The sequence below is a fragment of the Kogia breviceps genome, chromosome 12, assembly GCF_026419965.1.
Source record: "Kogia breviceps isolate mKogBre1 chromosome 12, mKogBre1 haplotype 1, whole genome shotgun sequence".
In the NCBI taxonomy this organism is placed as follows: Eukaryota; Metazoa; Chordata; class Mammalia; order Artiodactyla; family Physeteridae; genus Kogia; species Kogia breviceps.
Window position 1 is genome coordinate 52,626,030 of NC_081321.1, and position 144,179 is coordinate 52,770,208.

General features: G+C 38.7%; 1 protein-coding gene and 1 non-coding gene across 2 annotated transcripts; both read right to left on the reverse strand.

Annotated features, from left to right (window-relative positions):
* Nucleotides 1-4,198: 4,198 nt before the first annotated feature.
* On the reverse strand, nucleotides 4,199-98,571 carry WIF1 (WNT inhibitory factor 1). Its single transcript, XM_059080353.2, has 10 exons — nucleotides 98,011-98,571; nucleotides 97,373-97,512; nucleotides 49,447-49,555; nucleotides 27,989-28,129; nucleotides 27,004-27,099; nucleotides 19,498-19,593; nucleotides 15,268-15,363; nucleotides 9,241-9,336; nucleotides 8,621-8,716; nucleotides 4,199-5,066 (listed from the first exon to the last, which is right to left on the reverse strand). Exons 1-10 carry the CDS (start codon nucleotides 98,156-98,158, stop codon nucleotides 4,945-4,947), a joined length of 1,140 nt encoding a protein of 379 aa, XP_058936336.1. The 5' UTR covers nucleotides 98,159-98,571; the 3' UTR covers nucleotides 4,199-4,944.
* On the reverse strand, nucleotides 16,605-16,711 carry LOC131767565 (U6 spliceosomal RNA). The gene has a single exon (XR_009338769.1). It is a non-coding gene; the product is annotated as a U6 spliceosomal RNA (small nuclear RNA).
* Nucleotides 98,572-144,179: the final 45,608 nt, after the last annotated feature.

A 144,179-nucleotide genomic window follows, 5' to 3' on the forward strand; every position in this document is an offset into this window, starting at 1 on the left:
ACATCTGATCAGTCATCCAGTCCCCTGCTTAGATTTGAAATTTCTCTTGAGTCCAAACTCTCCTCTCTGACACTAAAGATATTTCAGATCCTGTTATCTCTCCCCTTTACCTGAAGTCTCCTGAGGCTGTGTGTATACTCCAGGTGTGCATAAAGCTATCTTTTGGGGTAAGTGAAGAAAGTATTAGAGCTGTTACATATATTTTTACCTCTTCCTTTAAAAATTTATTTTTTATTGAACTGTATTTGATTTACAATGTTGTGTTAGTAACTGCTGTACAGCAAAGTGATTCACTGATATATATATATATGTGTATATATATACACACATATTCCTTTTTTTTTTTTTTTTGGCCGTGCCATGCAGCATGCAGGATCTTAGTTCCCCAACCAGAGATCAAACCCGCACCCCCTGCATTGGCAGTGTGGAGTTGTAACCACTGGACCACCAGGGAAGTCCCTACATAGTCTTTTTTAAATGTTCTTTTCCATTATGATTTATCATAGGATATTGAATGTAATTCTCTGTGCTATACAGTAGGACCTTGTTGTTTATCCATTCTATATGTAATAGCTTACATCTGCTAACCCCAGCCTCCCAATCCATCCCTCCCCCAACCCCCTTTCCCTTGGCAACCACCAGTCTGTTCTCTATGTCTGTGATTCTGTTTCTGTTTCATACATAGTTAGGTTCATTTGTGTCATATTTTAGATTCCACATATAAGTGATATCATATTGTATTTGTCTTTCTCTTTCTGACTTACTTCATTTAGTATGACAATCTCTAGTTGCAGCCATGTTGCTGCAAATGGCATTATTTCATTCTTTTTTATGGCTGAGTACTATTCCATTGTATATACGTACCACATCTTCTTTATCCGTTCATCTGTCAATGGACATTTAGGTTGTTTCCATGTCTTGGGTATTGTGAATAGTGCTGCTATGAACATAGGGGTGCATGTATCTTTTTGAATTATAGTTTTGTCTGGATATATGCCCAGGAGTGGGATTGTTGGATCATATGGTAACTCTATTTTTAGGTTTCTCAGCAACCTCCATACTGTTTTCCACAGTGGCTGCACCAACTTATATTCCCACCAACAGTGTAGAATTTTCCTCTTCCTTTTAACATTTCTGGCTTTTATGATGTACATATTGGAACAGTTATATATGTAAATAAATAATAGTCATATATAGGACTATGTGTTCAAAAATTTCTACTGGAGTGTGCAATCAAAATCGTTTGGAGATGACCAACCTAGACTATTGCAGTTTGTCACCATGCCTTCGGTCTAACTTCGCCACTATTCTGTTATTCATTATGAGTTAATACAAGTAATGTGTTCAGAATAAACTAAGCACTACCTAAGTGTCAACTATTATTATTATTATTATCCTGTCCCCAAACTTAACATTCTGCCACCTTTTAGATCCTCATAATCATGCATCTGGACTTTTTATTTAAAAGTCTTTAATAAATAAGTCAGTTCTCGTATTAGGATTCTCAGGGTTAGCTCCCTGGCTCCTGGCCTGCTTTGCCAAGTCTTTGTGAGTGTAGGCTGACACTCTGGGCTCTGGCTAGTTAGAGGAGAAAGATCGCTGTGGTCTAGCACCATAACAAGATGCGGTCACTCTGCTACCAGCCTCTCCCTTGATTTCTTCCCATAACACGTGTCACTTCCCTAAATCACACAACTGATTATGCCACTGCCTGGTGTAAGAGAACTTGTGGACTTTAGACTATCTATAAAATAAGGTCCACATTCCCTTGGGAGAATGAGAATAAAATATGTTGGAAAGTTGCTACCTAGGATTTGTAGAGTTTTGTGTTCTGCTGTATTTGCTGAGAAAAGGAAGGGAGGAAGAACAGCATAGTGTTAAGGCTTCAGAGGCAGATGACATGGATTGAAACCTGTCCCTATCATGTGTGATTGTGGGTAAACTGCTTCCTATCTCCATGACTCAGTTTTCTTATATGTAAAAGGGCGTAATGATACTTGCCCCATAGGGTTGTAAGGTAACATATATTTTTCTAGGGAACCAATAAGTTCTTAATAAATGGTAGAACTTTTTTAAAAAATTGAAGTGTAATTGATTTACAGTGCGTCTTAGTGTCTGATGTATAGCAAAGTGATTCAGATATTTTATATATATATATATTCTTTTTCAGACTATTTTCCTTTATAGTTTATTACAGGATATTGAATATAGTTCCTATACTATATAGTAGGACCTTGTCGTTTATCTGTTTTATGTATAGTAGTGTTTATCTGCTAATCCCAAACTCCTAATTTATCCCTCCCCCACCCCCTTTCCCCTTTGGTAACCGTAAGTTTGTTTTTTATATCTGTGAATCTGTTTCTGTTTTGTAAATAAGTTCATTTGCATCATATTTTGATTCCACATATAAGTGATATCATATGATATTTGTCTTTCTCAGTCTGACTTCACTTAGTATGATAATCTCTAGGTCCATCCATGTTGCTGCAAATGGCACTATTTCATTCTTTTTTATGGCTGAGTAACATTCTATTGTGTATATATATCACATCTTTTTTCAAATTGGAGCATATTTGATTAACAATGCTGTGTTAGTTTCAGGTGTACAGCAAAGTGATTCAGTTATACATATACATGTATCTATTCTTTTTCAAATACTTTTCCCATTTAGGTTATTACAGAATATTGAGCAGCATTCCCTGTGCTATACAGTAGGTCCTTGTTGGTTATCTATTTTATTTTTAAATTAATTTGTATTGGAGTATAGTTGATTTATAATGTTGTACCAGTTTCTGCTGCACAGCAAAGCAAACCAGCTATGCACATACATACATCCACTCTTTTTCAGATTCTTTTCCCATATAGGTCAGTACAGAGTATTATGTAGAGTTCCCTGTGCTATACAGTAGATCCCTATTAGTTATCTATTTTATATATAGTAGTGTGTATATGTCAATCCCAATCTTCCAATTTATCCCCCCACCTTACCACCTTGGTAACCATGTTTATTTTCTATATCAGTGACTCTATTTCGTAAATAAGTTCGTTTGTACTTTTTTTTTTTTGCGGTATGCGGGCCTCTCACTCCTGCAGCCTCTCCCATTGCAGAGCACAGGCTCCGGACGCGCAGGCTCAGCGGCCATGGCTCACGGGCCCAGCCTCTCCGTGGCATGTGGGATCTTCCCAGACCGGGGCACGAACCCGTGTCCCCTGCATCGGCAGGCGGGCTCTCAACCACTGCGCCACCAGGGAAGCCCCGTACCATTTTTTAGATTCCACATATAAGCAATATCATATGCTATTTGTCTCTCTCTGTTGGTTGTCTATTTTAAATATAGCAGTGTGTACATGTCAATCCCAAACTCCCAGTCTATCCCTCCCCCACCCTCCCCCCACTAGTAACCATAAGTTTGTTCTCTAAGTCTGGGAGTCTGTCTCTGTTTTGTAAATAAGCTCAGTTGTATCATTTTTTTGATTCCACATATAAGCGATATCATATCTTTGACTTCACTCAGTATGACAACCTCTAGGTCCATCCATGTAGCTGCAAATGACGTTATTTCATTCTTTTTTATGGCTAATATTCCACTAGGGGTGGGTGTGTGTGGGTGTGTGTGTGTACACACACACATCTTCTTTATCCATTCATCTGTTGATGGACATTTAGGTTGTTTCCATGTCTTGGCTATTGTATTGATAGTGCTGTTAAGAACGTGCACGTATCTTTTTGAACTATGGTTTTCTCCAGATTTATGCCTAGGAATGGGATTGCTGGATCATATGGTAACTCCATTTTTAGTTTTTTAAGGAACCTCCATACAGTTTTCCATAGTGGCTGCACCAATTTATTGAATACATTCCCAACTGGTAGCACTTTTATTTGCAACATTTTCACACCTCTAGAAAGTCTTCACTAAGGGATATTTAACACATCCTAGTTAGAAAAGACTTTTTGAAAGAAACGACAACTAAGCTGGGGGCTGACATAAATAGGAGTGTTGCAGGCTCTGACAACAGAGCGTAGTGTGATGTGGCTGGAGTAGAGACACAACTGGGAGGGAGAGATGAGGCTGGAGAGCTAGGACAGAGTCAGGGAAAGAATATCTTCTGTTTTTTTGTGATACTGCAAAGTTTTAACTTCCACTCAATTGCAACCAACTTTATTTTCATAAAATAACACATGCAAAGACCACTCCATACAACACTCAGAAAACTAAAGCAGCACCTTTATTTTATACATACAAACAGTATAAAATGTTTATGTAAGAGCTGTGTTTGTTTACAATATATTATATTGCTTCAAGCCAATGCCAAAAGTTCATACATTATATTCCCTATTTTATTGTGTTTACAATATATTATATCGTTAAATGCCACTACCACAGTGTTGTTTCTCTTTTTTTTTTTTTTTTTCAATACTGAATTCTCTGGAATCATGGTAAGGTCAAAATATATTGTATTGTGAGTTTAGAAATAAGGGGAATTTAAAAAATGTGACAAATGTCTAAATACATGACAATATAATTTGAAATGCTATAATTTCAGCACTTTTAACTGCTTCATCCAGACCCTTGTGATTTATGCATTTTTGTTCCATTTATCTTCTCTAATGTTGCCCAGCCCCTCGACATCATGAATGCATTGTACTTTTGGAAATTATCTGCCAACTACACACTGAAAAGACAAAAATTTAACCTGAACAACTTACATAACATAAAATTGGTCCCAAAGCACTGAAACAAGAAAATCTATACCATCACGCTACAGATGTACTTAGAAAACTTAAAAGGAAGAGTAAATATCAGCTTGGTGATTTATAATGAAGCTAACAAAATTCAGGCCAGTATTCTTAACTGTAATGAACATTATTTGAACATTCAACACATGAAAGGTTAACAAAGGCTATGAACTTGGTGTAACTTAAAACGTTTCAGATGTCGGAGTTCACCAGATGTAATTGGATTCAGGTGGGTCCTGCCGTTCCTCGGCCTTTTTAAGTGAAGGCGTGTGCTGCCTGAGCCGGGCGCCTGCTGGCCTCAGGGCATGCGTGAGGCTGGCTCCGTACCCTGCAAAATTATTCACAGCTTAAAAGAAAAGAAACTACAAAAACAGGCTCTTCAGATTCATTATTAATCATTCAAATGAAATCCATTTTCCCTTTTCAACCCAGAGTGAAAGACCACAGAAATCACAAAAAGCTATCTGAATGAAGAGATGTTACAGGTTCAAGATCTGTTAAACGAAACCCATTTTACTAACTCCGTCAAATCTGGCTTCCACTGACTCTCTGATTCACTATGTATTTTCGCCATGCAGATACTATTGATGCAAACTTTGGATGAATGTGATTGAATGGAAGGATGTTCTCCACCCAAGGGTTGGTAAGGATCTAGCACTGAGGTCTCAATAGCAGGGATGCTTCTGCAGAGGACTTGGTCATTGATCCTTTCACTGCCTTGTAAAACCAGCCTCCATTACGTTGATCGAGTTCAATGTAATAACCCCCATTCTTCATATAGATCACATGATTAGGCGTGGCTATTGCGTTTACACAAAATAGGAATTTTGTAAGAATTAAGGACTCCAGTACACATGTTGGAGAAAGGTTATGATTTGAACTGACTCCTTATCAATGGGGATTTGTGAGTTTCAGTGAAGGTGGGCATCTATCGATAGCATTTCCAGCTCATTTTAAGTGGAGTGTAACACTGAGTTACACAACTTGAAGCCTCTTTTCTTATTACTTGTGAACTTCTGGAGATGCTTCTGGGCACTGACTCACTTCTACTGATTTTCAAAAACTGATCCAAAACAGCAATCACACTTTAAAAATCTGCCTCCATCTTCCTGTGCATTAGAGTCGAGTTTGGCATTTCATTTGTTCCTTGTGGTTTTTTTCTAAAATTTATTTTATTTATTTATTTATTTGGCTGTGTTGGGTCTTCGTTGCTGTGCGCGGGCTTTCTCTAGTTGCGGTGAGTGGGGGCTACTCTTCGTGGCACACAGGCCTCTCATTGCGGTGGCTTCTCTTGTTGCGAAGCACAGGCTTTAGGTGCATGGGCTTCAGTAGTTGTGGCACGTGGGCTCAGTAGTTGTGGCTTGCAGGCTCTAGAGCGCAGGCTCAGTAGTTGTGGTGCACGGGCTTAGTTGCTCCGCGGCACGTGGGATATTCCTGGACCAGGGCTCAAACCTGTGTTCCTTGTACTAGCAGGCAGATTCTTAACCACTGCGCCACCAGGGACGTCCCTTCCTTCCTTGTGGTTTTTAAATGCAAGCACGGGGGGACTTCCCTGGTGGTTCAGTGGCTAAGACTCCGCACTCCCAAGGCAGGGGCCCGGGTTCGATCCCTGGCCAGGGAACTAGATCCCACATGCTGCAACTAAGATCCCGCATGCCACAGCGAAGACCTGGCGCAGCCAAATAAATAAATAAATAAATGCAAGCATGCCATTAAGTAACTACTGAGAACAGAATATTTTGTTCCTGAATGTGTCTCTTTGAATTGTCAGTATGTAGGCTAGTAGCTCGTGGCACAGCCAAAACAATGAGCCAACAATTCGCTGGAGTAAATCCCTTCCCTGCTGCTTGCCCTGCAACCCATGAAGCCCCTCCTGGTGAGGGGAGCCTAAGCCGGGGAGTCTGTCTCCAGTATCCTCCTCCCAAGTAGGATGTCTGGGTGCCTGGGACCTCTCAGCGTGTCACCCTGCTGGGGGTCTGTTCTTAGCAGAACTCTGTGCCTCAGGGCTTCCTTGTCCCCTCTCTTTAATCAAAATAAACCTCATTCTTTCAGCCTGATTCTCTCAGCCAATGTACAAAATGGCTGGGTGGCCTCTCCTGGAAAACACGTTTGCATTTGAATTAAACACCAAGGCATCTTCTTGACATGCAGTGCCTGGATCTGAAGGAGGAACAGATGACAAAAGCTTTCAGCAGCAAAGTCTACAAGTGGGAGTGCTATTTGGTGGCTGGCAGACCTGTCAGAATTGCTCGTCTAAACTACATGCATGAGGGCCCCTAACTTGCCTTCTTCCTGGAAGAGCGACCAGGTGTAACAGCAGGAACAGTGCCTCTTGTACTCCCCTCCCATCATCGTTGGTGGTCACCAGGCCCCAAATGTGAGTTCCAGAAGACCTTTGTAATTGAGTCCTGGGACGTATGATCTCACTGCAGGTCATCCCTAGGCCCAAGGACTTCTGGAAACTTACTCTGATTTGGGGACAAACTGCACAGTTTATATCCTGAGTTAAAGGTGGCGTAAAGGGTTTGGTTTAACTCTTTTCCAAAATGGCTCCAGAAATGGTTAGTTTTCTATAGGTCTTTTACTCCCACGAAGGTCCCCCCCACCAAGTATGTCCTAACAGGGATACCATTCAATCATTCCCACCTCGGTAAAGGAATGCTTTTCCAGCGGAGCTCCACTTCTTGTTAAGCTATGCCCACCTCAAGCTAATTCAATCTACCGTCCAGCCAATTCAGTGGGTGAAAAAGACTCAAATCAATGGCTTAGCCTAGACCAGACACCAGTATATTTAAAATAAACATGTATACCTACACATAAATGGTATATGTACATATCAGACTAATATAATGTGAGTTATAAAATATGTACAAAAATTAGAAATTAGAGATTGAGATATATAACTATATATACATTACTTATAAAATTTATACATAAATGTAATAAAAGCATATAAAATATAAAAAATGTTTTCAAACTATATTTTCCCTCAGCACCCAGTTGATCATTCCACACTCACTGGGCTACATGCATCACCCTTTGGAGACCACTGATTTAGAAAAACATCTGATGTGAAAGTGATCTGTTCAATTTGTGTACATTATTTTGGAGACGCAATTTGGTAGACACAATCTGGATGTCTGTTAATCGAGGGAGTTGTATGACTGAATGAAGCCTTTCTTTCCTCAAAGGAAAATGGCCAGTGGGCCCATACTCAGGAGACTGAGTTCAAGCTGCAGGATGAACCTGCAGAAACTGCATTATTTATTTCCTTCACTTGCTGATTGACTGTCCCTCCCTCTTGAACCTGGGTGCTACCAGGAATGGCCATTTCTGTCTGTTCACTGGTATGTCTCCAGTGCCTGGATTCATGCCTAGCATATCAATCAAAACGGAATGATTGAATTTAGCAACTTTCATCTTGTGTATAAAATAGGTCAGTGGTTTATTAGCCTATAGCTAGCTAATTTTTGGTACTCAATAAATTTGAAAAAACACAACTCCATGATAACATCTCTCCTGTACTTCACAGACCTTTACTCTCCCACAAAAGAACCCATTTAAGGGCTTCCCTGGTGGCACCAAATCACCACGTAGTACTAATTTAACCTGGAAGATATTTGTGGTGCTATTTTACAGATGTGGTGCTATTTTACAGTGATCTTTCTTTCCTCTTTATACTCTAAAGCTTAGGCTCTAAAGTGTAGAGAGTACAGGGTGGGGCGGGGTATGGCATGCAGAGAAGCACGGGGGAGAATAGGCCGCGGAGGAGAAGTTGCTTTCTTGAAAAGGAAAGCAGGGCTGAGTTAGGCTTGCCCATCCACCTTTGGAGCCAGGAAACAGACATGCAAAAGGCTGGCTCCCCAGATGGCTCGCACTCACTTTTATTGCAGTGTCTTCCATGCCAGCCTTCCTGACATTGGCATTTGTTGGGTTCGTGGCAGGTTCCGTGTGTACCGCAGCCAGGCTCGCAGACAGCTAGAGTCAAAGGAGATAGAGAGAATGTTTCCTGAGCTTTCATTTGTCAACAGAATTACGCAGCTGCTTTTCCTGCAGTTCTTTAGAATGTGTTAGTTTTGGCTTCATCCCTTAATTATTTTTTTCTTTCTTTCTTTCTAAGTCAATCTCCAGCTAGAAGTCAGTTTTGGACTTTTTGAAACAGTCCTGAGAGTAATCTTAAACTAGACTCGATGCTTCTCATTCACAATAGACACTCAGGAGGACTTTGAAACTGCTGGGCAATGGAAGTTCATCTTCCTTAAGAAAACTCCTAAGAGTTAAAAAGTTTGGTTGTGTGTGCGAATGCGTCTAAGCTTTTTTTACATGCATGGATTTCATACAACGTCTCTGGTCTACTTCAAGGAAACATATGTCACTGAAGAAAGGTTAATTGTGATGCCCAAGCAACATGCAGTAGGTACAGAAGTTATGAAGAGAGAAGAGACTCCTACTAGTTTAATTATCCTGTAACACAAGATCGACTATGTGTACGGGGTACTTACGCTTTGAACAGAGGTCTCCTTGGTAACCTTTGGAGCACTTGCATTTACTTTTGCCAATGCATTTACCTCCATTTCGACAGGGCTGTGGGCATTTGCCTGAAACAGAGAAGAATGCAAATAAGCAAGGAACTCTGTGCTTCATTCAGAGGCAATTACATTTTTTCAAAGGAACTGCAAGGCTTTGAGAGGATCAAGGCTTTTATGTGGCAGTTATTTCCACTTATTTCTGATCTACCCTGGCTTTGTTACTGTTTGAGTCTCGTTTTTGGAACAAACAGGCTAGTATTTTTACGAGTGGCAGGGACATATACACACTACCAAATGTAAATTAGATAGCTAGTGGGAAGCTGCAGCATAGCACAGGGAGTTCACCTCTGTGCTTTGTGACCACCTAGAGGGGTGGGATAGGGAGGGTGGGAGGGAGGGTGACACAAGAGGGAAGAGTTATGGGAACATATGTATATGTATAACTGATTCACTTTGTTGTAAAGGAGAAACTAACACACTATTGTAAAACAGTTATACTCAAAGATGTTTAAAAAAAAATTAATGTAATTAAATAGGATTAATTTGTTACATTTTTGGGTATGTAATCTTTGTTTTGTTATTTCTTTATTTTACTGACATGTTTTGTACATACAAAGTTCAATAAATTAAAAATACACTGTTAAAATAAATAAATAAATAAACAGAATAATATTTTAACTGATTCATAAACGCTTGTAATTTAAGGTATACTAAAAATGAAGATATGAATGACGCCCTAACTGATCTTTTCTGAGTTCTGATTTTTGTATGTCACTTCTTCTGAAAGCAGGCCTATACCTGGACATGATGACTTCTGTCTTAGCCTCAGATTCTCCAGAAAGCAGGGCCTGCGTGCAGAGTTTATTTGGGAAGTGATCCTAGGGATCAGGAATGGGGGGGGGGTGGGGAGAGTAAAACGGCGAAGGAGGGAAAGCCAACGCAAAAGTATAACATGTTTGTGGGTTGGCCATCACTATGAGCAACTGGGCTCTACCCTGCAACGTCTTTCTGAGGAGCCAGGTAGACTGACTGCACCTTCAAGCTGACTGAAGGAAGGAAGAGGGGAGTATTTATTCATCTGTACTTGTCTCCCACTGATCAAAGGTCACCCCATGGAATAACTTTCTTGCGTTTCCATTCTGTGACTGTGTGAGTGCAGATTGTTTTTTGGTTTTTGTTTGTTTTTTTTTTTTTTTTTTTAGTACTCAGGAGTCTCTGGGTGGAAAGCAAGAGAAGTGTGACACAGCTAAGGTGCAATTAGGCTATGTCCGTGCAAAATAGGTCATAGCAGTGGCTGGAGTGAAAGGCTGGCTGAGAAGGATATGAGGTGGGGCACAAAAGGTGCCTGATTCCACACCTGTGCATTTTTCTGGAGTGTCTTAGATCCTAATGATACATCATTCTTTCTTTTAGCTCTGTGCCAAATGAGTATTGCTAGTCTTTTCACAGATATTTGAATCACAGGATTTTAGACCTGGAATAGGGCCTTAGATGTAAAAATTATATAATATTCTTCTTTTTACTTACTTTTGAAGCTATTTATTCTCCCTCTGCAATCTAGAATTTGCCATCCTAAGGCTGAAGTATTTTTCCAGGCAAGCATTATGCTTGACAAACATGAAGTGAATCCCATATGAAAGTAATTTTGCTAAAAACACTGTCTTCTCTTTTTATTTCTCCAAAAATGACTCTCTTCATATATAAATCGACCAAAGCAGCATTTAGTCATTGTGGAGATAATAGAGACATAATATTGAGATGTTAGAGTCTCTCAAGAACCTGGAATGCCATTAGACCTGTAGGTTCTTCTGATGCAGGGATGTTCTAGAAACATGTATTAAAACAATCAATATTAGAATGCCACCTTTTTATTGACTTTCTTCACATATAAATCAACCAAAGCAGCATTTAATCATTGTGGAGATAACAGAGACATAATATTGAGATGTTAGAGTCTCTCAAGAACCTGGAATGCCATTAGACCTGTAGGTTCTTCTGATGCAGGGACGTTCTAGGAAACATGTATTAAAACAATCTTAATATTAGAATGCCACCTTTTTATTGACCATTAAAAATCCAAAAGTGTACTTTTTGATAGGTTTGGATACAAATAATAGCATTTACTATTTGGTCAAGATCCCAACTCTAATTTAAGGAAAGGAATACCTAATTCTGAATTTCCATTTGCATCAGAGAAACATCTGTCCCCATCATATGCACAAAATTGGATCATATCACAGTACTCTGCAATGCACTCGCTTTTTTCAAGTAAGCAAGATGTGGGACAATAACTATACGGCAGAAAAGATAGAGGAGTTATTGTGAAATACTTGGAGAGCCCAAGTTTCCCCATATTCTATGAGATGTGAACTTGGTATCCAGGGATAATGCAGAGAATGATTGATGGAGAGAATCTTTTCAATGACTCCAAGGGTCTTTTTGTTTTCTTGGCAAGAGGGAAGTGAGGACCCTTAGGATCACCGAAGCCAGGAAGGAGGACGTTCTCTCCTGGTTATCTCACCACAGAAATATGATTGCCGGTGACGGTTAGAAGGCCATTCCTAGATCAAATCTCATGGAGCCAAAACATCATGAAGAGCTGATTGTTTTAAAAGTACAAATTCTATAAGTGTCTGTAACATTGACTTCCTTTTCCTGAAAATATTTTGCAACCAATCTATCCATTGGACAGTGGTGGTAAACTGAGGCAACTTGAGCAATTACACATTTTTACCCAAATGAGACTAAATATTGCCTGAAGACAAACAGATTTGACTAATTCTAAACAATTTGAATTTTAACTCTAACCAGTGAGAACAGTGAGGTAAGGTATTGACAAAATAAAGATATTAAACTTCCTCTTCCCATCAGATTGTGAGGTAACTTAAATTTGTGACTATCCTTCACATAGAAAAAAGATAAAAATAGTTTACAATAAGCACCAATAACTGTCATCTCTGGGTCTTAGAATTATGAGTGATTTTTAATTATTTTATCCAATATTCTAATTTTTTATGGAGAAAACTTTATACAGATAAGTTTTATAATAAGAAGAACCCATTAAGGTATTAAAAAACATTTATAGTACAGTATAAATAATTTGGTCTTTTTAACTGAAGGTTCATTAAAGATTCTTGTAAAGACTGTGAACCTTAAAGAACAAGATAAACAGAGGTACATACATCTAGATACTTCTAACCATGGTCTTGCTTGTTAAACTGCAAGTATATCTCACAGTCAAGTCAGAATGAAGTTTGAGAAGATATCAATTCCGATAGAGACCAGGAGAAATGAAAATATAAATAGCATCAGAATACATATTTCATTAAAAAACCAGACAATAACAAGTGTTGGTAAGGATATGGAGAAATTGGAACCCTTGTACATTGCTGGTGGGAATGTAAAATGGTACAGCCACTTTGGAAAACAGTTCAGCAGTTCCTCAAAAAATTAAAGAGTTAACATGTGGTCTAGCAGTTTTACTCCTAGGTATATACCCAAAAGAACTGAAAACATGTTCACACAAAAACTTGTACACAAATGTTCGTAGCAACACTATTGTTCGTTAAGAGTCCTAAAGTGGGAACAGCCCAAATGCCCATCAACTGATGAATGGATAAACAAAATGTGGTTGGTATATCTACACAATGCAATGTTATTTAGCAAGTAAAAGGAAGTAATGATATATGCTACAACATAGGTGAACCTCGAAAACATGCTAAGTGAAAGAAGTCAGACATAAAAGGCCATATATTGGATGATTCTATTTATATGAAATGTCTAGAATAGGCAAATCTAAAGAGACAGGAAGTGGATTAGTGGATTCCAGGGGCTTGGGGAGAGGCAATGAGGAGTGACTGCTGATCGGTACAGGGTTTCTCTGGGGGATGATGACATGTTCTGGAATTAGAGAGAAGAGATGCTGCACAACTTTGTGACTATATTCAATTATATACTTTAAAATGGTGAATTTTACAGTATGTGAGTTGTATCTCAATTTAAAAATAGGATACATAATTCAACTTTTTGTCTTTATTACACTAGAGGCACTTTTCAACTCAAGACCCATTTAAATTTTTTCCTAGTAATTTGGTTCCTGTAATAGAAACAAAAAATTTCCTAAAAGGATTAAAAACAAATTATTATTATTTTTTGTGGTACGCGGGCCTCTCACTGTTGTGGCCTCTCCCGTTGCGGAGCACAGGCTCCGGACGCGCAGGCTCAGCAGCCACGTCTCACGGGCCCAGCCGCTCCGCGGCATGTGGGATCCTCCCGGACCGGGGCACGAACCCGTGTCCCCTGCATCGGCAGGTGGACTCTCAACCACTGCGCCACCAGGGAAGCCCCCTAAAAGGATTTGAGTATAACTTGTGATGGGGATAATTAGGAGCTTTCAAAAGGCCCACATTTTTGGTGCAGTTAAAAAAAAAAAAGAATAGAAAACAGTTTCTGCCAATGGAAAGGTCATAAACCTAAGGGCATGAAACAGATATCTACATGAAGAGAAATGAACCCATGAACAAAGATTCATAAACATGAACCAACTAAATATGCGAAGTTTGAGAGTAAGTATGGGAAGAAAACTGAGGGGAATGAGCTCAGAGATATCTTTATCAGGGCGGGGTAATTAATAAGAGCAGAAACCACATCCTGACAATTAACTACATGTCCTATGGAAACTTCAGAGGTACTTCATCTGAACTCTATAAAAAACCGTCACTTCAGCTACTACTTATTAAACTACAAAAACCCACAAATAAATTAGAGGTTGAAAGTTAAAATAGGAAGTCAGTATTATTTAATTTTGAACCCAGTACAACTTCAAAAACTATATGACTGTACCAAACACAGTGGTGTTTTATGGATACAATACAGCTGGAGGTGAAAATGCCATATTCCAGAACTTCCAGAAAGGCAGGGACACAGCACCTTTAGCAGACGTGCTCACTCACATTCCTTTTGCTCCTTCCTGAGTGGGGCTTCGGTGTTATCTGTCTTCTGGGTCACAGAGCAATTGAGAGTGGGGCTGGCTCATTTCTGAGTTGAGCAGAGAGCTTCAGTGACGCGACTGGGAGGTGACAGGGCCAGGGCAAGCAGTTGGGTATCCTGATTCCCAAAACAATGATTACCTACCACATTCCACCCTTACATTTTAATTTTTTTTTTGTATCAAAGCATGACAAACATCTAGTGAAGGCATAATGTGCACTGATTTAAAGTTTATGGCGCAACTATTTTTTTTTACATAAATAAACACTCATGAGACACTTCCTCAATGAAGATATAGAGCATTTTGGGCACCCCATAAAGTTCCTTTGTGCCCCCAATCACTATTCTTGTTTCTATGATCATTCATTACTTTTGCCTGTTCTTGAACTTCATAAAAATGGAATCATGCAGCATGCACTTTCTTGTGTCTAGCTTTTACTTAGCATAACATCTGTGCAATTCATTCATGTTGTTGCATGTGCTATTAGGTTTTTGTTTGTTTGTTTTTATTGCTCTGCACCATTTTTTCCCCTCTTTTTTCTTGAGTCTGTCCTTTTCTCTGAAATGAGTTACTAGGCTCCATCTGGTTAGGAAATGTGGCAGTGAGTGCCAGAGAAAAAACTCTCTATGCCTGCAGGTAGGTGAACAAATTCCAGCTGTCCTAAAGCTCTGATCTACATTTCCAGGCTGAAACGATGGGCTCTGCACAATGAGAAGGGGACAAAAGTCACTAACAAGAAACAACGCAACGTGGTGAATAACCAAAACCCAGATAACTGAGTCAGACAGCATTAGCTCTGAGTCATCTGTGCTGAGCTATGTCACTCTTTGCCCACCTTTAGCCAAAACAGGTGGTGGCTCAGTCTAGTAAAAAGAAACCACTGGCCTGAGACCTTAGGCAAGCTATTCATTGTCTCTGGGCTTCAGATTCCTCATCAATAAAACGAAGGGGTTAGATGGAGCTTCTAAGTTTCCCCCCCACAAACAAAGACAATGCAGGTCAATACTCACTTATGTCACACTGTTCCCCCTCAAGTCCTGGAGGGCAAATGCACTTTCCAGGGTAGAAACAGGTCCCTCCGTTAAAGCAGGTGGCTGAGCAGTTTGCTGTTCGAATGAAAACAGGGTATTGCATTAGATAGTAGCTTAAATCTAACAACAACAACATTTCATTAAGGCTAAGTGATTCTTCTTAGGCATTTGCTACTTGCCCATTTACTTATTTAACAAAACAAGCCACTTTACACATACAGGAATTGTAAGCAATTGCTTGACCATTTGCAGATTCCAGCAACATAACAGGATACCACACACATTACACAGGACCCACCTCTAGGGGTTTACCTCTTAGTGAAAAAAGGCATCGTGTGTAAAAAAAAAAAATCATCTTTTAAATTTTCTTATAAATATCTATGCTCTTAAAGGAGAAGAACTCTATGAACCCAAGAAAATATTTTTGAAGATGAAGGAAGAGTAAAAGGAGAAAACTTTCTTTGGAATAGATAAAAGGGAGAGAAGTCATAAATATTGGGATCAGACAAAGGAGAAAGCAACTTCTTTTCTGAATAAGAGAAACAGAGATGCATCTTATATAACAGGAATTTAAAAAAAATAGACTTTTTTGACATTTGCAGGAAGGAGTAATTATATTCAGGAAAAGACAGACTGTTGCCCCTTGCGGGTCCCACAGGCAGGGAAGTGGCAGCATGAGCTGGAGGGCTGAAGAATGTGGGTATATTACTGTGGGAGTGCAATTAACTAGATTTTCCAGGTAATAATCACACTTTTCGTGATTCATACTAAACCCTCTCTCTTAGAGTCAGCTTCTGAAATGTCACTGCTCATTGGCACCTAAAATAGAAGGAGGACAGAAATGGGGACGGGGGAGAGCAAATATCTAAAAATAGACAAGTTGGCTCATTCTGTGAAGGAGATGAAAATAAGAACTTGATTCTCAGCTCTTCCAGTTTTATGGCCTATTTGTTCTTGTCCTATATAAAACAGGCCGAAGTTGGCTATAGATGAACAAAAGCTGGAATAAGCTTTCAGTAAGAAAATCAGAAAAGAAATCCAAAAGTTCTAAGTGTATGCTTTCTTTGTGGAAAAGAAGTCCAACTGGAATATTCTGTGAATATCATGCTTCTTAAATGATCAAGCTTTTTGTTAAAAATCGTAAGTACCTCTCAGCTTAAGGCCATGCTGTACTTGCTTTGGCAAAATCAAGCCTCCTGATGTAGAGGGGAACAGTAGCATTGGGGTATGGAATTTAGGATTTAGGAGAATCAGCTCTTGGACTTCCTCTTTGCTACTTGCTGCTAGTATTGTTAGGGCTGGACAGGTTTTTATTTTTAATTATGGAATGTTTCACGAATTTGCATTTCATCCTTATGCAGGGGCCATGCTAACCTTCTCTGTATCATTCCAATTTTAGTATATGTGCTGCTGAAGCGAGCACAAGACAGTTGCTTTTGTGAGCGTGTCCTGTCTCCCCACTTGTCCCTGTTTCTCCTGGGTATAATAAGAAGAGATGAGAAAACATCAGGACCTGTGTCCACTTGGCTGGAGCCCTCTGGGCACTATCCCTTACTAATGTGTAGAATGCAATGAACCTGGGGGTATAATCAAAAGTTACAGAATATGACAAAGCTGATTATTGAATTTGGCCACACCCTTAGTATTTGCATAATACTTTACCATCTGGACCAAGCTTCTCTACATTTCTGTTGTGCCATGATTCTTGACTCAGAAAATGAGCCAGAGACACTAAGTAACTTTCACTGGGGCTGAGGGTTTGCTAGGCCAGTGTTTAACTACTCAACTGTTAAAGTTTGCAACAGATGTCCCAAGAGCCAATAAAAGTTAATCCTTAGTGTTTCTTCAAATATGTAGGGCTAAGGTCTAGCTCCATGCCAGTAATTAAACCATTTTTCAGAAGATCTACACTCCCTCCTGGTTAATAAATGCATCTTTTTGTTGAGGGAGTAAAAAACATATTTTAATGTTCCCAGATCTCTGGGGAAACCAAATGGAATTTCAACAGACTTTCCAAAAGAATTTTTAAAAAGTTACTGGAGTCTGAAAAGTAAGAAAATCTTTCATCTGAAAGGTAAAATATTAACAAATGTAAAAGAAACTGGAGTACACACAGTTCTTTTCCTTCAACAGGGACCATGCAGCGTTTGTGACACCATAGCATAAGAAAAACATTACAATTGACAGTCCACTGTGCAAATACACCAATAACAGCCTCATTTTTGTAAGCAGGCCTCACAAATGGTCTTTCTAAACCTGATAATACATTCATTCTTCATCCAAATCTCTGAAGCATTTGCTCTATTTCCTAATAGTTTTGAGATAATACGAGTTTAATTCTGCTTCAAGAATTAACTTCTGCCCAGTTTTGAAGTAGCAGAGATGCTGAAGGCTACATTTAGACAAATGCAAAGAAGATTCACAAGAAAGAATTTTATTCACTGGCTATTATTATCATTGTCATTAGTGCTTAATCTTTATGAACATAAAATTTTAAAATTATTTTCACTCCAATGCTATAGTTTTAGAAGATCACTTACAACGAAAAGGTAGAGATGCTCTCACACATGATCTCATTTAGCATAGAGGTGGGGGAACCAGGGGTCAATGGCTTAATTTCCAGTTTAGAGTTGGGAAAAGCATCACCCACAGAGATGAGGTTCTCTACCCAGAAGCAGTCACTGGTAGAGGAACTAGGATGTGAAACAGGTAGTCTGAGTGGTAACATGGTACAGTGGAGGGTGTGAATTTGGGCCAAGCTACTCAAGCTCTATAAACCTCATTTTGCTTAGCTGAGATTGAGATGGATGATGCTTTTCATATCTCAAAAGATTGTTGAGAGTAAAGTTAGGTAATTGTATGAAGGTACTTTGTATATCATAAAATTACAGACAACCATAAATGACTATTCTGACTCATATTAAGGGCTCTTTCCTTTAGCTTTTCCTTCTTTTTAAAAAAGCTGCTCATTTCAATCTTAACTGGTGCTATCTGCATTATCACTAAAGAGACACTTCTCTAAAATAACACATCATTTTATTTTGAGACAAGTAGCTATTTAAAAGACACAGTGCCCTACTCATGCAATTAGCATTTTGGACACAAGGATAATTTCATTAAATACATACACTTTAAGGGTATAATTTAATTTTTTTTCCATAAAAGATGTGAACTGGGCAAAATAGATAGGTGTCCTGTAAAGAGTATGAATCATTCAGTACCATTTTAGAGCCACATTTTAATCCACTTTCTGAGAGTAAAATCTGGCTATGATGCAGCATCATAGGAAGGAGGATCCTGATCTCTCAGGGATGTGATCTGTGAGCAGAGAATTAAATTCGGGATCAGTGAACTTCTAGGTCAGGCAATTTGGAAGAGATTGTTTGTTTCATTTCAGTTTTTGAAGCTCACCCATAAAACTAATTTGGGACATACCAAAACCCCAATGGGGAAGGAGCAGTTAATTGTTCACAAAAATCCATGCTCCCCTCCAATAAAGTTGTCACTGGGAGATGGTTGTCCAACCAGGGATGACATTTCTCCTGATTGCATCCAGGTAGGATCATGGAACTAATTCCTACCCATGGAATAGGTGTTGAAGTTTTGTAGGTCACTTCTGAGATTTTTTTGTTTTGTTTGTTTTTTAAGCAGTACCTACTCCAGTCTTTCTTTCTCTGCTTATTGGCTGGATCTGGAGAGCTCCAAAGCTCTAGGCAGAACCACTGATGGAAGGCACCTGGGACCCTAAATCACTGCACGGAGAAGAACTGCCCTGCCCACTGACCAAGTATTCCTGCCCTGGAGCATTCTGTGAGCAAATGTAAACTTGTACTGTGTTAAGCTACACTAAAATTTGGGGTTAAAGCTATAGCAGCCAACTGAGCCCGCGCGGCACAGCTACTGAAGCCCCTGCGCCTAGAGCCCATGCTCCGCTACAAGAGACGACACCGCAATGAGAAGCCTGCACACAGCAACGAAGAGAGCCCCCGCTTGCCGCAACTAGAGAAAGCCTGTGCACAGCAACGAAGACCCAATGCAGCAATAAATAAATAAATTTATATTAAAAAAACAACAACAAAAAAGTTATAGCAGCCAGTGAAGTGATTCATCCTATTTACAGAGCTGTTATGAAGAATGATGATATAGGAAATATATGTCTTTTAATCAAACATTTACAAAGTAAAAAGAACCTTGTTCTTAGAAAGTTACCTTTATCACAATTGACTCCATAGAATCCAGGTGGACAGATGCAGAAACCGGGAGTAACACAAAGCCCGCCGTTCATGCATCGTGGTGTGCAAAGGGCTAATGGGGAAAGAGAATTCTGATTAAGACCAAATAGGGTTTTGTGATTAGGACCATTTTGGAAATGTCAATAATACAACAGGTCTGTATTTTCAAGCTTTGTGGTTGACACTAAAGTAGTCATTCTTTAGAGATACAAGTTTGCTATATTAAAAATTATTTTTATGCAGTAAATAAAGCTATTTTAAACCAATTTCATAGAAGAGAATTAAAATTTGTCCAGAATCATTATTTTAACTAAGATGTGGTCTTCTTAAGACTGTAAATATTTTTTCTTGCCTTATTTCCTCAATCTTCCAATTTCAAAATCAGTGCAGATGAAGGTCAGGACAAGATGGCAGAGTAGGACTTTGACCTCACCTCCTCTCACGAGCACACCAAAATCACAACTAAGTGCTAAACAGTCATCAATAAAAAGATTGGAACCTACCAAAAAAGATATTCCACATCCAGAGACATAAAGAAGAAACCACAACAAGACAGTAGGAAGAGCACACTCGTGATATAACCAAATCCCATACCCCTCAGGTGCGTGACTCATAAACTGGAGAATAGTTATATTGCAGAAGTTCTCCCACAGGAGTGAGAATTCTGAGTCCCACATCAGGCTCCCCAGCCTGGAGGTCTGACATCGGGAACAGGAACTCCCAGGGCAGTTGGTTTTGAAGGCCAGCGGGGCTTGAGTGCAGGAGCTCCACAGGACTGGGGGAAAAAGAGACTCCACTCTTGGAGGTTGCATACCAGGTCTTGTGTAACTGGGAACCAGGGCAAAAGTAATGATTTCACAGGAGCCTGGGCCAGGCTCATCTAGTTTTGAAGGGTCTCTAGGGCCGGGGGGCAGCTATGGCTCACTCTGGGGACAAGGACACTGGTGGCAGAGGTATCAGGGATTATTCATTGGTATGACCTCTCCTGGAGGCCAACACTTTGCCACCAAGACCTGGCCCCACCCAACAGCCTGTAGGCTCCAGTGCTGGGACACCTCAGGTCAAACAACAAACAGGGTAGGAACACAGCCCCACCTATCACCAGACAGGCTTCCTAAAGACTTCCTGAGCCCACAGCCACCTCTAGACGTAGCCCTTAACATGGCCCTCCCCAACAGAGGGCCAAGACCCAGCTGCACTCACCAGTGAGCAGGCACTGGCCCCTCCCACCAGGAAGTCTACACAGGCCTCTAGACCAGCCTCACCCACCAGGGGGCAGACACCAGAAGCAAGAATACTATGATCCAGCAGGCTGCAGAACTGAGTCCACAAACACAGGTCAGAATCTACCAGCTGGTCCCTGGCCCCTGGGCGATGAGAGGGGAGTGTACTTCTGGGACACACAGGACATCCCCTACAGAGGGCCACTTCTCCAAGGTCAAGAAACATAACCAACCTACCACATACATAAAAATTCAAATAGAAGTTTAGATAAAATGAGATGGCAGAATAATATATTCCAGACAAAAGAACAAGGTAAAACCCCAGAAGACCAACTAAGTGGAGATAGATAGGCAATCTACTCAAGAAAGAGTTCAGAGTAATGATCGTAAAGATGATCCAGGAACTCAGGAAAACAATGGATGCACAGAGAGAGAAGTTACAAGAGTTTTAAACGAAGAATTCAAAAATATAAAAAACAACCACACAGTTGAAGAATACAATAATTGAAATGAAAAAAATACACTAGAAGGAATCAACAGCAGAATGAATGAGGCAGAAGAACGTACAAGTAAGCTGGAAGACAGAGAGAGTGGTGGAAATCATTGCCGTGGAACAGAATAAAGAAAAACAAATGAAAAGAAATGAGGACAATTTAAGACAGCTCTGGGACAATATCATATGCACCAGTATTTGCATTTTATGAGTCGCAGAAGGAGAAAAGAGAGAGAAAAGGCCTGAGAAAATATTTGAAGAGACAATAGCTGAAAAATTCCCTAACATGGGAAAGGAAGTAGTCACCCAACTCCAGAAAGTGCAGAGAGATCCATACAGGATTAAACCAAGGAGGAACACACCAAGACATCTACTCATCAAATTGACAAAAATTAAAGATAAAGATAAAATATTAAAAGCAACAAGGGAAAAGCGACAAATAACGAAGAAGGGAATCCCCATCAAGTTATCAACTGATTTTTCAGCAGAAATTCTGCAGGCCAGAAGAAAGTAGCATGGTATATTTAAAGTGATGAAAGAGAAAAACCTACAACCAAGAATACTCTACCTAGCAAGGCTCTCATTCAGATTTGATGGAGAAATTAAAAGCTTTACAGACAAGCAAAACCTAAAAGAATTCAGCACCACCAAATTAGCTTTACAGCAAATGCTAAAGGAACTTCTCTAGGTGGAAAAGAAAAGGCCACAACTAGAAATAAGAAAATTATGAAATGGGAAAGGTCACCAGTAAAGGCAAACATACAGTAAAGGTAGGAAATCATCTGCACACAAATACAATATCAAAACCAGCAATCGTGAGAACAGGAGAGTACAAATGCAGGATATTGGAAATGAATTTGAAATTAAGAGATCAGTAACTTAAAATAATTGTGTATATGTATAGACTGATATATCAAAACCTCATGGTAACTGCAAACCAAAAATCTATAATATATATACACACAAAAAGAAAAAGGAATCCAAACACAACACTGAAGATAGTCATCAAATTACAACAGAAGAGAACAAAAGAGGAAAGGAAGAAAAAAGACCTACAAAAACAAATCGAAAACAGTTAACAAAATGCCAATAGGAACATACATATTGATAATTACCTTAAGTGTAAATAGATTAAATGCTCCAACCAAAAGACACAGACTGGCTAAATGGATACAAAAACAAGACCTGTATATATGCTGTCTATAAAAGACCCACTTCAGATCTAGAAACACATACAGACTGAAAGTGAGGAGATGGAAAAGGTATTGCATGCAAATGGAAATCAGAAGAAAGCTGGAGTAGCAATACTCATATTAGACAAAATAGACTTTAAAATAAAGACTGTTGCAAGAGATAAATGAAGGACACTACATAATGAGCAAGGGATCAATCCAAGAAGAAGATAATAACAATTGTAAATATATATGCACCCAACATAGGAGCACTTCAATAATAAGGCAAACGTTAACAGACATAAATGGAGAAATTGGTAGTAACACAGTAATAGTGGGGGATTTTAACACCCCACTTACATCAATGGACAGATCATCCAGACAGAAAATCAGTAAGGAAACACAGGTCTCAAATGACACATTAGACCAGATGGACTTAATTGATATTTATAAAGCATTCCATCTGAAAGCCTCAGAATACACATTCTTTTCAAGTACACATGAACATTCTCCAGGATAGATCACATATAGGGTCACAAATCAAGCCTCAGTAAATATAAGAAAATTGAAATCATATCAAGCATCTTTTCTGACCACAACACATTAGATTAGAAATCAACTAAAAGAAGAAAACTGCAAAAAATACATGCTATTAAATAACCAATAGATCACTGAAAAAATCAAAGAGGAAATCGAAAAATACCTAGAGACAAATGAAAATGTAAACATGATGATCCAAATGCTATGGGATGCAGCAAAAGCAGCTCTAAGAGTGAAGTTTAAAATGATACAAGCTTACCTCAGGAAACAAGAAAAATCTCAAATAAACAACCTAACATTACACCTAAAGCAACTAGAGAAAGAAGAACAAATAAAACCCAAAGTTAGTAGAAGGAAAGAAATCATAAAGATCAGAGCAGAAATAATGAAATAGAGACAAAGAAAACAATAAAAAAGATCAATAAAAGTAAAAGCTGGTTCTTTGAAAAGATGAATATAACTGATAAGCCTTTAGCCAGACTCATCAAGAAAAAAAGGGAGAGGGCCCAAATCAATAAAATTAGAAGTGAAAAAGGAGAAGTTACAACTGACACCACAAATACAAAGGACCATAACAGACTAAGCAACTATATGCCAATAAAATGGACAACCTAGAAGACATGGACAAATTCTTAGAAAGGTACAATCTCCCAAGATTGAACCAAGAAGAAATAGAAAATATGAACAGACCAATTACCAGTACTGAAATTGAATCTGTGATGCAAAAACTCCAAACAAACAAAAGTCCAGGACCAGACGGCTTCACAGGTGAATTCTAACAAACATTTAGAGAAGAGTTAACACCTATCCTTCTGAAGCTATTCCAAAAAATTACAGAGGAAGCATCACTCCCAAACTCATTCTATGAGCCCACCATCACCCTGATACCAAAACCAGACAAAGATACCACACACAAAAAAAAATTAGAGGTCAACATCACTGATGAACATACACACTAAAATCCTCAACAAAATACTAGCAAACTGAATCCAACGATACATTAAAAGGATCATACCCAGTGATCAAGTGGGATTTATCCCAGTCATGCAAGGAGTTTTCAATATCTGCAAATCAACCTGTGTGATACACCACATTAACAAATTGAAGAATAACAATCATATGATCATCTCAGTAGATGCAGAAAAAGCTTTTGAGAAAATTCAACATCCATTTATGATAAAAACTCTCCAGAAAGTGGGCATAGAAGGAACATACCTCAACATAATACAAGCCATATATGACAAATGCACAACTAACATCATACTCAAAAGTGCAAAGCTGAAAGCATTTCCTCTAAGATCAGGAACAAGACAAGGATGTCTATTCTTTTATTCAACATAGTTTTGGAAGTCCTAACCACAGCAATCAGAGAAGAAAAAGAAATAAAAGGGATCCAAATTGGAAAAGAAGTAGTAAAACTGTCAGTGTTTGCAGATGACATGATGCTATATATAGAAAATCCTCAAGACACTACCAGAAAACTACTCAGCTCATCAATGAATTCAGTAAATTTACAGGATACAAAATTAATACACAGAAATCCATTGCATTCCTATACACTAACAATGAAAGGGCAGAAAGAGAAAATAAGGAAACAATTCTACTTACTTACCATCGCATCAAAAGGAATGAAATACCTAGTAATAAACCTACCTAAGGAGGCAGAAGACCTGTACTCTGAAAACTATAAGATGCTGATGAAAGAAACTGAAAATGACCCAAACAGATGGAAAGATGTACTGTGTTCTTGGGTTGGAAGAATCAATATTGTTAAAATGACCATACTACCCAAGGCAATCTACAAATTCAATGTCATCCCTATAAAATCATGAACAGCATTTTTCACAGAACTAGAGCAAAAATTTTAAAATATGTATGGAAACACAAAAGACCCCGAATAGCCAAAGCAATCTTGAGAAAGAAAAATGGAGCTGGAGGAATCAGGTTCCCTGACTTCAGACTATACTACAAACCTACAGTAATCAAAACAGTATGGTACTGGCACAAAAACAGACATATAGATCAATGGAACAGGATGGAAAGCCCAGAAATAAATCCATGTACCTATGGTCAATTCATCTATGACAAAGGAGGAAATACTATAAAATGGAGAAAAGACTGTCTCTTCAATGAGTGGTGCTGGGAAAACTGGACAGCTACATGTAAAAGAATGAAATTAGAACATTCTCTAACACCATACACCAAAAAGAACTCAAAATGGATTAAAGACCTAAATGTAAGACCAGATATTATAATATTCATAGAGGAAGACATAGGCAGAACACTCTTTGAGATAAATTGCAGGAATATCTTTTTGGATCCATCCCCTAGAGTAATGGAAATTTAAAAATAAACAAATGGGACCTATTTAAACTTAAAAGCTTTTGCACAGCAAAGGAACCCATAAACAAGAAGAAAAGACATCCCTCAGAATGGGAGAAAATATTTGCAAACAAAGCAACTGACAAAGGATTAATCTCCAAAATATACAAGCAGCTCATGCAGCTCAATATCAAGAAAACAAACAACCCAATAAAAAAATGGGCAGAAGACCTAAATAGACATTTCCCCAAGGAAGAAATACAGATGGCCAAGAGGCACATGAAAAGCTGCTCAACATCACTAATTATTAGAGAAATGCAAATCAGAAGTACAATGAGGTACCACCTCACACTGGTCAGAATGGCCATCATCAAAAATTCTACAAATAATAAATGCCAGAGAGGGTGTGGAGAAAAAGGAACACTCCTACACTGTTGGTGGGAATGTAAATTGCACCCAGTGTTCATTGCAGCACTATTTACAATAGCCAAGACATGGAAGTAACTTAAATGTGCATCGACAGATGAATGGATAAAGAAGATGTGAGATATATATACATATACACACACACACACACACACACAAACACACACACACAATGGAATATTACTCAGCCATAAAAGGAATAAAATAATGCCATTTGCAGCAGCATGGATGGACCTAGGGATAATCATACTAAATGAAGTGAGCTAGACAGACAAAGACAAATATCATATGATACCACTTATATTTGGAATCTAAAAACAAAGATACAAATGAACTTATATACAAAACAGAAACAAACCCATAGGCATAGAAAGCAAACTTATGGTTACCAAAGGAGAAACGGAAGGTGGGGGAGGGATAAATTAGGAGGTTGGGATTAACAGATACACACACTACTGGATAACCAAGGACCTACTGTATAGCACAGAGAACTATACTCAATATTTTGTAATAACCTATATGGGAAAAGAATCTGAAACAAAATATATATATATATAACTGAATCACTCTTTTGTAGACCTGAAACTAACAGCACTGTAAACCAACTATATTTCAATTAAGAAAATAAAATAAAGAAAAAGTCAATGCAAACAAGAAAAAAATCTATTTTTTGAAGATGAAAAATATTTTGCTTACTCTGGTCAAATAAGCTCAGTAAATGTGAGCTTGTGGTTTAGACACCTTTGTGGTTAATAGACATTTTCGTGTTCATCTCTTTTTTCATATAGCTTTCTTAGTAGTAATTTCACTGAAATATATATATTTACTACACAAATGATTTTCTTTTTTTTTTTTTTTTGCCTAGAGTACCTTCATAACAGGTGTAGACTTGTGAAACAAGCTACTTTTAATTGGAGTAGATACTTTCAAATCACTCATAATACTAGCTTTTTAAAACCAATTTTAGTGGAGGGAATAAAACTCAAAACTTCATAAGATTATGCTAAAGCATAGTATATATAATAGTGAATTGCAGAGGCGGGTGGAGGAGAGTGAAAGTGGCCACAAAGAATGTAGACACTGTGCCAGTTTTCTGCTCCTGTCACCACATATTAGATTTAACAGAAAACCACTCCTAGAAGAATACTTTCCAATAGCTTTTCTGTGGCTTTTTAAGACTGCACAAATCCTTATAATGTGACCAGAAAAATAATTTCAGGTGATGTGTTAAAAATACATGTGGGGCTCCTGTGTAACACCCATTTCATTAGGAAGCAAGCAGGGAAGCTGGCTGTCTCTGTTCTTACCTTTCTCACAGTGAGGTCCGTAGAATCCATCAGGACACTGGCAGACCCGTCTTTCATTACAAAAGCCTCCATTTCGGCACCCTCCTGGGCACTCAGCTTCACCAAAGAGAAACAAGGTTTATATAGACAGCTTTCAAATCATGTTGAGTGAATTACAGGGAGCATGAAGAGGCTAACGGTCACTTTTTCCCCAGCACGCCAATTATCATAATTTATTGAATACCAGTGCTTTCACTTCATTCTCTCTACACTGCCTATACTTCACTAAGTCTTCATGAAAGTAAGATACTGCCTCTCAATCTTACTTCCAACAGTAGGGAGCTCGTGGAAGAAGGCAAAGCAAGCTTTATGTTCTGCCTTCCTCCCACCCATCAATCTACTGCACCTCCTTAAATTCACACTGAAACAGAATGATGGATATTGCCCTCAATATTCATTTACAGAGGGGGGAATGACCTTTTAGTAAATCTTTAGGGCACTGAAAGCCTCCAGGGCTTAAACTCTGTGTTGGAAGAGCTTGTATCAGGATGGGAAAGGAGACAGCATGGGAAAGCCTTCATGCTTAACTGGGTATCCAGGCTGTGATGGAGAGGAGCCTTTGCCTGGCAGAAATCACTGGCGTGATCTTTGGGGAAGTCAAACGCACCAAGCTTTTGGCAGGGGGTATGGGTCGTAGTAGTTGCTGGTGATGACTAGCACCCTTGCTATGAGGGTGGGGACTCCCAAAGATTGTGTTGGAGGAGGGAAAGAAGAGAGGTGCAAGACAGGGCATTTTGAAGGGTACTGGAGTTCCTAAAATTGTGAGTGCAGTCAAAGCAGAGAAAGTCTGTCTTAGTACTATTAGTGGACCCTGCGTTTACCCCTCCTCCCACTGGTGTGGTTTTAATTATACAAAGTAATTATCTATCTATCTAGCTACAATTTTTGGCCCCAATCACACTTGGAAGCCTTATGAGCCTTCTCTGGAATCACCATCACTGATTACCTTGTTGACATGTTTTAAAGAAGATGGCATTTTGAGGTGTCTGCAGGATGGTGTTGCCTTCAGAATTCATTACAATCACATTCACTTCAAATGCTGCCACTCCATCTTGTTTGCCGAGACATGGAAAACCAACTTGAACAACTAAAGAAAAAGAAGGTATGGAGAAACAGTTTATCTAGTTGATCCCAGTTTTACAGAAATCTTGGTAAGAGAGACAAAGAACAAAGCAAAAATATTCACATTTTGTTATCAGACATGCTTGTATCTCCACTAGAGTAGGGACTGTATTTTGACTACCTGGGTAGTCTCCACAGAACGTGTACATCATGCTGAGAGGAGAATTAATGACCCTCATTAATTTGTACCCTACTAATATGAAACTGGGGATATTTTGTTCATAGTCTGAACTTGTACCATCTTGAAAAAAAAGATGGTAAAACGTACTCTAAAAAGTAAAGGTGCAAATAGGTAGCATAGATTAATTAGGAGAAGAAACTTTGTGTACACCTTCACCAGCCTCCATATAATTCAAAAAGAGCTAAAAGTCAGCATTGCAGAATCTATTAAATAAAGCCCTATAAGCAACACCCCACTGGTTTATTTTTACTCTGTATTCTTGAAAGTGACAAAATATCTTCTTTGGAAATATTCTACAACTCAGACTAGACCCCAATCATTGGACTGAGTTAATAAATTTAATATTTTCTCAGGCTATTTGTTAATATTGAGAAGTGTCCATATCTTGGGGATCTAGAAGAGAGTTTGCTGTGATGAAGTAATCTCACAATAGACATATATAATGGTTTAGGTTCCTAAAGAGGAGCCACTTCTTTTTAGTGAAACTGATGATCACTTGCGGTATGTAGGTATAGACTAAGCAGAGAGTGGGAACTAATAGTGTTGCTGTACAGCGACAGCGAGCAGTTGTCCACAACTTCAGCTGTGAAATACCCACAAATCATTGGGTGGAAGTTGGCTCAAGTCATTGGCTGAGAGGCTGACTTCATAAATTTCTGAAATCCACTGAATTATCCTAGCATATCCACTGGAGAAGACTGATATAGCTGATCCACCAGACTCCAGTTCTTCCTTATTAATAGAACAAATATTGCTAAGAGGTATACATATGAAACTCTGTTTCATTTTGTTTCTGTATGGCAGGTTATGGTTACTGCCAAGCTTGGGAAAATCATACCATGCCAAGAAAAATCCTTTCCCTTCAGAGTTTTCATAAACCTTTCCCCTAGTTTTACAAGAAGAAATGAGCTAGAAATCAGTGTGCTTTTTTCCATAATGCACTGCACACCAGTTGGTCATACAATCTTCTTAACGTGCTTGGCAACCAGAAACCACTCTCAAGGCTTTGGCATTGTCAGTGTTCATTACTGTGCTCTTCTCCAAATAACATGGGTTTCCAGTTCTCCTGAATCTTGAGATCTGAGCATTGTAAATAATTAAATGATGAAAAAAACCAGATATTTTAACAGAAATAAAACGAGAGAAAAAAACCAAACTTGTGTCTGAAGTCCCAAAGTATAATTGTCCCCACTGAAAACCTTGGTTTAAAGAAATTGTATATATGAAAATGCAAATTTACAAAATACAAAAATCCATAGTGGGGATTTCCATTTCAAAAGGAAACAAAGACTGTACAAGGAAAACCGGATTGGATCTGTTATTACGGGATACTTGTGAAATATACATAGGATTCTTTCTTATGGCTGCATCCCGGATCTGGAAATTTTACTTGGGGACCAAGGGGATCTGAAAGGCTACATGGAAACAGAAGATTTGCAAAAAGCAAGACTCTGATTCTTGTCATAGAGCTCAAAGACTTCCTCACTTACCAGCCTTTTCTTTCCTTGTTTGTAAAAAATGTCTTCCCTTTTTTTTCTGCCCTCTCCTCTATCAGTCTCTCCTTTTCTATCTGCCTCTTCTTTTTTCTCCCAGTTTTCTTTTTTTCCCCCTGCTCTGCACCTGGATTGTATCTTCACCAAACAATCGGGCACTTTGAGAACTAACTGGAGGCAGTCTTGTAGGGAAGAGCTCTATGGAATTATCTGCTTTAATGGTGAACTTGGCATTTGTGAATGGGTATCCTGTTCATGATATTTATTGCTAGCAAAAACAAGTAAAAGAGCACAGGAGTAAAACGTGGATTTTTCCGAATACGCATTGTGATGACCAGCAGTTACCTTACCGACTGATATCCAGAGAAGAATAATTTGGAAGACTCTTGTGTCCGTGTGGATGACAGGCTCTTGGTGCTCCAGCCAGACGTCAGGCTGTGCCTCTGAGGTGGGAGAGCCAAGTTCAGGACACTGGTCCACAAGAGACCTCCAAGCTCCACGTAATATCAAATGGCGAAAATCTCCCAGAGATCTCCATCTCAACACCAAGACCCAGCTCCACTCAATGACCAGCAAGCTATAGTGCTGGACACCCTATGCCAAACAACTAGCAAGACAGGAAACACAACCCCATACATTAGCAGAGAGGCTGCATAAAATCATAATAAGGTGACAGACACCCCAAAACACACCACCAGACGTGGACCTGCCCACCAGAAAGACAAGATTCAGCCTCATCCACAAGAAAACAGGCACTAGTTCCCTCCAGCAGGAAGCCTACAAAACCCACTGAATCATCCTTAGCCACTGACAACAAACACCAAAAACAACGGGAACTACAAAACTGCAGCCTGAGAAAGGAGACCCCAAACACAGTAAGTTAAGCAAAATGAGAAGACAGAGAAACACACAGCAGATGAAGGAGCAAGGCAAAAACCCACCACACCTAACAAATGAAGAGGAAATGGACAGTCTACCTTAAAAAGAATAATGATAGTAAAGATGATCCAAAATCTTGGAAACAGAATGGAGAAAATACAAGAAATGTTTAACAAGTACCTAGAAGAACTAAAGAGCAAACAAACAGCGATGAACAGCACAATAAATGGAATTAAAAGTTCTCTAGAAAGGATCAATAGCAGAATAACTGAGGCAGAAAAACAAATAAGTGACCTGAAAGATAAAATAGTGGAGATAACTACTGCAGAGCAGAATAAAGAAAAAAGAATGAAAAGAATTGAAGACAGTCTCAGAGACCTCTGGGAGAACATTAAACGCACCAACAATCGAATTATAGGGGTCCCAGAAGAAGAATAGAAAAAGAAAGGGACTGAGAAAATATTTGAAGAGATTATACTTGAAAACTTCCCTAATATGGGAAAGAAAATAGTTAATCAAGTCCAGAAAGCACAGAGAGCCCCATACAGAATAAATCCAAGGAGAAACACACCAAGACATATACTAATCAAACTATCAAAAATTAAATACAAAGAAAAAATATTAAAAGCAGCAAGGGAAAAATAACAAATAACATACAAGGGAAGCCCCATAATGTTAACAGCTGAACTTTCAGCAGAAACTCCGCAAGCCAGAAGGCAGTGGCAGGACATATTTAAAATGATGAAGGAGAAAAACCTACAACCAAGATTACTCTACCCAGCAGGGATTTCATTCAGATTTAACGGAGAAATTAAAAGCTTTACAGACAAGCAAAAGCTAAGAGAATTCAGCACCACCAAACCAGCTTTACAACAAGTGCTAAAGGAACTTCTTTAGGCAGGAAACACAAGGAAAAGATCTATAATAACAAACCCAAAACAATAAAGAAAATGGTAATAGGAACATACATATCGATAATTACCTAAAATGTAAATGGTTAAATGCTCCAACCAAAAGACACAGACTGGCTGAATGGATACAAAAACAAGACCTGTATATATGCTGTCTACAAGAGACCCACTTCAGACCTAGAGACACATACAGACTGAAAGTGAGGGGATGGAAAAAGATATTCCATGCAAATGGAAATCAAAAGAAAGCTGGAGTAGCAATTCTCATATCAGACAAAATAGACTTTAAAATAAAAACTATTACAAGAGACAAAGAAGGGCACTACATAATGATCAAGGGATTGATCCAAGAAGAAGATATAACAATTGTAAATATTTATGCACCCAACATAGGAGCACCTCAATACATAAGGCAAATACTAACATCCATAAAAGGGGAAATCGACAGTAACACAATCATAGTAGGGGACTTTAACACCCCACTGTCACCAATGGACAGATCATCCAAAATGAAAATAAATAAGGAAACACAAGCTTTAAATGATACATTATACAAGATGGATTTACTTGATATTTATAGGACATTCCATCCAAAAATAACAGAATACACATTCTTCTCAAGTGCTCATGGAACATTCTCCAGGATAGATCATAACTTGGGTCACAAATCAAGCCTTGGTAAATTTAAGAAAATTGAAATCGTATCAAGTATCTTTTCCAACCACAACGCTATGAGACTAGATATCAATTACAGGAAGAGATCTGTAAAAAACACAAACACATGGAGGCTAAACAATACACTACTTAATAACGAAGTGATCACTGAAGAAATCAAAGAGGAAATCAAAAAATGCCTAGAAACAAATGACAATGAAAACACGATGACCCAAAACCTATGGGATGCAGCAAAAGCAGTTCTAAGAGGGAAGTTTATAGCAATACAATCCTACCTTAAGAAACAAGAAACATCTCAAATAAACATCCTAACCTTACATCTAAAGCAATTAGAGAAAGAAGAACAAAAAAACTCCCAAAGTTAGCAGAAGGAAAGAAATCATAAAGATCAGATCAGAAAGAAATGAAAAAGAAATGAAGGAAATGAGAGCAAAGATCAATAAAACTAAAAGTTGGTTCTTTGAGAAGATAAACAAAATTGATAAACCATTGTCCAGACTCATCAAGAAAAAAAGGGAGAAGACTCAAATCAATACAATTAGAAATGAAAAAGGAGAAGCAACAACTGACACTGCAGAAATACAAAGGATCATGAGAGATTACTACAAGCAACTGTATGCCAATAAAATGGACAACCTGGAAGAAATGGACAAATTCTTAGAAATGCACAACCTGCCAAGACTGAACCAGGAAAAAATAGAAAATATGAACAGACCAATCACAAGCACTGAAATTGAAACTGTGATTAAAAATCTTCCAACAAACAAAAGCCCAGGACCAGATGGCTTCACAGGCGAATTCTATCAAACATTTAGAGAAGAGCTAACACCTATCCTTCTCAAGCTCTTCCAAAAGATAGCAGAGGGAGGAACACTCCCAAACTCATTCTATGAAGCCACCATCACCCTGATATCAAAATCAGACAAAGACGTCACAAAGAAAGAAAACTACAGGCCAATATCACTGATGAACATAGATGCAAAAATCCTCAACAAAATACTAGCAAACAGAATCCAACAGCACATTAAAAGGATCATACACCATGATCAAGTGGGGTTTATTCCAGGAATGCAAGAATTCTTCAATATACGCAAATCAATCAACGTGATACACCATATCAACAAACTGAAGGAGAAAAACCATATGATCATCTCAATAGATGCAGAGAAAGCTTTTGACAAAATTTAATACCCATTTATGATAAAAACCCTGCAGAAAGTAGGCATAGAGGGAACTTTCCTCAACATAATAAAGGCCATATATCACAAACCCACAGCCAGCATTGTTCTCAATGGTGAAAAACGGAAACCATTTCCACTAAGATCAGGAACAAGACAAGGTTGCCCACTCTCACCACTCTTATTCAACCTAGTTTTGGAAGTTCAAGCCACAGCAATCAGAGAAAATACAGAAATAAAAGGAATCTAAATAGGAAAAGAAGAAGTAAAGCTGTCACTGTTTGCAGATGACATGATAGTATACATAGAGAATCCTAAAGATGCTACCAGAAAACTACTAGACATAATCAATTAATTTGGTAAAGTAGTAGGATACAAAATTAATGCACAGAAATCTCTGGTATTCTTGTACACTAATGATGAAAAATCTGAGAGGTAAATTAAGAAAACACTCTGTCTGTTGACAGATGAATGGATAAAGAAGATGTGGCACATATATACAATGGAATATTACTCAGCCATAAAAAGAAATGAAACTGAGTTATTTGTAATGAGGTGGATAGACCTGGAGTCTGTCATACAGAGTGAAGTAAGTCAGAAGGAGAAAAACAAATACTGTATGCTAACACATATATATGGACTCTAAGAAAAAAAATGTTATGAAGAGATTAGTGGTAGGATGGGAATAAAATACAGACCTACTAGAGCATGGACTTGAGGATATGGGGAGGGGGAAGGGTTAGCTGTGACGAATTGAGAGAGTGGCAGGGACATATATACACTACCAAATGTAAATTAGATAGCTAGTGGGAAGCTGCCGCATAACACAGGGAGATCACCTCTGTGTTTTGGAAGTGTTAGCCACAGCAATCAGAGAAGAAAAAGAAATAAAAGGAATCCAAATAGGAAAAGAAGAAGCAAAGCTGTCACTGTTTGCAGATGACATGATAGTATACATAGAGAATCCTAAAGATGCTACCAGAAAACTGCTAGAGCTAATCAATGAATTTGGTAAAGTAGCAGGATACAAAATTAATGTGCAGAAATCTCTTGCATTCCTATACACTAATGATGAAAAATCTGAAAGTGAAATTAAGAAAACTTCCCATTTACCATTGCAACCAAAAGAATAAAATATCTAGGAATAAACCTATCTAAGGAGACAAAAGACCTGTATGCAGAAAACTATAAGATACTGATGAAAGAAATTAAAGATGATACAAATAGATGGAGAGATATACCATGTTCTTGAATTGGAAGAATCAGCATTGTGAAAATGACTCTACTACCCAAAGCAATATATAGATTTAGTGCAATTCCTATCAAACTACCAATGGCATTTTTCACAGAACTAGAACAAAACATTGCACAATATGTATGGAAACACAAAAGAGCCCGAATAGCCAAAGAAATCTTGAGAATGAAAAACGGAGCTGGAGGAATCAGGCTCCCTGCCTTTGGACTATACTACAAAGCTACAGTAATCAAGACAGTATGGTACTGGTACAAAAACAGATATATAGGTCAATGGAACAGGATAGAAAACCCAGAGAAAAACCCACGCACATATGGTCACCTTATCTTTGATAAAGGAGGCAGCCTCTTCAATAAGACAGCCTGGAAAAAGGACAGCCTCTTCAATAAGTGGTGCTGGGAAAACTTGACAGCTACATGTAAAAGAATGAAATTATAATACTCCCTAACACCATAAACAAAAATAAACCCCAAAAGGATTAAAGACTTAATTGTAAGGCCAAACACTATAAAACTCTCAGAGGAAAACATAGGCAGAACACTGTGATATAAATCACAGCAAGATCCTTCTTGACCCACTTCCTAGAGAAATGGAAATAAAAACAAAAACAAATAAATGGGACCTAATGAAACTTAAAAGCTTTTGCACAGCAAAGGATACCATAAACAAGACCAAAAGACAACCCTCTGAATGGGAGAAAATAGTTGCACATGAAGCAACTGACAAAGGATTAATCTCTGAAATTTACAAGCATCTTATGCAGCTCAATATTGAAAAAACAAAAAACCCAATACAAAAATGGGCAGAAGACCTAAATAGACATTTCTCCAAAGAAGATATACAGGTGGCCAACAAACATATGAAAGGATGCTCCACATCATTAATCATTAGAGAAATGCAAATCAAAACTATAATGAGGTATCACCTCACACCAGTCAGAATGGCCATAATCAAACAAAAATCTACAAACAATAAATGCTGGAGAGGGTGTGGAGAAAAAGGAACCCTCTTGCACTGTTGGTGGGAATGTAAATTGATACAGCCACTATGGAGAACAGTAGGGATGTTCCTTAAAAAACTAAAAATAGAACTACCATATGACCCAGCAATCCCACTACTGGGCATATACCCTGAGAAAACCATAATTCACAAAGAGTCATATACCACAATGTTCATTGCAGCAGTATTTACACTAGCCAGGACATGGAAGCAACCTAAGTGTCTGTTGCCAGATGAATGGATAAAGAAGATGTGGCACATATATACAATGGAATATTACTCAGCCATAAAAAGAATCGAAATTGAGTTATTTTCAGTGAGGTGGATGGACCTAGAGACTGTCATACAGGGTGAAATAACTCAGAAAGAGAAAAACAAAGACCATATTCTAACACATATATAAGGAATCTAAAAAAAAAAAAAAGGTTCTGAAGCACCTAGGGGCAGGACAGGAATAAAGACACAGACATAGGGAATGGAGTTGAGGACACGGGGAGGGGGAAGGGTAAGTTGGGACGAAGTGAGAGAGTGGCATGGACATATATACACTACCAAATGTAAAACAGATAGCTAGTGGGAGGCAGCCACATAGGCACAGGGAGATCAGCTCGGTGCTTTGTGTCCACCTAGAGGGGTGGGATAGGGAGGGTGGGAGGGAGATGCAAGAGGGAGGAGAAATGGGGATAAATGTATATTTATAGCTGATTCACTTTGTTATACAGCAGAAACTAACACACCATTGTAAAGCAATTATACTCCAATAAAGATGTTTTTTAAAAAAATACCTCTTCCACACTGAGACCAGCATGGTGCTCATAAAGCCTCAGCCTGGGTCATGCAAACCACTGCCTCACAACAAGGGAAGAGATGAATAAGGTGGGCAAGAGCTCATCCTCAACACCAAATGATTATAAGCTGTTCCATGAATATAAATCATCCAACACATATAGTCATCCATTCATTCTCTCAGCAAATACTTACTGAGTACCTACTCTGGGCTTCACTTTCTAAGGACGGGGGTCACCAGGAAGAAGATGGTCCTGCCAGCATTAACAGCTATTTGACAATTTCTACACATTGGATTCCTGATGGTCTTGGTTGAGAAACACCCCTGCTCTGTTGGTTTCATGGGATGACAGAGAGAGTGTTCCAAGAGGTAAAGCCTTGGCTTGATGGAAACTGTTTTTCGTCATCCAACTCAGGAATTTTACTGAACCACCCTGCAGTTTGTATTTCCTGTTTTTGTTCTCTTCAGATGCCAGAAAGCAGGCACTTCATAACTGTTAAAGATCAAGAGTTTTCTTTTTCGTGCAACGGTTAGGCATGTAGGAGTCTGTAGGATAAAAGAACACCTTAGCAGCTTGAGGGTATTAAATAGACCAGCAGAGTAATGAATGCTACCTGGATGCTTAGGAGCAAGACACCCTGATTTGGTTACTTTTTAATAATTCAAGTTACCCTCACTGCTCACGCTGGGGGGAATGAGCTTAATGATGCTAATGAATAACTGCCCTGAAATGAACTAAAATTCCCATAAACTTCTTGCACCTGCATTTCTGCAAACAAATCCTACATCTGCCTCCAAAAATCTCTATGGCGGGAGGGGGGGGTTGTCCGTGTAAAATGTGTGTGTGTGCATGTGTGTGTGTGTGTGTGTGTGTGTGTGTGTGTGTATAAATGAGCACACATGTGCATGAGTCACCTCATCCCAGGCTTGTTCTTTTTAGTCTCACCTTGCCCAACGTATCATCCACTTTTTCTTCTACATTTTATTAGATTCTAAATTATTAGTAAATGATGTTTTCTCTAAACATGACCTATTAAAATATTCTCATATCATATATTCAAAACCTTACTGCTTCAATATCCTAAGAAGTACAATTTCAGTAAGCTTTTTTTTACTAGACACAAAAAATTGATAAAACTGGGAAGATTTTGGATATAAGCATTTGATTAGAAATCCAAAGATTCAAGATTTATTTTAAGTTGAGCCGGTATAACTGTGCAATTAATTAATACCTTTTAATGGGCTAAATGAGTTTGTACTTATTTAATAATCCGAAAAAGACAAAAGAAAAATTCAAAAATATCAAATGGAAATTGAGAGACATGTTATGCATTTATCTTACTCCTGACCACTTCTTAAGAAAAAGAACAAATATGATCAAGAAAAATTTTATAGAAAATTATCTTCGACTAAAAAGGAACACCAAGTGATGTGGCATGAGACTGAGTAATGCCCTATTCCAAGAATTTGGTGGTCATATTCTAAGAACTTTCTTGTCTCCATGATGTAGCAGTATGCAATAATACTGGCATTATCATCTGAGCAGAATTGGGGTGCCCATGTATCTGGAATGGGATATTCATATCCTTGAGGCTACAAATCTTAGGTGAGTGTATCTCCAGAACCCAAGGCCTTTTTCCTTCATAGGCGCTTCCTAGAACCTAAACCCATCTGGATTGGAAGTAAATCCTCTGGGAGGGCTGTGAGTCATATCGGCAGCACTGGGATGACCCAAGAGAAACTCAGATTCACATTCTTCCTGTCTATACCCACATGGGCACCTATGCCAGGAAATTAGAGAAACTCTGTGCTTATTTAGACCCCAACTCTTACAGTGCTGGGATGTGGCAATACAGATACATTGGAAGTAGTAGCTAACTACAACCTGAAAATGGACTCTGTAAAGGTGCCTGATTTCCTGATTATTTCATCAATTTTCATTAGCTCCTCAGCAAAGGAAACCATAAACAAAATGAAAAGACAACTTACAGACTGGGAGAAAATATCTGCAAATGATGCAACCAACAGGGGGTTAATTTTCAAAATATACTAACATACAGCTCAATATAAAAAAAAAAAAACAATAAAAAATGGGCAGAAGATCTAAATAGACATTTCTCCAAATAAGGCATACAGATGGCCAACAGACACATGAAAAGATGCTCAACATCACTAATCATTAGAGAAGTGCAAATCAAAATTAAAATGACATACCACCTCACACCAGTCAGAATGGCCATCATTAAAACATCTACAAATAACAAATGCTGGGGAGGGTGTGCAGAAAAGGGAAGCCTTCCTACACTGTTGGTTGGAATGTAAGTTGGTGCAGCCACTATGGAAAACAGTATGGAGGTTCCTCAGAAAACTAAAAATAGATCTACCATATGATTCAGCCATTCCACTCTTGGGCATATATCCAGAGAAAATTCTAATTTGAAAAGATACAAGCACCCCTTTGTTCATAGCAGCACTATTTACAATAGCCAAGTCATGGAAACAACCTAAATGTCCATCAACAGATGAATGGATAAAGAAGATATGGTATATATATATACAGTGGAATATTACTCAGCCATAAAAAAGAATAAAATAATGCCATTTGCAGCTACATGGATGGACCTAGAGATGATCATACTAAGTGAAGTAAGTCAGAAAGAGAAAGACAAATACCATATGATATCACTTATCTGTGGAACCTAAAACATGACACAAATGAACTTATATACGAAACAGACTCACATAGAGAACAGACTTGTGCTTGCCAAGGGGGAGGGGTGTGGAGGAGTGATGGATGGGGAGTTTGGGACTAGCAGATACAAACTATTATATATAGAATGTATAAACAACAGCTATTGCATAGCTCAGGGAACTATATTCAATATCCTATAATAAACCCTAATGGAAAAGAAAAAAATTAGCTCCTAATGAGATCTTCATTTGATGTCTGACAAATTATTCTAATGTTCCTCTAAAAGAACAAGACTAATCTTCTTTTTTAAGAGACAGGATTGTGTTATCAATTATTTTAATATATTATAAAACTATAAATATTATAATATTAGAACAAACAGTAGTCTGTAAAACCAACTCTTATATATAAAAAACTTATTGTAAAATAAAGAGCATATCTTGAGTCAGTCCAACCTCTTACACTGGAGAAGTCGACAATTCAGAAAAATAATTCAGGTTGAGCCCTACCTCATACTACTGCCAAAATAAATTTTTATAAAATATTAGAGGGCTTCCCTGGTGGCGCAGTGGTTGAGAATCCGCCTGCCGATGCAGGAGACACGGGTTTGTGCGCTGGTCCGGGAAGATCCCACATGCCGCGGAGCGGCTAAGCCCGTGAGCCATGGCCACTGGGCCTGCGCGTCCGGAGCCTGTGCTCCGCAACGGGAGAGGCCACAACAGTGAGAGGCCCGCATACCGCAAAAAAAAAAAAAAAAAAAAAAAAAAAATTAGAAGCATGTGTAAATTATCATCTAACGGTTCTCTGGAATAGGAATTAATTTCCAAGCATAAAAGTAATAGGAAAGGGACTTCCCTGGTGGTCTGGTGGCTAAAACTCCACGCTCCCAATGCAGGGGACCCGGGTTCGATCCCTGGTCAGGGAACTAGATTCCACATGCTGCAACTAAGAGTTTGCATGCTGCAACTAAAGATCCTGCATGCTGCAACTAAGACCTGGTACAGCCAAATAAATAAATGTTTTTTTAAAAAAGTTTAAAAAAAAAGTAATAGGAAAAACATCACAAAGGAAAAGATAGTTTTGACCATACAGGATTTTAAAGCCTCTGCATATCCCTCCTCAAAAAAATAAAATAAAACATAAATTGAAAAAATTGCAATCAATAGTCAGTACTTTCTAGTGAGCTTTGCAAATTAATAAGAAGAACCACAGTATTTCAATATAAAAATGAGCACGGCACACAGACATTTACACTGTCTATCAGATACAAGAAAATAACTTCCTACCTCATAGGAATTTAAAAAATCAAATTGAAAGAACACTGAGAAACCACTTCTCACTTTTTAAGTCAGCAAAACAGCTAACATGATTAATAACACATGTTGATGAAGTTAGTAAGCCAGGCAGTCTCCAACACTGCTAGCCAGGGTGCAAAAAGGCACAACCTTTGCGGAAAGTAATTTGGCATTTTGGCAATTTAAGAGCCTTTTAAAAAGTTCGTAGTTCATATCCTTTGACACAATAATTTTACATCTAAGAATCTATTCTTAACAAAATAATGAGATGAACTTTAAGATTTTGCTACACACATGGATCCAACAAGTATTTTCTGAGAGCCTGTTCTATGCTGGGCCCTGTGCTGTCAGTCATGGTGAATAAGACAAACAGGGCTACTGACCATCTGTTACTTTAAAAATGATGTTTACTGTGATATTTCTAGTATGCCAACCCTAGAAACAATCTAAGTAACACAATGAGGGAATGAGGGGGAGCGAGAAGATGGCGGAAGAGTAAGACGCGGGGATCACCTTCCTCCTCACAGATACATCAGAAATACATCTACACGTGGAACTTCTCCTATAGAACACCCACCGAACACTGGCAGAAGACCTCAGACCTCCCAAAAGGCAAGAAACTCCCCACGTACCTGGGTAGGGCAAAAGAAAAAAGAATAAACAGAGACAAAGAATAGGGACGGGACCTACACCAGTGGGAGGGAGCCGTGAAGGAGAAAAGGTTCCCACACACTAGAAGCCCCTTCGCGGACGGAGACTGTGGGTGGCGGAGGGGGAGCTTCGGTACCGCGGAGGAGAGCGCAGCAACAGGGTGTGGAGGGCAAAGCGGAGAGATTCCTGCAGACGATCGGTGCCGACCGGCACTCACCAGCCCGAGAGGCTTGTCTGCTCACCCGCCGGAGCGGGCGGGGGCCGGGAGCTGAGGCTCGGGCTTCAGTCGGATCCCAGGGAAAGGTCTGGAGTTGGCAGAATGAAAACAGCCTGAAGGTGTAGTGCGCCACGGCTGGCCGGGAGGGAGTCCGGTTGAAGTCTGGAGCTGCCGAAGAGGCAAGAGACCTTTTCTTCCCTCTTTGCCTCCTGCTGCGCGAGGAGAGGGGTTTAAGCACGCCACTTAAAGGAGCTCCAGAAACGGGCGCGGAGCTGCCGAAGAGACACGAGACTTCCTCTTGCCTCTTTGCTTCCTGGGGCGTGAGGAAAGGGGATTAAGGGCACCGCGTAAAGGAGCTCCAGAAACGGGCATGAGCTGCGGCTGTCGGCACGGACAACAGAGACGGGTGTGGGAGGCTAGGGTTGCTACTGCCGCCACCAAGAGGCCTGTGTGCGAGCACAGGTCACTCTCCACAACGCCCCTCCCGGGAGCCTGTGCAGCCCGCCACCGCCAGGGTCCCGGGAACAAGGGACTGCTTCCCCGGGAAAACGCTTCCCCAGGAAAACGCGCGGTGCGTCTCGGGCCGGTGCAGCGTCATGCCGGCCTCTGCCGCCGCGGACTCGCCCCACATCCGTGCGCTCCCCCCCCTCGCCTGAGTGAGCCAGAGACCACGAATCGGCTGCTCCATTAACCCCGCCCTGTCTGAGCGAATGGCAGACGCCCTCGGACGACCTACGCGCAGAGGCGGGGCCAAGTCCAAAGCTGAACCACAGGAGCTGTGTGAACAAAGAGAGGGGGAGGTCTCTCCCAGCAGCCTTAGAAGCAGCGGGTTAAAGCTCCACAGTCAACTTGAAGTGCCCTGCATCTGTGGAAAACCTGAATAGACAGCGAAATATCCCAAGTTGAGGAGGTGGACTTTGGGAGCAAGATATACTATTGTTTTCCCTCTTTTTCTTTTTGTGAGTGTGTATGTGAGTGCTGCTGTGTGACATTTTGTCTGTATAGCTTTATTTTCACCATTTGTCCTAGGGTTAGACTGACCCTTTTTTTTTTTTTTCTTTAATAGAAATTTTTCTTCTTAATAATTATTTTTTTATTTTAATAACTGTATTTTACCCTACTTTATTTTGTCTTCTCCCCTTTCTTTCTTCCTTTCTTCCCTCCTTTCTTTGCTATTTCCCTCCTTTCTTCCTCCCTCCCTTCCTTTCTTCCTTCCTTCCCTCCCTTCCTCCTTCCTTCCTTCCTTTCTTTCCTTTCTATTTTTTTCTCCCTTTTATTTTGAGCCGTGTGGATTAAAGGCTCATGGCACTCCAGCCGGGTGTCAAGGCTGTGTCTCTGAGGTGGGAGAACCAATCTCAGGACACTGGTCCACAAGAGACCTCCCAGCTCCACACAATATCAAACGGCGAAAATCTCCCAGAGATCTCCATCTCAACACCAAGACCCAGCTTCACTCAAGGACCAGCAACGAACAGTGCTGGACACCCTATACCCAACAAAGAGCAAGACAGGTCTACAGCCCGATCCATTAGCAGAGAGGCTGCCTACAATCATAATAAGGCTACCAACATCCCCATACACACCACCAGATGTGGACCTGCCCATCAGAAAGACAAGATCCAGCCTCATCCACTAGAACAGAGGCACTAGTCCCCCCAACCAGGAAACCTGCTCAACCCACTGAACCAGCCTCAGCCACTGGGGACAGCCACCAAAAACAGAGAGAACTACGAACCTGCAGCCTGCAAAAAGGAGACCCCAAACACAGTAAGATAAGCAAAATGAGAAGACAGAAAAACACACAGCAGATGAAGGAGCAAGATAAAAACACACCAGACATAACAAATGAAGAGGAAATAGGCAGTCTACCTGAAAAAGAATTCAGAATAATGATAGTAAAGATGATTCAAAATCTTGGAAATAGAATAGACAAATTGCAAGAAACAGTTAACAAGGACCTAGAAGAAATAAAGAGGAAGCAAGCAATGATGAGCAACACAATAAATGAAATGAAAAATACTCTAGATGGGATCAGTAGCAGAACAACTGAGGCAGAAGGACGGATAAGTGACCTGGAAGATAAAATAGTGGAAATAACTACTGCAGAGAAGAAGAAAGAAAAAAGAATGAAAAAAACTGAGGACAGTCTCAGAGATCTCTGGGACAACATTAAACGCACCAACATTCGAATCATAGGGGTCCCAGAAGAAGAAGAGAAAAAGAAAGGGACTGAGAAAATATTTGAAGAGATTATAGTTGAAAACTTCCCTAATATAGGAAAGGAAATAGTCAGTCAAGTCCAGAAAGCACAGAGTCCCATACAGGATAAACCCAAGGATAAACACTCCAAGACACATAATAATCAAACTGTCAAAAATTAAATACAAAGAAAACATATTAAAAGCAGCAAGGGAAAAACAACAAATAACACACAAGGGAATCCCCATAAGGTTAACATCTGATCTTTCAGCAGAAACTCTACAAGCCAGAAGGGAGTGGCAGGACATATTTAAAGTGATGAAGGAAAAAAACCTACAACCAAGATTACTCTACCCAGCAAGGATCTCATTCAGATTTGATGGAGAAATTAAAACCTTTACAGACAAGCAAAAGCTGAGAGAGTTCAGCACCACCAAACCAGCTTTACAACAAATGCTAAAGGAACTTCTCTAGGCAACAAACACAAGAGAAGGAAAAGACCTACAAGAACAACCCGAAAAAATTAAGTAAATGGTAATAGGAACACACATATCAATAATTACCTTAAATGTAAATGGATTAAATGCTCCCACCAAAAGACACAGACTGGCTGAATGGATACAAAAACAAGACCCATATATATGCTGTCTACAAGAGACCCACTTCAGACCTAGGGACACTTACAGGCTGAAAGTGAGGGGATGGAAAAAGATATTCCATGCAAATGGAAATCAGAAGAAAGCTGGAGTAGCAATTCTCATATCAGACAAAATAGACTTTAAAATAAAAACTATTACAAGAGACAAAGAAGGACACTACATAATGATCAAGGGATCGATCCATGAAGAAGATATAACAATTGTAAATATTTATGCACCCAACATAGGAGCACCTCAATACATAAGGCAAATACTAACATCCATAAAAGGGGAAATCGACAGTAACACAATCATAGTAGGGGACTTTAACACCCCACTGTCACCAATGGACAGATCATCCAAAATGAAAATAAATAAGGAAACACAAGCTTGAAATGATACATTATACAAGATGGATTTACTTGATATTTATAGGACATTCCATCCAAAAACAACAGAATACACATTTTTCTCAAGTGCCCATGGAACATTCTCCAGGATAGATCATATCTTGGGTCACAAATCTAGCCTTGGCAAATTTAAGAAAATTGAAATCGTATCAAGTATCTTTTCTGACCACAACGCTATGAGACTAGATATCAATTACAGTAAAAGATCTGTAAAAAATACAAACACATGGAGGCTAAAGAATACACTACTTAATAACGAAGTGATCACTGAAGAAATCAAAGAGGAAATCAAAAAGTACTTAGAAACAAATGACAATGGAGACACGACGACCCAAAACCTCTGGGATACAGCAAAAGCAGTTCTAACAGGGAAGTTTATAGCAATACAATCATACCTTAAGAAACAGGAAACATCTCGAATAAACAACCTAACTTTGCACCTAAAGCAATTAGAGAAAGAAGAACAAAAAAGCCCCAAATTTAGCAGAAGGAAAGAAATCATAAAGATCAGATTAGAAATAAATGAAAAAGAAATGAAGGAAACAATAGCAAAGATCAATAAAAGTAAAAGCTGGTTCTTTGAGAAGATAAATAAAATTGATAAACCATTAGCCAGACTCATCAAGACAAAAAGGGAGAAGACTCAAATCAATACAATTAGAAATGAAAAAGAAGAAGCAACAACTGACTCTGCAGAAATACAAAAGTTTATTAGAGATTACTACAAGCAACTCTATGCCAATAAAATGGACAACCTGGAAGAAATGGACAAATTCTTAGAAATGCACAACCTGCCAAGACTGAACCAGGAAAAAATAGAAAATATGAACAGACCAATCACAAGCACTGAAATTGAAACTGTGATTAAAAATCTTCCAACAAACAAAAGCCCAGGACCAGATGGCTTCACAGGCGAATTCTATCAAACATTTAGAGAAGAGCTAACACCTATCCTTCTCAAACTCTTCCAAAAGATAGCAGAGGGAGGAACACTCCCAAACTCATTCTGTGAGGCCACCATCACCCTGATACCAAAAGCAGACAAAGATGTCACAAAGAAAGAAAACTACAGGCCAATATCACTGATGAACATAGATGCAAAAATCCTCAACAAAATACTAGCAAACAGAATCCAACAGCACATTAAAAGGATCATACACCATGATCAAGTGGGGTTTATTCCAGGAATGCAAGGATTCTTCAATATATGCAAATCAATCAACGTGATACACCATATCAACAAACTGAAGGAGAAAAACCATATGATCATCTCAATACATGCAGAGAAAGCTTTTGACAAAATTCAACACCCATTAATGATACAAACCCTGCAGAAAGTAGGCATAGAGGGGACTTTCCTCAACATAATAAAGGCCATATATGACAAACCCACAGCCAGCATTGTTCTCAATGGTGAAAAACTGAAACCATTTCCACTAAGATCAGGAACAATACAAGGTTGCCCACTCTCACCACTTTTATTCAACCTAGTTTTGGAAGTTCTAGCCACAGCAATCAGAGAAAATACAGAAATAAAAGGAATCCAAATCGGAAAAGAAGAAGTAAAGCTGTCACTGTTTGCAGATGACATGATACTATACATAGAGAATACTAAGGATGCTACCAGAAAACTACTAGAACTAATCAATGAATTTGGTAAAGTAGTAGGATACAAAATTAATGCACAGAAATCTCTGGCATTCTTATACACTATTGATGAAAAACCTGAGAGTGAAATTAAGAAAACACTCCCATTTACCATTGCAACAAAAAGAATAAAATATCTAGGAATAAACCTACCTAAGGAGACAAAAGACTTGTATGCAGAAAACTATAAGACACTGATGAAAGAAATTAAAGATGATACAAATAGTTGGAGAAATATACCATGTTCTTGGATTGGAAGAATCAACCTTGTGAAAATGAGTCTACTACCCAAAGCAATCTACAGATTCAATGCAATCCCTATCAAATGACTACTGGCATTTTTTACAGAACTAGAAAAAAGAATTTCACAATTTGTATGGAAACACAAAAGACCCCGAATAGCCAAAGCAATCTTGAGAACAAAAAATGGACCTGGTGGAATCAGGCTCCCTGACTTCAGACTATACTACAAGGCCACAGTAATCAAGACAGTATGGTACTGGCACAAAAACAGAAATATAGATCAATGGAACAGGATAGAAAGCCCAGAGATAAACCCACACACATATGGTCACCTTATCTTTGATAAAGGACGGAAGGAAACACAGTGGATAAAAGACAGCCTCTTCAATAAGTGGTGCTGGGAAAACTGGACAGCTACCTGTAGAAGTATGAAATTAGAACACTCCCTAACACCATAAACATAAATAAACTCAAAATGGGTTAAAGGGCTTCCCTGGTGGCGCAGTGGTTGAGAATCCGCCTGCCGATGCAGGAGACACGGGTTTGTGCCCTGGTCCGGGAAGATCCCACATGCCGCGGAGCAACTAAGCCCGTGAGCCATGGCCACTGAGCCTGCGCGTCCGGAGCCTGTGCTCCGCAACGGGAGAGGCCACAACAGTGAGAGGCCCGCATACCGCAAAAAAAAAAAAAAAAAAAAAAAAAATGGGTTAAAGACCTAAATGTAAGGCCAGACGCTATCAAACTCTTAGAGGAAAACATAGGCAGAACACTCTATGACATCAATCACAGCAAGATCCTTTTTGACCCATCTCCTAGACAAATGGAAATAAAAACAAAAATTAAAAAATGGGACCTAATGAAACTTAAAAGCTTTTGCACAGCAAAGGATACCATAAACAAGACCAAAAGACAACCCTCAGAATGGGAGAAAATATTTGCAAATGAAACAACTGACAAAGGATTAATATCCAAAATTTATAAGCAACTCATGCAGCTCAATAACAAAAAAACAAACAACCCAATCCAAAAATGGGCAGAAGGCCTAAATAGACATTTCTCCAAAGAAGATATACAGATTGCCAACAAACACATGAAAGAATGCTCAACATCATTAATCATTAGAGAAATGCAAATCAAAACTACAATGAGATATCATCTCACACCGGTCAGATTGGCCATCATCAAAAACTCTAGAAACAATAAATGCTGGAGAGGGTGTGGAGAAAAGGGAACACTCTTGCACTGCTGGTGGGAATGTAACCTGATACAGCCACTATGGAGAACAGTAGGGATGTTCCTTAAAAAACTAAAAATAGAACTACCATATGACCCTGCAATCCCACTACTGGGCATATACCCTGAGAAAACCATAATTCAAAAAGTGTCATATACCAAAATGTTCATTGCAGCTCTATTTACGATAGCCAGGACATGGAAGCAACCTAAGTGTCCACCAACAGATGAATGGATAAAGAAAATGTGGCACATATATACAATGGAATATTACTCAGCCATAAAAAGAAATGAAACTGAGTTATTTGTAATGAGGTGGATAGACCTGGAGTCTGTCATACAGAGTGAAGTAAGTCAGAAGGAGAAAAACAAATACCGTATGCTAACACATATATATGGAATCTTAAAAAAAAAAATGTCATGAAGAGATTAGTGGTAGGATGGGAATAAAACACAGACCTACTAGAGCATGGACTTGAGGATATGGGGAGGGCGAAGGGTAAGCTGTGACGATGTGAGAGAGTGGCAGGGACCTATACACACTACCAAATGTAAATTAGATAGCTAGTGGGAAGCTGCAGCATAGCACAGGAAGTTCACCTCTGTGCTTTGTGACCACCTAGAGGGGTGGGATAGGGAGGGTGGGAGGGAGGGTGACACAGGAGGGAAGAGATATGGGAACATATGTATATGTATAACTGATTCACTTTGTTGTAAAGTAGAAACTAACACACTATTGTAAAACAGTTATACTCAAATAAAGATGTTATTAAAAAAAATAAGGGAATGAGTAAATAAATTACAGTATGTTCATAAAACAGAATATTATAAGGGCATTAAAAATAATTTTGGAAAAATCTGTAATGACATGGTAAAATGCTTATGTTAAAATGTTAAAAGCCAAAACATCATTATGCAAGACCAAATACATAATATTACTACAATTAGTAAAAATATATATATACTCAATGTAACATAAGTTACATAAGTGATCTCTGTTTTTTTCTGAAAGTCATAAAACCTGGGCTCTAGTCTCAGCTTCACTGCTTATTACTAACACATGACTATGGGAAAGTCAGTTAAACCTCACAAGCCTCAATTTTCTAATTTGTAAAATGGAGCTGTAATTCAGGCCTTGACGCCCTCCCAGAACACAAATTAGATAATGCATGAACTGGTGTTTTGTAAGTTGAAAAGTTCTAAACAAATAACTGCATACTGGATTTTCTTAGTAGAGAAGGATGATTAGATCTGAAAGACTGAACCCCTTTTTCCTACTTTTCTATGTCTCCTCTCTACTTCAAATTCCTATTCAATACAATGTTCACTTAGGGGAAGTTTTTCTTGACTTGTCCCATTCTCTCTCGATCACTTACTTTGCATCTTTGCCACAATTATATGTACTACATTAATTCATACTTGTTGGCCAAGTATATCTCACATAGTGACTTTTTAAAATCTGGAATCATTTATGAACTGAGTTTTTAGGAAATTCTAAAACTTCCTTTTCTTCACGCCTATCCTAATCTTTTGCCCAAAGGAAATAGGGACATAACAACTGATTTGCCCTAAAATCAATAGATCTCTTCAGGAAAACATTCTGTAATCTCTCTGATGGGTGACATCTGGATCTAAAATATTATTCCCATTGCTATTATATTTTAAGTGTAAACCTTTCTCTGAGGCAAAGACCACCCACCTGATGCCTTGTGAGGCACTGTTCCCAGCAGAGGGACATTGACGGTTGGGTCTGCCATGATGCCTTTATCCAGGGAGCGCAAGGACAGGAATTCATAGAAGTATTCTGCCTACAACAAAAGGCATTGACAATCAGCACCATGGAAACCACAGAGAGTGGGAAGGCACTTCTCAATTCATCATCCCTCTGATGGAAGACTGACATTTTTCACTACAGGAATTCTGGAGCACGCGGTACTTAAAATATTGTGTAGGCATAACTCTCTCTTCTGGGTTTTAGAACTCTAGAATTAGACTCTGCTTGGAGAGAAGTGAGTCTTTAAAAATATTAATAACACATATCCAAGATATTCACAAGGTAGCCTTTTAGCTTAAAAGGATTGAGAAAACTTCTCTTAAGGAAACAGGTGATGTCAAAACAATCTTCAACTAGCCCTTAGAAAATCCATCTCAGCTTCTTGGGTCATTCTTTAATTCTTTTAAAATCTGACATGAATCTTTGACCAGAATTTGGAAAGATGTAATAAATAAGTGATAATGAAAGCAGCAACCTATTGGCAAAAAAAGACATGAAAGTCCAAAATTTAATTATCTTGGTGTGAACGTTTACTTTTCAGTATCATTCCCTGTGGAAGGTTTATATTTAACATCTCAATTTAATTATGGAGAGAAAAGTCTAAAAATGTAAAAACCACCTCTTCGATATGACAACAAGCCATAAAGCTTTACATTGTAAACATTTTCATTTTCCCACTGAGTCTAGTTGAGAAAATGATTCTTGCTACTTGAATGGCCATGAAATACTCAAAGTAGTGATGTATAATCTCACTGTAGAGCTTTGATGCTTAACTGATTCTCAGCTGGATTATTAAAATGGTTTCTGATGGAAACAATGTGTTCTTGCTTAAGAATAAAGAACAATCAATCAATAGCACAGATTCTGAAATGAAAGATAGGCAGAGTGAGTGGTTCTGCAGTTATCTGTAGAGATATCCAGAATTTGGATGTGTTAATTAAGTTGATTACATAAACATGGGTTAGGAAGAGGTTTAAAAAAGAATACAGCCTTTCTTATATGCAGTATAAAATTTATTTTCCAATGTGGAAGATATAGGGCAGTGGTTGAGAGTCCGCCTGCCAATGCAGGGGACACGGGTTCGTTTCTCAGTCTGGGAAGATCCCACATGCCGCAGAGCGGCTGGGCCCGTGAGCCATGGCCTCTGAGCCTGCGTGTCCAGAGCCTGTGCTCTGCAACGGGAGAGGCCACAACAGTGAGAGGCCTGCATACAGCAAAACCAAACCAAAACAAAACAAAACAAAAAAAAACAATGTGGAAGATATAAGAGATACATGGTAGACATTGACACAAATTTCTACCTTAAGTCACAATATCAATGTATTAGGCATTAAGGACTTTACCATGAGGGTGATAAATGCAAAAGGGTAATCTCAGCAGCTATAGGGACACTGTCCATGCCTGAAGTGAGTTGAAAAGCACTTGCAGGTTTCACTAGGTCCAAAGGGGCACCTTCACTGACCAAATTCCCACTGTAACTGCTTCTTTGAATTGTGGCAGTGGTTCCAGAAGACCACTGTGAAAGGTTCCCTGGGTGGGTAAAAAGAGTTGTGTGAATTAATTTTACTAAATTCATTCACTAGGAGGGCCCTGAGGATAAAGGGTCATAAGACAATTAATTCCTACCCTGTTTAAGGGAAGGATTGCAAGAATTCTGATGAAAGGAGTGTCATCAGGAAAGGTCATTCAATTGGAATGAATTCCTTTGAAAAAGAAAACATTATTTATGTCCCTTCAGGAAAACCAACGACTATTAAAAGTGGATTACTTCTTAGATGGCGTTTCATGAATCTAGGTGTTTTAAATAACTTCTACTGGCTGTGCTTCCTTCTATACTTCACTAGATAATATTTGTCATTCCCCTTTTTGTTCTAAAGCATATCATGTTTGGTATTATAAAGGCATTTAGCACTGTATGCCCTTGTAATTAATAACTTTTGGTTATTTATATTACCAAGTACAGTAATAGCAGCTAGCAACAATAACACAACAACCACTTGTGAAATTCCACATGCCAAAATATTTGAAATATTTGTATTTATAGTACATTTAACAATGGAAAAGAGCTGAGTGGACAGAGTGCAAATATGTTGAAAATAAAACAATTCAGTAGCTATATTGCTTCAAATAACACATAATGTTATCATTTGCTGCTCCATAATTATACCTTTCACATTATAAATTAAATCTGTTTATATGGATGATGTATTTTAAAATTGAATTTATAAAAACTAATATAATTTCAGTAAGTTTTAAAAATCATTTTTTGCATTAATAAGAAAAAGGATGATAGACTAGACACCAAGATTAAAACAATGACTGTGTAGGATTTTTTTTTTAATTGGAGTGTAATTGCTTTACAATGTTGTGTTAGTTTCTGTTGTACAACAATGTGAATCAGCTATATCCCACCCCTCTAGGTCATAACAGAGCACTGAACTGAGCTCCCTGTACTATGTGGCTGCTTCCCACTAGCTGTCTATTTTACACGGTAGTGTATATATGTCAATGCTACTCTCTCACTTCGTCCCACCGTCCCCTTCCCACCCTGCGTCCACAAATCCGTTCTCTACATCTGCGTCTCTTTTCCTGCCCTGCATGACTGTGTAGGATTGATAGTAACTGATTTTTTTCCTTTTTCTCTCTTTTCCAAATTTTCCACATGTGGTTCCATGCCTTTTATAGTGAAATAAATACACTTATTTAACAACAGACATTAATCATATACCCTGCTTTCAGTTCTGTGTGGCTGATGATAATCATTGGCTCTATTTGTATAAATCTCTGATCATAGTTGAAATATTCTTCTTGGGCTTCTATTTAGTGGGGCCAAGCTCATGTAACAACGTATTTAATCTCTTGCAGTCTCCCTGAAAGTGTGCTTCCAGAAAACAACACGCGGGGTTTTTTTGTTTTTCTTTTTTCTTGGGTACGCGGGCCTCTCACTGTTGTGGCCTCTCCCGTTGCGGAGCACAGGCTCCGGACGCGCAGGCTCAGCGGCCATGGCTCACGGGCCCAGCCGCTCCATGGCGTGTGGGATCTTCCCGGACCGGGGCACGAACCCGTGTCCCCTGCATCGGCAGGCGGACTCTCAACCACTGTGCCACCAGGGAAGCCCAGCACTCGGTATTTAAGCAGATTCTGAATGTCTCTTTCAAAAGCTTTTGATGATGTTCACAGAAAGTGGGGCTGAAAGAATTTCACTCAGTCCAGAAATATAACTTCATAGAACCTTTGGGTCTCCTGTTGTTGCTTTTGAGTGTGATCACGTAAAGTAGGTTGGGAAGCACAAATGCGCTATATTCAGTTGCAGAGAGTTTATAATTAGCATTGGCATGGCCTCACCACTGGATGCAGCTAGGTTTAATGAACTTCTCTGGCAAGCCAATACTCTGATCTTATCAGTCACAAATTTTACACTACAGGTTTTAGGGTGTCCCTTTGATTTCTTTGAGAATCAGTAAACATCATGGCTTTCCTACTACAGTTCTAAGACTATCACAAGGAACTGGTCACAACAGTTTCTTCTTCGGATCTTATCAGCAAAAGGCAGCTGCCAGAGAAAACCTTTTTACTTATTGGGCTTTCTTTTTAGAGATGATATGCTATAATCTCTAAAGTATATAATTTTCTTGATACCTGGTATATATTTTTCAAAAAGACTTGGTCCATGTTCATGTCCACTGCCTTCTTAAAAACTCCAACTTGAAAACCACTTAGAAATTGACCAACCCTTTGTCTGATCTCAACAGACTTCTTTCAAAGTTTCACTTTGTCACTATAAAGCAATCTATCAAAATCACCAATACCATATAAATATTTTTACAAATAAATTATCATCACCATGAGGTAGAGATGAAATATATTCCTCATTTAGCTTAAGGGCTTAAATATTTCCCTCAAAATCATAGAAAATGGCTGATGAAAGAGGTGATAGATTTATTAATGTCATAACTCCTAGACAGGACTTTCTGTTTTTACTTTATTTATAATAAACATTCTTAGTCCCAAAACTCTCTCCTGGAAAAACTTATTTGGGGGCAAATAAAACCTAAATTCTATGCCAAAGAGAACAGAGAGCTAGCTTTAAAGTTTGGGAATAAGTTTCACAAATTGCACATTTATTATTGAGATAAAAGTAACTCAGAACATGAACTGCAATGGGGAGGTGGCATGTTGGAGAGCATAAAACCTCTATTAGGTAAAAGTACATTCTGTTACATTAAACGACACTAGTGGAAACTCAGGTGGTGGTAACTAGGATGCTTATTGGGAAACACATGAAAGGATTGCCTTGTATTCAAACAAAGAATGGGTCTATTCAGAAGAATAATTCACTTCTAAATTAACTTGCTGAGAAATCTTGCTGGCCTGGTTTGCCACGCAGTAAATTTTCTTTTTATAGAGAGGTATAAAAGACACCCAAATATTATCAAGAAAGGAGGGCTGGAAGCCATTTAACTTGCTTCCAAGCAACTTGGCTGAATATTAGAGTTGTTCCTTCCAGAAGAGATGAAGACATCATTTAAACAGCAAAATTGGATAACTCATAAGGCCTTTGCTCTGGCACTCATTTTGGGGTAAACATGGAGAAAGCAAGCAGAGAATTGCATTAACCATTGGAAGGAATGGAGAGAATCCAGTATTTCTTTTCCACCTTTGAAGTTCTGAGTTTATGGTGTACGCTTAATCTAATAAGCACAATAATTGCAGGAACCTCTGAGTTAAGAATCAAAGGTTCTTCATAAAACCATGGTTCTCAAACCTCTTTTAACTTCATGTATTAACTTCATGGCCTAAGTGTTCATGGGAAAACTTAAACAATAAAGGTATCGTATTTGTCCCTCCAAAATTTTCAGGTGATTTAAAAATACAGAACAGGACTTCCCTGGTGGTGCAGTGGGTAAGAATCCTCCTGCCAGTGCAGGGGACACGGGTTCAAGCCGTGGGCTGGGACATGCCACAGAGCAACTAAGCCCATGCGCCACAACCACTGAGCCTGTGCTCTAGAGCCCGTGTGCTGCAACTACTGAAGCCCGCGCACCTAGAGCCCGTGCTCCGCAACAAGAGAAGCCACCGCAATGAAGAGCAGCCCCCATGCACCACAGTTAGAGAAAGCCCGCGCGCAGAAATGAAGACCCTACGCAGCCAAAAATATAAATAAATAAATTTTTAAAATACAGAACATACTGCCATAAAGTTTGAAATTTTACAAATAATTTTTGCTGAGTGTTCATTATACTCTATTCACTGTTCATTTAATTGTCACAACAGCCTACTATTATAGCATACAAGTATGTTCAGATTAGCCAGGCCCTGAGCCTGAGAATTACTAAAGGGATATAAAATAGCTCCTACACGGTATGTGAAATACAAGAAGAAATCTACTAAAATAAGCAAGAAAAGAAAATAGTTCAATGCTGAAGTCCCAAACAAAACGAATAAGCATGCCCAATGCTTAAAATAATCTGACACCTGAATGTCTGGACCAAAAATGACAGATTTCACGTTCTTCCTCGGCATTCTTCTTGTTACCTCTCTGCAAAATTTCATCCTTCAAATTCACAACTCCTTATCCTTGGATTCTGTGACAGTCTGCTGATTCTTGTCCCACATCTTGACTTTCCTGCATGTCCTTATTAAGTCTCCTCTCAGTTCACAGTCTCAGAAAAATCATTCGGACTCAAGCCTTAGCTCTTCATTCCTTACATTCTGCCGTAAAACTCCTGCACTTTCACAGGCCGAAGTACTGAATATTTCCTTCTGAGCAATGATGCTCAGCGCAAAGCATTTACACCACGTCATGGCGTGCTGTGTCAGCATGGAGCCTCATTCACCATCCCCACCTGATTTCTTTGCATCTGTCAACAGTATTATCATTTTTCCATAATAAAGGCACCAAACCTTAGAGTTGTTTCTTGCCTCTCCCGATAGCCAGGCACCAAAATCTTATCCTTTCTCTTTTTGTAATCTTTTTTTAAAACATCTTTATTGGAGTATAATTGCTTTACAATGGTGTGTTAGTTTCTGCTTTATAACCAAGTGAATCAGTTATACATATACATGTGTTACCATATCTCTTCCCTCTTGCGTCTCCCTTCCTCCCACCCTCCCTATCCCACCCCTCTAGGTGGTCACAAAGCACCAAGCTGATCTCTCTGTGCTATGCAGCTGCTTCCCACTAGCTATCTATTTTACGTTTGGTAGTGTATATATGTCCATGCCACTCTCTCACTTTGTCACAGCTTACCCTTCCCCCTCCCCATATCCTCAAGTCCATGCTCTAGTAGGCCTGTGTCTTTATTCCCGTCTTACCTCTAGTTTTAGATTCCATATATGTGTTAGCATACGGTATTTGTTTTTCTCTTTCTGACTTACTTCACTCTGTATGACAGACTCTAGGTCCATCCACCTCACTACAAATAACTGTTTCGCTCCTTTTTATGGCTAATATTCCACTGTATATATGTGCCACATCGATTCTGTCTCTTCCTTTTATTCCAACTGCTCACCCTAACCCAACCTTTATTTCTTCAAGGTGGCATTACTGTAACATTTCTGAAATATCCTTCCTCTCTGCTTCTTTAAAATATCTGCCATAACATAAGCCAATATATCTAATGAAAACATCATTTTTTAATTGAAGTATAGTTGATTTACAATATTGTGTTAGTTTCAGGTGCACCACATAGTGATTCAGTATTTTTGCAGATTATATTCCATGATAGGTTATTACAAGATAATGGGTATAATTCCTGGTGCTACACAGTATATACCTGTTGCTTATCTATTTTATATATAGTAGTTTGTATTTCTTAATCCTCTCTTGCTAATTTGCCTCTCCCCCCTTCCCTCGCCCCTTTGGTAACCACAAGTTTGTATTCTATATCTGTGAGTCTGTTTCTGTTTTGTATATACATTTATTTGTATTATTTTTTTGATGTGGACCATTTTTAAAGTCTTTATTGAATTTGTTACAATATTGCTTCTGTTTTATGTTTTGGCTTCTTGGCGGAGAGGCATGTGGGATCCCAGCTCCCCAACCAGGGATTGAACCCCCGCCCCCCACATACACACACTGGAAGGTGAAATCACAACCACTGGACTGCCAGGGAAGTCCCTGTGTTAATTTTTAGATTCCACATATAAGTGATACAAAGTATTTTTCGTTGTCTGACTTATTTCAATTAGCATAATATTCTCTAGGTTCATCCACACTGGTGCAGATGGCAGTATTTCATTCTTTTTTACGGTGGAGTAATATTCCATTGTATGTATAAACCACATCTTCTTAATCCAATCATCTGTTGGGCACTTGGGTTGTTTCCATGTCTTGGCTATTGTAAACAGTGCTGCTATGAACATAGGGGCTCATGTATCTTTTTGAATTAGTATCACTTTTGCCACATCACAATCCTTTCCTGTCTCTCTTTATCTCCAGGATAAGGCCTTTACCCTGTTTGAATGTCCTCCACAATTTGGGTCCACCTTTCCTTTATTTCTTATGACTCCCCAACAGGGATACACTGATGGACCTCAACTGGTCTGCTCTGTACATACCGGAGCCACACCTGTATTCCAGTGTTTTGGCCTATACTGACCTGTGATAGGACTTAAACCAGCCTGGCCCTTAAACATGTACCGCCATGTATTATTATGAGACTTTTCACATGTGTATATCATGTATTGTCATATACATTTTGGATTCTTTGTGTTGAGGATGGGATTATTTTTTTTTTCCAGAACTCTACTGGAGATTCACTCAGCCTTGTGCATAGCACAAGGTATTTAATAAATATTTGCTGAATGAATGAATGACCTACCAAGAAACATCCAGATGCGTAAGCCTACTGCATTCCAGAACACACTGTTGTGGTGAAGTGGCATTAGCCTCTGATTCTACTGATAGGCAGCAGCTTCTCTGTTTTGGCAATTGCTAAATTACTTTTATGGGTCAAAAGATTCTCTTTTACTTTGCTGTGTGGCAGTCACTGCAGCATACATAGAGAATAGAAAACATTTTAGAAGAAAAGAGCAATCAAACAAACATTGACATTTGATATCCAGCCAATCTGGGCATAGTTTGTAACCGTTTTATGCTTGTTTGGGGACAAAACCTTGGCAATCAGGCTCCCAGAAGGAATATAAGCAAATTGTGTAAACAAGGTCCAGTTCTGAAACATGACTGTCCAGTGCTCTTCTGGTTCATATTTCCCACTTGCATCTCTCCTATAAGTTACATATATATACTTAAAATGACATGTAATATATATAATTTTAAAAGTTTATAAATTTTGTAAAATTGTATAAATTTACATAAATTTTGCATTCTGTAAGTTACAATATGCAATTGCCAATGTCACTGAAATATCAACAATGACTTTTTTCCTGGTTTCTTTTGAAACTGGCCCTAAGAGGAACTTGTTTCAACAACAACAAGAAAAAGCACCTTCTCATGCAGAGTAGTTACTTAATTATGTCGCTGGGTTGGATTAAATTGACATTGAAATTAACATTTTTAAGGAGAGAATTTCAATCAGCCTAGATCTTCTGTTCTAGTAATTGTTTTTATACACACTAGAGTAGACCACAGTCAGTGGGCTGGTTGAGGGAGTGAAGTTATTGGAATATAATGGTAATAGTAAAACTTAAAGTCCAAGTAAACACACCCGGGACCACAAGAGTTTCGTAAACTAAAACTGGCAGGAGATCACACAGTTTGGCTTCACATGAATCTGAAATATCTAAGACATTTTCCATTTTTTCCTCCTAGGGTTTGGAACCATCATCGCTCATGCAAACCAGAAACAGACCCGGTTATCTGACAAATCCCTGGCTAGTCACTCTCTTTTAAGATTCCTAAAGATAGGAAAGCAATTCAAGAGAGCTATATTGCTATTTTGTATTAGATAAAATGAAAAGTTAGGTTTTGTTTTCTTTTTAATTTTTTTGAGGGAGGGGTATAACAAGGCAGCAGAAAAGCAAAGCATTAGAGAATGGAAAAGGTTTTTTTAAAGTTCTTTTGAAGACTGAAAAAAAGGGTATCAGTATAAAGACCACGTAGGCTCTAAACAAAATACAAACCGGTTCAGCACACAATCACCAGTATGCCAAAATTTTCCTTGGAAAGAGCAATGTTGGTAGGGTAGGAGATAGATGGGCCCCTGGGCTGGATGGCTGGTGTTTGTCAGGTGGAGTAAAATTGAAGCTTTGTTCTCACCAGACACTCCAGAAGCTGAGCTCTGCTGAAGTAAAGAGATAAGATGACCACTGCTGAGGTCAAGGAAAACTTCCCTGTCTGCACACGCACAGGAAAGCTCCTTGGGGGTGAAAAAGGGAGGGTGCGCCACCCCATGATAAGTGTGGACATACACCCCACAGGCCTCTGTGGTGGGATCCGTCATAGCAAAAATTTGTGCACACATGTTGGGGAGGATCCTAGGACCAGCCAAGTGTGGAAAATAGAACAAGATAATTGTCCAAAGGTAAACAAAGACCCGGAAGGACTGTCCTATATAAGTGACTTAAATCACCTCTTTACTGCACTCCTCATTAGAGAGGACGCCTGTACCCTTTCTCTCTGGGTGTGTATTTCTGCCTTGCTTCTGTCTTAAATAAACAGACTCCTTACCTGTGTGCTCTCCTACATGTTATGCTGTGTCTCTGATTATAAACTTTGTACCTGTTTTTACCTCCTTGAAACATTCTTGCTTTCAAATGGGGATAAGAGCCAGGGAATCTTTGTCTTTAGCCTCTAGCTCCTGGTGGTCCAGCGGTTAGGATTCCTGTTTTTTTTTCATCCAGGCTAGCTGGGTTCAATTCCTGGGCATTGAACTAAGATCTCTCTTCAGGACCGCTCACTGCTGCCTCTCTGAGATCATCGACAGCAGTGGGGTTTCTGAAAGCTTCATTTCTTTTTATTCCTCAAGGCTTCTGGGACAAGTACCTCCTTCTCAGAATAAGCCTGCCCTAATTCAAGCATTTGCATAGTTATGGGTCAGTGCCAACCTAAAAACTGGGCGGCAGGAAGAAGGACTGTATTGGGCAATATTGCGTGGGGTAAGGTAAGGGACTGAGGAAAGAAAACATCATTACAAGTGGTGCAGCTGGCACCTTGAGGGCTAGGGACAGTCTGTCTATACAGGAGGTATGGGGAAAAAAAACAGTGTGGAGGAGCTCAGGAGCATAGCTACAATGTCTCCTGGACACTAAGAATAATTTTGGGAGACCATGGAAGGGCTAATAAAGCAGCAGTATGAATGCAAGTGTTCTAAGGCGATGGGAGAGTGAGAGTTCAGTTCTGACAAAGGAAAAGGAATACGTTTTCTATTTTTTCCTTCACATCTCAAGGAATATTTCTTTTCCTAAAGCTTCAGAAGCAGTCATCGGGTATTCACTCATGGAGGTGGTGGGTGGGAGAGAATGTGCTAAGAGCTATTTCTCTAATAATAATTTAGAAACCGCGCCAAGTACCCTTACACCTCGTTTATTCTTTATCAGTATCTCATCCCCTTATTCTCTTTCACATAATTCACTTGGTCGTATATTTCAGTGTATCACATTTTTGGGGGGCAGAATGACACTTATAAAGTGTACCAATAAATTTGGGTAGTACATATAAGTAGCTCAAAAGAGGCAAAGTTAATATTCCATTTCTTTCAGAGTTGTTTATAATTTATCTCTAGAGGTATATATTTATTACATTCTATTCTATTCTATTCTAGTGTTTGAAATTTTTAATGGACTTAGAAATGTCAGGAGATAGTCTCAGTGATGGCTTTTAAAATATTTAATATTAGGTCATATTTTTTTCTTAGCTTAAGCTTCAGGTAAAGAATTGCTTCTGCAATTCTTTAATTTTTTTTTTATTGAATCCACATGGACAGTATTAACTTCTTTGATAAAAACCAGAAAAGACATGGGCTTCCCTGGTGGTGCAGTGGTTGAGAGTCCGCCTGCCTATGCAGGGGACGCGGGTTTGTGCCCCGGTCCAGGAGGATCCCACATGCCGCGGAGGGGCTGGGCCCGTGAGCCATGGCCGCTGAGCCTGCGCGTCCGGAGCCTGTGCTCCGCGACAGGAGAGGCCACAACAATGAGAGGTCGCGTACCACAGATAAAACAGACTTTCTCCCTTAACTTTGTTTTAAAAAAATGCATCAAACTAACTTGTTAATGGTTATGAGATATGCCTTAATTTGACTTCTTTGTTCATATCATTTCAATTTCATATATCAGAATACTATGTGACAAGATATCCTCCAATGGCCAGTTGTTCTGTTCCTACCTAAGAGCCAAAGAGAAAAAAAATCTGTAACCTCATAATTAGATTTTCAAAGTCCAAAATTTAGAGAACTAGTCTTACTAGCAAAAGAGTCAAATAATAGTCACCACTATAAATCCTTTTATACTTCAGAAAAAGCCATTGCCTCGAACATACAGCACAATTAGCCCTTTAAATCTTCTAAGCTCCTCTGGATATTTGCTGTCATAAAATTGTTAGTCATCCATGCACCAATCATCTCTCTTTAAGAAAAAGAGAAACAGAACTGAAGCAATTTCCTGGAGACTACTGATGCTGAAAACCCATAATCTGAGGACTGGCTAAGTCTATGTGGCCAACTCCAGTCGTCTGCGAGGACCCCTGAGCAATTCTTTTAAACATCCCTAGTTTCTCCCTTCTCCTACACACAATTCCATAGGTTCCCCCAAGTCCTCTGCCCCATTCCTGCTTGTCTTCACTCAACTGATGACAATATCTTATCCACAATGAAAACAGAGACTGCTAGATAGAAATTCTCTCAACTTTCCTCCGTCTACCTACAAATAGGCCACATCCACATTCCATCCTGCTTCCTTCCCACATCCTCTGAGACTGGCTCCATCAATAATGTTATCTTCTTTCATCTATAATAAGGTGATGGAAAGGTTAAAAACCCAACCCTGTGCCTACCATGCTATCTTTCTTCCTTCCCATTATTATGATGCTTCCAGAGGAGGCTATACTTGTAGACTTGGTTTTCTTGCCCATCGGTCTTCAGCTCACTAGAGTATGGCTTTTTCTCTCATTACTATTAAAATGTTTTCCTAAAAGGTCACTGATGACTTCCAAGTTGTTAAATCCATTGAGCACTTTTCTGCCTTAATCTCTCCTGTATTCTCTTAAATTTTTTAACACAATCAACTTCTCTCTTTGACCTATACATAGCAACAATCTGGGTTTTCTGTCTCCTTCTCTGATCAGTCTTTCTCTATGACCTTCACATGCTTCTCTTTTTATAACTGCACCTTACAACGAGTTTGGAATGTGGGCCCATACACCATTAGAGAATCCATAGCTTTTGTGTTTATATGTATATGACTACTCTGGGGGGAGAGTAGACCCTAGCTTTTATCACATTCTTAAAGGAGTCCATGACTCAAGAAAAAAAAAAAAAGTTAAGAACCACTGCCTTCAAGGTTGATGCTTCCAGGATACAGCTTCTGGTCTACTCTTCTTGCTTTTGCTCTCTTCTTGGGGTATCTTAATTGTTTCTATGTCTTCGATTTACACCTACATATCCATGATCTCCAAATTTTAATCTCCAGTTTTCACCCTTCTTCTGAGCTCTAGATTCATATCGACAGTTGTCTACCAGACATCTACCCTTGGACTTAACATGCCTGAACCAAACTCATTATCTTCCCAGTGAACCTGTTCACTTATATGTCTTTAGACAGCAAGCACTCTATAACCAGTGGCCCAAGCTATAAACGTGGCAGTCTTTTTAGACTATTCTTTCAACACCCACCTACACAAACTTTCATTGATTTATCAAATCTATTCCCTTCTTTTCTTCCCATTGTTACGACCAAAATTCAGACATATCTCACTCATGCTCCTGTAATTGTCCCTCAACAAATCTTCCTATTAATGAATGACCTCCAGATGTATCCCCTCCAATCCACATTATCATCCAGTTTTTCATTATGAATGCCAGCTGGACCACATCACCGCTCCCACTTAAAACCCTTAATAATTTCTAACCACAAGGAGGAGTTCAGCTACAGCTTTGTATTGGGCTCTGCCCACCAGCCTCTTCTCTCATGTCTTTCCTCACAAGGTATTGATCTGGTCACAGCAAGCTTTGAATCCACTGAGCTGCCATGCTCTCTCATGAACCCTGCTCCCTCCTCTACACTTGGAATGTCTACCTCTGCCCTTGTCCACCAGGCAAGGTCCACCTTGACTTACCTCTCCAGACTCAAGTGAAATGTCACCTCTTTGGTAAAACTTTTCCACTCCAGATGCTTCTTTCCTGTACTCTTCCTTATCTTTACTATTGTATTTATGCTAACAATCTATTTACTTGTCTTTGCACTCTCCTCTAGGCAGAGGATCTTGTCTGTTCTTATTTGAATCCCCGGTGACTAATATATTTTTTGTGGCTCAAAAATGATTATAAAAAAACAGATACAAGCTTTAAGTCCAATTAGTCATCTTAAAAATAACAGGTAAATCATGTCTTACCATATCTAGTCCAAGTCATGAAATTTCTGACTTTAAATGAAACAGAAGCCCCAGTATACTTGTGAAGCTTTGATTGAGAGAGGTAGACTGGAATTCCAGTCACAAGTCAGCAGGAAATGGGTGACAATGAGGCCACACACAAGAAAACTAAGCTGCCCCTGAGCTGGCCCTCCACTGAGACAGCTAGCAGTCCAAATAACACCATCCAGATGCTGGGGTGAATTGGGGTGAGACTTGGGCTACAGTCAGACCAACTTGGCTTGAATTCTAATTCCACTACTAACTAGCTGGCCTTGGGCAAAATCTTAGCCTCTTATTCATTCAACACATATGTATTGAGTGTGCCAGACACTAGGCTTTGTGTATGCCTACAATGCCAAGGATGAGTAAAAACAGATCTAGTTTTTGTCCTTATGATGGAGTTTGCAGGCTGGAAGGGGGTTGATCATTAACCAAATCATTAAGACTGTGATAAAGTACTTCAGAGGAGAAGTATGTAGAGCTTTGAGAATATGTAATTTGACTTAGCTGGGGGTCAAGAAAGGCTCGCCTGAGGTCTGCTGAATGCACGGAAGTTAAACAGGTGAAAGAGGGAGCAGTATTTTCGGCAGAGGAAATATCAGGTGTGTAAGCTCTGACAGGACTTTGGCAAGCATGAGGAACTGAAGGGAGGCCAGAGCCTATTTTCTAGCACTATTGCAAGGATTAAAATAAATAATGTGTGTAAAGTAGATAGCCAATGTTGGCACATAGTAAGCATTCAAAAAATAGTAGGATTAATATTCAAGTCCCTTATTGATGGGGTATGGCAGCAGTTTCTAGACAGTGGGAGAACCCATAGGTAGAAGGAAGCAGTCTGAGGATTTCTGGGTGTTTGGGGCTGGAGGAGTGTGATCAAGAGGGTTCTCACAGTCCTGAAGGACATCAGCCATGTGCTGTGGTTATAGGGAGAAGAGTTCAAAAGGAGAGCAGCGGCTGTGAAAATAGTCTAAAAAACTTTTCCTTTTCTGCTTATTGCAGACATGGGTTTATAGTTCAGGTTATCCTATGTAGGCAAAATTGCCATTACCTTATTTCTTTAGCTTTAAAACAAGTTAGAAATGTCTTTTCAAACTATTAATTTAGAGGGCAGAAGAACAAGTATGACTACACCACAGAGATGTAATCAGAAATATCTAGGCTATGGGAAACCCTATATGCCAAAAACCTAGTCTTCTCAACAAAAATTTGAAGAAATTTAAAAATGAGAGCAGTGGAGGGGAAACATAGATTAAAAGAGACCTAAAAGACTTATCAACCAATCACAATATGTGGACCTTATTTTTGAATCCTCATTCAAATAAACAAACCTTTAAAAATGTATGATGTTTATGAGAGATAGTTGGAAATTTAAACACTAACTGGATATTTGTTTGTATTAGAGAATTATTTTTAATCATTTAATAGTGTGGGTTTTTTTAAGTTATCTTTATAGATACATACTAAATACATTTGTGGATGAAATGATACGATACCTGAAATTGTTTCAAAATACTATGGGAAGGGGAAGTAGTTGGGGAGTACACATGAAACAAGACCGGCCATGAATGAATAATTCTTGAATTTGGGTGACAGATACACGGGTGTTCATTTTTCTATTCTGTCTATATTTCTTTGTTTGTTTTTACATTTTCCATAATAAAAGCTTTTTAAAAAAGAAAATGAAGTCTCATACTGGCATCTATGTTGACTGGATAACCTTCAATTCACTTAGAATAACATATCCCAAGCGCTACGGCAATGCTTCCCCTCTGGCCGGACGCTGGTAACTAAGGCTCCCCACCTGCTCCAGACACACTAGCTTCCTGCTGTTTCCTCAACATGCCAGGTATATTCCCACCTGAGGAGCTTGGCACTAACTATTCTTTCTGTTGTGATGCTCTTGCCCCAGATATCTGCACAGCTTGCTCCCTGAGTTTTATTCCGGTTTCAAGTAAAATGTCATCCAAGCAGCCTTGCTCGTTCATCATCTCTGAAATAGCAACACCCACCATGCATATTCTTATTTTCTGCTTTAATTTTCCACATAGCACTTATCATCACTTGATATATGTCCATTTAAACTTTTAAAAATTATGCCTCCTATTCACCACATGGAAAGTAAGCTCTATGAGGGCCAGCACTTTACGTCTTTTGTTCACTGCTGCATCCCTGGCACCTAGAGCAGTGCCTGCCACATGGAAAGTGCTCAATCAATATTCACAGGATAAATGAAAGAAGGAATAACTAAAGAAAGATCCACTAAATACAATGACGTATTCTTCTGTGCATGTTTCAATTTGGAAACGTTTTTATGAATTAATTGCAATTAATTTACTTTAAAACCTTTGCCATCATCAGAGCTGTTGGCTGAAACTGATCCCTAGGATAAAAGGCAAGATATAGAAAAATCAAACATACTTTTGGAAATATAAGCACAGTATAATTTAACCACAGTACCATTTTACTTATTGTCTGATTTCTTTCCATTCAAATTGCAATATAGGAAATTGGTTGTATGGGATGAAACACTGGATTTAATTTAAGCAGAAGAAAATACAGTCGGTCAACCAACCATGGATGAAATTGGATGAAACTGCCGATGCTAAACCACAGATACAGAGGGTCGACTGTATTCATTGCACTGAGCCACTTTATATACTAAGGGATGGAGCATCCTCGGATTTGGGTATTTGTGTGGGCTTTTGGAACCAATACCCTGTGTATACCGACGGATGACGGTACTCTTATATTCTTAAGTAAGTTCAGGCAAATAGTATTACTATCAGAGTTTCTCTAAGACAAAAATTAAGACTTCTGTAGCTCTTGCCTTGTTTAACACTGTATTATACACTAGACAACATAGGTAATAAATACTACTGACTTAAACCAGTACTTAAAAAAATTATCTGTTGTTTTTGTCAGAAAAGGCTCTATATCAATACAAGTAGGTGAATATGAGTGTGAGGAAAACTTGTAAATAATTGAACAAATATCTTGGGGAAAAGCAAGCCAGCAGAAAGAATAGTTAGTGCCAAGTCCCTCAGGTGGGATGGTACCTGGGACAATCAGGAAACAGCACGGAGGCCAGTGCGGCAGGACCGGAGTGGATAGGGCACTGAGATTCTGAGCACCTGGCTGGAGGGGAAGCATTGCCCTGTCACAGGCAAAGGGGTCAGATCCTCCCAGTGGAGGAACCCAGGAAAGCTGCTCGTAAGAACAATATCAGCTCTAAACATCCTCTGGGGCCAGTTAAACACTGTGGGTGACATCAACACCCTGCCGCTTATCTCCTCTCACTTCTTCGTGCTCGCCCCGCCCCAGCCTGTACCTCCTTGCCCCAGTCTAGCCTTGGAGGAGTGGGAAGTGGTCTAGTGAGAAGAGTCAGCCGTGGTGCCTTCCAGGTCACAGCTAAGGGAGAAGAGGAGTTTTAACTATGAATAAAGATCAGAATTTTTACTACTATATAGAAATGGATTTTTTAATTACTGAAATGAGAATAGCCTTAGCACTAAAATACTCAGAGCACATTTTATATCTCTGGCTGACTAGTGAAATTCCAGGATCTGCCTGATGATTCATCCAAAGGCTCAGGAGAAAGAAGCCTACATAGTAAGTTTGGAGGTGCTGCTGTGAAAAAGATAGTTCTGTGGCGTTTTGCTTGTTTAGTGTAATAGCTTTAAGCCCTTAGATTCTTACAGGAGGATTTTTAAGAGCCAAAGACAGGGCAGTATATTTTCCATCTGAATATTAGCCAACCTCACGGCCTCTCTATTTTGCCCACTTAAAACATGTCAGAATATTAGGGCCAATCTGAAACTTCCCTTGTTACTTTTTAATTGTTATGTTACATATTCACTTTCTCATTTCTAAAAATTATTTCCTGTAGATTATTTATTTAGTACTTGCAGTTCCTCTTCGTAGAGGTAAACCTAGTTAACGATAATCACTCTTTTCCAAAAGCACAGTGAATGACAGTGCTTTACAGTTAAGCAGTTTGAGGCAGATGCGAGCAGACACCACGGTTAGTCAAGCTGATTCATTTAAAAAAAAAAAAAAGGCACATTAAAGCTGAATCAACTGTCATCTTTTAGTGATGACTGTTGATCTGATGTGATGAGACAAAGTTCATGCACGTGGATGGGTCGATTCTGTTCCCGGATGGTCTGGGACATCGTTAACTCATACAGACTGATTCTGGGCCTGGTTCAAACTTCTAAGCCTTTGTTCTTGGGGCTCAGAGGACGGCTTTGAAGTTCAGGATAAAGCTCTTCTAACACACCATTACCAAAGAATAACCTTTTGATTATGATCTCATGAAAGTATAATCAATAACTTACATAAGTTAAAACCATGGCAAACAGTGATGGTCCTGTAATTGGACCTTTATGAATTCCATATGTTACAATCTCTGTATTAGCTATCAGTCTTGCATAATACATATATCTCTTCCCCAAACATAGCCATTGAACTTTCTTAAAAGGCCATGAAACTTTTCACAGCTACTGAAAAGAGTTCAGCCTTGAACTCTTCAGGCCCTTAAGCTAGTGTGTGGGTACCTAACGGGCAGGAATTTTTGGAAAGCTTAAAAGGATACTTCCCGCAAATCCAATAGACACTCATTTGTGCAAAGCAATTTAATCAGAGCCAGTAACTTTTTACTTAACTGCATGACTTGTGTGCTTTAAAAAAATATATCAGGGGAATAAAAGACTTTTCCAACAAATCACCGTTAAAATATAAACGGAAAATATATTCATTTAGCAAAAGGCATGCTCTCATGTGAAGCTCTCAAATGACTGGGACCTGGCTAGGAAGCCATATGTCATTATCTACATTATCTAAGATTTATATTTACTTCTATCTCTCTCTCTAGTTGAACTAAGTTACATTTTTACTAAATTTAAAATGTGGGTGTTTAGTGTAGCTTAATTAGCTTCACTTTGGGAGGAAGAGCAGTAAGCATGCAAGAGAAAAGAAGATTTGGGAAGAAAAGTACCTAATCCAGGGCCATGGCAGCTAAAAACAAACACAAAAACCCCAAAACAGAGTTTTCTGATCTGTGTAAGAGACAAAGAAGAAGTGTAAATTGAAGGAACACTTAATGACAGAATAAAAGATATCCAAAGAAAGATTAGCCCCATCTTTTTGTACTGAACACCAGACCTTTAGAGAGATAAGCATATAAAGTAAAGAGAGGACACATCAAAGGAATTATTATGGCATCTTGACCCCCTCCCTCACAACTATTACAACCCCTGCCCCAGTGTCACCTATTCAGTTTTGTTACCTGTTATCACGATTTTTTTCTTTTGGAACATATTTGAAAGTTGGAAACCTAATTTCCAGCAAATATATATGCCTTTAGAGTCCTTAGTTCAAAAGAGCACTGCTAAATCTTTGTAACTCTACTGTTACTATATAGAACTTCTCCACTTGCAAATGTGTTACAAGCTTTCAAATTAAAATTTGAATTACTGACTCACAATGCATTCATTGTACCCATCTACAGAGAAATGTGATATTTGGCTTCATATCTATTTGATTATAATTCCTAGAGGCTGAGACCATAACTATTTACCAATTTCTTTTCAATGGTCCAATGTCATTTTATAAAATGTGTGTGTGTGTGTGCACACGCGCGCACACACACACACAAAGGGTTGACCAAAGAAGACCAGTAACATCAAACGGAAGAAGGATCAGGCTTTTTTGTTTTTAACATCTTCAGCTTGACAGTTTTTTTGTGTGTGTGTGTGCGTGGTACGCGGGCCTCTCACTGTTGTGGCCTCTCCCGTTGCGGAGCACAGGCTCCGGACGCGCAGGCTCAGTGGCCATGGCTCACGGGCCTGGCCGCTCCGCGGCATGTGGGATCTTCCTGGACCGGGGCACGAACCCGTATCCCCTGCATCGGCAGGCGGATTCTCAACCACTGCGCCACCAGGGAAGCCCTCTCTTTTAAGAAAATATCAGTGAGCTAGTTTTGGTCCCCAGTTGTGACAGAGAATAACACACTACATAAAGAGGCATAGAAATAGGCCAATGGGAAAACTGTATGGATGCAAATCAGCAGAGCTGATATGATCTGAATCATGATTTGTGTGAATATGTGGAAATTAAAAAGCACTGAGAAATGGGTCTCCTGTATTCAGGAGGGAAAAAAAGGATGGCTCTGGAAATTATAGACTGGTCAGCATCAATATCTCTTTTAATACCTAAAAGAATAATATCAACACAGAGTCACATGACACAAACAGTGCCTGACTAAACTGATGTCCTTCCTCAAAAGAGAGGACAAGAAGCAACAGAGTGAGTCCACCTCTGTTTCAAAATTGCTATTGAGTCCTTCCCACAGTTGGGACCTCCAGCCTTTCTACCATTCTATGGGATGACAAAACAATCAAATTAAGAGCCACACCGAAAGCATAAACCTATGTCAGCCTGGTCTGCATACTGGATGGTATGCAGACCATGGTACCAAGACCATTCAGAATGGTCTTGGAAAACCAACCTATTAGATATTCTTATTAGTGACTTTTATAAACAAAATATGAAGTTGCTCACAAAAGCTGTAGACTTTCTTAAATTAAGTAGATTTTAATACTCTAGAAGACAGAAATATCCAAATCTTAACCAATTAAAATACAACACTATTAAAACTAAAAAAAAAATATGCCAACCACTGAAGCATACTGGGGCATACTGGGGCAACTGAAACTAGGCAAATCAATCTAGAAAACCATAGTTTATCATAACCTGGATTTGAGTAAGCAATTTTATGCCATCTGAAAAAAGTCAACTTGATTATGAAACTTATTGTGTGTAAAATCCTTCCTTCATGCCATGCATTAGATATAATACTATTTTAAATGATATGAATGAATCCCAAGGATTCAGAGCATACCAAAAGCTTATTAAAACCATTTAAAATGGCTTATGAAGGACTGTTTTTGAAAATTAAGTATCCAGATTGATTACTTTTCTAATTTTGTTTTTGTCTTTAATTCTTGGTAGGTTTTTTGTTGTTGTTGTTGTTGTTTGTTTGTTTTTGTTCTTTGTTTTACATATCAGTCTGGAAAACCAGTCTCTGATTTCAGTGAATTTTTGCTACATGGCTGTTCTCAAGTCCTTAAAGGAACAACAAAAAGAAATGAGATTTCACTGTAGCAAGTAAGATTCTGGATGGATAGAAAGTGAGGGCCATCAACATGATGAAAGCTGGAGAGCTAAACTGACAGGTGAGTTTTTACACAGGGCACTTAAAAATCCGCCCTGCATGCTTTCTGTGAGAGGCTGAGATTCCTTCCAGCTCTACTAATCTACAGTTGACCTTGAAAGTCTCTTCATTCACAAGCAGCCTCCCTGTCAACATTTCCTCCCCACTCCTCATGCTCTGGACTGGTGCTTTGCCTACTTCTTGTTTCGACTTTTTCCACTCCCAAACTTTATCATTTGTTCATGCTTCTCTACATCACTCTTTCTAATTCCTCCAAAATTGCTTTGTTCTAAAAAAAAAAAAAAAAATCAAACCTTCCATAACATTTATTTCTGAGTTATCTCCCTCCCACAGAACTCTTTCTATCAGCATTTTTTTTTTTTTTAAAGAATCACCTTGGCTCCTTCTCTTATGTATTTCTATCTCTAGTGTTTTCCCTCAATGTTCTCTGGTTGTGCCATATCACTTTGGTTCATATTATTAGAGGAAATTAAAGTAATAGAAGTTCTAATACCATGAGGAAAAATCATGTTTATTAAATGGAAGAGGGAAGGAAAGGGAGAGAAGCTGTAATTGTAAGATCAGTGGATTCTAGGGGAAAGAACTAAACCCAAAAAAGAGCCAACATTCTAAAATGAATTGAGAGGACAACAGAACATAAGGGTTAGTACAAGTTGTGCTAACATAATGTCTTTCTTCCTTCTTAGGTAGTGGACAAAAGACAAAGCCAATCTATGAACCCAGGCCAAATTTTCAAAGTCATGTAAAAACAGTGCTTTTTTTTTTTTTCTTTTTGTGGTACGCGGACCTCTCACTGTCGTGGTCTCTCCCGTTGCGGAGCACAGGCTCCAGACCTGCAGGCTCAGAGGCCATGGCTCACGGGCCCAGCTGCTCCGTGGCATGCGGGATCCTCCCGAACCAGGACACGAACCCATGTCTCCTGTATTGGCAGGCGGACTCTCAACCACTGTGCCACCAGGGAAGCCCAAAACAGTGCTATTTTTAAAGATATATATTATCTGACTATTAAACACTTTTCAACTCTCATTGAAAAATCTGTATCCTGTAGTTCCTTTTGATGCTGTTCGGATTTCCACAATTCGGGATTTCAGAGAGCTTTGTAAACAGATCAGGCTTCACAAAGCCCCTCTAAGGTAAAATGGTAGAAGGTGACATTTTAGAGCTGGAAAATTCTAGGACATCATATGGGGAAACTGAAGGCCATGGAGGTTAAATTATAGTTCCAAGGCCCATCTAGGCAGGTCTGGCCCAGCATGCTTTCCACAATACCACATTGCCCCCCTACCAACCATTTCCATTATGCTAATGTTGAAATTAAAGGGGAAAACCCCACACTGACATTAGCCTGAGATTTGGGGGACTGCCATTGTTAAATATCTATCATGTCCTAGGCACTGTGCTGGGTAAAAAATACCATGGCCAGAACTGAGTGGTGCCTATAAGCATCCCATCCAGCTATTGCCCACAAGATTGAACATTAAAGTGTGTGTATGTGTATGTGTGTGTGTGTGTGTGTGTGTGTGTGTGTGTGCACGTGCTTATGGGACTGGAAAACACAAGAACAGATCAACAGACTTCCTCAGCTCCATTCCAGGAGAAAAACTGTAGGCAATTCTCTCCTTCCACATTTTATGGGACCGTTGAATTGGGATGTAGTGATGCTACACCTTCTCACAGCTTAAACATTCAGACTAAAACAAAGTGGAAAGCTCTGCTCTGGCTGTCAGGAGATATGTGCTCTTTTGCCAGTTCTGTGGCCAGGTTTCTCTGTGATCCTCAGAAAGTCAGTCACCAACTCTGATTTTCTTATCTGAAAAGGAAGGTGTCTGAAGGAATCTTTAAGACTCCCTCCCTTTTAAGAGTTTATAATTCTAAGTGGAGGCAGCCCTTGACAAATTCGTCTGAGGTTTAACATAGAATCTGAGCATTTGGGAAGAATATAGTTCATTCTGCATAGATAACCAGGTGGAGAATTGGGCTCAATAAAGAGTTAGTTCTCAATGTTAAAGTCTTGATCTGTGCTCTTAGTGATCTAAGACTCATTACTCATTAGAGTAATCTCAGAAGCATATGAAAACCTGGACATTCGCAGCAACAGACATCCTTGGATGACACTTTTTTCTTTATCAATATCTGATGTTTTCAAAGTGCAGAGATATGTTTTGAGAAAGAATTGGTGAGATTACTTAGGGCAAGCCAATGGGATGGTTGAGAATGATTTACCTCCATCAGACCTGCCCATTTCCCTTCTGTTCACCACGTGTTCATGGCAGATCTCACTCAAAGAAGCATGTGAGGGCCCTGCCTTTGAAGTGGCTGCAGAAGATGCTCAGCAGCAGAGAAGCCAGCAGTTTATAAACAACAGTTTGAGTCTACCTACCAGGCTTTATTTCACCCCTGAACATTTTATTCTGCAGAGAGCAAATTCAGCAGAAGTTAACGGACTCTTCAAAGGCTAAAATGCAGAGTATTTACTCAGATATCAAGACTGCTGGATCAAGTGAAACCAGCTCTTTAGCTGCTTGAGGACTTTCTCTTAAATACTCCCCTTCTACTCCCTTGGATGTTCAGCTCTGATTACAAAGTAATAGGTCCTTCCTTTTACAGAACACCCATAAGAATTCCCTTATTTTGATAAATGTAGTAAAATATAACATTCTTCCTCTTAGAAAGATGGCACTTAGAAGTGCTATCTTCTAGCCACTGATGACAATTACTCTCTAGGCTTTGAAGTTGATCTACTTGCTAATCCCTCTTTGCCTTGTTCCTGTCAAAAGTGAGAAAATTATACCACTGAGTGTTGGGAGAATAAATTACTTAATATATTAAAAAAATTTTAAAGAGTATACATGCAAAAATAAATGTTCCAATCACTGTTATTTCAAAATACTTCTGGATAAATATGTCTAAGTGTATACAAAACATGAAGAGAAACATAAATATTTATCCACATTCACTTAAAATTAGTAGAAAATGTGTTGTGTTTTGTTGCTATGTTAAAAAGGAATTACCTGTTTTATTCTTTAGAAATCGCCCACCAGTTGTATTTGTAGACTAGAAGTATAATTTATAATTAATATATATCTGAAGAGTCCTATTTTCACAATTAATAATCACCCCTGGGTAGAGTTTTTTACCTTGATGGACTTAACATCCCTGTATGGGAAGTGAGAGTCACTTACTGATCCCCCACTGCCCCCTACAGTATGAAATTCCCACTAGATGAACTAGTCAGAACTTAGCAAAATGCAGGCACAAATCAACAACCATCAGTACCGTTTGGAAAGCTTCATTTGGAGGTTTAGAAATAAGCCACAAAAGAATACTGGAAAGGACACCCTTGCATAATTCTGTTGGAAGTATGGAGTAGCCAGTGCAAGCCATTCAGCAATAATGTATGTGCCAAGAGCCTGTACAATGATCCCAGGTACTTTGACTCAGAAATTCCACTTGTGGAATTCAGTCCTAAGGAACTATTATTAATATTATTAATCCTAATATGGAAAAACTTTTATTCATCAAGTTGCTCTTCACAGTATTATTTATATAGTAAAAAATTATCTAAAGACATAATCAAAATAGGAGAATGTTTAAATAAACCAGAGAATAAACGTAATAACATGAGAAACTGCCCCACTGTCCGTAGGCAAACGACAAACAAAAAAGGACACAAATAATTACTTCAATACAAACAACTAGATGAAAAAATAAAAATATTAACATTTCTTAACTATACATGACTTCCTGATTCTTCTTTCTCTTTTTCTGTATTTTCAAAAAAATTTTAGAGGGTATGCTAGTTTATGATGGAAAAAAGTAATGAACTTAAAATAAAACTCTGTAGGATTCATAAAATGAAACAGTTATACCCAGGAAATTAAGTACTACAGACTCTAATGAAGTTCAGTTTATGCTCCTGAGTAATGGGTTTCGCAAGTTATAATCACTACAAAGACAGTTCGCAATTTAAAAAAATCTCAATTTGTAACAGAGAGACAAGATCTCAGAGATGATTCCTCACTTCTTCGTAAAGAGCCAAGGCAGAAATAAATGTTATGAATACCCAGAAAGGAGCTACAATTCGGAGAAGGTCTTAAAGGATAAATATTAGTAACATAGCTGTCCTGCCTTACCTGCCTCAGAGTTTAACTCCAAAAGTCAGTCAAACTGAATGCACTGAAACCAAGCTAATAAGAAAACCAGAAAAAAATTGTCTGAAATCGATTTTAGGAGATTTGGTCAGCCTTATGAAGGCAAACAGGATTTTGAAAAGTTAATTCTGCTCAAAGTTTATTTTTTTGATACAATAAACCATACTGTCCAAACTGTTTTTCTTCCTGGGATTTGAATTCAGACACAAAACCAAGAACAATGCAGAAATGGTAATGACAAATAATAAATCACAGACATTTCAGAACTGAAAGGAACCCTCCTATTTTACAGATGAGAAAGAAAATGAAATACTTGTCTGATGTCCCAGAGAAATGGTGTAGGAGCCAGGCAGGAAGCCAGGCCTCCCGAGGCTAGCTCAGTGTGACACTCTGGGTTCAGAGAGTTGGACGCCATCACTTGGAGTGGCATTTGGGCATCCTGCCAGTACACTCCCTTGCCTGGGATCTGACCGGCTACCTTCCTTTGGCCTCATGGCTCCCATTTAGCACTAACAGCTCATTAATACAAAAGAAAAAAAAGACCTTACTTTTTCAGTGTCTACTATGTGTCAAGTACTTTGTACACATTATGCAACTGCATTTTGCTGCCACTGTACGAAGTAAATTAATTCTTTTCTTTTAGTACTTGAAGAAACCAAGGCCCCAGGAGTTTAAGTGATCAAGACTTGGCCCGGGCTGCCATTTGCCTCTCTTTGATGGTAACTTCTCCCACTGTTAGGCAGCTAACACAGAAAACTGATGTGTTAGAGTTCTCCAGAGAAAAGGAACCAAAAGGATAAATAGTTAGATAGATGGTACATATGATTTCGGAGGCTGACAGTTAGCAAGCTGGAGACCGAGGAGAGACAGTGGTGTTCTTCCAGCCAGAGTCCAAAGGCCTGAGAATGAGGACAGCCAATGTTTCCAGTCTGAAAGAAGGCAGGCTCAAGACCCAAGAAGAGTCAATCTTTCCATTTGAAGGCTGCAGGTAGGAGGTGTTCCCCCTACCCCTTACTCCTTCATGAGGGTCAACCTTTTCGTTCTATTCAGGCCTTCAGCTGACTGGATGGGGCCCACACACATTGGCCAATGTATGTGGGCCACACACTCTCAGTCTACTGATTCAAATGTCAATCTCATCCAAAACACCCTCACAGATCTATCAAGGATAATGTTTGACCAAATGTTTGGGCACCCTGTGGCCCAGTCAAGTTGACACATCAAAGTAACCATCATCCATCGTATTCTTCAGTATGTTGAGGACCTGGACTAGAGGGAGGTAAGCAAGGCACCCAGAGCACAAATTTACGGAGGCACTCACTGCCAGGTTCAACAAGCACCCTGGGTGCCTTACTTCTCTCGCCCTGGTCCTGGCCCCATGTTCCACTCAAAAGGGCAGATTTGATTACCTTTTTTAAACTGAAGTGTTTTATACTGGGGAACAACTTTCTACAATCACGTAAATGCCATTCTAGAAAAGTCTTGGGTATGCAGAGTTTCTCAAGGAATTGATAGCAAAAAATATCTGAAATACCAAATAAGGAAACAGAAGAAGGGTAATTATTTCTACATTTACTATGGAATGGAATGATAATTCACTTATATTTTCCACTGAAAATGTTTCCTTATAATTTAAATAGTATTTATTGCATGGGGCCTCATTTATTTTTATTGAAAGGCAGAAGCCTTTCTACAAAATCACAAACACACCCATCTTCTGTGTATTATAGAAAAATGCATAGCTATTAAAGATTAGGTTTGAATTATTTTACTTTTGGCTAAAGGCCACTCATTGCAAATTATCATAGTTATTCCTCACATTTGGTTATCTACAGCTTCACTGATGCATGATTTTTTCACAGTTATTGGGAGGACTGAATGAACCTAATGAGATCATATAAATGAAAACATGTTTTAAACTGTTAAGTACAATATAGAAAAATGTCACTACTATTAGCAGAATGATAGAACAACCTCTTACCTCAATTCAGGAGAGCTGTATCAGTTCATACACTCTCCCCCAGTTAACAAGTAATGTTTCCTCAAACCGTGGACAACATAGGACATGCAATGATAACTCTCCAAACTCAAGGCTGCAGATATCCAAGAAATCAGATAAGTTTAATGATCAAACTTTGGGAACCAAAGACATTCAGCCAGTCTGGAGTCAAGTGCTATTTGGCATCTGAACTAGATCTTGACTTAGATGATTTGTTATTTGCCTTGTAAAGTAGGACTCTCTAAACGACATGGGCTGCGAGAACTCAATATTGGTGGCTTCAGTTGATGTAAGGGTCTTAAGTTGTGCTGCATTAAGTAGCAAGTGACAAAGTTCAACGCCAAACTGTGGACAGGGGTAGATTCCTCGTTTTTGCACAGAACACCAAGCTGCTCTGAGGCTGTAAGCCTTGTGGAGAATATAGCCCAGCTTAACCCCTTGAGTCTGTATAGCTTGGGGAGCAGGGAAAGGCTGAACCTGGACCTGAGAAGCAGACTTCTCTCAGTGCCGCACTGCAGCAGCAGAGGTCAAGACATTCCCCTCCAGGATGGCATGGGTAGAGCCTTTCCAAGAACTCACAGAAATAGTTGGTCTTTGCTAGGTAAGAAGTAGGAGTAAATGAACCAGAGGCCTTACATCAGCAACGGAGGGGACAAGTCAGTAAATTTTAGGATATAAATGCAAAGTAGGACTCACCAAATGTGAGTCCATAGACTGGTAGAGTCTTGATATATTCAAGTTACAACAGGAAGACAGGTTGGCCTATTACGAAGAACAACTTTCTATAATTAACACAATCAAAATTACTAAATAAAATCTGCCTTAGTAAGTTCCTTGCCACTGAGCATGTTCAACTAGAGGATGAGCGATCACGATTCCTGGATGCTTCAAAGAAAGGGTGGGATTCATGGGATGGATGAGTTCTGAGATCTCTTCCAACTCTATTCTGTGATATCTAAAGATACAGCCAGAGAAAGCAAAGAAAAAATTGGATGAACACGGACACGTAACTCAAAGCTTGACTCCTGCCTGAAATTGAGCAACTGTTTAAAAGGAAGAAATGGGTAATCAGTGTATAATGAAATCATGCACATTTTTAGTTATTTAGGATGAGTTCTCAAACATAGGATGAGTTTTAATGTTTTCAGGGGCACTGAATTTGAGCAAGTTGTTTTCTCACTTGCTGAATATATTAAAGATCTACTGAAATGAGTTACATAAAGATCATAGTTATCCAAAATGTGTCTCTGTTATACAGAGAGCACCCCTACAGCCTTTAAAAGTATTGGGGTGGAAAATACCACATAGGAGTTACCTTTATATTGCCATCTGCTGGCTACTGGCTGCTGCTATAAGTGACGGCAACATAATACACTCTCAAATCCTAATCAGATTCCAACTGGAAATAGGAAAATTGATTGAATTTACAAATGACAGAAATCAGATGACTTCACTAAGTACTCAAAAGCCAAATAAATACCAGAGTACTTTTACAAGTCTATTGGAGATCCATCTGGTTATTGCCTTAATTAGGCTATGTCCTACTTGGACTTGTGAAACCTCCCAGTGGTGCATCCATGACCAGTACTGAAATAACCCTTTGAAATGAGGCATCCTAACAAGTCCTACATTGGAGGTTTATTCAGGTGTATCTTCAGCTCCCACAGAGAGTTTCCTAAAAGTCGTTTTAAATGTTTAATTTGGGAGAGCTGACTTATTCTATCACCTAGCAGTATAGTGACATTTGTTGTAGTCATTTCAAATATATATATATATGGCAAGTGGAAGGCAGAATACATTAGGCCAAATTATCTCAAGTACATAAAAGCCACGAATTTAAGCACAGAAGTTGTTCCAAATGTGCATATCTTAGTTTCACAGGTCTCAGGCTATGCCAAGAAGAAAACTGGGGACCCTATGCTGGTAATTCACTCCTCTCCCAACAGAAGTAATGTTCCCTCTTCAGTACTTTCTTTTTTTTTTTTTTTTTTTTTTGGTGGTACGCAGGCCTCTCACTGCTGTGGCCTCTCCCGTTGTGGAGCACAGGCTCCGGACACACAGGCCCAGCGGCCATGGCTCACGGGCCCAGCCGCTCCGCGGCATGTGGGATCCTCCCGGACCAGGGCACGAACCCGTGTCCCCTGCATCTGCAGGCGGACTCTCAACCACTGCGCCACCAGGGAAGCCCCTGATTTTTTTTTTTTTCCCTCTTCAGTACTTTCATAGAATCTTGTTCATATTGCATTATTACAAGGTTGATATTGTATTATTGTTCTTTTGGTTCATATCTGTTTCTGTACCCGATTGTAGTCGCCTTGAAGGCAAACATCATATACAATTCTTTTTTTTTTTTTTTTTAGCGTTCAACACATGTTTGGCATTAGGTAGGCCCCCAATAAATATTTATTGCGTTGAGGTCAAAAGAAGGAAGAAAGGGAGGAAGAAAAGAAGGTTCCAACGTCTCCAAAATCAGTATTTCTATTCTATTCCTGAAGTCTTAGCTCTAGAGCTCAGTTTTCAAATGCACACCAGACTTTGCCATCTGAAAGGTTCAGCAGAAATTTCATGTTCAGCAGTTTCCAAATGGACCCTACTGTCTCTGTACCTCAAACTGTTCTGCTTTTGCTCCTGTAATTAATTTCTCAGTTAAGACATAATTATCTGCCCAACCATCTGAGTCATCCTCTATTCCCCCATCTCCGTAATACCCACATCCAATAAGTCCTGTCAATTACACTGAGAGAGACCTCTCAGTCGTATCTTCCTCTCTCCTCCCTCTCTCCCCCAATTACCTGCCTTAGTTCACATCCTCGTCACCTCTTGTGGTATCTTAAGTAACTTCCTAACTGGCTCCTGTCCTCAGCCAGGTACTTCATCATCTATCCTCCATCTGCCACGGAAGTTATCCTCCATACAGATAAGACATTATCATCTACTTTTAAACTTTCAATGGCTCCCCACTTTTTACAAGACAAGTCAACTATGGCATACAGAAGTCATTATCATCTTCCTAAACTTACTTTTTTTAGATCTATATTCTTCAGGTCTGTTCCATAAACTCTAACCATTCTGAGCTAATTGTCATTCTCCAACCACACCAACGATTCTCAATCCTGTGTGCCTCCCCACAGCTCATTCAGCAGACCTAGAATGCCCATCCAATCCCTACCTGCCTTGGCCACTCTCTGCCTACTGAACATTTTTTGTGACCCAGTTTAGATGTTACCTCCTCTGTGATGTCTATTCCAGAATATAAGCCACTGCAAAGTTACCTGATCAATGGCAAAATCCTCTGGCTTTATGCTCCAGTAGCACTTTTCTTAGGGCATTTAATGGGGGCTACAGCTAGCCCATATGAAGGCTCTGTGCAAATTAGGTATAAGTGCCCCACCCAACCCCACCCCAGGCAGAGGCAGCTCTGTGTCAGGCTATAAGACTTGACAAGTGAAACATGGGCTGGATTTCAGCTTGGTCAGGTTGAACCTGCCTCTTTGGTCAGGTTCCCTCATGCAATGAAAAACGTTGTGCAGCTGTACATGGTGGCCCTGAGAACTTATCACAATGATTATGATTGCCTTTTTGATGTCACAGTCCTCAACACCAGCTGGTGAATTCCTAAGGCAGTTAGTTCAATCAAAAATTGTACTCTCAGAACCTATGACATGTAAACATTGATAAGTGTTCTATGAATTGCTATTTTTTGGAATGAGAAGATATTCCAAAAATCATCAAAGAAAGAATCTCTGAAGTATATAAATGTGTACCTAAGTGTTCTTAGCTGTATAGTCTTGGGCAAGTAATTTGACTTCCTTATGCCCTAGCTTCCTCATCTATGAATTGGGGATAATAATAGTACCTACCCCAGGACTATTGTGAGGATCTGATGAGATAATATCTGTAGAGTGCTTAGAAGAGTGCCCAGTTCAGAGTATGCTTTATGTTAAGTATTGGCTGTTATCATTAACATAGGATAAAGAAAGGATTCTCAGATGAATATTTTTAAATTTGACAACAAGACCATTTTGGAGGAAGAATCTTTCTGCCTTGATTTAAAAAAATCTAGAGACAGACATTACAGTTTGTATAAAGATATTACCATTAATATTAAATGATTGAAGATGTTCTACTTAATACAGAGAATCATAACATTTCAGAATTCAGAAGGCATTTAGAGGTCATCTAAACTGCTTTTCTTATAGATTTAAGAATTGGGTCAAGTGACCTTTCCGTGGGTTCTAGTGTTTCTCCATCTGGCCCTTACCAAATATCCAGCTTTATTGCCTCATCTCCCCCGATCCCTAGCCCCCAGTATTCTCCCTTCCACTCATCAACCCTCAGTCTCAGGCACCACCAGCCTCTCCCAGAATGCACTTTCACAACTCTTTTGCCTCTGCCTGTGAAAGCCCTCCTTCCTGTGCCTTGCTCCCGTCTCAGCTGATTAAACCACTTCATGCACGTCCTTCAAGTCCCAGTTCGATTACTGTATCTTCTCTGGTGAAGCCTTCCCCTACTTCTTCAGCCAAAATTATCTGCTTCCTCCTCTGTGTTCCCAGAGCTCGCTCTGTGTTCATACCTCTATTTAGCACGTATCAGAGCAAGGGCTCTGGATCTCACCTGCCTAGGATTAAATCCCAGCTCTGTCACTTACTACCTGTGTTTCCTTTGCTCCTCTGTGTCTCAGTTGCTTTATCTATCAAATGGGAACAATAGTATATTCATTCATTCAACAAATAGTTATTGACTACCTATTGTGTATCAGGGGATGTTCCAGGACCTGGAGTTATACGGTGAATAGGACACAAAGTCCTTGCTCTCATGAACTTACATTTATTGGGAGAGTCAAACAATTAAAATCCAATATAATCAAGTATTATCATAATTTTAGGTGCCATGGAAAAATATGCAGCAGAGCAGAAGATGCAGAGTGCTGGGCGGTGGGTAGCTCTTGTTTTAGAGGGGGAGTCAGGAAAAGTTTCTTAGAGGAGGTGACATTTGATCAGACATGGGGGAGATGAAGGAACAAGCCACACAGAAATCTGGCAGGAGTGCACCTAGGCAGAGCAAACTTCATGTGCAAAGGCCCTGAGGCAGGAAGAGTAAACTTGGGGGGTAGGGGACAGAAAGGCTAACAGGGCTACTGCCAAGTTAGTGAAGCAGAAAGTGGAGGAAATGAGGCACTCCTTATTCTTAGCACCAAGATTTTCAGATTTTTATCTCTTAAATGTTTCCCCAATCCATTTTCCCTTCTCTTCATCCTTGATCTTGTATCTCATTATCCCTGATTTCTCTCCTTGCTGTCAACTCCCCTCAAAGCTCTCCTCCATTCTGCTGACAGGATGATCTAAAGACTGTGACTCTGACTCTTTCGTCCTCCACTTTATACTTTTTCACAGACTGACTCAAGGTGGCCTATAGAGTAAGTCTCATATGCCTTAACATGAAGGACAAAGTCATCTAGACCTACCCCCAGCTTCCACTCCACTCCCTACCTTGCATATACACTCCAGCCACACCAAAGTACTAGTTCCCCAGATAACGTATCTCTGGTCTCTCTGCCTTGTCTGACATTGTCTCCTTTCCCTAAAAATCATCTCCTCCTCCATGTCTGTGCTTGTCCAACTCTATAGTCAGACTCAGTGCCGGAGTTACTTCTCCTGTGTACTCTCATTCCAACCTGAGAATGCCTCAGTACTTCTACAATACCACCTACCAGGAATTATTAAGATGATCTGTTTATATATAGCTGCCTCTCCAGTTAGCTTCTAATTTTCTCAAGGGCACGGACTTGGTTCTTAATCATGTTTTGCACGCAGTGCATGATCCGAGTTCTGGCCAAGACCAGCTACGCAAGGACTGGCTTCACGTCCTTTCTCTCATCACTGCCAGGTAAGAACTCACTCCCCAAATCTGTCCCATTGTCCCAGGCCCACAACACACTGCTGCCCTGTGAGATTCTGTTCAGGTGAATGGGTTTCAAAAGATACCTGATATTTTCCAAGATTCTTTAATCAGATTCATCCATAACATCCCAAAAGAAGACAAAATGTACAGCTCAGAGGCATAGACAGCCATATGTCTACCTGAGGAAAACAGGGAAGAAGAGAATTTGTCCTATGACTTTAGAGTTTTAACTATTAGGTTTTGAAAGAAAATCAAATACTTGAAGAAGCAGGCTTAGTTTGAATTAACCCATTTCCAGTGTTCGACCTCTCATTATTTTAACTGAAAGATCACCTGCCAAGGGTAATTTCTATATCTCTATTTTACTTTTCTTGATACTTAGAGAAGTTTTCTTGATAATCAGAAAGGTAGTATGGGAGTTGAGAATAGATGCTAAGTCAATTCTTCAAATTAACATTATTTTCTTTACTCAAGCATCCTTTTACAGTAAATAAAAAGTTCTAGATTCCATTAGAAAAAATGTTTCCTATGCACTCACATAAGTGATTTTTTATAGTTCTGTGCCCTAATCACTTAAAAAAATTTAACCCGAAGCTGAGACTAATCATTGCAAACTCTTCCAAAAGTTAATAAGAAAGAAGAGCTAAATGGTGGTTGTAGAAAAGCCACTGTCATGGAATCTAAAATATGATACAAATGAACTTATCTATGAGACAGACTCACAGACATAGAGAACAGACTTGTGGTTGCCAAGGGGGAGGGGGTTGGGGGAGGGATGTTTTGGGAGTTTGGGGTTAGCAGATGCAAGCTATTATGTATAGAATGGATAAACAACACAGTCCTACTGTATAGCACAGGGAACTACATTCAAGATCCTGTGATAAACCATAATGGAAAAGGACATGAAAAAGAATGTTTATACATATATATGTATGTATAACTGAATCACTTTGCTGTATTGCAGAAATTAACACAACATTGTAAATCAACTATACGTGAATAAATTTTTAAAAAAGAAAAGAAAAGCCACTGTCTACCCAACAGAGAAACCAAAGATTTACTTAATACTTCCCTGGGACAAAGCTGCAAAATGTTGAGTCCATTCTCTTCACAGCAGAGAAGACAGAAACCTCCCTGAATTGTTTCTACCTTCTTCTCCTCCCCCAAAACACTTCTCCATTGTTTGACCTTGACATCCCCTTCACTGAATTTCCCTTACCTCGCAGATGAGATACAAGGTCCATCATTAGCACCTAGAACATACCTTCCCTTTAAGACCTCCATGCACTTGAACATCCTAAGCTCTTCACTTGGAAGGCATTTTCCTCTCTTGCTGGTCTGATGAGAGCTTACTTATTCTGCAGGAATGAATTCGGACATCACATGCTCAGCTCCTGGCTCCCCTTCCTCCTCCAGACAGGGAAAAGTGTGGCCTTCTTTGTGTTCTCTGCCAGTCCTAGACTTTCTAACCTCATTTGCCTGAGGGTGATGGATATCTGTTTCCTAGACTATAAGCTACCTGAGAGCAGGGACCATGTTTACTTCTCTTTGTATGCTCCCGTGACTGACTGAGTGTCTGTGTTTGTTGACTGACTGTGTGCTGAAGGCAGAGAACATGTTCTGCATGGGAGAACAACTCCCCAACCACTAAGGTTCAGGGGAATGTAACCAAGTTCATCCCAGGTTGGCAAATGGAGAAAGCTGGCTAAAAAACTGTAGCAAAAGAAGCCCTGATCTGACAATACCTCTTCCAGAGATCCAGTTGAAGGATGAAAAGCATTTTCACTATACTGCCAATCCCCAAAGTATTTTCCTCACGACACCCCACCTATTCATTAGGGACATTTAAGTTAAATGAGTTTAATCCATAACAAAATGCTTTATTGAACATCATTCCTTTCCACTTCACCACAATGATTTAAAAGATTTCTATTGGTGCAAGCATTTAAAAGTCAGGAATAAAGATAGAGGATAACGGCAAATGGTTTGTTTACGTGCTTTTACACCACTGTGTAAGGAAGACAAAGCACAGTTTACATTTATACCATGTAAATCGCTCTAGAACCAGATGTGGCTTACAAGGTACCTTGTAACTTATCTCCTCTAAGCTATAAAGCCTTTTTTTTTTCCTTGCAAAAGTTTGAGAAACTTACTGCTGTTTTCTATCAGCAGATACGACAGATGGCTGGCACATGCCTGCTTTGCTAAATGAAATGGGCCCTCTGCAGAATTACTCTTTGATTCCCTTGTGGCATGTCCACAACACCACAATGCAAAATACTACAGCATAGCAGAATCTAAACACTAAAGGTTTAAAGTTGTGTTGTTGTTTTTTTTGGATAGAAAATGGATTTATTCGAGTGGAATAAAATGCATCAAATATTAAAAAAAAGGGAGGTTTGTTAAAGCTGTGCTTTTGATATAAATACCCTCTTTTAAAAAAAATCATGCTCACAGTATGTAAACATATTCACATTCCCACTTTGAAACCATGAAACAGGGGTCAAAAAACGAGGCATTTCCTCCATTTCATGACATAAAACCACTGCAAAGCTATGATGGCAAACCCCAGGAGTACAAAGGTAAGCAACTACTCGGCTGTAACTACCAACACAATCATAACTCCATTAGGAAAAAATGTGGGGCTTCCCTGGTGGCGCAGTGGTTGAGAGTCCGCCTGCCGATGCAGGGGACACGGGTTCGTGCCCTGGTCCGGGAGGATCCCACATGCCGCGGAGCAACTAAGCCCGTGAGCCATGGCCGCTGGGCCTGTGCGTCCGGAGCCTGTGCTCCGCAACGGGAGAGGCCACAGCGGTGAGAGGCCCGCATACCGCAAAAAAAAAAAAAAAAAAAAAAAAAAAAAAAAAAAAAAAAAAATGTGGACAGTACACATTAAGGGATTTAAATAATAATAATAAGTGTTACCATAACTTCAGAGTTGGGAGGAGGTGTTTAAGGGCATTTGGCAGTTCTTTTGAAGAAGGAGGGGAAGTACTTGAATGAAAATTCACTCTCAATTGTTTTTCTTTGATTTTTGTCAAGGAGAGAAAGGAAGGAAAAAGCCATTTCAATACAGGTCTCCTTAACTCAACCAGTCCAAGGGGAAATTTGAGACCTCAACCTGCAGCTAGTTTAAGGGGGCAAGTGTTACATAATATCAAACACAACGTTGCAAAAACAAGCTATCTGGAGCTTTAGGGGTATTTGAATGATGAAACTAGATTATCCAGTTGATCTTACACATACATGTCAGTAGAGTGATTCTATTTTTTTAAAAATTAGCAAAACTGAGTCAGTTGTCGGCAAAATGGCCTGTTTCTAACTTATCTTTTTTCCAGTGGTACTTTCCCCATTTAAAAACTGAATTTGGATACAGATACACACATGTATACTGTGGACAATTGACTTTATTGGGTTAAACTACAGAAACGTGCTCCTTTGTTTGATGTGTAATCACTGAAAAAAGAAAATATTAGATATACTGAAGATAGAGTATAGAAAGTGAAATATTTTCCAACATGTAAGGTTACTTTAAATGTGTTCATAAACTTTACTAGCTACCTATCAATTAAAGAAAACTTCTTGAATTATTGAAAACTGCCAGAAATAACAAGAACCACCATTGTAAAGCAATTATACTCCAATACAGATGTAAAAAAAAAAAAGAAATAACAACAATAATAATACAAAATCAAGTATAAGGAAAGCCTGAGAACTTTGCCTGGATAGTTGTGTCTTTGTGAATGATTCCAGTCAGTAGCACCCAAATTCAGCTTTGTAAGAAATTTGAATTGTAGTTTATTTACAATATTGTGGGGAGACCTTCAACATGGTGGAGGAGTAGGATGAGGAGATCATCTTCCCCCCCACAAACACATCAGAAATACATCTACATGTGGAATAACTCCTACAGAACACCTACTGAACGCTGGCAGAAGACCTCAGACTTCCCAAAAGGCAAGAAACTCCCCCATGTACCTGGGTAGGGCAAAAGGAAAAAGAAAAAACAGAGACAAAAGAATAGGGATGGGGCCTGTGCCAGCGGGAGGAAGCTGTGAAGGAGGAAAGGTTTCCACACACTAGAAGCCCCTTCGTGGGCGGAGACTGCGGGTGGTGGAGAGGGGAAGCTTCGGAGCCACGGAGGAGAGCGCAGCCACAGGGTGTGGAGGGCAAAGCGGAGAGATTCCTGCAAGAGGATCGGTGCCGACCAGCACTCACCAGCCCGAGAGGCTTGTCTGCTCACCCACCGGGGCGGGCGGGGGCTGGGAGCTCAGGCTCGGGCTTCCGTCGGATCCCAGGGAGAGGACTGGGGTTGGTGGCGTGAACACAGCCTGCAGGGGTTAGTGCACCACGGCTAGCCGGGAGGGAGTCCGGGAAGAAGTCTGGACCTGCCGAAAAGGCAGGAGACTTTTTCTTGCCTCTTTGTTTCGCGGTACACGAGGGGAGGGGATTCAGAGCACCGCCTAAATGAGCTCCAGAGACAGGCGCAAGCCGCGGCTATCAGCGCGGACCCCAGAGACGGGCATGAGATGCTAAGGCTGCTGCTGCCACCACCAAGAAGCCTGTGTGCGAGCACAGGTCACTCTCCACACCTCCCCTCCTGGGAGCCTGTGCAGCCCGCCGCTGCCGGGGTCCCGTGATCCAGGGACAACTTCCCCGGGAGAACGCACTGCGCGCCTCAGGCTGGTGCAACGTCATACTGGCCTCTGCTGCTGCAGGCTCGCCCCGCATCCATACCACTCCCTCCTCCCCCGGCCTGAGTGAGCCAGAGCCCCCTAATCAGCTGCTCCTTTAACCCCGTCCTGTCTGAGCGAAGAACAGACGCCCTCAGGCAACCTAAAGGCAGAGGCGGGGCCAATTCAAAGCTGAACCCCAGGAGCTGCGCGAACAAGGAAGAAAAAGGGAAATTTCTCCCAGCAGCCTCAGGAGCAGCGGATTAAATCTCCACAATAAACTTGATGTACCCGGCATCTCTGGAATACCTGAATAGACAAAGAATCAGCCCAAAATTGAGGTGGTAGACTTTGGGAGCAACTGTAGACTTGAGGTTTGCTTTCTGCATCTAATTTGTTTCTGGTGTTATGTTTATCTTAGTTTAGTATTTAGAGTTTATTATCATTGGTAGATTAGTTTATTGATTTGGTTGCTCTTTTTTAAAATATATATATATATTTTTTCCTTTTCTCTTTTTGTGAATGTCTATGTGTATGCTTCTTTGTGTGCTTTTGTCTGTATAGCTTTGATTTTACCATTTGTCCTTTTTTTTAATTACAGTTTTTAGCACTTGTTATCATTGGAGTTTTATTGGTTTGATCACTCTATTCTTTTTAATTTTTTTTACTTTTAATAATTTTTTATTTTAATAACTTCCTTCCTTCCTTCCTTCCTTCCTTCCCTTTTCTTCTGAGCTGTGTGGCTGACGGGGTCTTGGTGCTCTGGCCAGGTGTCAGGACCGTGCCTCTGAGGTGGGAGAGCTGAGTTCAGGACATTGGTCCACAAGAGACCTCCAAGCTCCACGTAATATCAAATGGCGAAAATCTCCCATAGATCTCCATCTCAACACCAAGACTCAGCTCCACTCAATGACCAGCAAGCTACAGTGCTGGACAATCTATGCCAAACAACTAGCAAGACAGGAACAGAACCCTACCCATTAGCAAAGAGGCTGCCTAAAACCATAATAAGGTCACAGACACCCCAAAACACACCACCGGACGCAGTCCTGCCCACCAGAAAGACAAGATCCAGCCTCATCCACCAGAACACAGGCACCCGTCCCCTCCAGCAGGAAGCCTACACAACCCTCTGAACCAACCTTAGCCACTGGGGGCAGACACCAAAAACAACAGGAACTATGAACTGGCAGCCAGTGAAAAGGAGACCCCAAACACAGTAATTTAAGCAAAATGAGAAGACAGAGAAACACACAGCAGATGAAGGAGCAAGGCAAAACCCATCAGACCAAACAAATGAAGAGGAAATAGGCAGTCTACCTGAAAAAGAATTCAGAGTAATGATAGTATAGATGATCCAAAATCTTGGAAATAGAATGGAGAAAATACAAGAAACATGTAACAAGGACCTAGAAGAACTAAAGAGCAAACAAGCAATGATGAACAACACAAAAAATGAAATCAAAAATTCTCTAGAAGGAATCAATAGCAGAATAACTGAGCCAGAAGAACAGATATGTGACCTGGAAGATAAAATAGTGGAAATAACTACCACAGAGAAGAATAAAGAAAAAAGAATGAAAAGAATTGAGGACAGTCTCAGAGACCTCTGGGACAACATTAAATGCACCAACATTCGAATTATAGGGGTCCCAGAAGTGGAGGAGAAAAAGAAAGGGACTGAGGAAATATTTGAAGAGCTTATAGTTGAAACCTTTCCTAAGATGGGAAAGGAAATAGTTAATCAAGTCCAGGAAGCACAGAGTCCCATACAGGATAAATCCAAGAAGAACCTTGCCCAGACACATATTAATCAAACTATCAAAAATTAAACACAAAGAAAAAATATTAAAAGCAGCAAGGGATAAACAACAAATAACATACAAGGGAATCCCCCATAAGGTTACCAGCGGATCTTTCAGCAGAAACTCTGCAAGCCAGAAGGCAGTGGCAGGACATATTTAAAGTGATGGAAGGGGAAAACCTACAACCAAGATTACTCTACCCAGCAAGTTCTCATTCAGATTTGACAGAGAAATTAAAACCTTTACAAACAAGCAAAAGCTAAGAAAATTCAGCACTACCAAACCAGCTTTACAAAAATGCTAAAGGAACTTCTCGAGGCAGGAAACACAAGAGAAGGAAAAGACCTAGAGGAACAAACCCAAAACAATTAAGAAAATGGTAATAGGAATATATATATCAATAATTACCTTAAATGTAAATGGATTAAATGCTCCAACCAAAACACACAGACTGGTTGAATGGATCCAAAAACAAGACCCGTATACATGATGTCTGCAAGAGACCAACTTCAGACCTAGGGACACATACAGACTGAAAGTGAGCGGATGGAAAAAGATATTTCATGCAAATGGAAATCAAAAGAATGCTGGAATAGAAATTCCCATATCAGACAAAAGAGACTTTAAAATAAAGACTATTATAAGAGACAAAGAAGGACACTACATAATGATCAAGGGATCAATCCAAGAAGAAGATATAACAACTGTAAATATTTATGCACCCAACATAGGAGCACCTCAATACATAAGGCAAATGCTAACATCCATAAAAGGGGAAATCGACAATAACACAATCATAGTAGGGGACTTTGACACCCCACTGTCACCAATGGACAGATCATCCAAAAATGAAAATAAATAAGGAAACACAAGCTTTAAATGATACATTACATAAGATGGACTTAACTGATATTTATAGGACATTCCATCCAAAAACAACAGAATACACATTTTTCTCAAGTGCTCATGGAACATTCTCCAGGATAGATCATATCTTGGGTCACAAATCAACCCTTGGTAAATTTAAGAAAATTGAAATTGTATCAAATATCTTTTCTGACCAAAATGTCCTGAGACTAGACATCAATTACAGGAAAAAAATCTGTAAAAATTTCAAACACATGGAGGCTAAACAATACACTACTAAATAACCAAGAGATCACTGAAGAAATCCAAGAGGAACTCAAAAAATACCTCAAAACAAATGACAATGAAAACACGATGACCCAAAACCCATGGGAAGCAGCAAAAGCAGTCGTAAGAGGGAAGTTTATAGCAATACAATCCTACCTCAAGAAACATAGAGATGTGGGAGCATGTGTGTATGTATAACTGATTTAGTTTGTTGTAGAGGGAAAACTAACACACTATTGTAAAACAATTATACTACAATAAAGATGTTAAAAAAAAAAAAAAAATAAATAAAAAAAATAAAATAAAATAAAATAAAATAAATAAAAAAAAAAAAAAAAAAAAAAGAAACATGAAACATCTCAAATAAACAACCTAACGTTACACCTAAAGCAATTAGAGAAAGAAGAACCAAAAAACCCTCCAAAGTTAGCAGAAGGAAAGAAATCATAAAGATCAGATCAGAAATAAATGAAAAAGAAATGAAGGAAACGATAGCAAAGATCAATAACACTAAAAGCTGGTTCTTTGAGAAGATAAACAAAATTGGTAAACCATTAGCCACACTCACCAAGAAAAAAAGGGAGAAGACTCCAATCAATAGAATTAGAAATGAAAAAGTAACAACTGACACTGCAGAAATACAAAGGGTCATGAGAGATTACTACAAGCAACTATATGCCAATAAAATGGACAACCTGGAAGAAAAGAACAAATTCTTAGAAAAGCACCACCTTCTGAGACTGAACCAGGAAGAAATAGAAAACATAAACAGACCAATCACAAGCACTGAAATTGAGACTGTGATTAAAAATCTTCCAACAAACAAAAGCCCAGGACAAGATGGCTTCACAGGCGAATTCTATTAAACACTTAGAGAAGAGCTAACACCTATCCTTCTCAAACTCTTCCAAAATAGAGTAGAGGGAGGAACACTCCCAAACTCTTTCTATGAAGCCACCATCACCCTGATACAAAAACCAGACAAAGATGTCACAAAGAAAGAACACTACAGGGCAATATCACTGATGAACATAGACGCAAAAATCCTCAACAAAATACTAGCAAACAGAATCCAACAGCACTTTACAAGGATCATAAACCATGATCAAGTGGGGTTTATCCCAGGAATGCAAGGATTCTTCAATATATGCAAGTCAATCAATATGATGCACCATATTAACAAACATGGATAAAAACAAAATGATCATCTCAATAGATGCAGAAAAAGCTTTTGACAAAATTTGATACCCATTTATGATAAAAACCCTCCAGAAAGTAGGCATAGAGGCAACTTACCTCAACATAATAAAGGCCATATATGACAAACCCACAGCCAACATTGTTCTTAATGGTGAAAAAAATGAAACCATTTCCACTAGGATCAGGAACGAGACAAGGTTGCCCACTCTCACCACTACTATTCAACAAAGTTCTGGAAGTTTTAGTCACAGCAATCAGAGAAGAAAAAGAAATAAAAGGAATCCAAATTAGAAAAGAAGAAGTAAAGCTGTCACTGTTTTCAGATGACATGATACTATACATAGAGAATCCTAAAGATGCTTCCAGAAAACTACTAGACCTAATCAATTAATTTGGTAAAGTTTCAGGATACAAAATTAATGTACAGAAATCTCTTGCATTCCTATACACTAATGATGAAAAATCTGAAATAGAAATTAAGGAAACATTCCCATTTACCACTGCAACAAAAATAATAAAATACCTAGGAATAAACCTACCTAAGGAGACAAAAGACTTGTATGCAGAAAACTATAAGACACTGATGAGAGAAATTAAAAATGATACAGACAGATGAAGAGATATACCATGTTCTTGGATTGGAAGAATCAACATTGTGAAAATGACTATACTACCCAAAGCAATCTACAGATTCAATGCAATCCCTATCAAAGTAGCAATGGCATTTATCACAGAACTAGAACAAAAAATTGCACAATTTGTATGCAAACACAAAAGACCCCGAATAGCCAAAGTAATCTTGAGAAAGAAAAACAGAGCTGGAGGAATCAGGCTCCCAGACTTCATAGTATACTACAAAGCTACAGTAATCAAGACAGTATGGTACTGGCACAAAAACAGAAATATAGGTAAATGGAACAGGATAGAAAGGCCAGCGATAAACCCATGCACCTATGGTCACCTTATCTTTGATAAAGGAGGCAAGAATATACAATGGAGAAAAGACAGCCTCTTCAATAAGTGGTGCTGGGAAAACTGGACAGTTACATGAAAAAGAATGAAATTAGAACACTCCCTAACACCATACACAAAAATAAACTCAAAATGGATTAAAGACCTAAATATAAGGCCAGACACTTTAAAACTCTCAAAGGAAAACATAGGCAGAACACTAAGACATAAATCACAGCAAGATCCTTTTTGACCCACCTCCTAGAGTAATGGAAATAAGAACAAAAATAAACAAATGGGATCTAATGAAACTTAAAAGCTTTTGCACAGCAAATGAAACCATAAACAAGACAAATAGAAAACCCTCAGAATGGGAGAAAATATTTGCAAATGAAGCAACTGACAAAGGATTAATCTCAAAAATTTACAAGCAGCTCATGCAGCTCAATATCAAAAAAACCAACAACCCAATCCCAAAATGGGCAGAAGACCTAAATAGACATTTCTCCAAAGAAGATATACAGATTGCCAACAAACACATGAAAGGACACTCAACATCACTAATCATTAGAGAAATGCAAATCAAAACTACAATGAGGTATCACCTCACACCGGTCAGAATGGTCATCATCAAAAAATCTACAAACAATAAATGCTGGATTGGGTGTGAGAAAATGGAACCCTCTTGCCCTGTTGGTGGGAATGTCAATTGATACAGCCACTATGGAGAACAGTATGGAGATTCCTTAAAAACTAAAAATAGAACTACCATACGACCCAGCAATCCCACTATTGGGCCTTTACCCTGAGAATACCATAATTCAAAAAGAGTCATGTACCACAATGTTCATTGCAGCTCTGTTTTCAATAGAGAGGACATGGAAGCAACCTAACTGTCCATCGACAGAGGAATGGATAAAGAAGATGTGGCACGTATATACAATGGAATATTACTCAGCTATGAAAAGAAACGAAAGTGAGTTATTTGTAGTGAGGTGGATGGACCTAGGGTCTGTCATACATAATGAAGTAAGTCAGAAAGAGAAAATCAAATACCGTATGCTAACACATGTATATGAAATCTTAAAAAAAATGGTTCTGAGGAAACTGGGGCAGGACAGGAATAAAGATGCAGACATAGAGAATGGACTTGAGGACATGGGGAGGGGGAAGGGTAAGCTGGGATGAAGTGAGAGTCGCATGGACATATATACACTACCAAATGTAAAATAGATAGCTAGTGGGAAGCAGCCACATAGCACAGGGAGATCAGCTCAGTGCTTTGTGACCACCTAGAGGGGTGGGATAGGGAGGGTGGGAGGGAGACACAGAGGGAGGAGATATGGGGATGTATGTATATGTATAGCTGATTTACTTTGTTATAAAGCAGAGACTAACACACCACTGTAAAGCAATTATACTCCAATAAAGCTGTTAAAAAAAATAAAATACTGTAGTGCACACTTAAAAAAAACAATATAGTGTTAGTTTTAGTTGTACAGCAAAGTGGTTCAGATACATAGATTCTTTTTCAGATTCTTTTCCATTATAGGTTATTACAAGATATTGAATATAGTTCCCTGTGCTATACAGTAGGTCCTTGTTTGTCTCAAATTTAGGGAAAAATTACAATAAGGAGTGCCTCATTGAAAAATATCAACTATTATAAGTTATGTACAGTAATAAAGAGTATTTTCACTTTAATTAACAAAAATCCTTTAAGCCTAAGCCTCTGTAGTAGAAATTCTTCTCTAATCTAAAAGGCTTGAGATGCGCCACACCTAGAGAAGCCCGCACACCACAACAAAGAAGAATCCACACACCACATAGAAAACCCAGTGCAGCCAAAAAAAAGCCTTGAGAAGCAGCATGTCAGAAAATGAATATTTTAAATTGCAGATGAAGTTTAGACAGGATTTTCCATGGAAAATGAGGATTACAGGGAGAGGAAGAGGCCAAGGAATCGGATTTCAGGCAGGAAAGCTTTGCAAAGCAGATTTTGGGAGATAAAGAGGAGACAGGGTTTTCCATGGAAAATGAGGATTACAGCAAGAGGAAGAGGCCAGGGAATCGGATTTCAGGCAGGAAAGCTTTGCAAAGCAGATTTTTGAAGATTTCATAAGAAACTGGTAGGTAAGAATAAGGTAAACATTAGTAAATTTGGGCTACATAGGTTACAATCGGCCATGAAATCAAATTCTTTTACCATTTTGTGAGTGATATGCAGTGGATAAATGATATTGGATAATAAATGAAATAAACTATTTACAATACAGAACATCGTACAATTTTAAACACTAAAGTACAACTTTTTACACGTTTAATGTAAAATAATTTTTAAAGTTACAAATCAATACACATTCACTGTGGAAAACTCAAAACATAATACATGTAGATATAACTAATGTGAACACCTTGGAGGATTAGACATTTATCAGACATGTTTTCCTATGTCTCCCCACATATTTTGTAATGGAACCAAACAGAATATACTGTTATAGACGACTGACTTAATTTGTCATGAACATCCTTCCATAGCATTGAGTAGATGTCTAGAATATTCTTATTAAGGCTTCTTGCCACTATCACGGACCTCTAGGTTCTGCCATTTTTCACTTTTATAAATAGCATGACCAGGAACAGGCTTGCACCAAAACCTTTATTCATATCCATGATTATTTCCTTAGGAGGCATCTCTGGAAGTAAAATTTCCTAGTCAAAGGATCTATGTCAAGCCTTTTGCCATCAAAGTCAAATTGCCCTGCAGAAAGGCTAACATACACATCAGCTACAAATAAGTATGCATAATTCTCCACATAGTAAAAACACTTTTAATAAACTTGACCAATGTGATGTGAGGAAATGATTCTCACTGTACTTTTTATTTGCATTTGTTTGAAGTAGAACAGGAAAGTTATTTTAAATGGCTCCAAGAACCCCTTGGGTTACTGGACAATACTTTATTGGAAGTAGATAACACCTACTGCCTCTGCTAGATCTTAATCCTAAAGTTATTTTAACTTTTCCCACATGTTTCCAGAACACTTAAATATTAAGTTTAAAATTTCATTAATCAGCTATGTATTTTGTTTGTGTTGAAATCCCTAAATGTTTGATATTCTTTTGAATGGAATGACTAGATAATGGAATGAACTTTTCATTTTCCATGTAGATATTTTGATGTGGTTTGGCTTTAGCCAAAGATGCCTTTCAAAATACTTATTTGGCATTGAAGTCATTTTTCCCATATTCAAAATTTCCATGCATTTAAAAAATTATGGTGCTGGAATCACAGAACTTTATTGGCATTAGTCAAATTTAAATAATATTTTAAAACATCTTGCTGTTTGGCATTGTGCAGATCCTTTCCCCCTTCCCAGTACGCCACACTGCTCCAAAAAAAAAATACCAGATTTCACACAGTTACCTGTGGTAACCTATTTGGAGCAGACTGGACATAGAGAGTAAGATAACTGAGGTGCTAATATTGGCCTGCAAAATCCACAATGGTAATCAACACCTAAACAAGAGAGGGAAAGATTCTAGAAGCTTCATCTCCATGCCAATTCTACCATCTTCTCTAATCCCCTACAAGAAATAGTCCTGAGATTGTTTGATATGCAATCCATTTTGTACTCAACAATATGCCCACCCACGTTTGCAAAGGGGAGAGAGCATGGAACTTAAACCTTTACTTCAAATTCCATTCTTCAGAAGACAAACTCAGAGGAAAAATAAATAAATTGGTCAATCAATCAATCAGAGCTATTGACATTTTCTACTTCAAGTGCAGTTACTGAACCCTTTCAGCTAGGGAGGGGTGCAAGTCAAACTACCTTCTAATGGTTCTTACAAATCCATTTTCTTTATACATAAAGAAAATGTTCTTTTTAAAAATATTGATCCCAGCTGACAAGTGGTCAAACACAATAGATTCAGGTGAAAAAGAAAAGGAGATAATAAAAGGTCATTCACTGATTTATTACTGATTTCATAATATTTCAGAATTAGTTGTCCATAAAGTATCTATGAAGAGGAAACTGTAGGGAAAAAAAAAAAAGAGGAACACTCTCCCTATAGAGCAATAGGAGCCTCAGTGAACTTATCTGCAGAATGGGGGTATTAGAATAGATGACCTCCCTGTTAGGAACTTTGGTGGATCCAAAACATCTATTCCTTTATGACAATGGAAGTGTTGAAGGGTCTAGTTTTGATCTGTTTTAGAGAGGAAAAATGAGAGAACAGACGTGAAGGAAAAAAGGCAGCTAAAATGGTCACGCCAATAGTACAACAGGTAATGAGAGGGAACGCTAGTGGTGTCTGAATTCAAAATAGCTACCTTTTATAAAGTGTTTTCTGGATCACATTCTTTATGAAGATATCCATTTAAACAGTTTTAGAATAAAAAGACTTGAAAATGTGACTTTAATTATAATTACAATGATTTTCATAAGTAGACACGTTTCACCAACTAACGAGCAAAAGAATTTATTACTTACCACTTGTCCTCTAAATTCTCCAACTGCACAAAAGAAACTAAACTCACATTATGTTTATTCTCCCTTTCTTTCTCAAATTAGAGGTCATTTATGTAATACTGAACCTCTACTAAAGGTAACATACAAAAGATGCTAATGTGCTAAGAAATAAAAGGAACACTTCATAAAAATATAGTTTTCTTTTTCCATATGAAAGTATTTTAAAAAACAGTAGCTTGCAATATGTTACAAACATTCTTATATGACACTTTTTGAGTCTGTGAATTCTTGCCAGAAATATATAGTGTTCACATCATTCCAGTGAATAACACTCGACATACCAATTTTTTTCAAAGGCACAATGTCAAAAATACTTATCGACTTTAAAATTTGTTGTAAAGTGTAAACAATGTCACAGGTGGTTGGTATACACTACAGAAAAATGTCTTAAATATTATGTTAAATTTCAATGTCAGTGGACACAGAAAAAAAAAAGTAATGTTGGTATTTGAGGTCATTATATTTCCAGCAGCCTGAAGACATTGAGACTTATCAAAATAGTGATCTTAGGCACTTTTCCTACCCCTTTCTTTTGAGAATCTTTAATTTATGTTGCATGTTTAAATAAATGAGAGTTAACTCTTTATATGCTTTGGAGATCAGATGAGAAATCACTCTTAAAAATTGTAAAAAAATGTAGCCGACTACACACTATATAGTATTATTTCTACCTGCCATCAGGTGCTGTAAATATTAAAGGGTAATTTTCTTCAACCTTTCTGGTTAACACAACTCACCTGCCCTTCAGCTTGCCAAGTGAAATTCATGGAATGGATATTGACAGGAATGGCTGGCATTCTCTGTTGTGCTCTTCTGAAATCATGTGTAAAAGGGGCCATTTTCCCCTCTGAAACAATCAAGATATCTTCTTCAAATCCTGGTTTTAAAAAAACAAATAAAACTATCAAACTAGCTGGACTTAAAAGCATCCAAATAAGAACTTGCACGCAAAAAGAACACCAAAGAATTAGTAATGGGTCATTTCTTTTCACAAGGCACCTGCTTTCGTACCAACTGATATTCCTGTGGGTGATAAGGATGATGCCAAAGATGCATGCTTTCAGGGAAAAGGAGTGGACGTGGAGTTAACTGGTGCTAGCAAATGCTGGGTCCACCTAAAAACGTAGGATTGTAGAAACTAGCATCAGCATGATCAGAACACTAGATCAGCTTTGGTTTCTTGAGAGAGAAGTTTATACGCTTTTAGATGGAAAATAGCTAATTAAAAGGGGGAGACCAATCTTCCTTGGAAATTAAGCTTTGAAAACATACTAAATGTATGCATCTCTCCTCCTTTAATGGAAAAGCTGGACAGAGAGTGAAGACCCAGGCAGGGGAAGAAGCAGAAGCTTCCGTGTTAGGCGCGAAACCTTACCTATAAGCACTCTCGCCTGGTGAGCATCGATCCACAGGTACAGGCTTTCCTCCGGCGGCTGCCCGACCTCCGCCCGCAGCACCAGCAGGCACGGGAGGATGCTCCAGAATCGGAGCGCGGCTGCAGGGAAGGCGCTTCTCCGGGCCATATTACTCCGGAACTCCTGGCTGGTGGCTCTCGCAGCTGAAACTCCTGCCGCACCTACCCAACCTGCAGCCGTTAAGTTGTATCTCAACCGGAGCTGTTCCCGCGTAGTCAGCTGGGCGTGTAGCCTCCCGGCTCTGATGCGAGTGAGCCCGGGTGAGCGTAAGGAGGAAGAGGAGGAGGTAGTGGAAGAACCGGCGAGAGCGGGGTAAGAGGGGGGGGGGGGGGGCGGGTGGAGCAGGAGGAAGAGGGGAGAGCAGAGACGCAAGACTGGCAAAGCAGGAGATGCCAGCCCGCCGAGCGAGGCCAACAGTCAGAGGGTTAAATACAGCGGGAGAGGAAGAGCGGGAAGGGCCGGCGCAAGTGCGGTGCGAACTAGGAGGCACTCGGCCCAGTCGGCCGCCACTGGGCGGCGCTGGGGAGACGCGCGGGGGTGGGGCGGCACGGGACCCCGGAGGCCGCGTCCACGCCTCTGTGCGCCGCGTGGGAGCACGCATGAAAGGCGCACGTGGTGGAGGGAGATGCGGAGAAGGGTGCTCAAAGGCGCCTCTGGGACGTCCCTCGCTTCTGCCTCTGGCCAGACGAGGCATGAATGGAGGGAAGTGGGGTGAACTGACTTCACAGGGCTTGACTGAGCGCAGATGATGATGATGATAACTCCCATTTGTACCCCGGGGCTAAATGAAGGCGCATATTCCTCCACTTCTCCCTTTCCGCTACTGTCATTCCTCCCTCTGCAAACCCTATCCTCACCCATCCGCGCTAGGCTGACACGGCGCATTCCCATCCATTTAAAACCCGAGACTCGACCGTCCAGTGGTGTCCTGATGGCTGGCGCTCAACTTGGCGGGGGCGTGGGTTTTCATTCCTCACTTGCCTCACACCGTGGAGGATGCTTTCTAACAGCGGTGGAGGCTCTTCTCCCTGCTCACCGGAAGCACTTGGAAGAGTTCCTGAGCCCTGGATGACAGGCTTACCTGACCTGCTGGGGTAGGGCTCCCAAAAGTTGTGAATATCTAAATAGTTGCCGGTATTTTAAGAAATTTGGAGGCGTGCCGCGCTGGTACTGAAATAGCAGGCGCTTTAGAGCAACACCAAGGATCTGGCCTTGCCTGTGGGAAGAGTAGTTGGCTGGCAGTGGGCTCCAGCCCAGCCACACCGACACGACCCCAGAAGAGAGGATTTGTTTTGCCCCCTGCCTAATCCCTTGGATGAGCAATGAAAACGGAAGCAAAGGTTTTTTTTTTTTTTTTTTTTTTTAACTTAGATTTCAGACTCAGAAAAGAGTTGTTTACTAATGTAACTTTTGGCATCCGAATGGTGGACAAATGTCCCAAGGATTGAGCATCTGGGGCTGGGCGTGTTGTTTCACTCAGTCCCTTGCAGAATAGTGGATACCTCAAGAGGGGAGAACAAACCGGCAACAACGGAAGAGAAGCGGAACACGTGCATGAACTCAGCTAAGCATTGGTTCATGAGAAGTTACTAAAAAGAACAGAATATGTATTTCCAATTATGAAATATTTTCAACTGTGCAACTGTTGATCTTTGAAAATAACTAGACGAAATCTACAATGGATTTGAACTTTGTGTTTTAATTGTAAAAGTACTTTAAAGTGCTTACTTAATCCTCACAAGTCTTTTAAATAGGTACTATTATTATTCCCATTTTATTGATGGGGAAACAAGGCTCAAAACGATCCAGTAAGTTAGCTGACTGTGGTTACCCAGTGGTAACTGGTTACTTACCGGGTCAGAGGCAGAGTCAGGGTTCAAATTTCCAGGCACTCTGGTTTCAAAGCCTATTCTCTTAACCACTATACCCCCACTGATAAGTAAATCCTAATTAAGTCTGTTTGCATCCAAAGCTTCACAGCCATTCTTCTTTACAATAACATTTACCTCCTTTCAAAGGTTTCATGAGTTTTTATTTCAGTGAATATTCATTTATGTAATGTATTCATATACATTCCGCGACCCTTAAAGCACTTTAGCATTGTAATGCCAGTTGTCCCCCAGTTAAAGATAATAATTTTGCAACACAATGGACATTTTCCTTTACTCCAGAAAGTTGTCGTTTTAATTGAAAATATTTTTTTCCCTCAGTAGTGTTCAAACCCCTACGGCTCTTGATGCAAGGACGCCCTCTACAGGTTATTCTAATCAAATACTAACTGAGAAATAGCCTTCATAAAATTTACTTTTTATGTAGAGAAAAAGAGGGACTAAATTCTCTCCTAATTCACCTTCCTCTGAGTGAGGTCCTTCTGCAACAGTTGAATTTGGTGTTGGTGATATTGGTAGTATATCGTTCTGTAAGGAATTTTTCTTTCCAGAACAACAGGTCTCTATTCGCTTCTCCCCAGCAGTGGACACTTAGAAAAATTACATTTTATGATAGAGAAAAGTGTTATTTAAAAATATTGGATTTGGGCTCTTTTGGTTTTTAAAGGGAAGGAAGGAACCAGTCAGCTATTTTCAAGAGTAATGTGTATCTTTGGGGAGAAGGTCCATCTAAGAGTTGAATCAGGCTGGACTCTCCCTTCTATTGTTAAAGAGTAAAGAGACTTTTTCATTCAGAAAAAAGTCTTGTTTTAAAATTTCTCTGCTCAAATAAAAATGCAACAATATTTATTTGCACATGATAAAATGTTGGAAATAATATGCTAGGAGGTATTGTGAGTTAACTTCATTTAGTTTGAAAATCCTACCATTTATTTTTCCAGTCCATTATCCTTCCTTTCCTTGTGTAATTCATTCTTGTGAATTACATTTGCAGGCAACTTCATGTATTTGTTCATTAACTCATTTACTCATTCAACAAATATTTATTAAATACCGATTTTGTGCAAGACACTGTCCTAGAAACAACAGGAAAGACAAAGCCGGTGAAAAATATCATGAAACTACATGAGAAACAAAACACGATCCCAGCCCTTGAAGACCACTGGAGCTATTAAAATGAATAAGATAAGTACCCAAGTAACCGTAATTCAAGGCAGAATACAATGATTGTTGACAAGACAAAAGGACTGGAAATTCAAAGGAGAAATCTCATATCTGGGATTCTGAAAGTTTTTTAGTTCATTCATTCATTCATTCATTCATTTAAAAAAACACTGTGTGTCTGAGTGTGCACTGTACAGGCACAGGGGATAGGAAGGCAAGTAAAAAGATAGCCCCTGCTCTTGAACTCTCAGCCTAACAGGGGAGATTGTTAAGAATGAACAACAAAGAAGAATGAATGCCAGGATGGGGATGGGCACAGGGTATTTTGGTACTGGGAGGAAAGTCCCCTAATGCAGACTGGGTTCTGGTAAGACTTCCTAGGGGCCAGGGTACTTAAGCAAGCAGTTCTGAAGGTTAAAGGGGAATTGAACATGCAAGGGAGAGAGACAAGGGATGTCCAGCAATAGTGAGAACAGAGATGAGAGAAGGAATGGTACCATCCAGGACCTGAATGTACTGATCTGCAGTGTGATGATCCTGGAGTGGGGGAGAGAGGGATGGACGAAGCCAAAAAGGGAAGTAGGTGTTGGTTATGGAAATTATGCTGAGAAGAATTCTCAATAATTTATGGAGAGACACTGTCCTCAAAGAGGTGGAGCATAACTCCCCACTCTTAAGTGTAGGCTATGCATAGTGACTTCCTTTCATAGAGTTCCATATAGAAAGAGGTAAAAAGTAACTTTACCACAGAGAGACCTAACAGACATGGGTGATCTTGTCCAGGTGATCAAGGTCAACATCAACAGTGATAAGTCATGTTGATAGTATGTACCCTGGATGTGATGTGATGAGAATGGTACTTCACCTCTGTGGTCTTCTCTTAAAAAGCATAACTTCTGTCTAATCATGAGAAGAATATCAGAAAAACCCAATTGAAGGACATTCTACAAAATACCTAACCAGTAATCCTTATAACTGTCAAGGTCATCACAAACAAGGAAAGTCTGAGAAATGGTCACAGCCAGGAGGAGCCCAAGGACACATGACAAGTAAATGTAATGAGGTATCCTGGGTGGGATTCTGGAACAGAAAAAGGACATCAGATAAAAACTAAGGAAATCTGAATAAACTATTAATAATAATGTATCAATATTGGCTCATTAATTGTGACAAATATACCATATTAATGTAAAATGTTAATTGAAGGAAAACTGGGTGCAGGATTTATGGAACTCTCTGTGCTATCATTGCCATTTTTCTGTAAATGTAAAACTGTTCAAAAAAAATAAAGTTTATTTAAAAAGATTAAAAAGTAAACTTTATTTTAAAAATAAATAGTAGACCTAGATACATTCAAAAATACTACTAAAAGATGCTCAACATCACTCATTATTAGAGAAATGCAAATCAAAACTACAATGAGGTATCACCTCACACTGGTCAGAATGTCTATCATCAAAAAATCTACAAACAATAAATGCTGGAGAGGGCATGGGGAAAAGGGAACCCTTTCACGCTGCTAGTGGGAATGTAAATTGGTACAGCTATTATGGAGAACAGTATGGAGGTTCCTCACAAAACTAAATATAGAATTACCATGTGATCCAACAATCCTTCTCCTGGGCACATATCTGGAAAAAAACATATTTCAAAAAGATACATGCACCCCAATGTTCATTGCAGCGTTATTTACAATAGCCAAGACATGGAAGCAACCTAAATGTCCACTGACAGAGGAGTGGATAAAGAAGATGTGGTGTAAATATACAATGGAATACTACTTAGCCATAAAAAAGAATGAAATAATGCCATTTGCAGCAACATGGATGGACCTAAAGATTGTCATACTGAGTGAAGTAAGTCACGCAGAGAAAGACAAATATCATATGATATCGCTTATATGTGGAATCTAAAAACAATGGCACAAATGAACTTATTTACAAAACAGAAATAGAGTCACAGATGTAGAAAACAAACTTATGGTTCCCGGGGAGCAAAGGGGAATAAACTGGGAGATTGGGATTGATATATATATACTACTATATAGAAAATAGATAACTAATAAGGACCCACTGTATAACACAGGGAACTCTACTCAATACTCTGTAATGACCTATATGGGAAAAAAAAGTGGATATATGTACATGTATAACTGATTCACATTGCTGTACACCTGAAACTAACACATTGTAAATATCAACTATATCCCAATAACAAAAATACTGAAGTGCTGACATTTGAAAATCAAAGGATTTCTCATAAAAATTTGGACTTTCAGGTTCTCGAGGCTTTTTTTTTTTTGGCTTTTCGTGGCTTATCTCAAGTAAAACTGAGACACCTGGCAATATTCCCTTCCAAGGGGATGTGTGTGTGTAGTGCTGTAAGTACAGTTACAATACTCTTCTTTCCAGCCTGCTCCACTCATGTACTTGACTTGCCTGGCTTCTGGAGGCCCAGAAGTTTGCTACTCGCTACTCATGTCCTGGAGGAGAGGCCATGGGACAGGGAGTGGGAAGGTGCCTGAGGGAGCTGAGCCATCCCTCAGCCTGGAAGTGCAGTTGTGTGGGAACAAGGATAAACCTGCTGTAGAGGAGGATCTTGTCACTGCCCAGCCACCCGTTCACCCCAGCACACTGCCATCCTGCTGGCCACTCTGCCTTGTGGTCTCCGCCAGAGCTATTTTGGTGACGAGACTAGGTGTTGGGATGGAGACTAGGGCATATCAGCTGCATCCTGAGCTGTCTTTGGAGAAAGAGGGGAGCAGGCACCCTGGTAGCACACTGGTATGGAAAGGGAGACACAAGACACAAGATAGCAAGTAAAGAGAGCAAGTTGCCAAGCATTGTTTTAATGCAGCCCTGTTTCTAAAAACCAAACACAATATCTATCTGCCTATCTATCTATCTAGTTCATATGTATATAAAACCATGCAGAGAAAATGTCTAAAAGGTTACATACCAAAATATTTCCAAGGGTAACCTATGAGGAGTGAGACTGAGATGAGAGAATGATTTTTCACTTTATGCACAAATATTTTCTGATATATTTTTTTAATGGGCAGATGCTCTTGTAATTAAAAACTACTTTGAAGAAGAAAGGTTGTTTCTCTCCTGCTCAGTCAGTTTCTCTCAAAGTAGGCAGCTGTCACCACCCTAGGCCAGCACTTCTTGCTATGCTGCTTGCATACTTTATCACTTAAGAACTGTACATCACCACACATGACAGCTCATTACTGAAGCACAGCACAGCTTGAGGATTCCTCATCAGCGCATGTAACACTCCTGCTCTTCTTTCCTCACATGATGGCATTGCCAAGCAACCTAGCATATCTTGTCTTCCACAAACCATACCCATTGTTTTCTGTTCATCCATTCTGTTTCATCCCTATGACATTTAACAGCACTATTTTTTTATAATTTGGGAACAAAAGGAAAACAATTGTACTGGCCCAATATTAGAGAAATGGAAAACAGATTAGAATACTTTCATAAGATGAATTATTATTGAACTACTAATATTAATGTTCTGACCTATGTATTCAACCATGAAACTATCATCACAGTCAAGATAAAATCCATTATCCATCACTCCCAAAAGTTGAACAAATCACATACTTTAAATATGTGCAGTTTATTATATGGCCGCTGCATTTAATTAAATCTGTTTACAAAATTTTTAAGAAATAAAAATATTGATGTTTCATCAGGACACAAAAAACACTAACCATAAAAGAAAAAATTGGTAAATTAGGTGATATTAAAATTAAGACTTTTTTTATCAATAGATAGCATTGAGAATGAAAAGACAAGCTATAAAGTAGGAGAAGATACTTGGGCATATAGGACACTTATCCAGAATATATAAAGAATTTCTATAAGTTCATAAGAAAAAGGTCAAACAATCTGGTAGAAAAATAGGCAGGATGCTTGAATAAGCACTTCACAAAAGAGCATATCTAAATGGCCAATTAACACACGAAAAGCTGCTGAACTTCATTAGCAATCAGAATTAAAACTACAGTGAAACCAGTTCACTGCTTTCAGAATGCTTAAAATTAAAAAAGAAAGACTATATGAAGTTGGTGAAGAAGTGAAACCTATACTGCTGATGAAAGTGTAAATTAGTACAATCGTTTTGGAAAACTGGAAATAGCTAGTAAAGCTCAGTGATTGCACTCCTGTGGATAAGCCCAAGAAAAAAAAATGTGCACCTATCCATCCAAAGACATGCACTATCTATCTTGGCCCCCAAATGGAAACAACTCAAATATCAACAGTGGAATGAATTAATACATTATTATTATTGGTACGATGGAATATTACACAGCAATGAGAATATGCAAACTACAATTACACACAACACAGATGACTCTCACAGATATCAGGTTGAGCTAAATAAACCGAAAGGGTACATACTGCATGATTCCATTACTAAAATTCCCCAAACAGGAAAAACTAACATTAGAAGTCAAGATAATGAAGGGGTTACCTTTGGAGGGGAGTAATGACTGGAAAGGGATGTAAAAAGTGCCTCAGGGTGCTGGTAATGTTTTGTTTCTTGATCTGGATGTTTGCTACATGGGAATGTTAATTTTGTGAAAATTCGTTACATTGAACGAATTTATGATTTGTGCACTTTTCTATGTGTATATTTCAATAAAACATTTACTAAAAATTATTAAATCATATAAAAAGCAAAATTATAAAAGATAGAACACATAGGTGAATGTATGTATAAGCTTAGAGTGGGAACAACCTTTCTAAGCAAGACACTTGAAAGCTATAAAAGAAAAGATAAATAAATTTGGCCGGAAAAAATGTTTTAAATGGCTATGTAGCAATTAATATAAAAATAGCTATACCATAAACAGATTATTGGGGAAAATATCTGCAAACATATGACAGACAGAGGGATAATTTTCAAATTTCCAAAATGCTTATTCTTACCAATAATGCTTATGCTTACCATATCAGCTAGTAGAAAAATGGACAACAATGTAGATTTCTGTTTCACAGAAATAGAAATACAAAAGGCTAAAAGGTGCTTAACTTCATTCATAATGGAAGAGGTGCAAACCAAAACAATGAGATATTGTTTTATTTTACCGATGTCCAAAATATAAAAATTGACAAATATAAAATTAGATAAATTTTTAAATAACTGAATATAAAGTATTGTCAAGGAAGTAGGCAAACAGAAACTCTCATATATTATTAATGAACGTGTTAATCAGCTTATCCGTTTGGGAGAATAATTTCTCATTTTCCAATATTCATCAAAAATTCAAAATGCATATATTCTCTGACTCAATAATTCCACTGTTAGGAATTTATTCCATGAATATACACGGAAAAACACCACCAAAATACATTTACAAAGATATTCTCTTTGTAATGGTAAAAGGCAAAGAAACAAAAAACTGGAGACTATCTAAAGATTCATTAATAGGAAAGTAGTCAAACAAATTATGGTACAGTATTCAGTGGAATATCAGGCAGCCATTATCCAGAAAAAAGAAACTCTGTGCTGATTATGAAAGTTCTCCAAGATTCATTATGAAGTGAAGAAGATGCAAGCAAGATGCAAAGCAGTGTTTGTAGTATGTGTTCCTTAGTGTACATAAAAAATTAATACACACACAAACACTTAAGCACAGACGTACATGTACATACAAAAACACAGACATCATCATCACGTGCACACATAGCCAGCCACACACACACATAAATTTATCTGCAGGAAAAATACATAGGAAACTTGATGCTAGTTTCCTTTGGTGAGAAGAACTATGGTTTAGGAAGAGTTTGGGGAGAGAGGATTTTTTAATTCTATTTTTCTCTATTATTTGAAATTTTTTAGACATATCGTTGATTTCTACTTTTTGAAATGTTAATAGAAATTACTTAGGTAACATGCTATGAGCCATTTAAATTTTCTTCTCTTTGCTTTTCTGTTTTCAAAATAAAAGTCTAAGAAATTTTTTGTTGTTGTTGTTGTTGTAGTACGCGGGCCTCTCACTGTTGTGGCCTCTCCCGCTACGGAGCACAGGCTCCGGACGTGCAGGCTCAGCGGCCATGGCTCACGGGCCCAGCCTCTCCGCGGCACGTGGGATCCTCCCAGACCGGGGCACGAACCCGTATCCCCTGCATCGACAGGCACATCAACCACTGCGCCACCAGGGAAGCCCATAAGAAATGTTTTTTTAAATTACATTTCCAAATACTTTCTGATAGCTCATAATATAATTTTGAATGAGAAAAATAACCCTAAGAAAAGAATGTTTCTGTGTAATATATTATGTGTAACATAAACACACACAAAAAAATATAAAAATGCTCTGAAATATTAATGAGATGTGAGAAACTTGCCCTGATGGAATAACCAGGACAATCCTGTACTTATATAGTAGAGAGAGGCAGACCAGATACAGACACTCAGAATATCGGCAGGAAAACCATGGAATATTGAGTAAATGATATTGAGATAACTGGTTTCTGCTGGGAAATAAAAGATCTCTATTTCATACCATATTCCAAAATAAGTGTCAGATAGGTTATACATATATTTATGTATAAATGTAAATATTTATATATATTTAAATATAAAACAGGAAACAAAATACTAGAAAAAAATATGAGTTAGTATTTACCTGAGAAAAGGAGGAATTTAAGGCAGAAAGCATAGAGAAAAATGTTTAAACTTAACTACAATGTTCACTGCTATTTTACATATAGTAGTAAAAAACTAGAAACCACCTAAATGTCCAATCATCAGTTTTAGTTTAAATACAAATTTTTAAAAAACTATGCACAGTTAGGTGTATTGGAAAGTTACATAATCACATTTAACAACATCTATGATATATTGTTGAATGAAAAAAATCACATTAAAAATATTATGTACTGTGGGAACCTACTTAAAATGTGTGTGTGTGTGTGTGTGTGTGTGTGAAAATACATGACTGCAGGGATAATACTTCAAAATGTTAACAGTCATACCAGTGTTTATAGCATTATTCACAATAGCCAAATGGTACAAATATCCCAAATGTCCTTCGATGGATAAACAAAGTGGTATTAACATACAATGGAATATTTAAAAATTTCTTAAAAGGAATTAAATTCTGATGTATGTTACAACATAGATGAAACATGAAGACATTATGTTTAGTGAAATAAGACAGACACAAAAGGACAAATACTGTATGATTCCACTAATATGATATACCTGGAGTAGGCAAATCCATAGAGGCAGAAAGAACAGTGGATACCAGGAGGGGAGGGAGAATGAGGGATTATTGTTTAATGGGTACAGAGTTTCAGTTTGGGGTGATGAAAAGTTCTGGACGTGGATAGTGATGGTTGCATAACAATGTGAATATTTCAATATTTAATGTAACCTTAAAATGTTAATAATAGCTATCTCAAGTTTTTATTTTCTCCTCTTATTTTTACTTTCTTTTTGCTTGTTTTAATCTTATTTGCTCATCATTATTTTCTAACATTTCTATAACAAAAAAGTTACTTATATATCAAAAATTATTGCTAAAATAGTAGCTATGGACTCTTGTGAAAGGAAGGAAGGACACTAACAGTCACTTCTATATAAGAGGCATTGGTTTTATTAATTTACTCATCACAAAAGTTCTGTCAGGGGGTCACTATGCATATTCATATAAGAGGCTCAATGAGGTTAGGTACTGTGTATAAGGTCACACAGCTAAAACTCCGCAGAGCTAAGGAAATACCTCAGGCAAGTTTAGCTCCAAGTCTGTGTCCATGTCACATACAGCTTATGACTGTGGCCTTTTAAATTATTGAAGATCAGGTCCCAGTGAAATCCCTAATTAAAATTCCTCCCAGATAGTCTAGGAAAACATTCCCTGTATGAGAAATTGTGTCAGGAACAAAGGCATTGAGATATGAAGTAGGAGCTGGGAGTTGACTGAGAGATGGACAGAAAGGTTGGACCCATCCAGGAATGTAATTTTCTCAGGCAAGAGACAGAATTGCTGAAAAGGAACTCAGAATACAAATGTGTTGTTTCAACAATAACTGGATAGTTCACGTGAAAGCATTTTGTAACCTGCAAAACTCCACTCGTAGCTGGTATTTTATGAGTTCCAGCAGCAGTGGTCTGAATAGCCAAGACTCAAGGCCTGCGTGCGGAGCTGCTCGCTCACCTGTATGTCTGAGGCCGTCCTCAGGACAGAGGAGTGGGGGGCTTTTCTTGTTGTGATCTCTGATCTCTGAAATCTCCAGAACACTATGAACCTTCCTCCTTTGATTCTTCTCTCCAGCTTATTTGCTAATCTGAGTTCTAGTCCTTGACCCATTCCTACATCCAGAAAGTCATCAAAGACACAGACATCCTAGAACACAGACTCCTAACGCAATGGAAAATTCCATGGGTAACAGAAATACTATGTGAAGGAGCTTCATTCAGAATGAGCCTCAAAAAAGCAGCAGGACAGTTTTGACATAGAGCTTTGATGATGACCATTTTGCCTAGAGCAGGGGCAGACACACCATTCTCCCTCATCCTTTTCACAGGGTTGTTTTGGGGCCAGTAAGAATGGGGCTGCTACCACCACAAGGTAACCCTCACTCCTTCCTTCCCTGAGTCCTTCTCTGTCTGGTGAGGCTGAGGGATGGTAAAGAACTGATGGGTGGGGGGAAGACATCTACCACATGGGAAAAGGAAATCTTATGTGTGATACTTTGTAAACATTTTAGAAAAAAATTTAGGTGTGCATTTGGCAATCTTTCTAAACAAACACACCAAAGATATATATCATATATATGTACCAAAGACACATGTAAAAGATATATGTACATATATATCTTCATCTTTACATGGTTTCTGTATGCATATAGATACATATCTCTCTATATATGTATCTATATATCTACAACCATATCTAAATCTATATCTCAGGGATATAAAAAAATATTTAACATTGAAAGATAAATGATATCCTGGGGGGAAAATGTTGGGTTAAAATCCTTAATATAAGACAATTCATGCCAAAATTTTAAAAGAGATGACTATCCCAATAGAAAAATGGCAAATATGGGCAAAGATCCAGGTAATTGACATACACATACAAATAAATTAAAAACTATGGCCATTTAAAGACATGGAAACAACCTAAATGTCCATCGACAGATGAATGGATAAAGGAGATGTGGTATATATATATATACAATGGAATATTACTCAGCCGTAAAAAGAATGAAATAATGCCATTTGCAGCAACATGGATGGACCTAGAGATTATCATACTAAGGAAGTAAGTCAGATAGAGAGAAACAAATACCACATGATATCACTTGCATGTGGAATCGAAAATACGACACAAATGAACCTATCTAGAAAACAGAAACAGACTCACAGACATAGAGAACAGACTTGTGTTTGCCAAGGGGGAGGGGGGTGGGGAAGGGAAAGACTGGGAGTTTGGGATTAGCAGATGCAAACTATTATCAATAGAATGGATAAACAACTAGGTCCTACTATATAGCACAGGCAACTATATTCAATATCCCGTGATAAAGAGGTTAAGAATCCACCTGCTGGGCTTCCCTGGTGGCACAGTGGTTGGGAGTCCGCCTGCCGATGCAGGGGACACGGGTTCGTGCCCCAGTCCGGGAAGATCTCACATGCCGCGGAGCTGCTGGGCCCGTGAGCCATGGCCGCTGAGCCTGCGCGTCCGGAGCCTGTGCTCCGCAATGGGAGAGGCCACAACAGTGAGAGGCCCACGTACCACAAAAAAAACCCCCAAAACTGAACAAACAAGCACACAGTAGAATGCCACGATGTAAGTTAAAATGGGTTCTAATGGAATTTGTTGACATTAAAAGAAATCCTCATTATTTTAAATGAAAAAAAGCATGAATGATTGTGGTATAATCAATAGTATAATTACAGAATGGTTTAAAATATGTCTATGCATGTTAACATATTTGTGTACATCTGGACACTACTTATGTTAACAGTGATTAACTCTAAATGATTATATTACTACAGATTTTCACTTTATCTTGTTTAGTTGTATTATCTAAATCTTTTACAATAAAGCTGTATTAATAAGAAAAAGTAGTAAAGCTAGTTCACTGTGTTTGAAAAATATTTAATGGCTTTTTTTTCAAGCAAAGGGATTGAATCAAAATGTCATGTACCTCCATGAATGATGACTGTTTTGGAGTCTGCCATAGCATTATGTGAGGTTAGCTATCAAAAATCTTGATTAAAATCAGGTTTTACAAAGACCGCTCTCATTTATGCAAGAATACCAAGGGATTACATGCTGTTTGGAGCCTTGTTTACAATATATTTATAGTTCCCACAAAACTTCACCTTTTCTTTGGGCTTTTGGTGCCACTTGGGAGGCAATGTAGAGTTATGGAAAAAATATGGATTGTGGAAACAAGACAGCCTCCTCACTTCTCCACACCCCACCAACTGAATATTTGAGGACACTTTGTTTGATTAGCTACTTCAACTCAGATTTAGTTTAAGGAATGCTTCTGGCACTTTAACGCGTCTGAAATACAATAGGTACTTCATGAAGGTCTGCAAAATATATACTGAAAGACTTACTGCAATATTTGGATCCACATGGCTATGGTTGGTTCCCTCTTGTAAATTACTAGCTTCTTCCAAGTTACTACAGGCTGTCTGCAAAAATTTACTCTAACAGAGATTAATCTAATGGCACAAATGCCTTGAATATTTATCACTAATTCACATGAAGCCATATAACTTGTGCCCAAGAGGAAATTTTGCTCTGCCCTTTGGTTATGGCAATAAAAAGTTTACCATTAATAGACAATGGGGGGCATAGGTCTAGCTTCATCATCTGTGCAACCCAAGCAGCATCAACTAGCATCTTAGAAAACACTGTGACTCTAAAAACTCTTCTCACATATGAAAAAATTATCTTTATAATTAAAAAACTTTTCCCAAAGCTTTTTATAAAATATATTGTGGAAGTTGCCTATTAATAACTGATAATCACAATGAGGGTTGAATTCTTCCATCTTGCACTCATTCTTGAGAATACTCAAGTTTCCTGAGGCATTTTTCTCTGGACCATCTGAATATGATACATATTCTTTCCATTCATGGGAATAATCACAATCAAACAATGCCAGTTTATGTGACTGGCTTCATTTAGGTAAAATACTGAATAGCATTTGGCCTGTAGTAACCTTTAAAAATATGCACTTGTGAATTTTCTAAAGGACACATTCAAAATTTCAAGGGAGATCAGCTAATTGTGAAAGTAAGACCTAATGAGGGAAAAATTCCTTGGCAGAGTTAACACAAAATAGGAAATTAATTTGGGGCAGACAAATCTCAATTTTGTCACTTTCAAGTTGATCAGGTCCTCAGAGACTGTTTCAGGATAAACAAACTCAAAACAGAAGCAGGATAAACCAAAATGATAATTTGTTAATCTCTAACAGGCGGAATCTATTTTTGGAAACTAGAATACAAAAGTCAGCATTCCAAGACTTTCCTTTCCTAGTTTGAAGGTATCTTCAGAATTCACTTGGTCATCACAAGATTGGTGAACATTGATCCCAGCTGACAGTATTGGATGGCATAAGAGTTACTTCATCTTGGCCAGTGAGTCTCAACTGCCACCCACTAGGAAGCATTTTAGAAACGCCTTGTGGGTATATTTTTGGTTGTTACAACGACTAGAGGGCACTTTGGGCTCTTACAGGGTCTGGGCAGGGATAGTAGATGATCTGCTATGCATGAGACAGGACCACTCATGAATTGTCCCACAGTCTACACATTGTTTGATGACCCCATTGGAGATTCATGTAGATGAAAACCTGTTTATAATTATATGAACCTAGAAACCTAGCTCCATTTTACATATAAACATACAGTTTTTAATATACACTGAATTTTCCAGAAATGCAACAACAGGCAATAGTAAGATTCTGTGAAAAGTAAGATTGTACTTCGTTTTGCTTGGATCTTTACCAAGAATTATCCATGTTTTGGAAAAATCACATCACACCTCTGCTTTTCTCATTTTCCTGTACTTTTATATATAATAGCTTCTGATCTTCTTACTTCCCTTGAAACCAAACTTTTCATTAAAGTAGATGCAAGCATCCATTTGGATTCTATTTAAGGATCATAAAGGGGGAATAACAGAAGGCAGCTTTGGGTCAGTGTGTAAAGTCTATATACTATGTGATTCCATTTATGTGACATTCTAGAAAATCAGGGAATACATCAATGGTTACCAAAGGCCATGGGTTTCCAGGATGGTTTAGTTACAACAAGTCATCATGAGGGAATTTCTTGGGGGGCAATGTTAGCTGTACTGAATCTTGACTATGGTAGTGATTACTATATGACTGCATGAATTTGTCAAACGTTATAGACTTGTATACCAAAAAAGATTGAATTTTACTGTATATAATTTTTAAAATGTTTAAAAACTTGGGGAAAAGAAACACAAATGAAACACAGAAAATAAAACAACCAAAATGGCAGTGTTGGGTCTTAGTGTTGAGGACCACTGAACTAGGCCATAGACACTCTGATGATATTTATGCTCCCACAGTTCACATCTCTAGTGACTGAATTACTCATTCTCATTACTCTCCTGTGAATAGTGTCAGATATGTGGAGAGATATAAGTTCTTTTTTTATAGGATTCATGACAATTAATGAACTATAGCTCAATCAAAGCCAGCAAGTTATTGGCAGTTAGGATTAAAACCTAGTCACTAATTCTAGTGAACATTTACTACACCATACTGCCTCACTAGTTTTGTGCTTAAATGGAAGAATGCTTTGAATTCTTAAGCTTTTCCATTCATTGCTATATTCCAACTCTAAAATAAAATAAAATACCAGGACTCACATTATACTACCTCCTGAGTTTACTAAGAATGCAAAAAAAAAAACCAGATTGCTTTTGTTTCCTAGAAGAAAAGTGTGCTAAAATGTCACTTCTACTGAGAGAAAATACAAGTCTCTTGTATTTTTATAAGGTGTTTACAATTGGTCAGTATTTTGGCTGGGGTGTTAAAGACTTTTTGTCATTTAACAGTATTTATGCTGCAACCTTCTGAAAGTGCTTTGGGAAATTTTAACACGTAGAAATGTTTAGTTCACTTATTGTAGGTGATTAAAATGGTTAAGGAAGGAACATTACCTAATAAATGCCTTAATTTGGATAATATCCAAAGAACAGATGTCAAAATGATGAATTACTAGCTTTTAAAATTTTCTTGCCTAACAACTGTTTAACCAATTAAGCTAGATGAATAAGTAACAAGAATATAACATATACATAATCATTAATTGATACTTGTGCTAAGAATCTGTAATTCATATCCAGTATGCTGGCTTTCTAAAAGAAGAACTAAATAAATGCCACTTTAATAAATTTGCTTCACAATAAATGACATTGGAATTGTGAATTCAAATGACTTAAAAACAAAAACCAAAATGTACCTCTATTGACTGTAAGCTGAACCATGGACTTGAAGTCAAGATGAAGGTTCCAATGCTCACACTGTACATGCTAGCATCTGTGGCACACCATCAACCTTCAAGTATTACTCCTATTTTAGTTACTCATAATTGTGGTTGGAATTGTCCCATCCACCATCAACTTAAAATTGGAGGGTTGGGAGTGGAGGTGGAGGTATAGACAAAATAAGGTTGGCCATGAGTAGATAATTATTGGAACTGAAACTTCCTCTGATGCTATGATGGAGTAAATGGTGCCGAACTTCTCCTCCTATTGCAAACAACTAGAAAAGTGGACAAAATATAAGAAATCTGTTTGAAGACATTGAATTATAGGAAGTGTTAAAGTTTGTAAATCCTAAAAGAAAGGAGACAAGTTATTTAAGCTCAATGCTCACTCTGGGTGTTTTTCTGAAGGCACTTTCCTGACTATGGAGTAGGGAGAGGGAATCCAAGCAGAGCAAGGTAGTCTCTGAGGAGACAGAGATGGAGGAGGCCGAGGCAGCTGGAATTTGTGAAGCAAAGAACTTATAAGAAAAATTATGGGGGGAAAAAAAGCTCAAGAATTCTTCATAGAAGTCTCCTTGAGTCTGTTTCTGAATACTAAGATGAAAATCCATAGGGGGAAACTTCACAAGGCTGGTTAAGAAACTACTCAAAAGCAATAAGCTGAAAAGTTCCCAGAGCTCATGCAAAGCAGGGAGACATTTGATTTCCAACCAACCGAACTGCAGAGACTTCGGTGAACACTGAGGCACTTGGTGGAGACCCCAGAAGGATAATTCTTTAACGGTAGGGTTAAACTAGCTCTAGAATAAAAATTACCCTAGATCGACTCTAATGAAGCTTAACAAGATTCAAAAGGATCAAACGAATCTGCAAGTAAGTTAACTTCCTTCAGAACAAGACTCAACACTCTTTAAAGAAAAATTTTAAAATCCAGACATTTGAAGCCTAAAATTCATAATGTTCAGAATCCAATAAAAAAATTACTGGGCATGCAAAGAAGCAGGAAAACCAGAAGACAAATGAATCAATAGAAAAAGATCAAGAAATGATAGAAATGATGGAATTCACAGATAAGTACTTTCAAGCACTACTTTAAATATGCTCAAGAGTTTAAAGAAAGACATGAATATAATGAGGAGAGAGATGGCAGCTATAATAAAGATAAAATTGCTGAAAACAAGTGATAAAGAAAAGAATCTTTAAAGCAGGCAGAGAGTAAAAGACACATTACTTATAGAGGAATAAGCTTAAGACCTCTTTAGAAACAATTCAAGGTAGAAAAAAATGGATTTTACAATGCTGAAAGAAAAAAGGCAACCTAGAAAGCTATATTTATTTAAATGTCCTTCAATAAATTAAAAATGAAATGAAAACTTTTAAAACAATAGTTGAAAAAATATTGTCATTAGAAAATTTGCATTACAAGAAATAAGAAAGGAAGATTATACGAGATGGAACTCAGAAAAGCTAAATATGTGGATAAATATAAAATAATATTTTCTTTTAAAAAATTTTCTTTAAAAGCAATTAACTCTTTGAAGCAAAAATAGTATTGTGAAGTTTATAATATGTAAAAGTAAAACATATGACAGCAATAGTACAAAGAATGAGAGGGAGGAAACAAAGGTATAGTCTTATAAGGTTCTTCAGTATGTGTGAAGTGGTACAATATTATTTGAAGGTAGACTGTGCTTAGTTATAGATGAATGTTGTAAATGCTAGAAAAAAAACACTAAAAAATAAAACAAAGAGGTATAGTTAACAAAACAATACTGGAGATAAAATAGAATACTAAAAATACTCAATCTAAAAGAGGGGGAGGGGCTTCCCTGGTGGCGCAGTGGTTGGGAGTCTGCCTGCCGATGCAGGGTACACGGGTTCGCGTCCCGGTCCGGGAGGATCCCTCATGCCGCGAAGCGGCTGGGCCTGTGAGCCATGGCCGCTGAGCCTGCATGTCCGGAGCCTGAGCTCCGCAGCGGGAGAGGCCGCAGCGGTGAGAGGCCCGTGTACCACAAAAAAAAAAGACAAAAAAAACCCCCAAACAAACAAAAAGAGGGGGAAAATAATATAGAAAAAATATAACAAGTAGAAAACAAATAGCAAAATTGTAGACTTAAAGCTAACTATATATTTAATTACATTAACTATAAATGTCTAAATACCCCATTTAAATAGCAGAAATTGTCAGATTGGATTTTAAAAAGGAAGACTCAACAATGCTGCTTACAAAAATAGTATTTTAAATATAAAAATTCAGGTAAGTTAAAAGAAAAGGATAGAAAAAAATGTATACCAAGGAAAAACTATTCATAAGAAATAGAGGCATTATTAGTATCAGAGAAAATTGACTTCAAGATAGTGAATATTAGTGATAATTGTTGAAGCTGGGTGATGGATATATGCCAGTAGGTTATACTATTCTATTTACTTTTGAATATGCTTGACAGTTTTCAAATATAACATTAAAAATTGAAAGAAGAGAAATATGTGTTAAAACAAAGTTGTTGTTTTTTTTTCTGTGTAGACAATATACCCATCACTTATTTCACTTACCCATTTTGAAACAAAAATAGCTTATGCTGTGGGTTTGCATTACCAGCTTCAGTACTATTGAGGCATACTTTTTCCTTTTTCTATTACTTTAATTTCTCCTAAAATGATTATAATACATATTTTTGAAATAAAGATACTTAGGGATATTAGAGAAGGTTAATAATTCCCCTGGTGGATCTGGATATTAGGTTCTGGAAAGCTGTGGGTGGATTTCACTTTTATAGCATTCCCAGAGTTACTACATATTTGGAACACTGTATTGCAATTCACATTTTAGAGCTATTATCTTCAAACCCTCCAGAGCAGAAAAGAATGTTTTCCATTATTAACAGAATATTTTTCTTTTTTTTTTTTGCAAAAAACGAGAAGCAATTTGAAAACTGCCAGATTGAAAATGGCATATAATTTACATGACAATAAAACATTTCACAGAGAATTGCTATAAATGGCATTTAGCCCAGTACAGAAAAGATTTGTCATTTAACTTCCATCTTCTCCATTATTATTTATCATCCTTACAGGAGTTTCAGTTTATCACAGGTAGACATAATTTCCAATCTCAGACAAGATTTTGTAGATAAGCATTAAGCTATTTTTCTCATATTCACAAGTCTTCCCTAATTCACTGAATAACATTCAATAAATTTCCAACAGAAACTGAAGGATAATACTTAACAGAATTTTACCCACATATACCACCTTAAATATAAAGCATTTTTTGTTATAATGTTTATATCCTATATTTTTATGAAACCATACTTACACATGGTAATACACTAACACTTGTTTGTGTCAAATACCTTCATGAACACAAACGTGTTTTTATTTGTTTTAATTTACACCCGACTGTTTCAAGAGAGTTTTTTTTTGTTTTGTTTTGTTTTGTTTTTTGTGGTACGTGGGCCTCTTACTGTTGTGGCCTCCCCCGTTGCGGAGCACAGGCTCCGGACGCGCAGGCTCAGCGGCCATGGCTCACGGGCCCAACCACTCCGCGGCATGTGGGATCTTCCCGGACCGGGGTACGAACCCATGTCCCCTGCATCGGCAGGCGGATTCTCAACCACTGAGCCACCAGGGAAGCCCCCCAAGAGAGATTTTTAAGTGGTATAAAAGACACATTGAAGCTTTGTAGTATAGTCTGAAGTCTGGGAGCCTGATTTTTTCCAGCTCCATTTTTCTTTCTCAAGATTGTTTTGGCTATTCAGGGTCTTTTGTGTTTCCATACAAACTGTGAAATTTTTTGTTCTACTTCTGTGAAAAATACCATTGGTAGTTTGATAGGGATTGCATCAAATCTGTAGATTGCTTTGGGTAGTATAGTCATTTCCACAATGTTGATTTTTTCCAATCCAAGAACATAGTATATATCTCCATCTGTTTGTATCATCTTTACTTTCTTTCATCAGTGTCTTACAGTTTTCTGAGTACAGGTCTTTTACCTCCTTAGGTAGGTTTATTCCTAGGTATTTAATTCTTTTTGTTGCAACGGTGAATGGGATTGTTTCTTTAATTTCTCTTTCTGATCTTTTGTTGTTAGTGTATAAGAATGCAAGAGATATCTGTGCATTAATTTTGTATCCTGAAACATTACCAAATTCATTGATTAGCTCTAGTAGTTTTCTGGTGGCATCTTTAGGATTTTCTATGTATAGTATCATGTCATCTGCAAAGAGTGACAGTTCTACTTCTTCTTTTCCAGTTTGTATTCCTTTTATTTCCTTTTCTTTTCTGATTGCTGTGTCTAGGACTTCCAAAACTATGTTGAATAATAGTGGTGAGAGTGGACATCCTTGTCTTGTTCCTGATCTTGAGGAAATGCTTTCAGTTTTTCACCATTGAGAATGATATTTGCTGTGGTTTTGCCATACATGGCCTTTATTATGTTGAGGTAGGTTCCCTCTATGCCCACTTTCAGGAGAGTTTTTATCATAAATGGGTGTAGAATTTTGTCAGAAGCTTTTTCTGCATCTACTGAGATGATCATATGGTTTTTATTCTTCAATTTGTTACTATGGTATATCACATTGATTAATTTGTGTATATTGAAGAATCCTTGCATCCCTGGGATAAGTCCCACTTGATCATGGTGTATGATCCTTTTAATGTGTTGTTGGATTCTGTTTAGTAGTATTTTGTTAAGGATTTTTGCGTCTATATTCATCAGTGATATTGGTCTATAATTTTCTTTTTTTGGAGTATCTTCATCTGGTTTTGGTATCAGGGTGATGGTGGCCTCGTAGAATGAGTTTGGGAGTGTTCCTCCCTCTGCAATTTTTTGGAAGAGTTTGAGAAGGTTGGGTGTTAGCTCTTCTCTAAATGTTTGATAGAATTCACCTGTGAAGGCATCTAGTCCTGGACTTTCGTTGGTTGGAAGATTTTTACTCACAGTTTCAATTTCACTACTTGTGATTAGAGACACAAAAGGCCCTGAATATCCAAAGCAATCTTGAGGGAAAAAAACAGAGCTGGAGGAATCAGACTCCCTGACTTCACACTATACCACAAAGCTACAGTAATCAAGACAAAATGGTACTGGCACAAAAACAGAAATATAGATCAACGGTACAGAATAGAAAGCCCAGAGATAAACCCAAGCACATATAGTCAACTAATCTATAACAAAGGAGGCAAGGATATACAGTGAAGAAAAGGCAATCTCTTCAATAAGTGGTGCTGGGGAAACTGGACCACTACATGTAAAAGAATGAAATTAGAACACTCCCTATCACCATGCACAAAAATAAACTCAAAATGGATTAAAGACCTAAATGTAAGATCAGACACTACAAAACTCTTGGAGGAAAACGTAGGAAGAACACTCTTTGATATAAATCACAGCAAGATGTTTTTTGACCGCCTCCTAGAGTAATGGAAATAAAAACAAAAATAAACAAAGGGGACCTAATGAAGCTTAAAAGCTTTTGCACAGCAAAGGAAACTATAAACAAGATGAAAAGACAACCCTCAGGATGGGAGAAAATATTTGCAAACGAAGCAACTGACAAAGGATTAATCTCTGAAATATACAAGCAGCTCATGTAGCTCAATATCAAGAAAACAAACAACCCAATCAAAAATGGGCAGAAGATCTAAATAGACATTTCTCCAAAGAAGATATATAGATGGTCAAGAGGCACATAAAAAGCTGCTGAACATCACTAATTATTAGAGAAATGCAAATCAAAACTACAATGAGGTATCACCTCACACCGGTTAGAACGGGCATCATCAGAAAATCTACAAACAACAAATGCTGGAGAGGGTGTGGAGAAAAGGGAACTCTCTTGAACTGTTGTTGGGAATGTAAATTGATACAGCCACTATGGAGAACAGTAGGGAGCTTCCTTAAAAAACTAAAAATAGAACTACCATATGACCCAGCAATCCCACTACTGGGCATATACCCAGAGAAAACCATAATTCAAAAAGACACATGCTCCCCTATATAATAAGTAATAATGGAATATTACTCAGCCATAATAAGGAACGAAATTGGGTCATTTGTAGAGACATGGATGGACCTAGAGACTGTCATACAGAGTGAAGTAAGTCAGAAAGAGCAAAACAAATATCGTATATTAACGCATACATGTGGAATCTAAAAAAATGGTACAGATGAACTGGTTTGCAAGGCAGAAATAGAGACACGGATATAGAGGACAAATGTATGGACACCAGGGGGGGAAGTGGGGGGTGGAGGTGCTGGTGGTGGGATGAATTGGGAGATTGGGATTGACGTTCATACACTAACATGTATAAAATAGATAACTAATAAGAACCTGCTGTAAAAACAAAATAAAAAGGATAAAAAATTTAAAAGGACATATAGGGCTTCCCTGGTGGCGCAGTGGTTGAGAGTCCGCCTGCCGATGCAGGAGACACGGGTTCGTGCCCTGGTCCGGGAAGATCCCACATGCCGCGGAGCAACTAAGCCCGTGAGCCATGGCCGCTGGGCCTGCGCGTCCGGAGCCTGTGCTCCTCAACGGGAGAGGCCACAGCAGTGAGAGGCCCGCATACCGCAAAAAAAAAAAAAAAAAAAAAAAAAAAAAAAAAAAAAAAAAAAAAAAAATAAAAGGACATATAATTCACTCTGCTACTCAAAACCTTGCAGGAGCCTCCCTTCTGTCACAGGAAGAAGTTTTCAGTTGCTTACATTGTTCACATTAGTGGTTCTCAATCGTGGCTGCATAACAGAATCTCATGGGGCTCTTTTGAAACCTACCCATGCTAAAGTCCTATCCCAACCCAATAACTTCAGGGCTGGCAGCATCAAGCTGGGACTTTCCAGGTGATTCTAATGTGCAGTCAGTGTTCAGAAACTTTGCTTGTACCCAACACGTAAACTCTCTACCTCTCTGACTTCTACAACTTTTCCCTAGCTCATTTCAGTCAGCCGCACTGATCTTCCAACCCATCCATCACACTCCCTGCTCAAGGTCTGTATATCTACTATTCTCTCTGCCTGAAATGTTTTTCTCTAGACAGCCACAGGCTTGCTCCCTCCCCTCCTTCAGGCCTTTGCTCAAATTTGTCTTTGCATTGAAGTCTCCTGTCCCCCCTATTTAAAGCCATGTCCTCCTCCACCCTGCTCTGACACTCCCTGTCTCCCCTCCCTGCTTCATTTTGATCAGTAGCCTTTATTGCCATCTGACATAGCTTATGCACTTAATACACTCTCTCTTCTCCCTATCGCCACACTCCCCAAAAGTAAGTTCTGTGAGCAGGCATTTTGTCTATTCTGTTCACTGCTATATTCCCAGGACCTAGGATCATGCCTGGCACTTATTTGGTACTCTATGCGTATTTGTTGAATCAATTAAGAGAGAGAGAAAATTAAAAGCCCTATATAGGAACCCTATGTGTGACATATTTCACAGGTAACCATTACCACAACACTAGAAAATAGATATTGGTAATTTTTTCACAGCTTCCCTTCTTCTAAAGTCACATCCCTATAATATGGTATAGAAGAGATACTTCATTAGACTACCATGTATTTTACTCCTTGCTGCCACCTGAAACTCCAAATTTATTGTCATTGTCACATGATGCTCTTAAGCTCCACACAAGTATCAGGAAGAAGTGACTATGGGGTAGGCTGCACTTCCTAGGCTGGCTTTTTCTTCCCCACTGACTCACTTACATGTAAGAACAGACAGGTCAGACTTCAGTGAAGTCTTGGGGAAGGAGAGGGTGTTTACATCAAAGAAATGCAAACATAGACTTAAATACTAGACATCTCCTTTTGTTTCACCCTACAGTTCCCACTGGCTAGCTTTCTCCCCAGTCTCCAGCCTTGTTCTCTCACCTTTTTTTTTTTTTTTTTTCCGGTATGCGGGCCTCACACTGTTGTGGCCTCTCCCGTTGCAGAGCGCAGGCTCCGGAAGCACAGGCTCAGTGGCCATGGCTCACGGGCCCAGCTGCTCCGTGGCATGTGGGATCTTCCCAGACCGGGGCACGAACCCGTGTCCCCTGCATTGGCAGGCGGATTCTCAACCACTGCGCCACCAGGGAAGCCCTCTCTCACCTTTTTTCTTCTCTTCCCTCCCTCATGTTCTCCCTTATCTCTAATCTGTTTACCTCTCCATTAAGCACAGTTTAGGTAAAATTTCCCCTTTCAGTACATGTTCTGAGATCCCACTTGTACTTCCCAATTATTGTTAATGTATTTTCCTAAATGAAAACAGCTCTCTCCCACCTTGGGAAGAACTATGGTGAGGGCTATAGAAATCATTTCTCTCCGTTAAACATTTTTTTTATATAATGAAGGGAAAGAAAGAGGTTAAGGACTCATCCAAGGTAAAATATCCAGTAATCAGGATTCAAACCTAGATTGTCTGTGATACCTGTATTTCTTAGTGTTGATGACAAAAGAATCCTGTGTTAGGCAAAGATTAGTGTAACCATTTCACAGCGGAAGATACCATCTCACAGCAGTACTACCTTGTTCATTCAGCCTTGTTTATAAATGTGGGTCAACCCATTATACTTGTCTTTTCATTACACTATAATAGCTGTAATACCTTACATTGAGAAACCATAAGTTTGGTTAATATAATTAATAGAACTGTATTAGTTAATATAACTAATATATCTGTAATATTTTATTTTGAGGAACTAAAAGTTTAGGGAGATATATAATTATAGCCAACAATTATATAGTATTTACCAGATATTAAGCACTCTTCTAAGCATTCTACATGTGTTACCATATATAACTCATATAATCTTTGTGATGACTCTAATAATAATGATGATTACCCCCACTTGACAGTCAAGGTCACACAGCTAGTTAGTGATAGAGCTGGGATTTTAAACTAAATGGCAGGCTCCAGAGTGTTTGCTCTTAATCTCTCTGCAGTATAAGGAAACCATCCCTGCATTCTGACTCCACCCACACATGTTATTCTACATGCTTTATATATGTTAAAGTTCTCACTTAATCCTTACAAAGTCCAGTGAGGTCGGTACTGTTACCCACATGTTACAAATATGGAAACTAAGTTTCATAGTTAAATTATTCATGTAATATCATGGAGCAAATAACTGGTAGGGCCAAGATTTGAACCCATGTCTTATTTACTATACCATATTCTCTTTTCAAAATATATAGTACATATATGAATGTATTTATACAAATACATACACACCACATGGAATCTAAGTTCTCAATGAGCTTACATGTTAAGAAAAAAGACAAACATATGAACTTCTGATTTTATTTTTGATTTAAAAATTATGATTGGAACCATGTTTTCCCCATGACCTTGAGGGCAAAGATCATGTCCTATTTTTTTTTAATAATATGCTTTTTTTTTTTTTGGTCACACAGCATGGCATGTGGGATCTTCCCTGACCAGGGATCGAACCCAAACTCCCTGCAGTGGAAGTGCAGAGTCTTAACCACCGGACCTCCAGAGAAGTCCTGATGTCCTATTTTTGTCTGTATCCCTAACACTAAGTACAGTGTAAATGAGTGAAAAAGAAATGTTCATTCCAATGAATAGGGATTTACTTCTTTTTTTTTTTTTTTTTTTTTTTTTTTTTATGTGGGCCTCTCACTGTTGTGGCCTCTCCCATTGCGGAGTGCAGGCTCAGTGGCCATGGCTCACGGGCCCAGCTGCTCTGCGGCATGTGGGATCTTCCCGGACCGGGGCACGAACCCCTGTCCCCTGCATCGGCAGGCGGATTCTCAACCACTGTGCCACCAGTGAAGCCCTGGGATTTACTTCTTAAATCATGAATATTGGAATATGATGGACTCCTCTAAAAATGACTTTTTAATGCTTTAAGTGTGGTGCAAATTGGAAGTGACCATAAGTATAAGAGATAGTGTAATATTTGGCAGATGTTTAGCTTCACAAATGAATTAGCTTTAGTTATTCAGTATAGTTCATGGGATTCAGCCAAATGGTAAGTCTGAAGTAAAACAGGCTCTGAATATGGGGAATTTGGTTATAGAAACTGCTCTTTGGGTTATGGAGAAAACTGTCATAGTCAACAGATACTTTAAGATTCTGTGGGTGATTTACAAAAGAAAGGGGATAATAAAACAGCCTTTCAACAAAAGGTAATTTCAACCTGGAAAGAGTGTCTGGAAAATATTCTTTGAAGGAGAATAAGGGCAATGTACCTAGGTGGGTTTCTACACTGGGCCATGCTGGGAAGGAGCTAGAATGGGTGGGTAGGAACTCTGGTCAGCAGAATAATGGCCCCCAAAGATGTCCATGTCCAAATCCCCAGAACCTCTGGATATGTTACCTTACATGGCAAAAGGACTTTACAGGTGTTATTAAGTTAAAGATCTTGAGGTGGTGAGATCATCTTGGATTATCCAGGTGGGCCCAATGTGATCAAAGGGTCCTTATAAGTGAAAAAGGGAGGCAGGAGAGTCAGACTTAGAGAAAGAGACATGATAACAGAAGCACAGATTGGAGTGATGTGCTTTGAAGAGAGAGGAGAGGACCACAGGCCAAGGAATGCAGGCAGCCTCTAGGAGCTAGAAGAGAAAACAAAGTGGTTTTTCCTCTAGAGCCTCCAGGTGCAACACAGCCCCGTCTATACCTTGCTTTTAATCCAATTAGACCCATTTTGGATTTCTACCCCCCAGAACTATAAGATAATAAATTTGTATTGTTTTAAGCCATTAATTATGAGGCAGTTTGTTACAGCAGTGCTAGGAAACTGATAGAGAATCCAAGCCAAGCCAAGAAGCCAAGTTATAAGGTTAATAAATTTGACGATGTAAAATTTCCATATATCCAAAATAAAAATCAAATGACAAACTGAGAAAGATACCTGTGACAAATATGACAGACATAGAAGAAATCATCTTAGCATCAAAAAAGAGCTCTATCGAATTAGAAAATTTCCTAATGGAAAAGTGGACAAAGGACATAAATAGATAATAACTAGGAAGAATGCAAATGACAACAAGCATATGTTTTTTTAAAAATTAGCTCATTTTAAATGAAGAAATGCAAATTAAAACACAACCAAGATACCATTTTAAACTGACAAAACTGGAACAGACTTTTTTTTAAACTCATATTCAGAGTTAGCAAGAATTCCACCAGACTGGCAGTCATAGCCACTGCTGGTAAAAATGTTTATTTATGAGTACTTTATGAAAAAAAATTACTAATATGTATTAAAAGGTATGAAAATGTTTACCTTTTTGCTCCAGTGGTTCTACGTATAGGGATTGGCTATTTTTTCTCCTTCTGTCTCTCCATGTCACCACTCCACCCTTTTTGGTCCTACTGTATGTTGTCTAGGGAAAGATCCCTGAGCTCCCTTGCTTTCTAGCTTCTAGTCGGGTTTAGCCAGTGAAAGCACTGAAAGGAGAAGAGAGGACAGAAAATGGGAGATCTGGGGACATCTACTTCCCACCACCTGATTCCTCACTGCTGCCATGGTTTTGTGAGCAACTTTGTTCCTTAAAGCCAGTGGTTTTCAAACTTCAACACATCAGAATCATCTGGGAGCCTCGTTTCCAAATTGGTAGGACAGGGTAAGGCCTGAGAATTTGCATTTCGGATAGGTTTCCTGGTGTTGCTGATGCTACTGGTCTGGGGACCACACTTTGAGAAGTACAGCTTTAAGGCCACGGTTCCTTGTGGGGTAGCCCTAGTTGCTCAGCTGAGACTTTCTTTGTGAGGCAGTGACACTGTAGCCCTTTTCTCTCGAAATAATGCCATTTGCAGCAACATGGATGAACCTAGAGATTATCATACTAAGTGAAGTAAGTCAGGAAGAGAAAGACAAATACCATGTGATATCACTTATATGTGGAATCTAAAATATGACACAAATGAACATATCTACGAAACAGAAACAGACTCACAGACATAGACAACAGACTTGTGGTTGCCAAAGGGTGGAGGAGGGACGGATTGGGAGTTTGGGATTAGCAGATGCAAACTATTATGTAGAATGGATAAACAACAAGGGCCTACTGTATACCATAGGATATATTCAGTGTCTTGGGATAAACCATAATGGGAAAGAATATGAAAAATATGAAAAAGAATATATATGTATAACTGAATCACTTTGCTGTACAACAGAAATTAACACTGTAAATCAACTATACTTCAATAAAGTTTTTTTAAAAAGATACAAAGACCAATGTGGGATAGTGGAAAGAATGCAATTTGGGATTAAAACACTAGAATTTGATTTTAGGCTTTGTCACAACCACAATCAAGCAGTCCATGAAATCTGCTGCAAAATATATAGTAGAACATAAATTATAAAGTTCAATTATGTAATCAGGGAATCATGAAAAGCTTCTTCATCAGAGTCTGAATGCTCTGTGACATGCATAGCAAGTATGTGTTTACTAAGCTGGAGTTAACATTAGTCTATCCTTCTAATCCTTCTCTACTTCAGAACAGACGTGCACATTGTTCTCCCTGCATATGCATAATTATGAAAGTTTTGGCATATTAGATACAGTGAGAATGAACATTCAAAAGCCAGAGCAGATGGTTAAAACAGAGGTGGCATTATTCTTAGACAGGAAAATGGGTATCTTGTCCCTGACTCTTAATTACAGTATGTTTCCATAAAGAAAACTGGAAAGGCTGTTTAGGAATCTAGCTTACAGAAAATAAGCAATCCCACATTTGTATGAGCCAGAGATAAAATTATTTTTTAATTATACAATGGGAAGAAAGACAACCCAAGAATGGACTAATGGCATCAAACTGATAATGACTGAGGGATTCAAATAAAATATGAATGTAGGATAAACCTGAAATGCTGAATTAAAAGGGATATGAGCAACTAAGATGCGATCAGATTTCCAATTCTGACATTTCCTTCTCTGATCACAGCATCCTAATCATCTCATTCTTTCTCTCCTACTGAACGTCCTATTTGTCCAAATAATAAATTCAAGTTTTACATTTGCCTGTTCTTTCAGCATATCTACAGACTGCAGCTTCATTTATCTCCCTACCCAATGTGACGCTATGCCAGTGGTGCTCGTGTGATCACTAGACTGGACTCTCTCATCGATACGTATACTTGTGCCATAGTCTTTTTGGCCAGACCTCGAGCTTAGGAATCTCTAATGTCTGTTTTCTTTGCTCATACTCTGAAGCTGCCAAACCCAGCTGTAGAATCACAGAACTAATCTCGACTTCTGCCTACAATGGTGATAAAAGACACAATGAAAAATCTCTTCCAAATTCCCTCCTGATTAACCAGGAGAGTATTTTAAATGAGAAAACTCATCTATGAACATGGTAAAATAAAAGATATAGTCAGATTCTGTTAAGAGACAAAATAATCCTGCCTAACTTTCTCTGAAGTAGGATTGAAATGTAAGAACCTTGTTCTTGCTCATTACATGTCACAGTGACCATGACTCAGTAACTAAAGGAACTGATGTTCCATTCATTCTGAGCTACCTAGGCCATTTATTATCAGGTGAGAAAGCCATAGAATGGCATTTTTAGGTATCCAAGAACACAGAAGCCAGATCATCTTCCCAAATAAATGCCCTGAATGCCTGCTTCAGAACCCCAACATATTAATAAAAATTTAGATTCAAGAAAACAAAAGTGGTGGCTAAAGGAATTGGGGTAATCAATAAGGTAAGTTAAATATCTAGAGAGAAGTTGAATTTTTACAAATAGTGTATAAATTTGAAATAAAGTTACTTGAAACAGATGATTTATACTATTTAACACGAAGACAGTGATGCAGTTTATGACTACAGTCTAAATGAAACCACCCCTCCCCCTACCACCAAAAAAAAAAAAAAAAACACTGGAGAGAAAGGAGAAGCTTCACCAAAAGAAACCAAAGCTCTGGGTTTCATATCCTTCATAATGGGGAGTAAAGTTCTTATGTTGCTCTTGATTTTAATAATTAGATGGCAAAAGTCTAAGAATGGTTTAACTGAAACAGGATGCTTTCCTTCTTAATTACTGCAGAGAATAAGAACAAACTAACAATCCGTGTCTAAAAGAGGAAAGGGATTAAAACCCAGGAAGTATAAAATAAGATCTTTTAATTTTTGTAACAATTAAAATGGTCATTTACCTCTTTCTCTGCCCAGTACCTCTGCATTTTTCTGAGAAAAGAACCCCATGCCCCCATCCCCACTCTAACCTAACCATAGACTCCAAATGGAGATAACATCGTTTTACATGATCTTATGTACCTGGTCTAGATTATGCAGAAGTGAGTATCTGACTTAAGCTGGGTCAATCCTAAAACCTCATCATCCCCACCCACACACCACCCAGTCCTGTTTACTGGTTGGGTTCATAGGCAAATAGACATTTGGCACAAACTGTGAACGTCATATTACTTCTCCAGGGTTTGTTCAACAGGACTTGTGCAAATGGGTTTTTTTAACTTTGAAGATAAAGCTGGGAAGATGGGTGGAGAAGTATGTGTGGACAAGAGTAGTCAGAGAGGGACTTCCCTGGCGGTCCAGTGCTTAACCACTGCGCTTCTACTATACGGGACGTGGGTTCGATCCCTGGGTTCGCCAAAAAAAAAAAAAAAGAGTAGTCAGAGAGAAGCAAAGAAGGGAGGTGGATCTAGAAGATCGTGGTAGCCTCAAGTCTGTGGCTCAGGGGGTCTCTAGCTGCACTCTTGCCCTTTCTGGTTACAGGAGCCAATGAATTTCCATTTTGCCTAAGTTAATTCAAGATGAATTTCTACATCTTAAAACCAAATACATACATGTAAGATTTATGATTATAAATGTAAATGAGCTTAATATTTTTAGTAAAAAGTCAAAGACTCAGATTCCAATGGAAAATAATCCAGTTCTATGGCTCTCTCCTCACTACTTAACATCTTGAAATCATCTGGAAAATTAACTTTTACATTGTGTATTAATAATAAATTAATCATAGTGATAACATTTACAGATTCCTTTATTGTGATAATTAAATGAGCTAATGCATGAAAAGTATTTGGCTTGATGCTTGGCACATACTCATCCTTCAACAGTGTTTGCAATGATGAGGAGGATTACCAACATTATTATCACTCCACACAGAGCCCTTCTCTCTCTGCAAGCTCTCTTTTCGTGATCTTATCCTCAGCTTTCCCTATCACAACTACCTGGATGATTTCCAAACCTATGTCACCTACCTGGACACCACTCCTGGGATTCCTTGTTTTATTTTCAATTTCTCATACAAATCACCGCTTAAGTCTTCCACCAGCACATCGAGCTCAACGCATGAAAATTAAACTATCTCCTAATTTCCTAATTCCTGTTAATGGAACAAGCATTCTCCCCATTCCCTAATCTGGAAAACTTTGCTGCTCTTCTTACCTTGCCTGCATCCCTCAGCAAGGTAGTTGAGCCCAGTGCCTGGATCATGTAGCTGCACAGTCCATGCTGGTCTACCTCCCTATCCTCTTTTAACTTTAATACATTGTTAAGCCCTGTAAAAAAAAACTTTTAAAAATGCTGCTGTGTTTACCTTCCTCTTTATGACTCCCTCCTTCCAATGTATTACTTTTCACTAGTATTGAGTTAGACTCTTAGTTTTCCTCCTTATTTTCCAATTTCTTCTCCCTTCTGCTATCCTTACAGATTAATCCTCCTCAAACATCGTGCCAATCATGCATCTGTTATATGTTAACTAACAGGTTCCTTGTTTTGAACATAAGTCTAAACCCGTCAGCCCATCATGCCAGGCTTTCTACTAACATGGGTCTAACCTATATCACCAACTGCCACCTTTATGGACACTATGGCTCTGTTGACCTGGCACACAGGCCCCTCCCTGATAACCCCAAATATTTTCGGAACTCTCTGGTTTTATCCTTGATATTTCTTCTGCCTGGAAAGTGTTCTTGAACCATCTCTGCCTGTCAAATCCTATCTAACCTTCCAGGACTTTGTCAGAAACCACCCTTGTCAAAAAGCCTTGATTCATGCACCAGCTGTGACTTCTTCAAGCCACTGTAGCATTCTGTATGCCTCTAATAGTGATGAAAATGTTTTTCTTTATTTATTTTTATTTTTATTTTTTTTGCGGTGTGCGGGCCTCTCACTGCTGTGGTCTCTCCCGCTGTGGAGCACAGGTTCCGGACGCGCAGGCTCAGCGGCCATGGCTTACGGACCCAGCCGCTCCGCGGCATGTGGGATCTTCCCATACCGGGGCACGAACCCGTGTCCGCTGCATCGGCAGGCGGGCTCCCAACCACTGCGCCACCAGGGAAGCCATGTTTTTCTTTAAATTAAAGATTTTCAGGATTTATTATCTTGATATTTTACCAGATCATAAGTTGTTTAAAGGGTTTTGTCCCACTTATCTTTTAATTTTCTGTAGGCCCTTGTTTGTATAGCATATTTCAGAGTTGGTACTTAATAAGTATTTGTTAAATTTAATAAACACTGTATAATTTAAGACAGAAAAAATTATTCTGAAAGCATGACCAAGGTTTCTTAAGCAGACTATGTAAAATAAAGGCTTGTTCAAGTACAAAAGGCTATTTACTATATGTAAATCTTTGCTTAGAGAATGAACTAGCTAAATATGTCTCTGAACAACAAAAGACAAGGCACACACAATTTTTATGGCAGTAGACCTGAAAGAAACATGTACTTTGCAGAGAAACCAGGCCACAGAAACACCTGTGGCATATGAATAAAGGTCTTTCTGAATATTTGATGAAGTGCCAGAGGTGCTCTTTGCACACAGCTTATTTAGAAATATTTGGTTCTCCGTGTTACTTTTGTTAATATGGAGATAACAACAGCTTTCAAACACTACACTGTACAGCCTGAGTAGAGGTGAGAAAATAATGGAATATAGGGCTAGGAATGCAGATTGCAGCCGAATCCTGGAGGACCTGGAATGTTGGTATCGGGATTTTATTTAGTAAGCAACTCATTGAAATTTTTTGTTGTTGTCTGTTATTGTTTGTGCTTGATCCTGTGAGCACCATCATAGAAATGTGCTTCAGGAAAATTAACTGCAGAGCAGAGGGTAGTTTGGATTGGAAAGAGAGCCTAGAGGTAAGGACCTAGCTGGTCTACTTAGAGTAGAAATAGGTCAAATGCACTAAAGTGGCAGAAGTAATGGACAGGAAGGATGCTGATGCAGGAACTATTACAAAGAACTTAGCAAGTGACCTGAAAATGATTACGATGATCAGGGTAAGGAGAAACCAAAAATAGCTCCTCAAGTTTTGACTCAGAGAGTACAGACCAACAGTAATAATGTGGGGAGAGAGAGAGAGAGAGAGAGAGAGAGAGAGAGAGAGAGAGAGAGAGGGAGACAGGGAATATCCTAGAGGAGCTGGAAATGTTAATTTTATTTCCTTTACTCCTGTGAAAACAGGTTTTCTTCTTACTTCCCTCATTGTTTCTTCTTAGTCTTATATGTTGGTTTCTCTTCCTTTGTTTGTCCTTTAAAAGTTAGCATTTCAGACAAGTCACTAATATCTGGGCAATGCAAGCCAGTTAGATACCTCTTTCTGTGTAGCAAATGGAATAAAATTTTAAAGGATTTATCACCTGCAGTATTGTTATCAGTGTAGATAAAACATAGATATGTTTAAAAAAAAAAGATATGGTTATGTGCTCCTGAGGGAGGGGAGTATAAATTGGGAATTAGATTTTATATTTAGAGGTACACATACTATATACTTCGGGGTTTTACAGTTTAAATCAACTTTATTGATATGTACATATGATAAAATACACTCATTTAAGTGTATTGTTAGGTACGTTTTGATGAAAGCGTACCCACGTAACTACTACTCCAATTCAAATAAAGGAAACTTTGTAGAAACCTTGCACCAGCCCAAATACCTCTCTGCCACTGCTTTGGACCTCTGGCATCACCTTGGCTTGAAATGGACCCCAGCTGCTCCTGTTCCACTGGTGGATCCTGCACCTGTGCTAACTCCTGCAAACTCACCTCCTGCAGGAAGGGCTGCCACTCCTGCTGCCCCATGGGCTGTGCCAAGCGTACCCATGGCTGTGTCTGCACAGCAGCACTGGACAAGTGCAACCGCTGACCCTCATGCCAGGCAGATCCTGCTCCCAGATGTAAACAGCACCACATACAAACATGCATTTTCTTTTTTTTTTCATGCTACCCTAACCGGATTGCTGCATTCCTTTTTCTATAAAATAGTTGAAGGACAGTAAGCTCATCTAGATTCTTTTAAAAAAAACTTTATCACCCCCCAAATTCACTCATATCCCTTTGCTGTCATTTTCTCTCTAATGCCCCCCCCAAACATAAACATGATTCTGCTTTCTGTCACCATGGATTATTTTTCCTGTTTCAAAATTTCAAATAAATGGAATCATATGGTATGTAATTTTTGTGTCATTTGTAACTAAAGAAAAATTTTCAAATGTCTCCAGATTGATGTACATTAATAGTTCATTCCTTATTATTACTGAGTAATTCCAATACAGTTCCAATTTCATTAGTTCCACTAAAATTTGTTTATATAGTCACCTGTTGATAGATTCTGTTTCTAGTTTTTGCTCATTGTGAATAAAATCGTTATTAACATTCATTTTTTCTATTAACATTTTAAAAAATTGGAACATAGTTGCTTTACAATGTTGTGTTAGTTTCAATGAAGTGAATAAGCTATGTTTATATATATAATCCCTCCCTCTTGTACCTCCCTCCCAACACTCCCCCGTCCCACCCATCTAGGTCATCACAGAGCACAGAGCTGATCTCCCTGTGCTGTGCAGCAGGTTCTCACTAGCTATCTATTTTACACCTGGTTGTGTATATATGTCAATCATAATCTCCCAATTCGTCCCACCCTCCCCTTCCCTGACACTGTCCACATGTCCATTCTCTACACTGTGTCTCTATTCCTGCCCTGCAAATAGATTCATCTGTATCATTTTTCTAGATTCCACATATATGCGTTAATATATGATATTTGTTTTTAGTTTTTCTGACTTGCTTCACTCTGTATGACAGACTCTAGGTCCATCCACATCTCTACAAATGACCCAATTTCGTTCCTTTTTATGACTGGGTAATATTTCATTGTATACAGGTAACATATCTTCTTTATCCATTCATCTGTTAATGGACATTGAAGTTGTTTCCATGTCCTTGCTATTGTAAATAGTACTGCAGTGAACATTGGGGTACACGTCTTTTTTTTTTTTTTATTAATTTTTGGCTGTGTTGGGTTTTCATTGCTGCACCAGATTTCTCTAGTTGAGGCAAGCGGGGGCTACTCTTTGTTGCGGTACACAGGCTTCTCATTACGGTGGCTTCTCTTGTGGAGCACGGGCTCTAGGCATGCAGGCTTCAGTAGTTGTGGCACGTGGGCTCAGTAGTTGTGGCTCATAGGCTCTAGGGAGCAGGCTCAGTAGTGTGGCGGATGGGCTTAGCTGCTCCGCAGCATGTGGGTTCTCCCTGGACCAGGGCTTGAACCCGTGTCACCTGCACTGGCAGGCGGATACTTAACCACTGCACCACCAGGGAAGTCTCCTGTATGTCTTTTTGAATTATGGTTTTCTCAGGGTATATGCCCAGTAGTGGATTGCTGGGTCATATGGTAGTTCTATTTTTAGTTTTTTAAGGAACCTCCATACTGTTCTCCATAGTGGCTGTATCAATTTGCATTCCCACCAACAGTGCAAGAGGGTTCCCTTTTCTTCACACCGTCTCCAGCATTTATTGTTTGTAGATTTTTTGATGATTCCCATTCTAACCAGTGTAAGGTGATACCTCATTTTAGTTTTGATTTGCATTTCTCTAATAATTAGTGATGTTGTGCAGCTTTTCATGTGCCTCTTGGCCATCTGTATGTCTTCTTTGGAGAAATGTCTATTTAGGTCTTCTGCCCATTTTTTTGGGGGGTCGTTTGTTTTTTTGATATTGAGCTGCTTTGTATATTTTGGAGATTAATCCTTTGTGAGTTGCTTCATTTGCAAATATTTTTTCCCATTCTGAGGGTTGTTTTTTCATCTTGTTTAGGGGTTCCTATGCTGTGCAAAAGCTTTTGTTTCATTAGGTCTCATTTGTTTATTTTTGTTTTTATTTTCATTACTCTAGGAGGCAGTCAAAAAAGATCTTGCTGTGATTCATGTCAAAGAGTGTTTGCTATGCTTTCCTCTAAGAGTTTTATAGTGTTCAGTCTTACATTTAGGTCTTTAATCCATTTTGAGTTTATTTTTGTGTATGGTGTTAGGGAGTGTTCTAATTTCATTCTTTTACATGTAGCTGTCCTGTTTTGCTAACACCACCTATTAAAGAGACTGTCTTTTCTCCATTGTATATTCTTGCCTCGTTTGTCATAGATTAGGTGAACATAGGTGCATGGGTTTATCTCTGGGCTTTCTATCCTGTACCATTGATCTATATTTCTGCTTTTGTGCCAGTACCATACTGTCTTGATTACTGTAGCTTTGTAATATAGTCTTAAGTTGGGGACCCTGATTCCTCCAGCTACATTTTTCTTTCTCAAGATTACTTTGGCTATTTGGGGTCTTTTGTGTTTCCATACAAATTGTGAAATTTTTTGTTCTGATTCTGTGAAAAATGCCATTGGTAATTTGATAGGGATTGCATTGAATCTGTAGATTGCTTTGGGCAGTACAGTCATTTTCACAGTATTGATTCTTCCAATCCAAGAACATGGTATATCTCGCCATCTGTTTGTGTCATCTTTACTTTCTTTCATAAGTATCTTATAGTTTTCTGAATACAGGTCTTTTACCTCCTTAGGTATGTTTATTCCTAGGTATTTTATTCTTTTTGTTGCAACAGTGAATTGGATTGTTTCTTTAATTTCTCTTTCTGATCTTTTGTTGTTAGTGTATAGGAATGCAAGAGATTTCTGTGCATTAATTTTGTATCCTGCAACTTTACAAATTCATTGATTAGCTCTAGTAGTTTTCGGGTGGCGTCTTTAGGATTATCTATGTACAGTATCATGTCATCTACAAACAGTGACAGTTCTACTTTTTTCCAATTTGTATTCCTTTTATTTCCTTTTCTTCTCTGATTGCTGTGGCTAGGACTTCCAAAACTTTGTTGAATAATAGTGGTGAGAGTGGACATTCTTGTCTTGTTCCTGATTTTAGAGGAGATGTTTTCAGTTTTTTACCATTGAGATGATGTTTGCTGTGGGTTTGTCGTATGTGGCCTTTATATTATGTTGAGGTAGGTTCCCTCTATGCCTACTTTCTGGAGAGTTTTTACCATAAATGGGTGTTGAATTTTGTCAGAAGCTTTTTCTGCAACTACCGAGATGATCATATGCTTTTTATTCTTCAGTTTGTTAATATGGTGTATCATACTGATTGATTTGTGTATATTAAAGAATCCTTGCATGCCTGGGATAAATCTCACTTGATAATGGTGTATGATCCTTTTAATGTGTTGGTGGATTCTGATTGCTAGAATTTTGTTGAGGATTTTTGCATCTATGTTCATCAGTGATATTGGTCTGTAATTTTCTTTTTTAGTGATATCTTTATACAGTTTTGGTATCAGGGTGGTGGTGGCCTTGTAGAACGAGTTTGGGAGTGGTCCTCTCTCTGCAATTTTTTGAAAGAGTTTGAGAAGGATAGGTGTTATCTCTTCTCTAAATATTTGATAGAATTAGCCTGTGAAGCCACCTGGTCCTGGACTTTTATTTGCTGGAAGATTTAAAATTACAGTTTCAATATCATTACTTGTGATTGGTTTGTTTATATTTTCTAATTTTTCCTGATTCAGTCTTGGAAAGTTGTACCTCTCTAAGAATTTGTCCATTTCTTCTAGGTTGTCCATTTCATTTGTATATAGTTGCTTGTAGTAGTCTCTTATGATCCTTTGTGTTTCTGCAGTCAGTTGTAATTTCTCCTTTTTCATTTCCAATTTTATGATTTGAATCCTCTCCGGTTTTTTCTTGATGAGTCTGGCTAATGGTTTATCAATTTTGTTTATCTTCTCAAAGAACCAACTTTTAGTTTTATTGATTTTTGTTATTTTTCCTTTGCTTCTATTTCATATATTTCTGCTCTGATCTTTATGATTTCTTTCCCTCTACTAACTTTGAATTTTTGTTGTTGTTCTTCTTCTTTCTCTGGTTGCTTTAGGTGTAAGGTTAGATTGTTTATTTGAGATTTTTCTTGTTTCTTGAGGTGAGATTGAATTGCTATAAACTTCCCTTTTAGAACCGCTTTTACTGCATCCCATAGGTTTTGGGTTGTTGTGTTTTCATTGTCATTTGTTCCTATGTATTTTTAAATTTCCTCTTTGATTTCTTCAGTGATCTCTTGGTTATTTAGTAGCATATTGTTTAGCCTCCATGTGTTTGTGTTTTTTAGGTTTTTTTTTTTCCTGCAATTGATTTCTAATTTCATAGTGTTGTGCTCAGAAAATTTGCTTGATATGATTTCAATTTTCTTAAATTTACCAAGGCTTGATTTGTGACCCAGGATGTGATCTATCCTGAAGAATGTTCCATATGCACTTGAGAAGAAAGTGTATTCTGCCGCTTTTGGGTGGAATGTCCTGTAAATATCAATTAAAGTTCTAACATGTCATTTAAAGCTTGTGTTTCCTTATTTATTTTCATTTTGGATGATCTGTCCATTGGTGACAGTGGGGTGTTAAAGTCCCCTACTATGATTGTGTTACTGTTGATTTCCCCTCTTATGGCTGTTAGCATTTGCCTTATGTATTGAAGTGCTCCTATGTTGGGTGCATAAATATTTATAATCGTTATATCTTCTTCTCGGATTGATCCCTTGATCATTATGTAGTGTCCTTCTTTGTCTCTTGTAACATTCTTTATTTTAAAGTCTATTTTATCTGATATGAGTATTGCTACTCCAGCTTTCTTTTGATTTCCATTTGCATGGAATATCTTTTTCCATCCCCTCACTTTCAGTCTGTATGTGTCCCTAGGTCTGAAGTGGGTCTCTTGTAGACAGCATATATATGGATCTTGTTTTTGTATACATTCAGTCAGTCTGCGTCTTTTGGTTGGAGCATTTAATCCATTTACATTCAATGTAATTATTGATATGTATGTTTCTATTACCATTTTCTAACTTGTTTTGGGTTTCCTTTTGTGGGTCTTTTTCTTCTTTTGTGTTTCCTGCCTAGAGAAGTTCCTTTAGCATTTGCTATAAAGCTGGTTTGGTGGTGCTGAATTATCTTAGCTTTTGCTTGTCAGTAAAGCTTTGGATTTTTGCATTGAATCTGAATGAGATCCTTACTGGGTAGAGTAATCTTGGTACTCTGGGCAGAGTAAAGCTTTTCCCTTTCATCACTTTAAATATAACCTGCCACTCCCTTCTGGTCTATAGAGTTTCTGCTGAAAAATCAGCTGATAACCTTATGGGGATCCCTTGTATGTTATTTGTTGTTTTTCCCTTGCTGCTTTTAATATTTTTTTCTTTGAATTTAATTTTTGTTAGTTAGTTTGATTAATATGTGTCTTGGTGTGTTTCTTCTTGGGATCATCCTGTATGGGACTCCATGAGCTTCTTGGATTCGGGTAGCTATTTCCTTTCCCATGTTAGGGAAGTTTTTGACTATAATCTCTTCAAATATTTTCCCAGACCCTTTCTCATTCTGTTCTTCTTCTGGGACTCCTATAATTCGAATGTTGGTTCATTTAGTGTTGTCTAAGGTCTCTGAGGTCTCTGAGATTGTCTTCAATTCTTTTCATTCCTTTTTCTTTATTCTGCTCCTTGGCTGTTATTTCCACCATTCTATCTTCCAGCTCACTTATTCATTCTTCTGCTTCAGTTATTCTGCTATTGATTCCTTCTAGTGTATTTTTCATTTCAGTTATTGTGCTGTTCATCACTATTCCTTTGTTCTTTAGTTCTTCTAGGTCATTGTTAAACATTTCTTCTCAATCCGTGCCTCCATTCTATTTCCAAGATTTAGGATTGTCTTTACTCTCATTACTCTGAATTCTTTTTCAGGTAGGTTGCCTATTTCCTCTTCATTTATTTGGTCTTGTAGGCATTTACCTTGCTTCTTCGTCTGTAACATATTTTTTTGTCATCTCATTCTTTTGATGGGTGGGACTGTGTTCCTGTCTTACTGGTTGTTTGGCCTGAGGCGTCAAGCACTGGAGTCTGCAGGCAGCTGGGTATGGCTGGGTCTTGGTGCCGAGATGAAGACTTCTGGGAGACCTCATACTGATTAATATTCCCTGGGGTCTGAGGTTCTCTGTTAGTCCAGCGGTTTGGACTCAGCACTCCCACCACAGGACCTCAGGTCCAATTCTCGGCCTGTGAACCAGGATCCCGCAAGTTGTGTGGTGTGGCAAAAAAAAAAAAAAAAGAAACAAAGAAAGAAAAAAAGAGCAGAACAATAACAAAGAAAAAAAAAGCCGGAAAAGGCCTTGGCGCGGGGGGTGGGGGTGGGGTGCGGACTTAGGTGGGGGCAGGGCCTAGGCTCAGGACATATGTGGCTGGAAAAGGCCCTGGGGGGAGTGCAGGGGCAGGGATTAGGCTTAGTGCAGATGGAGGGGGCTCTGGAAGGCAGAGGTTCAGGCCCGGTACCCCAGCAGCCTCGCCAGGGCCCAAGTGGGCAGGGGAAATACTGGCTGAGTTCCCCTCCAATTCTCCAATCCTGTGAAGGTCCCTCCTTGTCACCACTGATCCCTGCACTGTTGGTGGTCCCTTCTGATAGTGGGAACCCCTCCCCTTCCCCAGCCAGCCTTCAGGCGTGCCAGTCCCATCCCACCTCCACTTTTCCTTCTCCCCTCCTTCCCCCTCACAACCTACCTAATCACATGGGGATTTCTCCTGTCCCTTTAGATCATTAACATTCATATTTAAATCTTTGTGTAGATATGTTTCATTTTTATTGGGCAAATATATAGAAGTGGAATTGTTAGATTATATGGTGAGTATATGTTTAACCTTATGAGAAACTGCCAAGTTGTTATCCAAAGTGGGTATACCATTTTACATTCCCACCAGCAATGTGTGAAAGCACTGGCTGCTCCACATCCTTGTCAACACTTGATGTTATCACTCATTTGAATTTTAGCCATTCTAGTAGGTGTGTGGTTGTATTTCACTGTGTTTTAATTTGCATTACTCTAATAACGAGTGATGTTGTGCATACTGCCATGTGTTTACTGGACACTCATAATTTATTATTCTGTTCCACTGTTCTGTTCCATTGATCTGTATCTCTACATGGATACCACATTGTATTGATTATTGTAACTTGATAATATATCTTTGTGATATTGTGATTTATAATAAGAAACATATATTTCTGGCATGGAGCTCCTAAAACCCTTGGAATTACTTAAGTGTTAAGAGTGACAAAGGTGTCTTTTGTTATGTTGATGAGGTGATCTTTGGAATACCCATAAATTACATAAAGGTGGGGGCTGGTCACCAGAGGAACCAACCAATGATGTGATTACAGGGTTGGAACTTTCAGTCTGACCTCAGGGAGGAGAGAGGGACTGGAGGTTGAATCAATCATCAATGATTTAATCAATCATGCCTATGGAAGCCTCCATAGAAACCCAAAAGGACATGGTTTGGGAGCTTCTGGGTTGGTGAGCACATGGAGGTGCTGGGAGAATCGTGCACCTGGAGAGAGCATGGAAGCTCCATGCCCTTTCCCCATACCTTGCCCAATGCATCTCTTCCATCTGGATGTTCCCGAGTTATATCTTACTATAATAAACCAGCAATCTGGTAAGTAAAATGTTTCTTTGAGTTCCATGAGCTGCTCTGGTAAATTAATCAAACACAGGGAAGGGGGCCTAGAAACCTCTGATCTATAGCCAGTTGGTCAGAAGTATAGGTAGCAACCTGAACTTGTGACTGGTGTCTAAAGTCCAAGGTTGGGGGGAGTCACTGGAACCCCCAATCTATAGCCAGTTGGTCAGAAGCACAAGTGACAATCTGGGCTTGCAATGGGCATCTGAATTGCAGGGGATGAGGAGGCCTGGGGGGTGTTAGTCATCTGTGACTAAGTCCTTTACCTGTGGAATCTGATGCTATCTCTGGGTAAGTAGTGTCAGAATTGAGTTGAATTCCTGGATAGCTTGTTGATGCCAGAGAATTGCTTGGTATTTTGTGAGAAATTCCTCCTATCCAGTGAGCATGCACACATACGTCATACATTGGAATTGGGGGTCCAGGAACCCAAAAGAATCTTGAAGTCAGGTAGTGTAAGATATACACCTTTGTGGGGTTTTTGTCAACATTGATTTGGCTATTCTAGGTCCTTTGTATTTCTGTATAGATTTTAGAATCAGTTTATTAATGTCTATTTTTAAAACCTGCTGAGATTTTCAAGTGGTGTTGGAAAAGTTGGGCAGTCCCATATAAGTCAATGAAGTTAGAACATACCCTCACACCATACACAAAAATAAACTCAAAATGGATTAAAAACTTAAATATAAGATATGACACCATAAAACTCTGGGAAGAGAGCATAGGCAAAATATGCTCTAGGCAAAACATTCTCTGACATAAATTGTAGCAATGTTTTCTTAGGTCAGTCTCCCAAGGCAATAAAAATAAAAGCAAAAATAAATAAATGGGACCTAATCATATTACAAGCTTTTGTGCAGCAAAGGAAACCATAAACAAAACGAAAAGACAACCTATGGACTGGCAGAAAATGTTTGCAAATGATATGACCAATAAGAGCTTAATTTCCAAAATATATAAATAACTCATAAAAGTCAATAACAAAGAAAAACAAATAACCCAATTGAAAAATGGGCAGAAGACCTACATACACATTTCTCCAAAGAAAACATACAGATGGCCAACAGGCACATGAAAAGATGCTCACCATCGCTAATTATTAGAGAAATGTAAATCAGAACTACAATGAGGTACCACCTCACACCAGTCAGAATGGCCATCATTAAAAAGACTACAAATAACAAATGTTGGAGAGGGTGTGGAGAAAAAGGAACCCTCTTACATTGTTGGTGGGAAGGTATATTGGTGCAGCCACTATGGAAAACAGTATGGAGGTTCCTCAAAAAACTAAAAGTAGAGTTGCCGTATCATCCAGCAATCCCACTCCTGGGCATATATCCAGACAAAACTATAATTCAAAGAGATACATGCACCCCTATGTTCATAGCAGCACTATTTCCAATAGCCAAGACATGGAAGGAACCTAAGTGTCCATTGATAGATGAATGGATAAAGAAGATGTGGCAATATATACAATGGAATATTACTCAGCCATAAAAAGAAACGAAATTGAGTTATTTGTAGTGAGGTGGATGGACCTAGAGTCTGTCATACAGAGTGAAGTAAGTCAGAAAGAGAAAAACAAATACTATATGCTAATACATATATACGGAATCTAAAAAAAAAAAGGTTCTGATGAACCTAGGGGCAGGACAGGAATAAAGACACAGATGTAGAGAATGGACTTGAGAACATGGAGGGGGGAGGGTAAGCTGGGATGAAGTGAGAAAGTAGCATTGACATATGTACATTACTACCAAATGTAAAATAGATAGCTAGCAGGAAGCAGCTGCATAGCACAGGGAGATCAGCTCAGTTCTTTGTGACCACCTAGTGGGGTGGGATAAGGAGGGTGGGAGGGAGATGCAAGAGGGAGGGGATATGGGGATATATGTATTCATATAGGTGATTCACTTTGTTATACAGCAAAAACTAACACAACATTGTAAAGCAATTATACTCCAATAAAGATGTTAAAAAAAAGTGGAAACAACCCAAATTTCTGTCAACTGACAAATGGGTAAACAAAATGTCATATACCCACACAATTAACCATTATTTGGCTATAAAAAGGAAATTCAGTAGTGATACAACATGGATGAACCTTGAAAACATTATGCTAAGTGAAAGAAGTCCGTCACAAAAGACCACATATTATGATTCCATTTATATGAAATGTTTAGAACAGGCAAATCTTTACTGACAGAAAGTATCAATAGATTGGTGGTTTCTAGGGGCTAGGAAGAGAGGGAAATTGGGATTGACTGCCACTAGGTATGGAGTCTCTTTTTGGGGTAATGAAGATGTTCTGGAATTAGATAGTGGTGATGGCTGCACACCCTTGTGAATATACTAAAAAACACCGAATTGTACACTTTAAAAGGGGGAATTTTATGTATGTTAATTTTATCTCAATAAAGCTTTTATATATTAAAAAAAAAGGACATGGAAGCAACCTAAATGTCCATCAACAGATGAATGGTACATATATACAATGAAATACTACTCAGCCATAAAAAAGAATGAAATAACGCCATTTGCAGCAACATGGATGAACCTAGAGATTATCATACTAAGTGAAGTAAGTCAAAAAGAGAAAGACAAATATCATATGATATTACTTATATGTGGAATCTAAAATATGACACAAATGAACCTATCTACAAAACAGAAACAGACTCACAGACATAGAAAACAGATTTGTGGTTGCCAAAGGGGTTGGGGGAGGGAAGGATTGGGAGTCTGGGATTAGCAGATGCAAACTATTATATATACAATGGATAAACAGCAAGGTCCTAGTATAGCACAGGCAACTGTATTCAATATCCTGTGATAAATCATAATGGAAAAGAATATGTAAAAGAATGTATATAAATATATAGCTGAATCACTTTGCTGTACAGCAGAAATTAACACAACATTGTAAATCAACTTTACTTCAATAAAATAAATTTTTTTTAAAACCTGCTGAGATTTTGGTTGAAATTGCATTGAATTTAAAGGTAAATTTGGGGAGTTAATATTAGGTCTTAATATTAAGTCTTCCAATTTGTGAACATAATACAACTCTCCATTTAATTAGGTCTTTTTTTGATTCACTCAGCAATATTTTATAGTTTTCAATGTACAAATGTTACACATATCTTATAAAATCCATCTTTGGGTATTTCATGTTTTATAATGCTTCTTTAAATGTATTATTTTTATTATTTATTGTTATTTAAAATTTTAAAATTTCCAGTTGTTAACTGCTTACATGGCGAAATAAAATTGAATTTTTAAAATACTGACTATACATTCTGGATCTTGATATATATATACTTAATAATACTTCTAGTAGGTTTTTTTTTTTTTTTTTGGTAGGTTCTTGATGATTTTCCTTGTATTAAAGCATGTCATCTGTGAATAAGACTAGTTTTACTCCCTTCTTTCTGACTGTGTGCCCTTCATTTATTTTTCTTGCTTTAACATACTGGCTAGGACTTCCAGTACAAAGAGGACATGATGTGGTAGATACAATACTTGGCATTTATTCCCACTTCCTTCTAGTTGACCTTATGTGCTGAGTAGATGGAAAGCTAAATACTAAGTTTCCCAGACTCCCTTGGCATCAGAGTTCTACAGTTGGCTAGATTCCACCAATTAGATACACCTACACACATGAGAAAATGTGAAGCTAAAGTGGAGGTCCTCTTACTGCCGCTTTTGGCTGTTTACTGATGACAAACACAGCCATGGAACTGTGGGGTTTTCGGCAGTGTCCAGTCCTCAGTTTCATGGCTCTCAAGAGGCGGTAGAATCAGCTTCCTGACCTCTG

Bases quoted from the DNA above. Each gene is read 5' to 3' on its own strand.
- WIF1 (XM_059080353.2), bottom strand. From the start codon at position 98,158: ATGGCCCGGAGAAGCGCCTTCCCTGCAGCCGCGCTCCGATTCTGGAGC. The intron at 49,556-97,372 runs GTGAGTTGTGTT...CTTTTGTTGTAG, and splicing joins CTTGGCAAGCTGAAGGGCAG to GCAGAATACTTCTATGAATT. The intron at 28,130-49,446 runs GTGGGTGGTCTT...CTTTTTCTTTAG, and splicing joins AGTGCCTCACAAGGCATCAG to TTGTTCAAGTTGGTTTTCCA.